The sequence below is a fragment of the Jaculus jaculus genome, chromosome 18 (assembly GCF_020740685.1).
Source record: "Jaculus jaculus isolate mJacJac1 chromosome 18, mJacJac1.mat.Y.cur, whole genome shotgun sequence".
NCBI classification, from domain to species: Eukaryota; Metazoa; Chordata; class Mammalia; order Rodentia; family Dipodidae; genus Jaculus; species Jaculus jaculus.
Genome location: NC_059119.1, coordinates 36,517,393 through 36,660,129, shown reverse-complemented (window position 1 = coordinate 36,660,129; position 142,737 = coordinate 36,517,393). Strand labels below are relative to the sequence as shown.

Genomic DNA, 142,737 nt, shown 5'->3' with positions numbered 1-142,737 from the left:
GGGAACTTAGACCTGTCACAGCAGCATTCTGTAGGCTTTCAGACTATTGTATCCCTGGTGAGTACGTGTGTGTGTGTGTGTGTGTGTGTGTGTGTGTGTGTGTAAAATGCAGACTGTGAGGAGCAAGGATTCCTGGTCACAGGGAATGCACTCTGAGCTTTGCTTTGCTCTTCTCTTTATTTTGGAGTTTTAACTGATCCTTACCATTGGTTCTGTAATCTACTTAGTGCTGCAAAGCACTGTGCTAATCAATGGAACCGGGGCTGGAAAAGACCTTTGAATATAGTTGGCTTTGTGAAAGCATTGGGGCCACGTCAATGTCAAGATCACATGTAAATTGGGGCAGGGTGGGATTTTTTCCTTTGAAACAGATCTGGCCATGACTCTGGGTGTCTGGAGGCCTATGGCAAACACCCAACCATCACCAACCCCCTCTTGCTGGTTATCCCTTTGGATATGGTGAGAATTGGTAGAGAGGATGGAGCTGGCTGAGGGCAAAGCCCTTGGCATTATGATCCTTATACCTTGCCATCTGAGCATCTGTGTGGTTAGAGGTGGGCAAGGAGCCATGTCCTCATCCATGGAACATGGCACACAATTGGTCAGAACAGGCCCAATGTACAAAGCTAACTGCTTAACCACCATGGCTTAGCCATGAGCCAGGCCTGAATGACAGGAGGGTCCTAAAAGAGTGTTACCGCATGACCAGATGGACTTGGGTTCCAGCCTTGGCTCTACTAAGTAGCTATGTGATCTTGCGGAAGCCATTTAGCTTCTCTGAGACCTGTTCTTCTCATAGGTAAGATGGGATAACGGCATCTCTTACCAGCGGTTAGAATTAATAGCCCCGAGTTCTCTTATAACTCCTTCACTTGGTGAATTTTAAGTGTACCTATACTTAAAAATTTTAAATTTTTCCTACAATATAATTTACCTGCAGGATAATTCATACATTTTGCTGTGCAGTTCTGTGAATTTTGACAGCAGTTTACAGTCACGTAACCACGAACCACTCTCAAGGTGTGGAACAATTAGTTCTTTCTCTCTTCATATATCAGACCCTACCCAGTCCTTTACAGTCAGTCCCCTCATCTCTGCCCTGGACACTTCTGATCCGATTTCTATCTCAGAACAGTAGCTTTACCTGCTGTAGGATGTAATCCAAGTTCAGTCATACATCTGTGCTTCTCTCTGTCTGTTTCAGAAAAGCCCAATCCTGCAGAGTAAAAAACTGCCCACTGACAGCAGAAGGTGTCTAGAGACCAAAGGAGCAGGCAGGCAGACACGGGATTGCCAAAAGCACCGTTTACTGGGGTCTTGGAAGGGAAGTATGTCTTGGGCAGCAGTCAGATAGGTGGATGTGCACACCCCAAAGCAGAAGAAAGGAGTTCATACACTGAGCTGCCCAGAAGTGGGCCATGGCCAACAGGAAGTGGCCTGGCTTTCTCAAAATTATTGACATGCCCAACATCAGTTAAGAAAGTTGCTGGCAACTTGCACTTAGCTGATGATCTGAACAACTTTATTTGGCATATAGGTTTGAGATAAATGCCACCTGGAGGGCAAAATGGCAGTTACATTCAAGATGGCTATGCTCACGTCAGGTAGGTACTCTACATGCTGATGATTTTCACACCACATTGTACATGTTCCTATAGTTTGTCTCCTTGGGTTGGAGCACAGTGCCCTATTTATGAATCTACCAGAACAAATTCACCTGTCTGTAGTTTATGCACAGTTCAGTTTCTTCCATTTGAGAGGTGTTACAAATGCACCAGCAGTGAACATGAATTTGCAGGTCTTTTTATGGACAGATGCTTTTGCTTCTCTTGAGTAAACAGAAGTACAGTAGCTGGGTGTGATGACAATGTGTTTAGGGGCTGGATGAATGGCTTAGTGGTCAAGATGTTTGCCTGCAAAGCCAAAGTACCCAGGTTCAATTCCCCAGGACCCACATTAGCCAGATGCACAAGGGGGCTCACATCTCTGGAGTTCGTTTGCAGTGGCTGGAGGACCTGGCACGCCCATTCTCTCTCTCTCTCCCTCTTTCTCTGGCAAATAAATAAATAAAAATAAATGTGTTTAGCTTTTGCAGAAATTGCCTGTCTGTTTTTCAAAGTGGTTGTACAACTTTAACTGCTAATTAAGAGTTGTTGAGAGCTCTGGTTGTCCTGCAAGTTGGTCAACATTTAGTATGGTCAGGCATTTTGAATTTCATTCACTTCAGTGTGAAATGGAATGTCATTGCAGCTCTAATTTGAATTCCTCTAATGGCTAATGAAATTGGGCACTTACTTACATACTGGCCATTTGGATAATCTATTTTGTAAAGAGCCACTTGTATGGCTGCAGTTTTTAGTAGCAGGTTTATTTCTTCTGCTCAATCCTTGCTTAATGACTTTGAACAATGGCTTCCTTGCTATCTCTGCTCAGATGTCTCCAAGGGATCATATCTGAGTACGAAGGTAGACTCACAATCTGCTCACTCCTTGCACTCTTGTAAGAATGTAGCCTGGTGTGCATGCTAGGGGATGACTTCCTTATCCACACAGAACATAAACCAAGCACTCAAGAGTCCATCTGGATTCTTCTCCATTCTTTCCACTTTCCTCCTTAAGTCCACTCACTTTCTCATCACCAAAGCCACCACCAAGTCTCAGCTAGATTCTCACAGGAGCCTCCTTTCTTTTTTTTAATTTTTAGTTTTTTTATTCGCTATGGACATATTCAGTATGTAAACAGCACATGTTGGTACCACCCTTACCCTTATCCCTGCCCCGCCAAAGGGACCCTCCACATTGGGGATGCCAGTCATCCCCATAGGGATTGTGGGTCGTACATTGTGGGGGCAGCCGTCAGTTTGGGGGAGAGGTAATGTATCTGTGCATAATGTCCCAACTTGCGCAAGAGCCTCCTTTCTAAGTAGTCTTCCTCCCCTGAGGCTGTTGTGTACATAACAGTCAGGATCGGTGCCGAGGAAAGCAGACTTGATCACATCATTGTCCTATCTTAGTCCTTAGTTTTACATGGCTTTTAGAAAGAGATCAACTCCTTATGTGAATTACAAGCTTGGGTCACACCCCAGGCTGATGATTTCCTTTCCACTAGAAACCCAGGTCTGCTCTCGTCTCAGTTCCTTCACACATATGTCCCCTCTGGAACATTCTTTCCCTTTTCTTCATCACACTAACCCAGTTTATTCTTCGCATCTCAGTTTAGATTTCGCTTCCTCAGGCATCTTTGTCTTACTACCATGTACCCCTAGAGAACCCTGAAATTTTCTTTCATAATTTTTGTCATATAATATATGCCTGAGATTGTTTAATTTTTTTTTCCACCACAGACAAGAAAGCTCAGTGAGGTAAGGGACTGTTGCGTTTCTCACATGTCTGGAGTGCCGAGTGCCAGGGCTAGATTTCTAAACCATGAGGTACAGTGTAAGGTGAAAATGCAGCCCCTTGTCAAAGAACAGGGGAAATAATCAGTAACAAATCTAGCATGTTCAGCCTTTTGTCTTTTCCCTCTGGAGTTGTGATAGTATTTTTATTTGCTATTGACTTTCATCCTAAATTAAAACAAATTTATTTTCCTGTTCATTGTTTATGGTATCATGCAAGTTGTAAATGTAAGCAAGAGCTAGCCCTTAAGCACATGATCCACATCGATTGCTAGTGCATGCTACACATTGATTTTTTCCAGAATGCTGGAGATGCTGCACAAAGTTGTCCCAACTGTTTTTATCTTGTTCCTGATACTCTCCCATACCTCCATATCTGGGTTCCTGGGGAGGAAGAAGAGCTGGCAGGAAAACAGCTACAGGCTGTGTCTCCCTCACTCTTTCTGCCTGATAATTTAAGCACAGGCTCACCAGGAGACATTGCATGTTCCGGTCCAGACCATTGCAACAAAATGACTCTCATACTAAAGTATACTGCATAAAGGTCTTGGCTTCCTGCCTACTACATATAAAATTTATACGCACACTATCCTGTAGTCTAAGCATGTGTTATCTATAGCTGGATCTGAAATATTTTCCATATGTCAAAGCCTTGGCCGGGCTTCTAGCTTATGGTGGAGGGCGGTGGACCTAATGAGAGGAAGTTAGATCATTGAAGGCATACCCTAAAAAGGAATGTTAGGACACCGCTCCTGACTCCTCTCTCTCTCTCTCTCTCTCTCTCTCTCTCTCTCTCTCTCTCTCTCTCTGCTTTCTGGCTGCCATTAGGTAAGTAGACCTCTTTCAGCACATGTTTCTGTCATAATGTGCTATATCACCACAGGCCCAAAGCAATGAGGTCAAGTGACCATGAACAGAAACCTCAAGCCATGAGTCAAAATAAACATTTCCTCTTTATGAGTTATCTCAGGTATCTTGTAAAGCAACAGATTAACAAAAATAGATCTTTTAATATTTTTATTTTTACTTACTCATTTGAGAGAGGCTCGAGAAAAAGAGGCAGAGAGAGAGAGAATAGGTATACCAGGGCCTCCAGCTGCTGCGAATGAACTCCAGATGTGTGTGCCCCCTTGTGCATCTGGTTGATGTGGGTCATAGGGGATCAAACTTGGGTCCTATGGCTTTGCAGGCAAGCACCTTAACCGGTAAGCGTCTCTCCAGCCAATTATTTTTTTTTAAAAAAAAAAACAACAGTGTATGTGTCTTAATTTGAAAATATTGCTCAAACACTAATGATCATCTGAGCTGTTGGGAAAATGGTGTTCATAAGCTTTTTTAATACCAGGATGCTGAACAGGTATTGTTCACAACACTTGTGAAGCCGGGTATGTTGGCTCACCCATTCCTACACCTTGAGAGGTGGAGACAGGAAGATTGTGAATTTGGACAGTCTAGACCATGTAACAACTTTAAGGTTGCCTAGGTTACATAATGAACTGCAGATTCAACCTGACCTACATAGCAAGATGCCACCTCAAAAGCAACAACCAAAGGGTAAGGAGGCACAATGAAATGTAATGTACCTGTGTGGGTGGTTGGTTGATGCAGGGAGGAAAGGACAATGGCTTAAGTGAAAAGCATGTCCTCCCGTCTTGTGGTTGGTTGGTATAAGAAGTACCTCCAGGGAGCTGGGTATGGTGGCACATGCCTTTAATCCCAGCACTTGGGAGGCAGAGGTAGGAGGACTGCCATGAGTTCAAGGCCACCCTGAGACTCCATAGCTAGAGTGAGACCCTACCTCGAAACACCAAAGAGAGAGAGAGAGAGAGAGGGAGAGAGAAGTACCTCCAGGGAGACAGACCATGTCTCCTCAGGTGCTCCTTTCTGTGTATAAAGCAAGGTTGATTTGAGAGTAATAGGTGGCCTCAATTATCAGAGTGTCTCCTCACTCAGTCATAGACCTAGTGACCTTACTGCAAATTCCCTTCCATAAGTTCCTTCACCCCAGAACTCAGCCCTCATGGACCATCTAAAAGCCAATATATCTGTTGAAAGGAATGACTGGCCTTAAAATCATGGTCCTTCTGCTTTAGCCTCTCAAGTGCCAGGATTATAGATGTGTGCCACCACACCTGGCCAAGCTAACTCAATTTTGATTAAAAACTAGAGACTATCTTCACCACCACCTTAGAGGCCCACATGTATTTCAGAGAGGCACCCTTACTAGGGATTGTCTATCTTGGGAAAAGACACATCCTTGAATATTTCAGAGCAAAATCTGTGAAGAGTTTGATGGACTGGAGAGCCTGATGAGCCGTCCTGTCAATCAATCACCATGCTCTGTACATATAGCACGTAGCTTATACTCAAAACACAGTCGAAGTGTGAATGAAGCTTTGCAGCTTATTGCCTTCACTCACCCCCATCCTGCTCCCAAAGAGCTGCAACTTCGCCTCAGCAGCATAGTACTCCTTCTGGAGGGGATGAGGCAGAGCAGCTCAGCCCGGCTCAGCCCCACAAGCTTCTGGGAGTGGTCAAAGTCCTTGCACCTGGACTTGATCCACAGCTCAGCCCATGTGGAAAGAGCTCCGAGAATAGCGCAGGCCTTGTGAGGAGGCCTTGACTCAAAATGGACTTTGTCATAACCATACCACTGTGTGACCATAGTAAACTGATGTCGGAGCCACATTTGCTGTTCTGTGAAATAAAAATAAATGCAACCAAAAAAAAAAAAAAGCCAAGCCGGGCGTGGTAGCGCACGCCTTTAATCCCAGCATTCAGGACGCAGAGGTAGGAGGATCGCCGTGAGTTCAAGGCCACCTTGAGACTCCATAGTGAATTCCAGGTCAGCCTGGGCTAGAGTGAGACCCTACCTCGAAAAACAAAAAAAAATAAAATAAAATAAAATAAAAAATAAATAAATAAAATAAATGCATTAGATAAGTTGCCTAAGACCAGGTTCCCCAGAACCTCCAATGTCTCAGGAGTTACACTGGTTGAAAAGGGGAGAATCTCCTGAAATTTGGACATCAGTAGTAATCGTTCAATAGCACCAATTTATGTACAGAGCAGTCAGTGTTTCATGTGCTTTGTATACAGGGTCTCATCCGGTAATGCTAATGTTATGCCCATTTGCAGATGGTGAAATGGGTGCTGAATGATTTATTCAGGGTTACACACCTAGTAAATGACAAAGGAGAGATTTGAATCCTTATAGCCTGGCTCTAGAGTATACTTTATGTAACTTGCCCGTTTTATTCACCTACCTACTTACTTATCCATCCATCCACCCATCATCCATCCATCATTCAGCTGAGTTCTGTGTAAACTTATTTGATGAAAACTTTTTAAAATAATAGAAGCTAGGCAGGCATGGTGGCTCATGCCTTTAATCCTAGCACTTGGGAGGCAGAGGTAGGAGGATTGCTGTGAGTTCGAGGCCACCCTGAGACTGCATAGTGAATTCCAGGTTAGTCTGAGCTAGAAGGAAACCCTACCTCAAAAGAAAAAAAAAAGAATTTTGGAAACTATGGAACATTGAAACAGGAGAAGCTCCCTGAGGGTTGTGTGCTAAGCTGCCTCGGCTTCCTGGGTCACCTTTGAAGCAGTTCCCGTGGGTGGCAGTGAGGGAGTGTTGGAGCAATCAGCATAAGAGAATATTTTAAAACAACTTGTCAAATGTGTCAAATGTGTGTCGACAGGTGGGAAGCTTGGCAGCTGAATCTGGCCTTCTTCTCTTTCCTTCTTGTGGCCTCTTTTCTTCTCAGGGAGGCAGAGCTAGAGAAGTTTTAAGGATTGACTTCTGCAGCAAGACTTCCAATGGCTGAATGAGGCCCAATGGGAGACATAAAAGCAAGGCCAGCTCTCCATCTGTCATCCTAGGGTTGGATAATCAGGTGTGAGGTAGGCACCTATTTGTCCCAAGGGGTTTTGGTCAGCAGCTGCTGACCAGGGACATAAAATGGGTGCCTGCATTGGGGAAGAGAGCCCAAGAGAAGGTGACTCCTGCTCCTCTTTTCTTCTCCTGTGATCCCACGATTTCTGCAGACTTTTGTCTGCCTCTGCTAACAGCAATATTCCATAAGCTTTTGGTGAGGCATGAAAGCGTGTGTGTGTCTGGGAAAGCGCTTTGCCTGTGAGACGGCGCGGCCCTGTCAGTAATGAAGCTCGTCTTCACTGGGCACGTGTGGGTTACATATTATCCCAAGTGTTTCACACACGACGTTGCAGATCAAAAAGAGGCATTGCAACCCCTTCCTCCAGGGTTTCTCTCTATGTTAGATTTCCATTGCAATAATAAATGCCTATTATAATGAGATGATGGAGGAGAAAGGTTGATTTATTTATGTGTGTATTTATTTGTTGACAGCATCTTTCTGTGCAGCTCACACTGGTCTCTTTAAGTCATGGCTCTTCTGCTTCAACATCCTAAGTGCAGGGATGAAGATGTGAGTCATGCCCCATATCTACCTCGCCTCACGGGTTCAAAGTTTCCAGCCTGTGGTTGACTGGCTCTCTTAACACAGGACAACATGCTGGACAGAGAGGCAGGACACCGAGACCTACAGAAAGCAGTGCTTACTTGTACATGCTGGTGAGGACCCAGTGGATTCATACCCGTAGGCTGAGCTCTGAGCGCAGTGGGGCATTACCTTTTGTATACTGTAGTCTCTTTGTCTTCCACACAGAGTGAGACTCATATTCTGATTTGCTACTTTGAACTTGTTAAGCTGAGTTTACTTAAAAAAAAAAAAAAAAGAATTTATTACAATTGCTTACAAGGGAAAGGTAAGTGAGGAGACAGGCCCAAAGATATTGAGCCACCTATTGCAGATGGGTTTTTTTGTTTTTCTTTTCTTCAGTTCCTCAGAACCCCCTTCTCATCAGGACCTTCCTCGCCCTGCCACAATACAGCACCATAATATTGTAAGCTATTGGGCTTCAAGGTTGCTTGTGTGTATACAGACCCACAGTTGCTCTTGTTCTGTGACGGTTTTTACCACTTCTTCCCCTTCAGTGCTCAGACCTTCCCTCCTTGAGGTGAAAGAGCATCATCTTGACTTAGGTGCTTACATTCCTATAACATCATTATGTGTGTGGTTCTCTTCCTTTTGACTCCATGAGGCAGCAGCTTGACCTTATAACCGAGGGAACTAGGCAGAGTAAGAACAGGAACGACCCCGGAATAAGCTTAGGGTGTCATGCATCATCTTCCTAACCAGCCATTAAAAAGTATGTCCCTTCCTCTGGGTCTCCCAGTTTTCATACACCTGTGTTCCCAGATGTTTTCCATTGGTAAGAGGGAGCAGGAAGTTGTTCCTGGAGTTGATGCCATGCCATCTTGGAAGAGACCGGATCACTTTCCAAGTCTTGTCAAGGCAGGCAAAGTGACATCTATGCTTTGTGGGCCAGTCCCTAACTAATCATGTACCAGGAAAAAAAAAAAAAAAAACTATCTTTTTTAAAAACCTACATAAATTTTCCCTCTTGAGAGTAAATTCTAACTGCTGTTAGGAAAATAGGGTCATGACCACTCTAACTTCTTCAACCCAAATAGGGCTGGCAAGTATGGCAGTAAGAGCTCCCAGGAGGGAGTTATATAAAGGACCATGATGGAAAGGCTTTTTATTATTATTATGGACATAATTACTATGGATACATCATGTGTTGGTACCATTCTTTCCTTTGCCCCTGCCTCCATTCCACTGGGGGACCCTCCTTGGTGGGGTTGCTGGTATTCCCCATGGGGCTGTGGGTTATGAGCTGTGGGAACAATAGTCAGTTGTTTGCGGGGGGTAGGGGGGGAAGGAATGCCTCTGGGCATGATGTCCCAATCTATGGCTCTTACAATCTTTCTGCCCCCTCTTCCGCAAAATTCTGTGAGATTTGATTTAATCCCTGCCATGTTGGGGTGCTTTATGGAGTCTGATGTGTTCTTAGGCTTTGAACTTTTTTGAGTCTCCTCTAGTTTTGGTTATTGTGATCTGCTCTTGAAGGCTCTTTAGATTGGTTGCTTGACTTTGTGTGTGGAGAAATCCCTGAAGTATTCTCTGTAGGTTTGGCACTGTATTCATATAATCAGGCTGGCTTTTTCATGGAATGATTTTCTTTCACTGTCTAGTATGAGGGATACTTTCACTGGATACAGTAGTTTGTGTTGGAAGCCATAGGTTTTTAGACTTTGAAGGGCTCCCCGCCAGTCCCTGCTGGCTTTCAGGGTTCCCATTGAGAAATCTGAGGCAATTCTGGTAGAATTGCCTTTGTATATGACGTGTTGTTTCTCCCTTGCTGCTTTTAGCACTCTTTGTTTTCATTGTTTAGAGTTTTAATGATGATGTGCCTTGGAGAGTTTCTTCTTTGGTCCAGTCTGTTTAGAGTTTTGTTAGCTTTGCACATCTTTATGAGACTCTCTTTTGAGAGGGGGGGGGAGTTTTCTTCAATAATTTTGTTGAATAAATTCTTCATGACTGAATATCAGAACATTTTAGGGTATCCCACAACTCCCTCGTGTTCTGTTCACAAGATTTTTTGAACTTATTAAAGATCTTAGAGTCCGGAACTGTTTCTTCTGTTTTGTCTTTGAGCTCTGAGATTCTGTCTGCCACATGATTCACTCTGTTTTTCATGGTTTCTAGAAAGGTTTTTATATGTTCTATTTGGTTTGTATTTTCTGTTACTTTTTTCTGCATATTATCCATCCCTTTGTTGAGTTCCAATTTCAGGTCATGTTTTGATTTTCTTAATGTTGGAATTCATTCTCGCAATTACTTATGTCTTCATTAAGCTTAACCAGCTGGTTATTTAGATCTTCTATTTTTTTTTTTTTCTTGGCTCACCTTCAGTTCACTTAACTCTCTTTTGAAGTCTCTCTGGTTTTGTCTATTAGTCCAAGCTTAGTGAAGGCAGCTGTGTGGATTTCACTTATGCAATTGGGTTTTTTTTTGTTTTGTTTTGTTTTGTTTTTTAATTTGCTACCAGTTCTTCCATTTGTTTGGTCAGGGTCACATATCTTGTGTCTTAATTTTGGGGTTCTATTCCTATTGTTGCTTCTATGTTTCACTGGAGACTTACATTGTGGGACTAGGAAACCTTATTGGAATTCCCTGTTTGTTTTGTGTTGTTTCTTTTGCATTGTGGTCTGCCCATCGCAGTGTGGGAAACTTATTTAATTAAGGATGAAGCAAGAGTTTTCCCTTGTAGTATCTTCAGTAAGTGTTCTGTCTTTTGTTTGAATGGAATAGGCTAATGATGGCTTTGTATTTTTGAGTGCACAGGTTATGGAGGGTGTAAGTGCACCAGGTGCTCTGGGCTGGTGCTTCCTACCAAGGTGGGATTGGAGGTCTGGTATCCCTTTGACCTGGTCTCAGCTCTGTCTTATTTGTGGCTCTGTGGCCATCACACGTGCCCTTGCTTTCCTACTGTACCCAGATGGGAAGTTTATGGAGGATTCACTGGTTGCCCCTGGCAGGTGATTCCCTGATTTTCCTGAGTTCCCCTTCTGGTGCTGAGGTGATATCCCAAGTAGTCACTGGGAGTGGGGTGGGTCATTATAGAGATGGTGGGGGTTACTGGGAGAAGGAATTCTACAGCCCAGGCCAGATCAGGGAGTTGGCTGGTGTGGGGGAGATGGGGCACTGGTCAAAGGGCACACGAAAGGGTGCCTATGGGCAGCGCAGGGTGAGGAGGGCCTGAGATCAGGGGGAGCAGAGGCAACCTTCAGGCTGGCCCACCAAGGATGCAAGACAGGGGAGCACACAGGAGATGGGAGCACAGGTGGGCTGAGGGCTCAGTTCCTGGTGCCCACAGAAGTCAGATGTTGGCCAGACCCAGAAGAGGCCTCTGAGAGACCTGGAAGGCACAAGGGATACCAACAGAAAGTGGGTCTGAGTGCTCCCAGAGATACCAGGGCATGTGGGCCACCAACAGACATGGTAGAGGGGGAACCTCCAGGAGACAGGGGGGGCTTGTGGACCACCAACAGACATAGTGGAAGGGGGAACCTCCAGGAGACAGGTGGGGCTTGTGGACCACCAACAGACATAGTGGAAGGGGGCGCCTCCAGGAGACAGGGGGGGCTTGTGGACCACCAACAGACATAGTGGAAGAGGAGCCTCCAGGAGACAGGGGGGGCTTGTGGACCACCAACAGACATAGTGGAAGGGGAACCTCCAGGAGACAGGGGGGCTTGTGGACCACCAACAGACATAGTGGAAGAGGAGCCTCCAGGAGACAGGGGGGCTTGTGGACCACCAACAGACATAGTGGAAGGGGGCGCCTCCAGGAGACAGGGGGGGGCTTGTGGACCACCAACAGACATAGTGGAAGAGGAGCCTCCAGGAGACAGGGGGGCTTGTGGACCACCAACAGACATAGTGGAAGGGGGCGCCTCCAGGAGACAGGGGGGGGCTTGTGGACCACCAACAGACATAGTGGAAGGGGGAACCTCCAGGAGACAGGGGGGCTTGTGGACCACCAACAGACATAGTGGAAGGGGGAGCCTCCAGGAGACAGGGGGGGCTTGTGGACCACCAACAGACATAGTGGAAGAGGAGCCTCCAGGAGACAGGGGGGGCTTGTGGACCACCAACAGACATAGTGGAAGGGGGAGCCTCCAGGAGACAGGGGGGACTTGTGGATCACCAACAGACATAGTGGAAGAGGAGCCTCCAGGAGACAGGGGGGGCTTGTGGACCACCAACAGACATAGTGGAAGGGGGAGCCTCCAGGAGACAGGGGGGACTTGTGGATCACCAACAGACATAGTGGAAGAGGAGCCTCCAGGAGACAGGGGGGACTTGTGGATCACCAACAGACATAGTGGAAGGGGAACCTCCAGGAGACAGGGGGGGCTTGTGGACCACCAATAGACATAGTGGAAGGGGGAGCCTCCAGGAGACAGGGGGGGCTTGTGGACCACCAATAGACAGTGAGGCTGATTCAGTGACAGATGGGGTGGAGGGGAAGAGGCAGTAGAGAACCTGGTCAGAGAGTCAGGGGCACAGTGGCTGGGGCGAGAGGTTGGGGGAAGTGAAGGGTCTAGTGGGCTGCCTGAGAGCCTAGGAATCGACAGATAACCAACTGCATCCCTCTGTGCCTGCCCACTGGAGGTCTGCTAAGACCTACTCAAACTGGAGCCCCACAGATCTTGCCTGATGTTTCCCTGGGAGCTGAAGCATGGTGAGGAGGACGCCATCTTGACCGGAAGTCTCCAAGGATTTCTATTTCTTGTGATGTCTCACCATCATTTGTATGTGGGTTCTTTTTTTTTCATCTCCTCTTGGAACTTGGGGTAACATTTATAAAAGATGAACAATTAGGAACATTATGATCATCACCATGGCAATAAAAGAGGATCTTGTCCTGTTGGAAGAAGGCGTAAGTCAACGTAAGAGCTTAGTATTGTAAGCCTAAAATATATGACCAAGAGAAGTCTATATAGCTTCAAACAAGGCATCCTGAATATTTGTTGACATTGTAATATCCTTTGGTTATACTCTTACTGGGTGTTTACGATCATAAAGATAACCAAAATTTAATTATGTATGCATTTTTGAAGGTCAGTGTGGCTTTGTAGGAGTGGCTCTCAGGGTCCTGGGAGGAGCTCTGCGGCTCTCTCAGCCTTGTGTCATCTGATTGGATGAGTCAGGGTCATGCTGACCCTATAGCTTTCCTTGGAAACTTTGCTCTGTTGTGACTCTCCTCTTGCAGATTGTACACTGATTTGGAATCCAATCTGTGAGTCTCAGTGTTCTCTCTGATCAAGAACACAGGTGGCTTATCAGAGTTGTAGGACGCACCAGGAGTGTCTTGTCATCTCCTGTGGCCTTTATATCCTAGGAGCAGGTACCAAACTATGATTGTCCTTTCAGCTCCAGTGTCTCTAATTGGCCTTGGCTCTACATATGGTTATTAAGCATTTAGAACAGCTACATCAGCATTGAAGAAAATTGTGAATATAAATCACATCTGATCATCTTAGTCTTTAAATATCTAACAACTGTAAGTGCAAGCAAAATATATTAAAAGCCCTGGAAACAGTTTTTGACTAAGAAATCTAAATCAATTGATTTGATAAAGATCAAGAAAACATCTAGGAAATGTCTTTGTAAGGAAAAAAAAAAAAGCAATTAAGGCAGCAGAAAATCTTGGTCTCTGTGTTTGCAAACATACTTTTGGTTAATCTGTGTACTTTTGTAGGTGAGCATTACCCAGGGAAGGCAGGAAGCAAAGACAATTTAATCCTTGAATTTCAGAAGCAGTAGACTCATGATCATTTATGTGAGCAGGAGGCTGTATCCTGGAGCAGGGATGGGATGTGTCTTGAGAGCTAATTTACTTTTAAGCAATGAGCTTGAGAAATCAGAACTGAGATTTAACTAAAATCTTGATTAAAACTATTTGGTTACCCACAGCTTAGTAAGACTAAAGCAGAAAGTAGTCATTGATACTTTGAAAGAGAAAATATACCTAAATAAGTCTTTTTTTTTTTTTTTTGCTTGATCTGGAAACAGAAATATATAGAAATTAATCTGATGTACAATAGGATCACTATCATTTACATAAAGCATTTTGTTTGTTTGTTTTTTCAAGGTAGGGTCTTTCTCTAGCCCAGGCTGACCTGGAATTCACTATGTAGTCTCAAGGTGGCCATCCTCCTACCTCTACCTTCCTAGTGCTAGGACTAAAGGCCTTTCCCACTATGCCTGGCAACATAAAGAAATTTTATTTTACCTATGACTATTAAAATAAATGAAGCTTAGTCAAGATATCTGACAATTTAATGTTTAAATGGTATCAACATTATTCATACATAATAGGTCCTAGTATCATAACTTGGAGTTAACAACTCAGGAATTGAGAATGAAAGGAAGCTTTTAGAATGATTTTAAACATTGAAGTTATCTTAGGACAAGGGAAGTCCCTTTTAGCATTTTTTAGAACAAATGTCACAATAATTGAAACTAAACTCATCTATAAATCTTAAATTATAATAAAAAATTCAGAAACTTTAACCTTAAGGAACTTAATTTATCTAATAGTTAAAAATGTGATAGATAGGGCTGGAGAGATGGCTTCATGATTAAGACTTTGCCTACAAAGCCAAAGGACCATGGTTTGATTCCTCAGGACCCACGTAAGCCAGATGCACAAGAGGGCTCATGCATCTGGAGTTTGCAGTGGCTGGAGGCCCTAGTGTGCCCATTCTCTTTCTCCCTCTCTCTGCCTCTTTCTCCATCTCAAATAAATAAATAAAATAAAATGTAATAGATAGAGGAATATAGCTAACGTGGTTATGCATTTAAAGCCACTTTTTGTGACTATTATGTGAAAATTAACATCAGTGAACTGAAGGGTTTTTTGTTGTTGTTGTTATTGTTTTTGTTTTTTTTGTTTTTCGAGGTAGGGTTTTACTCTAGCCCAGGCTGACCTAGAATTCACCATGGAGTCTCAGGGTGGTCTCGAACTCACGGCGATCCTCCTACCTCTACCTCCCTAGTGGTGGGATTAAAGGCGTGTGCCACCATGCCTGGCTAGTGAACTGAAGTTTTAACCTTGCCATCATGAGGCATGGTGACATAAATTTATCACCTATATGATGTAACATCTTGTAGCAAGATTACCTGTTCTAGTCTGCTAGGCAAGACCCCTAGGCAAGGTTACTGGCTCTCTTTTGTACTTTAAGGAGTTTGTAACTCGATTAAGCACTTTAAGATTCAGTTTACCCATTTTATTTTGAGCCTGGCACCTATGCTGAAGAGAGGTGAGAAGAGGCCTCTCCCTGGATCCCTGCCTTCTAAGTCAGCTGATAAGATCTTAGCAACTATTAGAGACTTGGGGGCACGTAGCCAAGGTTATCTAGGCTTACTGATGCCTTATCACTTCTCCGTCCTATCTTCAGATTGCCTTTGTCTTGATCTTACCCAGGAAATGGGAAAACAGAATAAGAATTATACCCATGCAATACACTAAATTGACAGGGTTTATCTGTGTCTAAGTTGGTTAGATCTCTGCCAAGAGAATGAGAGTTATACCTGTGCATGATCTGCAATTAATTTTTTAATATTTTATTTATTTGAAAGAGAGTGAGAGAAAGAAAGAGGGAGAGAGAGAGAGCGCGTGAGCACACCTGGGCCTCTAGCCACTGCACCTGAACTCCAGATGCATGTGCCACTTTGTGTATCTGGCTGGATGTGCATACAGGGGAATCTAACTCAGGTCCCTAGACTTTGCAGGCAAGTGTCATAACCACTGAACCATCTCTCCATCCTGAAATTATTTTTATTTAGTCCTTCTTGAAAGAAATTGAATTTAGGGCTGGAGAGATGGCTTAGCAGTTTAGCGCTTGCCTGTGAAGCCTAAGGACCCCGGTTCGAGGCTCGGTTCCCCAGGTCCCACGTTAGCCAGATGCACAAGGGGGCGCACGCGTCTGGAGTTCGTTTGCAGAGGCTGGAAGCCCTGGCGCGCCCATTCTCTCTCTCTCCCTCTATCTGCCTTTCTCTCTGTGTCGGTCGCTCTCAAATAAATAAATAAAAAATTAAAAAAAAAAGAAATTGAATTTAGACTGTTTTGGCCTTTACATTTTTGGCTTTTTTAAAGGCTTGTCATTGTTTAAATAATTTACTTATTGTATAACATATCTGTATGTGTAAACCTTCTGTTTAAACTTATTCAAAGTTCTATACATACTTTCACTTTACAATGTATTTAACAACTCTACAAAAGTCTTCCTTTATCAACTATCTCATTTTACATACAACTCAGCAATTAGAATTTAAAATTTATTTTCTAGTTTAACATTTAACCACTTTATGGCAGTATAAATTCACAGAGGACTATCAACAAAAACTTTTTCAGACATCTTTCTTTAGCTTTGTATTAGAACCATTTTAAAAATCATTTTTGTTAAACATCACATTGACTTTTTTTTTGAGGTAGGCTCTCGCTGTAGCCCAGGCTGACCTGGAATTCACTATGTAGTCTCAGCGTGGCCTTGAACTCACGGTGATTCACCTACCTCTGCCTCCCGAGTGCTGGGATTAAAGGCCTGTGCCACCACGCTTGAGTCACGTTGATTCTTTATAGACAACTGGACATATAAAATCTTACAGTCAGCTTAGCATAAGTACTTAAAGGTCTTTCTTTTATTTATATCATTAAGAAGCTCTGTGAAATAAATGTCTATAAAATAGTAGCTCAGGGAAATGAGCAGCCCCATCTGTCCATGCTGAAGTTTGTAGCAACTCAGGACCGGCTCATCAAAGAGCCTTGTGCTTGCAGCCCCCTCAGACCTGGCTCAGGTGCCCTACCCCTACCAACCTCAGCTGGGCAGGTGTCTCGGGTGCACGGCAACCGGGCCACAACTCGTAGTGAGACTTGCGCTGCGTCTCGCTTCCTCCCATGGCCCAGTGTTTTCCTTGGTGCCCGGCCATGGCACAGTGCCCTGAGGTGTAGCAGCTCACCTCAAAGCACTGCCACCTGAGGCAGGCCCCAGGCCAGCAATCGCCAGGTCTCACGCTCGGTGCCCTCAGTGGGGACCCAGAACCTTCCCTCGCCCAAGCAGCAGTGAGTCCTGGGGACACTCAGGCCCAGCCACCCGGCCGGGACACGCCGTGGCCTTGACTCCGCAGCACCCGGACTCCCGGCGCACCTTCGCGCTCCACGTCTCGGCCGCTCATGGATGCCCGCATTCCGGACACAGCCAGCCTCTGTGCGGCTCCGCACCCCAGCTCACTGACCCACTCACAGCCACTTACAGCCTCCAGACCGCCCAGTGCGCCAAGGTAATGCTCCCATCTCTCCCACTGCGAGACTACTCTGGCAACTCGTGGGAAGTGATCGGTTTCCTCTTGTGCCAGGAAGGCAGGTTTCCTAGCATCACCCCGGGTTCTTACCAGTCTAAACAGGTGGCATCCCCCAGCTGGTTCCTGAGTCTCACCAGGTTCCACTGTGCACCTGGGATCTTTGCCTCTGCACAGCAGGAGGGCCAAGCACCTATGGAGCAGTTGGTCCTCAGGTCCCAGAGTCCTGGGGATTTGCAGTCTGGTGACAAGGGAGGCGGGTTGTGGGGGAGGATCACCGCCTCTAAATCCCTGACAGGCCCTCAAGAAATGGTGTAGAGAGGCAGAACTCTGAGCCTTACACCAAGCGGCATGTACTCACACCTGTTAGCATGGACCCAGTTGATGTACACTCAGAGGCTGAGCCCGGAGAGCAGGGGCCATTGCCTCATATATACATTGGTCTCTGTCTCGTATTCTGATGGGCTCCTTTGAACTTGTTAAGCAGTTCACAAAAAAAAAAAAAAAAAAAAAAAAATCACAAATGCTTACAAGGGAGGGGAAGGGAAGGCACGGGGAGAAGTTGCAGATGTTTCTCCTTTCCCTTTGCACCAGTTCCACAGGGCCCCCTTATCATCCGGGCTCTCCCCTTCCCGGCCACAATACAATCCATACTATCCTAAGCCACCGGGCTTCAAAGTTGCTTACATGCACATAGAGACATAGGTGTTCTGAGAGGGCTCTTGCCACACTCTTAGAGCACCTGAGCCTGTGGTGAGGCAGGGCATCATGAGTATTGTAGTATTAAAGAAAGAGGAAGAGGAGCAGGCATGTCCCCAGGGACTACCTTCCTCTGGTCCCCACCTCTCAGAGGTTCTACCATCCCCCAACAGTGCCTTATGCTGGGACAAAGCTTCCAACGTGAAACTGGAATCCGGTCTATATCAGATGTCCTAATGTGTGGTACAGAGCAAGTGACACAGGGTTCCTATTCTCATTCTGCCTTACTGGCTGTTAAGCTTTGAGAAAGCCACTTCTCTAAGCTTCATTTGACATGTCTGAATACCAAAAATGCTGTGGAATAAATAGATGCCTTGAGGATCACAAGGGGATGTAGGATGCCACTTCACACATACTGTTTGTTTTGCCCTTACTTACCTATGATGTGAATTCAAGTTATTATGCCCATTGTACAGTTGAGGAAGCCACTACTCCGAGATGCCTAAACCATGAAATGAACGAGAAATGCTGGTGAGGCAAATGCCCGTGAAAACAGACCCAGAAAGGGTGCCCACTTTATTTTCCCGAGGCGGACAATCTGAATGATTTCAAGTCTTCCAACAGAAATCCACATGTAAGAAGCAGTGTGATCCAGAAGTTCTGGCTGTGTGGTGGTAGTGTGGGGGTCAGCAGCTATCTTCCCTAGAGGCAAGAGGCTGGAGTAAATGACCCCTGACCCCCAGCTGTTGAGCATCCGTTCTGGGCAGGAGCAGATGCTGTCAAGCTCCCTTCCCCAGCAGAAACTTCCCACCTAGATAGCTGTCTGGCCACAGCTAGGTGGGAATTCCTCCACAGACCTCCAGTGCTGAAGCGAATTTCTACCCAGGTGCCCTGTGGGAGGGCTGGGCACACAGGTAAGAAGGGACAGAGGAAAGGGAGCCAGAGCCCCACTGCTCCTCCGTCCAGTCCTCACCAATATCCCTTCAGTGGTATCATATCACTTCAGAATTGTGATTTTAACATGTAGATGCCAGGACTTCATTCTATAATTAACTTTTAAATGCTTTACTGTCAGTTACACATAATATATTTTAAAACACATTATAAAGTATATACCTGCACATATATAATGTATATATGAAATATAATGTGTATAATTTACTCAAGTATCTTACTATTATTTTATTTTGTTACTGTGACGGTTAAGTTTGGGTCAACTTGATCTGTTTAGGAATACAGACATTCCTCATAAGAGGGTCTCTGAGGTTGCTTCCAGGAAGGATTAACTAAAGGAGGACTCCTTCCCCCAAGGTGAGCTCTTCCCCCATAGTGGGCGGCCCCTCTCAGAGGGGAGGCTTTATCTGGGAAGAAAAGTGTCCTCCTCCCCTCCCACCTGGCTGCCAGGGCGGCTTGCTCTTTGCTGTTTTGCTGCATTTCAGTGGGGACCAAAGACCTGCGTGTACTAAAGAGCTGAAGAGCCTACAATGTCAGATTGGGACTGCTGAGGCATCCAGCCTCGTGGACTGAGCAGCTACCGGGTTCCTTGACTCTCAGGCTTGTAATCTGCTGTTGTTGGACTGTCTTAAAGTAATCCAATAAATTCCCTTTGAATACAATTTATTCTATCGGTTCTGCTCCTCCAGAGAACCCTAATACAAATTGTGGTACCAGAAGTGGTTCTAGAAAAACAGAATTGTAAGAATGGATTTCCCTAGTGGGCTTGGTGCTCTCTGAAGTTGGTTCTCCAACTTCGGTGTCACTACAGGCTCTACTGATAATAAGGAGAGTGTTTTTACTGGTAATAAGGAGAACACTTTTACTGGTAATAAGTAGGCCACTAATAATCCATCGTATGAACTATTTAAAGAACTCCATGAGATACATGTATTTGGTGATCCTGAGTCATATCTTATGAAGAACAATGTGGAGGTTTCTGAGACTGCTAAAAATAGATTTACAATATGACCCGGCTATAGTACTCCTAGGCATATATCCTAAGGACTCATATAATTACCTTGGAGATACTTGCACAACCATGTTTATTGCCACTCTATCACAGTAGCTAGGAAATAGAACCAGCCTAGATGTCCCTCAACTGATGAATGGATAATAAAGATGTGACATATTTATATAATGGAGTTCTATTCAATGGTAAAGAAAAATGAAATTATTAAATTTGCAGGGAAATGAATGGATCTGGAAAGGATTGTACTTAGTGAGGTAACTCAGGCCCAGAAAGCCAAATGTTGCATGTTGTCTCTCACATATGGATCCTAGCTACAAATGTTTGGACTTCTATGTGAGCTGGAATAAAAATAGCAGAGGCCAGTAAGCTAGAAAGGGAATAGAAAGGGAGGGAGTAGAGGGGACTTAAGAGGGTGATTGTATATATGTAAGTAGAGAACAGATTACTGGGGGTGGAAAGGCCTAAGTGAGGTCAAGGGTATGATAGAGAGTGGAGTTTCAAAGGGGAAAGTGGGGAGAGGGAGGGAATTACCATGGGTTATTGTTTACAATTATGGAAGGTGTCAATAAAAAAGGAAAGGGGAAAAAAAAAGAATTCCCAGATAGTAAAGACTAGTGAATGCCAGGTGTGATGGGAATCAAATGGAAGAGAAAATGGAAGCAATTCATAGCACAGGAGGCTCCTGTGTAGAACTTTGATCAGACAGGTTTGGACATGCAAGGATTTGGGGTGAGAAAGAGCACTTTAGACAGAGTGAAAAACACCAGAAAGATGGATATGGTTGTACATAGGAAGGAGTAAGTGGTCCAATTTGGTTAGAACCTACTATTTCTAGAAGACAGGCTTGACATCCACAGTGCTGGAAGACAGGCTGGAACTGGGGCAGAGGAAGGCAGGACGTCAGTGACTGGGAAGCCAGCACTCACAAACAGCTCAAGAGAAACAGCCCAAGCGCACTGGAGGCTGCTCCTATAGGACTCCCCACTTCTCACCATGGACATGGGAAGAGTCTGTGCTTTAGGCTCTGAAGTGGTGATATCCAGCTCCAGCGGCCCTGCCTATCAGCTACTTTCCCTGGAAAAGCCCCTTCTTCCTTGGGACTCATTTATGTCCTGGGTAACAGGGTTGTTCAGTGGCGGAGTGCCTGCCTGGCGTGTACAATACCCTGGTTTCCATCCCCAGGATTGCAAAATAAATACGTAAATAAGTAAAATTATAGTGCCCTAAGCAGAGGAGATAATACTCCATCTGCTGCCCTCCTCACAGAGTAGAGGTGAAGCCTAACTGACAATGAGTGTGCAACCCACACAATAGCCAACGTAGGGCACTACTTTCATTTCCCCTATCTTGGGAGTCCTCCACATTTAGAGTATATTAGAATCAGCTGGGAAGTACAATCAATATGTAGGTTTTGGCTTTGGGCCATGATAAATTGTCCAAAAGCCCAAACCTGAGACTGTACTTTCTCTCCTGCTATCAACAAGTAGAGAAATGTTATGTTCCAGTAAGCACATGTTTGAAAATCAGTTTCTGAGTTATCAGTACAGAGCTTTGTATGATCACAGAAAAGGCAGAGAGCTTTGGTGGCCTCCTAATAGCCTCAACTTTCTGCCTGGAGAACCATCATAATCATAGCGGTGGTGGAACAGAGCACGAGGCAGTGCAGGGGCTGGGCTGGGCAGAAAGCCCTTGCGAAGATGGGTACTAGGTAAAGAAGATGTCCTAGACATCTCAGAACTGTCCTTGAGTCTGCGGCCAAACACTGAGCTGCAGAGACACAGGATGGAACTCTACAAGTCTGACCCCTCAGCAGAAGGGATAAACCCATCCTAGAGGAGTCATGAACTCTTCCTACCAAAGCTCAAAACCAAGTAACTAACCTACCTGTGTGAACAAAGTCCAGTACTTTTGAAGGGAATACAAGAGAATTGTACACAACAAAGCCACATTCAAAATGTCTATTATAGAATAAAAAATATGAGTCATATAAAGACAAGAAATGAGATGCCAAAATAGCCAAAATAGGAGAAAATATAAACATAACAAGGAAAGAATTGAAAGAAATTTAAAAATGAAATCTACACAGTGAAACTAAAAGCAGTAATATATAAAATTAAAAAACTGAAAAAATGTACACCAAAACTCAGTGACCTTGGAGAAACATTAACAAATGTAGACAGTTTATGTTTAATTTCATTGCTGTTTAAAACTTCTGCAATATATACTGCTATGGTTCCTATACAGTATAAATTTCATGTTAGAGATTACATTTCTAAAGATGAAAATCTCTTAGAAGTTCCATTTAGTTCCTTTTTTATATTTGCATTTCTTGTCCCTTTGTGTTCACATATTTACTTAAACCCTTAAACAAATTAAGGGCAGCTGTCTTTAAATTGTGTCTGTGAATTCTTTTCTCCTTATTATGTATAAGAATGATCATAGACTCTTGCCAGAAAATGAAAGCCAGAAGACAATGGAACAATATTTTTAAGTGCTGAAAGGAAAAGTCAACCTAGAATTTAAAAGGCAGAAACTCTCCCTGCCTCCCCCCAAAAAATCTTCAGCAAGCAAGAATTCCTACAATGTTGGTGGGAATAATAATAAAACCAATGTAAAAGAAATTGTCAGTGTTTTACTAAATTAAATATTAACTTTCAAACAATCTAGCAATTCCAATTCCAAATTTTCACTCTTGACAAAACATGAAGACATGTGTCCTCACTTTCCCCTCTAATAATCATAGCAGATTTACTCAACAAATCCAGAACCAAACAGCCAAATTGTCCAACAACATGTCAACAGTGAAAGAAATAGTGTATCTATGGCTAATACTACTCAGAAATAAAAAGAAATTAGTGATACTTGTAACAGAATAAATGAGCCTCAAATACACAATAGACACAAAAAGTATGATGTTTTGTAATTGTATTGATATTGTGCTCTATAGAAGGCAAAACTAACACACATTCCCAGACAGAGGAGTGGCTCGCTGGCGCTGAGGACACAGAATGAGAGCAGAAGCATGAGGGTTCCTCCTGCAATGGTAGCAGTCTGGATCACAGTGGTGGTTACATGGGTTGAGTAAATTGGTCAAACTTCACTGAATTGTGGACTCAGAATAAATACATATGAATTATAACTCAACAAAGTTGATTTTAATAACAGAAAAAAAATTCAAAACGAAAACACGTGCGCCCTATTCCTAGTGATGCCAACTTAGCAGGATTGATATCAGGCTCAGATATCTGCATTAAAACATGTCCCATTGACAAATTATGCTACACACTGGTGCACTTTTATAGGAAGTATTGTTCGCTATGAGTAAGTCTTAACAAATGAACTACACAAAGAAAACTCAGAAAGAAAGTGGGGCTTTGTGGAAATGGAATTCTGACCACACCGAGGCACACTCCTGGGTGTTCTGTTCCCCCAACGTCCCCTCAGTAGGAGATAAAGCTTCTTTCCTACCTTCATTCTTTTTAATTCACTCATTTCTTAAAATTTTTATTTATTTATTTATTTGAGAGAGACAGACACAGAGAGAAAGACAGATAGAGGGGGAGAGAATGGGCGCACCTGGGCTTCCAGCCTCTGCAAATGAACTCCAGACACGTGCGCCCCCTTGTGCATCTGGCTAACGTGGGACCTGGGGAACCGAGCCTCGAACCAGGGTCCTTAGGCTTCACAGGCAAGCGCTTAACCGCTAAGCCATCTCTCCAGCCCTAATTCATTCATTTATAAAAGGAAAAGAAAAAGGCAGAGAGAGAGAGAATGAGAATGCACCAGGGCCCCCAGCAACTGCAAACAAACTCTAGACCCACGTGTCACCTTGTGCATCTGGCTTACATGGGTCCTGGGGAATTGGACCTGGGTCCTTAGCCTTTCAGGCAAGCACCTTAACTGCGAAGCCATCTCTCCAGCCCCTTCCTTCATTCTTTATACAACAAAGTTTGCTAAAGAAAAGAAAACCTGGGCTGGAGAGATGGCTTAGCGGTTAAGCGCTTGCCTGTGAAGCCTAAGGACCCCGGTTCGAGGCTCGGTTCCCCAGGTCCCATGTTAGCCAGATGCACCAGGGGGCGCACGCGTCTGAAGTTCGTTTGCAGAGGCTGGAAGCCCTGGCTGGCCCATTCTCTCTCTCTCCCTCTATCTGTCTTTCTCTCTGTGTCTGTTGCTCTCAAATAAATAAATAAATAAATAAAAAATAAAAATAAAAATAAAAAAAAGAAAAGAAAACATAAGAGAATTTTTTTTTCAGAGAACAAAATTTTTTCCAAATGGATACCAGGTAGGCTTGGCTGGCCCAGCTCACTAGATGTGTGACACCCACAAATATGCTTACGCTGGGAGAACAGCAAGCAGAGATAGGGGTCTGTGGTACCACCTGCGAGGAGAACGGAAGAACAGACTTGTGTGAAGCACACCCGCTGTCCTTCCGTCCAGCCCACTTCTGGAAGAGAAGTCATTTCCTTTCCAATTAGATGGACCACCAGGTTTATTTCCATTCTTTAGTATTTTCCTGCTGCCTGACTTACTTTCCTTATTTTGGTTCCCCTGTCCTGCCTATTTATTGAAGTCCTTCCATTCTTCATGGCCCAGCTTGATAAGACTTCCATTAGGCCTTTCGGATTTTTGGAGCCCGAGGTGACTCCTATGCCACCTGTCTTGAAAAGTCCCCATGGAAATGTTGATTTCGACTTACTTATGCATGCCACAGCCACTCTAATGAACTCACATCGACTTGGTACAGAACCTGCAACTTGTGACGTTAAGTGAAGCTCAAGCCCCAGCACACAGTGTCACATCACGTGGTGCTCTGTGTGCCCTGACATTGCAGAAGCTTTTGTTCGTGCCTCCCTCCCTCCCTCCCAGGAAAACCCTTCCTCTCTCCAATGTTACTTTTTTCTGGTTGTTGTTGTTTTGTTTTGTTTTTCCAGGTAGAGTCTCGCCCTAGCCCAGGCTGACCTGGAATTCACTATGTAGTCTCAGGGTGGCCTTGAACTCATGGCGATCCTACGCTCTGCCGCAATGTTACTTCTTACAAGAAACCTTCCCAGGTCCTCGGACAGTTCTTACAGCACTCTGGGCACACCTCTGTCATATCTGTGACCACCACCACCATATGCCAATGTTATTCATTAGCTGTTCTGCCCACTTTTCATAAATTTCAAGCAGCCAAAGGCCCGAGTGAGTGGGCCACCCTTGTCTTACCATCCCCTAATCTCATGCACGTCCTAAATGTCAAACAGAATGATGCCTTCAAAAGGTTCTGGAAACATGAGTCCATAGAAGGTCACATTTATTTTACTTTGTTGCATTATTAAAAGTCTGCTTTATTTTGTTTCTATTCTTATTAGTGTCCCAAGCTGTCCTTGGGTCATATTTTCAGAGAAAGTCCAGCATGGGCAGCCTTGCCACCCTAAATTGCCCCTGGTGACTAAAGCTGTCATGTTTTCTGAGATCCTTTAAGTCCCATAGTCCTTTGTTCCAGGGGATCCCCAGCAAAGCAGACTGCTGAGCACAAGAGAGACAGGTATGGCCCCAGCTCAGACGGCCTTGAACATGGGCCTCAGCCCTTGAGGCATCCAGACGTGGGTAAATGAAGTCCTGACCTCTTAGAGCTCTGTGCCTAATTTCTGTCCCTCCGCTCTCCTCCTAAGCTTGCTTCCTCGGTCTCTCAGCCATTTCCTCCTGTTTTTCCTCTTGGCCCCATCGCAGTTCCCCAGCACCTCTGCTCGGCTCTCGCCAGCCTTTCCAGGGGAACAGTCAGATCTCCTAGCCACGCCGCCTGCTCCTCGGCTGGCGCCCGACAGCCTCCCTCCTCTCTTCTGGGCCTCGCGGGAAGCCGGCCGGGGGAGGGCAGGGGTAACAGGCCCGCGCCCGGCCACCCGCGGAGCGTGCGCAAACGCCCGAGTCCAGACGCGGGAGCGAGCGCGCGGAGCGCCTGCGGGCGGCGGGGAGGGCGGCCGAGGCCGCGGACCCGGAGCCGCTCCCTCCTCCCTCCTTCTCCTCCTCCTCCTCCCTTCCTCCCTTCCTCCCTCCTTCTCCCTCCTCCTCCCCTCCCTCCTCCCCTCCCTCCTCCCCTTCCCTCTTCCTCCTCCCTCTTCCTCCTCCCTCCCTCCCTCCTCCACCCCTTCTCCCTCCCTCCCTCCTCCTCCCCTCTCCTCCTCCTCCGTCCGTCGGTCCCCGCGCGCGCTCGCCTCCCCGCCGCCCGCCCAGGCGCAGGCAGGCCGGCGGGCGCAGGCAGGCGGCGGCGGCGGCGGCGGGCGGCATGGAGAGCCTGCTGGAGAACCCGGTGCGCGCCGTGCTCTACCTCAAGGAGCTCACGGCCATCGTGCAGAACCAGCAGAGCCTCATCCACACCCAGCGGCAGCGCATCGACGAGCTGGAGCGGCGGCTGGACGAGCTGAGCGCCGAGAACCGCAGCCTGTGGGAGCAGCAGCAGCTGCTGCAAGCGCAGCCCCCGCCGGGGCTCGGGCCCCCGCCGCCCGCCCCGCGGCCCGCTCCCGCTCCGGCCGGCGCGGCCCCCGAGCCGCCGCTCCAGGACCTCGGACAGCTCCCGGGCGCGCCCCAGCCGCCGCTCCAGCACCACGGCCAGCTCCCGGCGCCGCCCCCGCCGGGCCCGGGCAGCCGCGCGCAGGCCGCCCCGCCGCCCCAGCCGGCGCCCGACAAGGACAAGGAGCGCGCCCCGGGCTGCTGCGCCGCGGCCGCCGGAGCCCTTCTTCAGCACCCGCCTCCCGCCGCCCTGGGCAAGGGCGTCCTGAGCCGGAGACCCGAGTGAGTGGGCACGAGTAGGTGGGGACCTGGGGCCGGGAGAAGCGGGCCGTGGGGGAAACAGGAAGTCAGCACGCGGGAGAAAGGGACGCGGCCAGGCGGAGGAAAGGGGCGCGAAGACGTCCCCACGTCCCCAGGCAGAAGTGTGTCAGGATCGGGGCAAGGGAGGGAATGGCATCCCTGCCCGGGGTTGAGTGGTTAGTGCCGCAAGAGGCCGTGCCCAGACTATCTTTGGTGCAAACAAGGAAAGAGAGGTGTTTAACGTGATCGGGATATTGGAGACTGCAGCATTTAGAAGGGATTAAAATTGGGAGGAAGCTGGGGTGAGGATTTAAACTGGAGGAAAGAGGACCACTGAAGGGTGTAAACTAGGAAAAATTTGGGAGTTTGCACAGTAAAACTGTTCAAATGGAGAAAGAGACATGTCAGCTTGGCCAAGAGGGTTGTAAGAGCTTTGAAGAGGCTGTGGTCTGTCAGGAGGCAGAGGATAAGGCTGCAGGGCAGGGGTGATGTGAACGGGCACGAGAGTTGGAGACAGCGTAATAGAGGTTGAGACACCAAGGTAAGGATGGAGGACAGTATCTCCGGCTCTTTCTGATGCAGTGGGAATCAAAGCCAGGGGCAGCTCCCTTGAAGAAACCTTACTCACTTCTTACTTGAGTGGACACCTTTCTTTTGAATCCTAGCAGTGTCAAAGGGGTGCATGGAAACAACCCAGTATAACCATAGAGGGTCACAGCTTGAGGGTTCTGTCTCCTTCCTCTGACTTGGAAGCATTCATCCATGTGCAGGGTAGTTTCACAACTGTGGGAAGGGAGTAATGATAAGGAAGACAGCTGGCAACGTAATTCAAATACACTGTCTCTTTAAATCACTAGCATGGCTCGTGATGGCAAGCCTTATTTCACCCCAATTATTTGGTAATAACTGGAGCCTCATATTGGATCCCAGGAGAAATGTTAACCACCTCCCGGGAGAGAGTTTATGAGTCAAGCTTTTTCTTCACTCGTGAGTTCCACGAACACGAGGCTGGAATGTTTCCTCCTATGTGTTTGGGAAGGCTGTGGTGATCCCGTCAGCCTCCCTTCGCGAATCAGACAGGTGAGAGAAGAGCCCTGAGGAAATGGGAACCTGGTCAGCTCCTGCCCTGATGAGGGGATGCTGAGCGCAAAGGGAAAGGGCCAGGAGAGCCATGCACCACATCTCTACTTGGACTCATTCCTGCTTTGTGTCTCAGAGACACTGGTGAAGATTGGCTGCATTCCTTCAAAACTCATGTCTCCGCAAACCCCACTTTCTTCTCCTGGCTGTGTGGAGCTGGAGAAGGTGGGTCAGGGCATGTTCACTCACAGGGACCCCAGGGGTGGAGATCCAGGGTAATCTGGCATAATAGAGGGCAGGCATCAGATTCAAGTCCAGAGAGGATGCTCAGTAGCTCACTTGTCCTCTCTGTTTGATGATTATCTTTCCTCTCTGGAGTATAAAATGAGTCTGTTTCTTTTTCTCAGTGCTTATGGTTCAACAAAAGACAACATTCTTCCAAGGTTCTTCCCAAAACAGGGGAACACAGTCCCATCCAGTTTCCCTGGGGACAGCCACAGCTTCCTGGCAACCGGGGTCTTTGCCTGATTGCTCTCTTCATTCCTCCCTTTCCTCCCACTGCATCACTACCTGCTTTCTATCTCTATAAAGCAGCTGTGTGAGCAAGAAAGCACCCACTCAGGTGTCATCTTTTCCTTGGATACTTTCCTGTGGCCCCACAGAAGCCCAGAGAGCCCATGCCTCTGTCAAAGCGCTCCTGCCCAGAATCCAGGGGTTGAAGAATCACTGGGATTCCTTTCCAGCCTCACATGTCTGTGCCATGTGACACTCTTGCTTTCCTTTGCCCTGCTTTTCTTCTGCCCTAAGAGACAGAACCAAAATAAAAACTAATAACCACAGTGGAGAGGAGTAGAATTTGTTGGAAATGTTTCATTTAGGAACTAAGAGGTTAAAAACACCACTACCTTATTACTTTCTCCAGAATCCCCAGCACGTTCCTCTTCTCCCTGGGCTTTGATACAAAGAGACTTTGAGAGCAAAGACAGGCACGCCTCACTTCCCCGTTGCTCTCTTCCTTTCAATGTAACATCATTTGCACCTTGCTGGTTGGATTCTTGGCCACCCATTTCTTTTCTACTGTTTTGCTTAACTTCAGCCAGTATTTAATCTTATTGCCTAAGGAAGGAGTCACTGCTTCTCACTAGGTGTTGGTCCACCCTGCTTTGTACTTGTGGCCTCCATCATGGATGTTTGTCCTTCCTATATCCCTCTCTCCAGGGAAAGGGGTAGATGGAACCAGCAGGAATAGAGAGAGCTCCCTGGATAGGGGAGAGAGGAGAAGGAGAGCAGAACCAGCAGGTATAGAGAGAGCTCCCTGCATAGGGGAGAGAGGAGAGGGAGAGCAGAACCAGCAAGAATAGAAAGACCTCCCTGCACAGGGGAGAGAGGAGAAGGAGAGCAGAACCAGCAGGTATAGAGAGAGCTCCCTGCACAGGGGAGAGAGGAGAAAGAGAGCAGAACCAGCAGGTATAGAGAGAGCTCCCTCCATAGGGGAGAGAGGAGAAAGAGAGCAGAACTAGCAGGTATAGAGAGAGCTCCCTGAATAGTGGAGAGGAGAGCAGAACCAGCAAGACTAGAAAGACCTCCCTGCACAGAGGAGAGAGGAGAGGGAGAGCAGAACCAGCAGGAATAGAGAGAGCTCCCTGCATAGGGAAGAGAAGAGAAAAAGAACAGAACCAGCAGGTATAAAGAGAGCTCCCTGCATAGGGGAGAGAGGAGAGGGAGAGCAGAACCAGCAGGAATAGAGAGAGCTCCCTGCACAGGGGAGAGAGGAGAAAGAGAGCAGAACCAGCAGGTATAGAGAGAGCTCCCGGCATAGGGGAGAGAGGAGAACGAGAGCAGAGCCAGCAGGTATAGAGAGAGCTCCCTGCATAGGGGAGAGAGGAGAGGGAGAGCAGAGCCAGCAGGTATAGAGAGAGCTCCCTGCATAGGGGAGAGAGGAGAGGGAGAGCAGAACCAGCAGGTATAGAGAGAGCTCCCTGCATAGGGGAGAGAGGAGAACGAGAGCAGAACCAGCAGGAATAGAGAGAGCTCCCTGCATAGAGGAGGGAAGAGAAAGAGACCAGAACTAGCAGGTATAGAGAGAGCTCCCTGCATAGGGGAGAGGAGAGCAGAACCAGCAAGACTAGAAAGACCTCCCTGCACAGGGGAGAGAGGAGAGGGAGAGCAGAACCAGCAGGAATAGAGAGAGCTCCCTGCATAGGGGAGAGAAGAGAAAAAGAACAGAACCAGCAGGTATAAAGAGAGCTCCCTGCATAGGGGAGAGAGGAGAGGGAGAGCAGAACCAGCAGGTATAGAGAGAGCTCCCTGCATAGGGGAGAGAGGAGAGGGAGAGCAGAACCAGCAGGTATAGAGAGAGCTCCCGGCATAGGAGAGAGAAGAGAAAGAGAGCAGAACCAGCAGGTATAGAGAGAGCTCCCTGCATAGAGGAGAGAGGAGAAGGAGAACCAGCAGCCCTCCTCCAGGCCTTGCCTGGGGGAAGCTCTTGCTGAGTCAGTTCTCTCCTGAGCAATCTGGAGGAGGAAGAGATGCGTAGAGGCTTTAGATCACAACTATGCCAGTAAACCTTTCCTCATTCCTCTCTGGCCTTATCTCAGAGTGAGAAGGTGGTCCTGGGTAAGTGAGCATAGAAGGACGAGTGTTTCAGAAGGTCAGGCACTGTGATAGATGCCTTTGTCCCTCATACATTTTGTCTCCTGTCCCCAGAACTCCTCTTCCATCCCAAGGCTGGGAAAGGCAGGGGCCCTGTGACTGAGAAAAGATGGAGCACTTAATTGCCATCTGATAGGCATTGGTGTGTGGGCTGGGCTTTCTCCCTCATTTAGTGAGACGCTCATAAAGTGGGTGGCCTTGGGGGCCAGCCTAAGGAAGCAGTAATGTGGACGGGTGAACACAGCAGTATTACAGAAACCCTCCAGGGGCTAGCCTCTTTCTCTGCATGCTTCCCATGCTTGCTAAGTTCCAGCCCCCACTGCTTATGCAGAATGAAAGCAGCAAACAGCTTCTTCCTCTTTGTTTTCAATCAAGGCTCACAGCAGCTACAGAAGTGATCATTATCCCTTTCCTGACTGGAGGCAGACCTTACCCTGACCCGGCAAAGTCCCTTTGCCACAGAAGCATAAGACCTTATCCAAAGCTGCTGGCTTCACCGTGACCACAGCTTCTCTGATAGAGCCCATTTGCCACCTCCTCAGTCACACGTTTGTTCAGGATCCCAGGGCTTGATCATGTCTCCAGGCCCAGGGGAGGGTGATGACTGGCAGCTAGGTAAGCTTCCGGCATCATGCTTTGAATTCTGCTTCCACTCCCAGCTTCATGTCTTAGTGTGGCCTCAAAGTATCAGAGGATTAATAGCTTCCATCCTCTCCTCTTTCTCTCTCTCTCCTCCTTTGGTTTCCTTTGACTCTCTTCTTCCTTGTTACTTTCCTCCTTCCTTCTATCATTTCCTTCCCCTTCCTTGAGTGCTTCCTGATCCATCTTTATTCCTCCTGTCTCCTGCTTTTTCTGTCTGCACCCAGGACACTGCACCCAGGTCTTTGCACACACTAGGCTTTTGCACTAAGCCACACCCTCAAGGCTGCAGGAAGTAAACCTTGAGTCATCTTTGGAGCTCCTTAGTGTCTTGCTGGCTAATGCCTGGGCACGGCTGGACAATCTGCTTGTACCCTTCAGCCTGAGCTGTCCGGTGCTGATTGGAGCAGGGCTCTGCTGACGTTGCATGAGGGTTGTCCACCAGAAGGCGGCAGCACATGACCGCCTCATTCTGGACACTAGCAGGCATGCTAAGATCTACCAGTAGGTCATCATGTGCAATGAGGGGGCCAGTCCTCTTCAAAGCCCACATCTGTGCTGTGGAAAGGTAGAAGAGTAGCAAGTGGTCCTTGCTCAACATAGTGAGACACATCTACAAACATTCGAACAAGCATGCTGCAGTTGCCTAAAGCCACCATCTTTCAGAATAGCTCAGGATTAGAAGTGGATGGACAAGGGTTTCTTGGCTGGAGGTGAGGGTTTGTGTCAAGGAATAGCAAGAGTCAAGGATAGCCGGAAAGGAAACAAGCCAGCAGATTTGATCCTAGGAGACATCTGTGTTGCATTCCTACCTCTGAGGCGTGTCCCCTTGTGAGCCCTCCAGTGGGAAGGAGAGTCTCACATGCAGGGCCCTCACCTAGCCTGCAAATGCTCAGTTGCTGTGGTGGCATTGTGCCACCCGTGTGCTTATGCATGCCTTCCTCTCCACCACTTCCACCAGGCAGAGGACTCTGGTCATCAAAGTTGTTGGAATGTGGAGCCAGAGGGAAGGGTGGCTACGGAGATGGAATGTGTCTTTTTGTTTATATCTGAAAGCTGGTACAGAATAAAAGCTTGTCAAGGCTTTCTGGACCAACCTGTCCAGGGGCACAGGCTGCTGTTCCTCCTGCCCTTTTCTCCATAAGAAATATGATTTTAGGGACCCAAGCCATTCCTTGACTTCTGGGGAGCCCCTGTGCCTGTCCCCATTCCAGCTTCCTCACTGCCAGCCCTTCCCAGACTGCATGGACCCCCACACAAGCAGCCTGCAACTTTCCCTTCGGCCTCAACCCAAGCTCGAGGCACAGCAGTTAGTGTTTCTGATTGAGAAATCAGCTCCGCAGCCTGAGTTTCAAAGGTCAGTTATGAAAAAAAAAAAAAAAAGAAAAGGCAGATAGGGTCATGGTTGAGCGGGGAGGGAAAGAAAGGGAGTGTAATATAAAAGGGAACATTGAACTACGACCCACAGCTAGGGCCAGGGTCTGAAAAGACATAACTCTTGAATTAAATCCTAAAGACTTTTTATGCCAACTGTCCTTTTGGGGGAACCTCAACATTCTCTTTTCCATTGGGATCTAAACGTACTCTTTGTGGCTCAGGACACAAAGGGACAACAGCTGTATAAGAGGTCCCAGGGACAATCATCGCATTGGCAGGTTCCCAGCCACAAGCACTCTGGTAGGTTCCGAGGCTCAGGACACTGCAGCAACTTTCTGTTTGGCTTGGGCAAAGCACAGCATCAACGCTGCAAAGGGCTTCATGTCTCCGTGCAGGAAGGAGATGGCTGGCTTCATTTCAGACACTGAAGATATTCTCAGAAAGAGAGAAAGAGGACAAAAGTGAAGTGAGGAGAAGCAGGAGTTCACAGCCAAAAGGACTCCAGGAAACCACAGTGTAGCATATTCAAGGCTTGAAGGGTCTAAGCAGGTGAGAACTTTGGACGGCAGTCCTGTCTTGCCACCCACCAGCAGGGGGACCTAACACATGCCGTTTTCTTTCAGGCTGTTTTGCACATAGAAAGGGAGAATTAATATCTATTTTAGTAAAGTTTAAGAATGACATATCACTTATTTAGCACTGCTCCTGGCTCACAGCGAGGGCTCAACACATCACATTATTTCAACATATTAAGAAACCAGGACCCAGAAAAGACCACCTGCTGCCTGACAATTGTGGTAGACTGGAATCCACATTCAGGTGCTTTTCTGTTCTGCCAGGCCACCCTCCAACAAACACGCCTTGTGCCCTTACTCCTCCGCCTGGACTACGCGCACCCAAATTATCCTAGAGTTGTCCCAAGTTGTGACTGTAGACCCAGGAAGCACTTTTCACTTACATGGAAAGCAGGACCAGTAAATTCACTGCTCCAGATTGCTCTTCCTGGGGGTGGACAGTGGGTGTCCTCACTATAACACTCAAAAAGCCGGGGATAAAGCCAGGAGGAACAGCAGAAAGAAGACACACGTATGAGGTGAGGTGACATGAGAAATCAGAGGCCCTACTTTCTTTGGTCAGGTCTAGAGGATAAAAGAGGCTTCTCTTAACTACTTCTTAAATGAGAAAGCTAGGAAAAAGAAAATGATCTCAAATCCTCTCCCAGATAGTTGTGGCTACAAGGCCACCATTGGCAAAGATGTGTGTGTGTGTGTGTGTGTGTGTGTGTGTGTGTGTGTGTGTGTATCATGAGTGTATGCCTGTGTGTGCATGCTAGGGTACTGGATGGGGCAGGGGCATGAGCTGTTTTGATCTCTGGAGGGTTATATAACTGAGATTGGCGATGTGCTGAGTGGTACCTGTTCTCCCCGAGGCGGGCTGCTGTTGACAGGGTGTGCAGGCAGCCTGTCCAGGTCCCCACACAGAGAAGGGCTCTGTGCTGTATGCTGCTGTCAGACCGTTTCCTCTAAGCCAGAGCTGCAGGGCCTGGAAGAGTTTAGGAGGCCCTCGGGGAGCTAAGCAAAGGTTAGTGCTGGAAGGATGTTGCAATGCGCCTGGCCCAGGTTTCTCATTCAGCACGTGACAAAGTGGAAGTCTGAGAGGAAGGAGCTGGTGCTTCCAACTAGTTAGAGGCAAGGCTAGGTTCAGAGCTCAGATTTTCTTGACTCTTCATTCAATCCCCTCGATATTTCATATTAATGGGGCCCATCAGGACTGTCCCATGAATGCACAGGGACCAACCTGTAGCCACTGACTGGAGCTTAGGGGACCCAAGGAGATCCCACACATGCCTTCCAGAATATCTCACTTAAACCAACAATTCCACAGCTGCTTCGTGCACTTCAAGTTTATCTCCTTTGTTAAACTGTAACTTCTAGGACAGGAGAAAAGCCACTGGTAGAGCTTTGCCAGTCTTTCTCACTCCCACATGAAAGTGTATTGTGGGGGCTGGAGAGATGGCTCAGTGGTTATGGTACTTGCCTGCAAAGACTGCTGACCCTGATTCAACTCCCCAGTGCCTATGTGAAGCCAGATGTGCAAAGTGCACATGTGTCTGGAGTTTGTTTGTAGTGGCTGGAAACCCTAATATGCCCATTCTTCCTCCCTCCCTCCCTCCCTCCCTCCCTCCCTCCCTCCCTCTCCCCCCTCTTTCTCCTTGCATATGTGGGCAATTCCTAGTGCTCAATGGAGAGGAAGTTTCATGGCAGCCCGGGTTGGCTTAAAGGCTAGGACAGGAGACTCACAAAGAGAGACTGGCCCAAGAGGGAGGTGGCTAAGAATCTACATGTATCCTTATTTCCATGAGAACTTTTAAAGAGGTGCAGTTATTCCCTTGTTTGACCTTAGTGAGGAAAGTAGAGGACAGGGTTCGGCTACGCCGGCTGGTCTGGAAAAGTCACTGTTGCTGAGGTTGTCACGTGGGCTGCCTCCTCCGTGAGCTCCATGTACACTGTGCCGGCTACCAGGGAGGGACGAAGGAGCGTCAGTTGCGGGGCAGGATAAACTCTTTGCTCTTCTCCTCAGATCTTAAAATTAAGCTCAGGTGACAAAATCCCCATGATTGCGTTGGGCCTTGCTGGGGGGCAGTAAGCGTGGAGTGCAGGCAGGAGCCGTCAGTGTCCTGTGAACCTACAAAAGGTGGGGGATGAGAGCACAGCTGAGCGTGGAGGTATGTCGTGAAAAAATTAAGTCTGTGTCCGCAGGGCCAGAAGGGCTCTTTGATCCTGGTGTGGAGGCAGAGAAGGGGGTGGTGTCAGAGTGGAGGAAAACACCCCCACCCACCCAGGAGTAGGCTGTACAAGAGCCTGCTACCCTGCCGCTGGGCATGTACAGAAATCGGATTTGGAGGGCTTAACTTTTCAGGCTGGTAGGGAAGTCAGAACAGGGTGGACAGAAGGAGCAGGACCTGCCCACCCCAGCTGTGGTGACCCTATCTGTGAGCATGGAGCCCTTCTCTGGGTCTGCACTGAGCCTCTGACCGGAAAGGCACTGAGCCCAAAGCAGAAGGAGCTCCTGAGACCACCCTAGTCACGCCCTTGCCCAAAGATCAAAGCAGTAGCCAACGGGTCTGAGGATGGAAGGGAAGCAGGTCTAAGTTGTGGCTATATTTCTTGAGGAAGAGAGGGGCTGGGGATGTGGCTCATGGCAGAAAACTTGCTCAGCATACAAGTGGCCCTGAGTTTCCCCCCACTCCTACCCACCACCCCATGCCTCCCATCCCCCACTTCCTCCCAGGGGAACATTAGGGACGGGGAGGGGAATGAGGAAGAGGAGAGGGAGAGGGCAAGGACTGCTGGAATCTGGGATTACTATTCTGCCTGGGATTCACAGTGAGAGCCACCATGCAGGTTCCCTGCCCCTAATCCTGCTTCTCAGCCAGGCATTTACTGAAATGACATTTCTGGGGAACGTCAAGATCCTGACGGGGAGTGGCAGACTGGTGCGTGGTGTCGGAGACTTGTGTGTGAGACCGAGTACGTTGCAGACTTGGGCAGGGAGCTGCGTGGCAAGCCACACCACAACCGGCTGTGCAGGCCTTGCAGTGAGAGCACCCAGCTCCTGCTCCGTGCCCAGTGCGGCCTGGTCTGCTCACACTGCCAGGCCTCCAGGTTCTTTTGCCTCTCTTTGCATGACAAGCCTAGACTCTCTGGGCTAACGGTTTTCGTGAAGTCTCCGTGCTGCCTCCCTACCCACCTTGCCGCCTCGCCTACTCTCACTGAAGCGCGCAGGCCACACAGAGGTGAGCCCCTGGGAGAAAGGGTCCCTGGAGAGTGGATGGCAGCCTGCCGGGCAGTGGCCCAGGGTTGTCTGTGGAGGCACAAGGGTTTGGAAACCTGCTCTGGTTTTCTTCGCAGCCCCTTTCTTACCTAGCTGTGACGGAGGGTTTGGGACGTGCCAGGTCAAGCCATCCTTCTGCCTGACTTGGGTCACCAGTGTACTCCCGTTCCTGGCAACCCCACAGTTTCTTCCTTTATGAGTGGTTCCCATCCATCATAGTTTTTACTCAGTGAATCAATTTAACACAATGATTATTTTTAAACAACAGAAACAAAAACTGCCTGTCAGCTGGGAATTGCTTGCTTGGGTCTAGCTTCAAGCTTTGTCATGCAGAACCCGTTCTCCATAAATGGTCATGCCCTGTTGGCTTCCAAAGTGTTCCTCCTTTGACAGCCTTGACGCTCCCCGGGGAGTTCAGAGACAGGTAGAGCGTCCAGCTCTCCGAGACTGGATTCGGGCCCAGAAGCAAAGGCCTATACTGACGCCTGATGCTAGGCCCTCCCTGACAGACCCCAGCGTGTAGCCTTGCGGCCACCTCTTTCCCCTGTCTGAGCCTTGATCTGGTTTCCCTTCCGCTCAATCGGACATTTGGCTTCCGGGCTCTGGGCCCTTACTGGGGCTCTCCAAGCCTGGCACTAGGCAGAGCCCTCCCAGGGCTGTAGCAGCAGGAAGCCAGGTTCAAAACGCCTTCCCACAAGACCCTAGCTCAGGAAAGGGTGACCTAGGGAGACTGCATCCCACCTTCCCAGGCCCTGGGATGGGCTAGGTGGACCCCACCAAGACTTCCAGCTCTGGCCCATACAAGTGCGCGGGGCTCCCCCTGGCAATGCACGCATAAGGCTAGGAAGCGAGCGGCCGGAGGGGTGCGCCCCACGTCCAGCCCGCTGCTTTTCCGCCCCAGCCCCGCCGTCCCCACCGCGGACGCCTGGGGGAAGTCCCTGGGCTCCCGGCTGCGCCCGCCCACGAGCGGTGTGGCGCGGGGGGCCGCTGGCGCTGCGGGATCCCCGCCGCGCGCCCCCGCCCCGCGCGCCCCCGCCCCGCGCGCCCCCGCCCCGCGCGCCCCCGCCCCGCGCGCCCCCGCCCCGCGCGCCCCCGCCCCGCGCGCCCCCGCCCCGCGCGCCCCCGCCGCTCCCCTCCGCCCCCGGAAGAGGAGACCCCGCCTGGCCCCCCTCCCTAGGCCACAGCCCTGGCGGCAGGGCGGGGAGGCCCTTTGGAGAAAGGGGCGTGCAGACACCTGTGGCCTAGATAAGACTCAGCATCCCCTTCTGGTCACCCAAGACACCGATGAAAGAACCCCAGCCCTTCCCTGGTTTCCCCTGATTTTTTACATTTGGTAGGATTCCAACCACTCTCCTGGCCGGACCTCGATGAACTGTGCCAGCTCCCGGCGTGACCCCGAGTTTGAACTTTTGACTGGGCGGTCTGAGAAGAGAAAAGCCATGCGCAGACAGTGGGTGTTCCCAACACAGTACTTACCGTTACTTGGGGACTTGTTCCGTGACACAAATATTTTAAAACAGCAGCTATAGTCCGCCTGTGCCTCTTTGTAGACTCACTTGATTCCTGCACCCCCACACACACACACCCCCGGGGCTTTGAGGTGACTTGCTGCACTGTCTGCTCTTGGATCACGGAGCCAGGAGCAATCCTGCAGCCCAGGTCCCCTGGCCATACCAGCCTGGGCACTGGCAGGACCCTGCTCAGCCACGCAGAGACTGTCTAGCTTGGGTCACTGCCTGCGAGCCCCCAGGCTTCCCCAGCCTCTGGCGACTGCACCTGGGAGTAAAGTAATTAAAGCCCCAGGGCTCTTTCTTTTCAATACCTGCAAGGAATTCCACTGCCTGGCTGTGAATCTAGGTCTGCACGCCTCTTTCCTGCCTGCTGAGAGTGTTGGAAGTCAAACCTGCCTCCTTGTAGTCATTTGGGGTGGGCTTCTCTGGTGGCAAAGGGGTTGAGACCGGGAGCCATTATTGAGGAGCTCCACTGGAAATGCCCCCTGCATGCTGCAGACGTTGGTAAGACCCAGGGAGACTGCTTTTCAGCCCAGAAAGACAACTCTGGCTTAGATCACTTCTGTTCCCTGGAGCTGCCTTTGTTGTCAGCAGTTGCAAAGACTGAGGGAGGAAGCATCAAGGAGTTACAACCTTCCAACCAGACTGGTGGTCACTCCTAAACCCTGCTCACTGTAGGAAGTCCTGAGCTGAGATGAGAAATCCAGTGAAGAATCCCACAAACGGTGGATTCTTTCTCCAGAAAGGCATGTCTTCAGGGCATCTGTGTTCATTCATTCATCCATCATCACTTAACAAATACCTCTCAAGTGTCTACAATGTTTCAGTTGCTAACTTCAGACATTGGAATACAGCGATAAACTAAAAGCTCCTAAATCGTTTCAAAGAATCTTACAGACCCAAGAATAAACAACACAATAAAAATGTGCGATAGGACAATGCTCTGGAGAGAAGGCAAGGAGGGACGAGGGCCTGGGGCTGAAGGGGTGTGTGAAGGCAAAGTAACGCCTGAACAAAGACCTGGGCGGGGGGGGGGGGGACGGGGGGACGACGAGGTGGCTCTGTGCTCAGGGGGAGGCTGGAGCCCAGCCACCTTATTGTTCCAATTAGGCAGGGGTCCTGGGTGCAGGGAGTATAGCCTGCCACAAAATCGGAGTCTGGTGGGGTGTAGGGAAGGCTGAAGGGTACAGCAGATCTAGTAAGAGACTCCTGACTGGAATTCCCAGTCTAGAAGTCAGTGGTAGCGGAGGCTTCCAGGGAGGACGTGGGATAGCCCAGCAGGAGGTAGAGACTTCTCCAGTGCCTCTAGCAACATCCGAGTAGTTGTTACCATGAGAAACAGTTTAAAGAGAGGGGTGGGGAGTGTGACTGCTTCCAGAGAGAAGGGAAAAGAGATCTAAGAGACAAAGAAACAAAATAAAAATGTGGGCCTTGATTAGGTCCCCATTCAAATGTTTTTAAGGTAACTACGGAAATTTGAATGCAGATGTGGTATCTGCTGAGACTAGAGAATTATCATTAATTTAGGTAAGTGTGATAATGATACTGTTATTATATCTATTTTTATTTTTGTAATTTTTCTGAGTAAGAATTGGTGTCCCAAGGCCTCCAGCCACTGCAATCAAACTCCAGATGGGTGCGCACCTGTGCGACCTTGCCCACTTGCATTACCTTGTGCGTCTGGCTTGCGTGGGACCTGGAGAGTTGAACATGGGTCCTTACGCTTTGCAGGCAAGCACCTTAACCACTAAGCCATCTCTTCTTCAGCCCTGTTACATCTTTTACAAGTTCTTACCTGTTAGAGATACATTCTGAGTAAAATATTATCTTTGAGGTCTACTTCAAAACACTCTAGCAAAAATGTGATGAGGTATGTTTGAAGTTTCTCTAGAACAAGTGTAAAAAAAAAAAAGAATTGAGAGGGATGGTATCAAGTGAATTCAAGAAACTGATGAATTTTGCCTCCAAAAGTAATAAAGCACTGGGTGATAGCTCACTATTGTTTTTGTTTTTAAGAGGGAAGAATGTATCTCCCCTTCTTAGTCTGCTGGCTGGCTAACTCCCAGCACTGACCCATCACCTCGGGAGAGGCCCTATCCCGAGCACTGGGGAGCAGTCAACAAAGACTCCCAAAGGCATTAATCGTTTAATGACTGTGGGCGCGTGGGAAACGTGACTGCCCTCATCATGGGCTGGCACTGTGGAACTGCCTGACAGCTCTGCTCTCAATACATCTGAGTCAATCACGATGAGCTACGGCTCCAGCCCACGTCACAAGCCAGATTCAAATCCAGGCTGTGTGACTGGCCTGGTGCACTTTGCCTCTCTTCCTGTTGGATGTGCTTCCAAATTTCCCAGAGAAGGTTTTTCAAAATGTGCGTGTCCCTGGCCTCTGTCCTGGAGACTGTCACTCAGGACAGGTCGGGGAGGCCATCATGGATGCTTCAAGTGAAGCTTTCAGGATTCTGACGCCACGCCCTGCTTACAACAGTACACCAGCCCCAACACACTCACCTAGCAGCATAATCCAGCACTCATGCTGCTGCTGCACAGAAAGAGGTGGGAAATGGAGCCACAGTGGCCTCTGCCCAGCGGGGGGCGGGGGCGGAGGGGGGTAGAGGGGAAGCTGACTGCCAGTGTTATTCAGGGATGGAGAAGGAGTCACTTATCTATCAGTGTACAGAGTATCTGTTGCCAGGCTCTGCCGTTGGCCCTGGGGATTCACCATGACCAAAAATAAAGCCCTGCCATCAGGGAGCTTAAAGCAGGAGAAAAAACATACTGGGCTGGAGGGATTGCTTAGTGGTTAAAGCATTTGCCTGCAAAGCCACGGGACCCTGGTTCAATTCCCCAGGACCCACGTTAGCCAGATGCACAAGGGGTTGCACACAGCTGCAGTGGCTGGAGGCCCTGGTGCACCCGTTCTCTCTCTCTCCCTCTCCCTCCCTCTCCCTCTCTCTCTCTCTCTCTCTCTCCCTCTCCCTCTCCCTCTCCCTCTCCCTCTCCCTCTCCCTCTCCCTCTCCCTCTCTCTCTCTCTCTCTCTCTCTCTCTCTCTCTCTTTCTCTGTCAAATAAATGAATAATTTTTTTTTTTAAATAGCATACTTGACCAGGAAACTTGCACATGTACCATCTAAGCTCATAAGGACTGAAAGAAAAGGGGTGAAAGGAAGGTCATCTGATAGGCCGACTGAGGAGGTGACATTTGAGCAGAGACAATAAATGCCACCAGAAAAGGACAACAGAGTAAGAGCTCTGGCTGCCAGAATTGACCTGCCTGGATGAGCATTCTGTGAGGAAAGCAGTCTGTGCACAGGCCCTGGGGATAGAAGGAAATATATGTTCCAAGAGCATAAGGAGGAAGGAAGGGGTTGCCAGAGGGGAGCAAGATAGGAAGACAGTCAGGGAGAGGCTGGGATGGAAGGGCTCTGAGAGGTTGAAGACCTGCAGACCCTGAGCATGAGAGTGATGTTACTTACTGTGCAGGAAAGTGGAGGGCTCAAAGTCAGAAGAGGGAACGTGGCTCAGCAGTCAACCCTGGAACACAACTCACCCTCTTCCACATTCAAGACAGTTAGTGCTTAATTTCTGCTGTGCGCCTGGCATTTTCATTTATCTCATTTAGCCACACGATCCTGAAAGGACAGTATCAATTTCTCTACTTCTTAAGAATAGGATATGAGGCACATTTCGGCTACAGTGGTCCATCCAAGGCCACATAGCAAACACTGCCATCTTCAGGAACTGCAGGCTGGCTGCGGCCTCTCACACCCTGACGTTGCTGTCCCTGCTCTAGCTGAGTTCCTTTGGTATGGGAAATGATTCCCCCGGATAAAACGTAATCTGGGACACCAACCAATATTCAGGGACAGAAAGGCTTTGTGGCACCATGCCCCTTTGTCACTTGCTCACATTCTTGCAGCTAAGAACTTGGCCCATAGCCCACTCCTCTCTGGCATGCCAGACAGGACTGGGCTGGAGGACCGGAAGAATGTCACTCACATGGAGCCGCTGGATGATGGTTGGCAGGTCACCATGGAACATCAACTCCTTCCGTGGCCCACATGGTGAAGAGGGTTCATGAGGAGACAAAGCATCCTTGGTCTCAGATCAGTGTGTGTGTGTGTGTGTGTGTGTGTGTGTGTGTGTGTGTGTGTGTATGCACATGTTGTATATGAAAACATGTGCATGCTAACTGCACATCCAAGAGTGAGTGTGTGTGGCTGCCCATGTGTCTATAGGCAAGTCTGTGCGTATGTAGGTTTGCCAGAATTTCTACCAAGTGCAAGATGGAAAGTTTAGATCGGACCTCTGCATTTCTATGAGAGCTCTGAATGTGTGTGTGAAGAAAGGGATGCTTCTAAGGAATGCGAACGTGGAAGTGTTGGGTATCAAAGGTGTGTGTGTGTGTTTGTATGTATGAATCTTTGCACATTCAAGGAGGTACACACAGGCAGGTTGAGTGTTAGAGTTTAGCTGACTCATCAGAAGCAAACAGGTCTGTGAGTTGGGTGCCTACCATGGCAGAGCTGGTGTCAGGAGGTCGATTGAAGTTACACAAAGGCTGAAATTCAATGTTTCTGTCTAATTTTAAGGCTCTTGCATTTTCACAGCCCAGAATCTACCTCCCCCTCCCCGCAGATGTCAGGAACAGAGTAGGGGTGATGCCAGAGACCATGCGTAGCAGTACGAGGGGTGCCGGCTCAGTCTGAACTGTGGGCTCTCAGGAGGTCATGAGATCTGACCTCTCTTAGCTCCAGTTTCTCATCACTTAATTGGTATTGATATGTACTAACAGTTTCTAATATATTAATCAGGTTATGTTGTCAGCCACAGAATATGGCTTAGAACATCCTTAGAATATGCACAAGTGTCTGTAAAGCAGAAATTCTGGCCAAACTCAGCTCTCCTTGTTGATAAGATTTACCTTCCTCGTTCCTGAAGAAACTGTGCATGCTCAGGATCCGCAGGGGGTGGGTTCGGGGCACAGAGGGTTAGAGCTGCTGTGGTGCTGCGCAGGAGGACCTGGGAGAGGCAGCCTCTGAGGCTGACATGGGCCCGACGGCTTCCCGCCTGCTCTTGAGCTGTCTTTGCTCAGCGGCCAGGCTTGAGTCTGCCAGATAATAAAGAGGTTTCTTCCGAGAGGAGCCATCAAGATACAGTGAGACCCCGCTCTGTAACTCGTGTCCTGCTGTCAGTCCAGTGCCAAGAGTCTTCCCGGCTCCCTTCAAACTCTCGTGGGCTTTGTATGAAACCAGGTTTGATCTGAACGGATGGCTGGCTGGGTTTGTGGGACATGAAGGGGAGAGCGCTGCGTGAGCTGAAGGGCCTCACGGAGCCCCAACCCTTTGGGACTGGGCTGGAATGTCCACTAGGAGGAGGAGGGAGAGAAGGAGGAAGGACCACTTGGTTATAGTGGGGTCACAGGCCATTTCCTGTTTGAGTCAAGCTCCCCAAGCCTGCTATATGAACACGAATTCTGCGTGATGCACGTGAATCTTAGTATCTTTCAGTGTCTTCTCCTGGAAAGTGAGGGTTACAATGAGGTGACATGGAAAGGGCTTGGGTACCTTGAGCCCATGTGGCAAGGGTGATTACGGGGTACGTCTGTGACATACACTCATACGCTGTGGTGGTTTGATTCAGGTGTCCCACATAAACTTAGGTGTTCTGAATGCTAGGTTCCCAGCTGCTGGAGATTTGGGAGTTAATGCCTCCTGGAGGGAGTGTATTGTGAGGGCCGGGTTTATGGGTGTTATAGCCAGTGTCCTCTTGCTAGTGTTTGGCACACTCTCCTGTTGCTGTTGTCCACTTTATGTTGGCCAGGGGGTGATGTCCACCCTCTACTCATGCCATCATTTTCCCCGGCCATCATGTAGCTTCCCCTCAAGCCTGTAAGCCAAAATAAGCCTCTTTTTTTCCCACAGGCTGCTCCTGATTGGGTGATTTCTACCAGCAATGTGACCCTGTCTGCAACATATGTTCATTTGCACGTATGTGTGTTTTGTGTGTGTGCATGTTTGATTCACCATTGTGCTTCATCCCCTCAAGAATCAGAATCTGTTTATATATTCAGCTGGATGATCTGTCACATGCCAGGCCATGTCCTGCACTGGATAGAGAGATGGATTTGCCACGAGACTGGATCTAGAAAGCTTATTCTAGTGTAGGGAGCTGTGAGACGCATATAAATGCAAGCAATGCAGCAGGAAAAATATAGGCATCCAAGGCTTGTAAGCCAGGATTGCTGCTGAGAGCTCAGAAAAGACACGCCAGCCAGGTGGGCCAGAGGCCAAAGGGTGGCAGTCAGGCACCAGGAGAAACTAGGGGTGACTTTGCAAGAGGAGAGCCTGGCACTGGGCACTGAAGTTACGCTACCCAGCCAGCAGTTTGGAGGTTCCTGGGCTCTCTGGCTAAAGTTTCCATCACTCTCAGTCTGTTTCTTCATTGTGAATTGGGTTTCAGAATCAGAATATTCAGTCCACAGGGCAGGCAAGACTTTGGTGTGATAGCCCAGGGCTATCACAGAAGTGATCCAACCTTTAACAGGGAAAGGCTTGAGAACGCCCCCCCAACACACACACCGTGAGATCCACACCCCCCCCCCCCCCCGTGAATGGGTGTCTCCTCGTAGCTCCATAGAGGGTACTGCTGGGACTAGAGGTGGCCACACTCAACATATAAAGATGCATCTGTTTACTAAGAGGCCTGCAATGTAGACAACACTTGCTGGGACAGTTCCTTTCTGCTCTGCCCAGCCCAGCCCAAGCAAGAGAGACCTGATGGGCCAGAGAACTTATTTTTTTAAGATAGACATCACAAAACTGGCAAGCAGTCGCTGGCTGGGGCTCCTTCCCACGCGGGCCTCTGTGGAGCTGCTAGGGCTTCCTCCCTCTGTGTGCTGGCTGGCTCCCTCTCATACCCACTTCAGTAAAGGAGCAGAAAGCAACACGAACAGACCACTTCTCTGCCAAGGAAGGAAGCCACCAGAGGAAGGTGTTACCAGGAAGCTTGGCCACCGACTTCTGCAGGAAAACTGAGTCACTAGGAACTGGAAGTTCCCTTGGATTTGGTGACCAGATCTTTGGAAACCTTGCTGGGGGAGTGTTGCAGTCAGGTTCGCATTGCTGGTAGAAATCACCCCACCAAGTGCAGCTTCTGGGAAAAAGAGGTTTATGTTGGCTTGCATGCTCAAGAGGAAGCTCCACAATGGCAGGGGAAAATGATGGCATGAGCAGAGGGTGGACATCACCCTCTGGCCCACATAAGGTGGACAATAGCAACAGGAAGTGTTAATTTCCAATTGCCATCAGCTGGGGAACCTAGCATCCAGAACACCTACGTTTATGGGGGACACCTGACTCAAACCACCACAGGAAGTTCTGCTGACACTCTGGGGAAGATCCCAGAGAATAGCCAGTAGGCAGGAGATCAAGGTGGAGGGAAGTTCACATAGCCTTAACTCATCTGAAAGCCTGTTGAGTAAGGAGAAAGTTATAGCCAGGGCAGAAAGATTGTGAAGACATTATAGTTTTAGGACACTGGAGCAAGTTTATGTGTGAAGCACAATAGCCTATGACACTAAGGACATTGAAGGCCAGCAGGAGAGAAGAGAGGATGAAGACAAGTTAGGGTATGTATGGAAAGGACATGAAAACCTTGAGGTCAAAAGGAGAGAGGCCTAAAGCTAAACATTCATAATAGCTGCCATTTATTAAGCTAATGTCTATTTAAGTACTTTATGCATCAACCTCTTTAATGTTCTGTTTGGAGAAGTGGTTTGTCCCTATCAAAATTCATGTTGAAGCTTGGTTTGCTATATATTTCAATATATGGCATTGAAAAGAGGTGCAACCTTAAGAGGTACAGCCTAGTAGGAAGTGGTCGAGTTAGAGGATTAATGTGTGTCTGAGAGGAGTGATTAATTTCTATAAGAGCAGATTAGTCCTGTGAGAGTCGTCTGAGCTTGCGCTCTCTCTCTCTCTCTCTCTCTCTCTCTCTCTCTCTCTCTCTCTCTCTCTCCACACGAACTCTCTGACATGCACTTCTGATATCTGATGCCAGTTGCCATGTTTGCAAAGAACCAGAGCCAGTACCACACTGTATGTAGTTTCTAGCCTACAGAATTCTGAGCCAAATAAACTTCTTTTCTTTAGGCACAAGGCAGCATCAGGAATCTTGCTATAGGAAAACAATATGGACAATGACCTTTATTAACCCCATTCCACCAATGAGCAAGAAGAGGTGAAGTTTATACAGAGGCATTAGGAACAATTGCTCAACAAAGCTCTCTGCAGGCAGTGAAGAAGGGGTTGCTATGAAGGGCCATTGCTGGACGAGTGGTACCAGCGCCTCTCTCAGACAGCAGAGCAGAACGAGCAGGGCTGGGTTTAGCAGTGACAATGAGGGCTTTGCTGGTTTCTCAAGTTTGGGATTTGGGGTGAGCTAGTTTTTTTTTTTTTTGAGGCAGCCCAGGTGAGCCTGGAATTCATCAAACAGTCCCTCACTGTTCATGGCAATCCTTCTGCCTCAGCTTTCCGGGTATTAGGATTATAGGTGTGAGCCATCCACCCAGCCTTCCAGTGCTTTTTGCTTTTTGTTTTGGAAACTTTCTTTTCAAAGTTAAACCCAACAGGCATCTGTAATACATAGAGCAGACCAAGTCATACTTTCACTAATTGAAGTAGAAGGGTCTATGCTCTACCTTCTCCACTTTCCTCTGCGTGCGTGTGTGTGTGTGTGTGTGTGTGTGTGTATGCAGGTGTGTGCATGCCACACTGGATATGTGGAGGTCAGAGGACAGGCTTGGCTGTCTCCTCACCCTCCACCTTGTTTGGGGCAGGGTCTAATATTCACTGCTATGCCCACTAGACAACCTGGCCCACAAGCATCGGAGAACTCTACTGTCTCCACCTACCTTGCAGTAGGTGCTCTGGAGTTGCAGACATTGTTTTGAGGAAAGCCCAACAGGAAGTCCAACAGACTGGCATGTTTTATGAAAGAGAGAGAGAGAGACAAAGAAAGAATGGGTGCTCCAGGGCCTCCAGCCACTGCAGTTGAACTCCAGACGTGTGCGCCCCCTTGTGCACATGTGTGAGCTTGCGTGCTTGCATTACTGTGCATCTGGCTTATGTGGAACCTGGAGAGTCGAACATGAGTCCTTAGGCTTCACAAGCAAGCATCTGAACCACTAAGCTATCTCTCAGCCCAGGGATTGCAGGCATTTTAGAGTATCCAGCTTTACATAGGTTCTGGAGATCTGAACGCAGGTATTCGTTCTCACACAGCAAGCACTTGATCCATTTAGCTATCTCCACAGACCTCCGCTTCCTCTTAACACTCTCTGATGTCCCTGGAGAAGTTTGTGGTGATGCAGAGGGACTTGGACCACAGGAGAAGAACACTGGGTTGCCATGAGACAAACTTGATCTTCACATGGAAACCCTAGAATGGTTTCCAGAAAAGTCTGGCTGGGGAGGAAGGACAGACACTCCTTGCTCAGGTCTGTCACATACTTTTTCACTGGTGGCAGGGGCAGGAAAACCTGCAAAGTTGCCCCAAAGGAAAGTGAGAAAGTTGGTGAGCGAGTGGGAACTGGGTGTGAAGACACGCTCTGGCAGGATCAGGCAGAACCCTGAACCCGGCTGCCTTACTAGCTTGTCATAATGCCATCCAACCAATGTTTTCTGTGCCATGTGCCCAGGCTGCCAGGACAGCTGTCACCACTCACTTTTCCGAGACCTATCCCCAGCCTTTGGCAGGGCTGTGCTGTAGCAGGCTTAACACCCCACAGAGGACATCTAGTGACGTGCACAGCCCCAGGCCCAGAGGAGGGATGGAGCTGGGAAGAAGGAAGGCAGGAGGCTATGCCAGAGGGCTGTGCGGGCGAGCTGTGGTTGCACTGTGGCCGAGTTCCTCAGCAGCTGACTAATTGTGTCAGCCATGGTCATTAAGATTCTGCATCTGTATCCGGCCTGTTGCAGTTCTCCCAAAGTAATTTCCCATCCAGAGTAAAATCAAATCCCCACACCTCAGTCAGCAAGGCAGGGACAGGAGCCTTGCTGGCCACGTCTAGACCATCGTCAGGGCAGGCTGAAGAGTGAGTTCATCTTCAGTTTAATGTTTTAACCACACATCTCGGGGACTCTCAGCCCTTGTTTTCAGGTGTCAAGTTTCTCCTGTGCAGCCATCCACACTCCCAGTTTTCTCATTGTCCCATTCCCAGACCCCTGCATTCTTTCGGCTTAATGATAAACCACCTGGTCCCCGGAAATGCAACCTCGATGTGGAAAACAGGAAATTCGCATCTTTTACTGCAGCTCCGAAGAGGATAGCATGTGCTCCACTGTACAGATACCTACTGTGGCTTCCTCCCAGTGGGCATTTAAGTTGCTGTGGGTTTTCCTACTATGAGCATTTGCTGCTGTGGATAGTTTTGCATTTTACATGTTTCTATCTTGGGTAACTGCCTAGGAACACAATTGCATATGACAAGTGTGTGTTTAACGTCACAGTAAGCGACTTCCAAAGTGTTGTGCCTTTCAGCCTTTCTGACAGAACAGTGTGAAGGTTCCAAAAGCTGTATACCCTTGTCAATAGTGTTGTCAGTCTTAAATTTTAGTTGTTCTAGTGGGCACATAATGATATTTCATTGTGATTTTAATTTGCATTTCCTTAAGAACCATGAATGTCTTCTCATGAGCTTATTTTTCATTGCTTCATTTTCCTTGATGCAGTGTCCAAATGTCTTGTACATTTTCTTTTATTATCATGGTATAAGAAGTCATTATTTTTCTGGAGAATGGAATTTCAAATGGGAAAGTGTGGGGGTGGGGAGGGAGGGAATTACCATGGGATATATTTTATAATCATGGAAAATGTTAATAAAAATTAAAAAAAAAAGAAGAAGTCATTATTTTTCTTATAAGTATCTTTCAAAGAGAAAAGTTGGGGCTGGAGAGATGGCTCACCAGTTTAAGGCAGCTGCTTGCAAAGCCTGCTGGCCTGTGTTTGATTCTCCAGTACCCACAAGGAGCCACATGCACAAAGGGCACAAGAATCCAGTTTGTTTGCAGTGGTGAGAGGCCCTAGTGTACCCATAGTCATTCTTTCTCTCCTTGCAAATTAATAAATAAACCAGAGAAATGTTGGCGTTTAAAATTTTCTGATAAAGTATAATTCTGTCATTTTGAGTGGCTTGTGCTTTTGCGTCCCATCTGGGAAATCATTGCACACCCTGAAGCCACAGACTCTTCTGTTTGGTGTGTATCACATGGATGAAGTCCTTTAGGCCAACCACTAACATCTGTGGGTTTTTTTTTTTTTATTTCCTGGCAGTTTGGGGGATAGAACTCAGAGCCTTGTGCATGCAAAGCACGTGCTATGTCATGAAGCCATACAAACCTCCACTCTGTTGTCATCAAAGCAGCTTTAGTTTAGGCTTTTAAGACACATGCATAATCTACAAGATGCTGTGGTTTTGACACTTCATCCTAGATTCCCTACTGCCCCAAGAAATAGGAGAAAGTAAGGAGGTCTTCTCTTCCTATTTATTATGTTTAGATACAGACAAATTCTAGGAGAAAAGAAAACTCAGAAGAAGGGAAAGGGTAGTCTTTAGGCCTGGCTGGCACTAGTGGAGGTGAGTCAAGGGGAAAGACTAGAAACGAGTCTGTTGTTTGTCCTTTCCCTGGAGCCCAAGGCATCTCAATCAGAGCTTCCCTGGCTGTCTCCTCCCAGCTGGGTGTTAAATTCCTCCAGTCTGGGGGAGAAGAGACTTGTGAGAGGCCCTCCTCCCACTGGGATCTGGGTTTTCCTTTCTTATTCTTCTGCCTCTGTCCCCTTTCTACTCCTTCTGCCTAATTCTTGACAGGACATCCCTGACTCTCAAAATATAGATGTGGGAAGTTACAAGTGCATAGCCTTCTATAACATTTTGCGGTGTGAGAGAGTGAAAGTGTGTGTGTGTGTGTGTGTGTGTGTGTGTGTGTGTGTGTGTGTGTGGTGTGTTCTGAGGCAGGTTCTCACCACATAGTCCAACCTAGTTTAGAACCCCCTAGTCTCCTTCCGCAGCTCCTGAGTGCTGGGATTACATATATGCACCACCACGCCTGCCTCAGTTCTATTGTTCTAATATGCAAGCATTCCTGTGCTATGAAAGTTGAAACTGTATAGAAAAGATATAAGATATATTCAGGAAACTCTCAGAGCCAAAGCAGGTGAGAGCTCCTTGCTCACAGACCTTGATGTCCCCTCCTGCAAGCAACCAGCTATCCACTCCCCATTCGGCCCCTGGCCAAGTTGCTGTCTCAGCTTGCTCATTCTTTCTCCTGAGTCCCTTCTGCTTCTCCGCATAGCGTACTCCTGACTTACTTAGATGCTCTCACTGGCCCAGAAACAGCCTCCTATTCTGCTCCTCTCTCACCCCCTGAGCAGTCTAAGCTCCTGTTTTAGGGCTGGAGCTCCAACGCCATACAAACTGTCACTATGGCTCCAGACTACCTCGCTCTGGGCCTCCAGCCCAGCCACCTACAATCTGGCTCCCCCACTGGTCCCCATCTGTCTGGGAGACAGCATTGCTAATTCCAGAGGTTTAACTGCCTAACCATGGGCTCTGGCCTCACAGTCTAAGGCAGAGGCTCTTGGCCTGAATACCCAGGGATCCCCTCGCTAGGAATTCCAAGACCCAACAACTGAGAATGGACCGTGGTTCTTTTTTCTGGTCCCGTTCAGCTCCGTGACTCCTAGGACCACAGCCAGACTCCTGCTACAGCTATGTTAGGGCTACAGGGCTTCAAGGCTTGGACTACATCCCCGGTGTACTTAGTGTGGGTTCCTGGGGTTCTTTCTCTGGGGCCGGCCACGGTCCCCCAAAGATGTCCAGGCAACTGGGGTGGGTGGATGTACGAAAGTAAAAGACTTTTGGGAGGAGTTTTGGTGAACAGCTTTCACAGTTTATTGTCAGGGAAAATGGGTTTATAAGTATCTGAGGGGGGGGGAGGACCCTAAGGGCATTGGACATACCAAGTTCATTGCTGATGCCTAATTAGCATATGGGGACATTCATTCTAGCACATAGGTAATGGCAGGGGCAGGGAGGGTCAGGTGATCTAGGGTCTCAGGGGGATGGGCTGTGTGAAGGCTGATAAGGAGTTTCCTAGGCAACTGGGCAAAGGTTACAGGGCTATGGGCCGAGCCTAAGTTCAGGTGTGCCGGGCTTGGAGAGAGAGTGGCCTCCTGTAGCCTGGCGGGGGGTGGAGGGGCTCCTTAGCCATGACTGGAAGCTCAGGCTCCTCTCCTGAAGGCTCCAGCCTGTGCCTGGCAGTGCCCGGCATACTTAGGAGGGTTCTTCTATCACTCAAAGTGTGGCGATGGCACTCAGGCCAGTGGGGCCCATTCTCTTTTCTTCTCTTCTCTATGAGCGACAGGAAGCAGTCAAAGCCTGGTCCTTGGCTCTGCTCCACTTGCAGGGACCCTCTTTCTCTGCACTAGGCCTCAGTTTCTACCACGGTGAAGTGGGGATGCTGGGTGGTTGCACAGCATCACCTGCCCTGGTGTAAGGGGAGATAGAACGTGTTCAGGCAACAAGGTCTGGGAACAGCTGATCTTTGCGATGAGGCGGGGGGACATGTCTGCTTTGGAGTAGCCCTGGCTTATTTCAGGGATGTAAGCAGCATCATTGGTGGGCAACAGGATTCTTCCTTTCTCTGTCATTTGAGTTGATGAAAGAACTGGTTGAAACCTATTGAAGAACAGGAACATGGAGGAGGGGTGAGAGGCAAGAAGCAGGAGGGATCACAGCCCCACCGGTGGAGGGGCAGGTGACCTAGGGGTGTGCATAAGCTGCCTGTGCCTCCATTCCACTTCACCAGCCAGCACCTGTGCCCAGGGAAGACATGGAATCCTTGACAAAGCCATCAAGAGTCACAGACAGGGACGCAGCATGTTCCCCAGTCAGGCCCTGGTGTTTCAGGAAGGAAAGTCCACCAAGCCACAGTGACCAGCTGGCACAGGGGACCTAGCAGATGGCTCTCACCTTGCCTCCATTTTCCAAAGGCATACTCCCAGGAACGCAAGCTGCTCCTTGCTCCAGGCATGGACGGCAGGTACTCCAAACCCTAGTCTAGTCTTCTGCTACATTGGCATATGCCATGGGTGACACAGCCTGCATGTCCCTGAACCCTTCTGCCCTCCAGGTGAACCCTCCTCCACTTCCCCTCTTGCTCCTCCATCTACCTCTTGCCCTTGGGCCTCCCAGATGGACCCGGAGCTCCCCTTGAACCCTCCTGACTTTCCCTCAGGGGTTGCATGATCTGCTTAACTGCCCCAATGACCTCCCCTGTCCAAGGTCATTGTCCAAGTCCCCTGGCCTGGGCAGGTCTTAGCTTACATGAGCTGAATGTCACCAACAGCCTTATAGACTTCTTTCCCTGAAAGAGAATCTCAATGGAGGGAGCCAGAGACCTCATTCCCATTCGCAATGAGATCGGAGCTGTGATGAGAAAGGCACTTCCTGAGGGGTGTTCGTCGCCAAAACCCATCGCCCCAGAGTACTTGTGAGAAAGACAGCAGATAATTTAGGTTCTAATTTGGGGATGTTCCACAAAATACTGGACCTGTGTTCCTCAAACTGTAAAAGCATGAAAACCACAAGGAAACAGAAATTGCCACAGCCAGGGACACTGAGGAGGGAGATATGGCAGCTGTCCTGTGGTGCGCTGGGCGTGCGGGGAAAACGAGGGACGTCAGCAGGAGAGCTGAAGAGGTATACATGACGTAAGCAGCTCGGGGCTGGGGCCAGACGGTAGGGCACAAGTGGGTGGGTGGATGTTAGACAAGTGATGATCAAGTGGGAAGGAACATACTGACGACCGCTGCATCTATTCATAGTTTACTATGTGGACGTGTGTTTCTAAGCACCTTCCACATACTATTTTTAATTCTTATAAAACCCTAGCATCCAACAAAACTCCCTCATCATTCTATGGAAGAATAAATGGAGACCCCTTGTGTTTGTGAACCATTATAAATCTCAGGACTTCACATACATTTACCTCCCTCCTCATAGCAACTTTATGGTGTGTGTTATCGGCCACCCCCCTTTTTTCTTACAAACAAGAAATCAGGACTCAGTGGGAGTGAGGGACTTGCCAAAGGTCACTGTTAACAGTGTGAAACACAGGCCTATCTGTTTGAACACTAGCTAGAGATGCTGGTTTGGGAGTTTGTGGACTAATTTTGAAACGTGGGGTCCAACTAGTGGAAAGAGATTTCTTGGGGTGGGCCTGTGAAGATTCAGGTTCTGGCCAGAGCTCTCTCAGAGCTTCCTGGTCTGGTGACTGCCTGAGCAAGTCTACCACACACTCCTGATTGAGCTTCTCCTACCCCTGTGCCTTCCCCACCATGACAGACTGAAACAATGGATCCAGAAAACCCCTTTCTGTCTTAAGTAGTATCCATTGGTGTTTAGTCAGAGGGATAAGAAAAATAACTAGTACAACCACACAACTAGTTATTAGTTGAGCTAAATCCCAGGCAGGCTGGGGTCAAGGATCATGCCCAGGTCTCTTTTCAAAAGGATTTTTGGCAAGTGAGCATTCGTGGGTCCGCTTGTGAAGCCTGATCTGAGAGTGCCAAATGTCCACCCAGCTCAATCCTGGTGCTCTGTTGGTGGTCAGTGCATGGACAAAGGCTGAAGTTCCTGTGTGACTGAAGTAGGAAAAGGAGCCATTATAAGAATGCAGACAGGGCTGGAGAGATGGCTTAGCGGTTAAGCGCTTGCCTGTGAAGCCTAAGGACCCCGGTTCGAGGCTCGATTCCCCAGGACCCACGTTAGCCAGATGCACAAGGGGGCGCACGCGTCTGGAGTTCGTTTGCAGAGGCTGGAAGCCCTGGCGCGCCCATTCTCTCTCTCCCTCCCTCTCTCTCCCTTCCTTCCTCCCTCCCTCCTCTGTCTGTCTGTAGCTCTCAAATAAATAAATAAAAATTAAAAAAAAAAAAGAATGCAGACAGAACTTGCCTCAACTGTGCCCTGAAGCCTTGTGCCTGACTCTGTAGCCTCCAGGACATGGCTCTCCTCTCTCTATCTCCCTCTCTTTCTACCCTCTCTGAGAGCTTTCATCATCCAGAAAGATAGTGGACACCAGAGGAGCCCGAAGGACAGAAGGGAGAGGATGGGGTCTAGGAGGGTGGAGGCTCTTGCCAGGACAGACCATCGTTGCCTGTCCATGTACAAGGCCAGGAGCTCTGAGCATAGCTCATCTGGGCACAGATCAAGCCTCCCTCCCCTCAGGAGAGACACCCTAAGGTCTTGTCATCACCTGGCCAAAGACAGGCTTGTGGGGGGCTACCATGTACTGTAGATTCCTACAAATAGATCCTAATACCTACATGTTTATTTTAGTCCTTTACCTTTTGAAGGCCTCAGTGTTCTCACCAGTCACACCAGGATAAAAGCACCTGTGCCTTCCAGGGTCTTCAGGGGAGTAAGTCCAAGAGTAGACATACAGGCCTGCCCTGAAGGTGAACCTTGTACGCCTCCACATGTGTGTGGAGGTGTGGCCACACGGCCTTGTGGCTCCAGATAATTCTGTGGTTTCTGGTTTGTGTCATGAACACAAGGCTGGGAAAAGAGAGAGGGTGCTGGAAGACTCAGCACTTCCCTACGGTACTCCGGGTCTCAGTTCCTCTGTCACATGGGGTCAAAGTCATTGTTTTCTTTACTTTGTGGCCGCACTAGACATTGAACCATGTCCTAGTGTGTTCTAGGCTCTCACTGCACCACAGCGCTCCACCTCTGCCTATGCCTTGGCCTCTGTAAAATGCTAGATTACATGCATTAACTATTTACCTATAATCATAGACTACATCTAATCTATAATCAATCATCTATTAAGCTAACAGAGCTATGGTAAAAATTACACACAATCCCTGAAATGACATCAATTATTGTGTTAGATTGTTGACACTCAATTCCTTGCCCAGGTACAGTTTCAATTTGAACATATCTATAGTGGTATCATAAATAATATAAATTTTTGGTTAACATTACACCAAACTCTTTTTTTTACTTTCTTGTAAGAATGTAAGAAAGGTTTTTACCCATTCTCATTCTGCTACAGTAGCTAAGGCTAACAGATTGGTTTGCACTTACAAAACTGTATACATATGGAATTTGCATTTGGAGAAGGAGGTCATTGTATGTTTTAGCAAATTAGGACTGTGCTATATTTGTTTCTCTGCATACCACTGTTCTCATTCAGCCATATGTTGTGGACTTGCATCTAGGCCAAGAGATAGAGCATTGATTCTTTTGGATAAGTGTGTAATTCCAAGGTATGGATGAAAATATCATTAGTTCATCAACCATTCCCTAATGGATGGGGACTCATTTGATTTCTTATTGCTCCCTCACACAGTGCTGCCCTAAACATTCAGAATCAATGACTCTTTGAGGAGGTACTTGCATTTCTGCAAACATAAAATCCCAGAGATGGGATTCCTGGACTGCCAACCATGTGCTTCCTAAGGCCCCGAACGGCTGTAAAATTTCACACAGTCAGAGGTGCTTAAGAGCCCTGTCTCCCACACCCATGCGGCCCTCACAGTGTTTACCAACCTGACAGATGGACTAACGCACCTCAGTCACACCTTCATTTGCATCTTCCCAGCTCCGATCAATGTGACACATCTTTCCATGTGTCTTTGGCACCGTGGATTTCCTTTTCTGCCAATGGCTATTTGAGTATTTTTTCCTGGGCTGGTCTGTGCATCCTGAGTGTGTTTTATTACTTGTTGGATAACTTTTCTTGTCATCACAACAAAATTCCTGACATAATCAACTGAAGGGAGGAGTGGCTTGCTTTGGCTCAGAGTTGTAAAGGGCACAGACACCATGCGAAGGAAGACACAGTGGCCAGAACAGCTTGGACCATGGTGGCGGGAGCAATTGGTCAGTGGCAGCAGAAACTTGCAGCTTGACTTATCCGCACGTGGCCAGATCAGGTAGCAGCAGGAAAGCCCCCCCCCCCCCCCGTGACCCTCCTCTGTGAGCCATGCCTCTCAGCCCACTCCCCAAGCAGCGCTGTCCAAGTGTTTAAACACGTGCGCCTAGGGGGACCCAATCCGTAACACTTGCCTACTGTCACACATGATCTACATATATCTCCCTGCCTATGGCCTTGGGACTTAGGATACTAGTGCTTTCTCTTTCTAAAACAAAGCACCAGCTGGCTTTGAACTCACTATGCAGCCCAGACTGCCTTCAAAGTCATGATCCTTCTGCCTCAGCCTCCCAAGTGCTGGGATTAGAGAAGAATACCACAATGCCAGGCATATATTTTTCTTGATGGCTTTTCAGTTTCCTATCTTATCTTCTTTTTTATTTTTTTGTTTATTTTTATTTATTTATTTGAGAGTGACAGAGAGAGAAAGAGGCATATAGAGAGAGAGAATGGGCATGCTAGGGCCTCCAGCCACTGTAAAACAAACTCCAGATGCGTGCACCTCCTTGTGCATCTGGCTAACGTGGGTCCTGGGGAATCGAGCCTTGAACGGGAGTCCTTAGGCTTCACAGGCAAGCGCTTAACCGCTAAGCCAACTCTCCAGCCCCCTATTTTATCTTCAGAAACAATAGCCCTAGCTCATAAGCTACATTCCCAAGTTTCCCTCTGAATTTGTTTTTCTTATTTGAATATGCACTCTCTCCAGAATTTTTTTTTTTTTTTTCAGGGTAGGGTTTCACTCTAACTCAGGCTGATCTGGAATTCACTATGTAGTCTCAGGATGGCCTCGAACTCATGGTGATCCTCTTACCTCTGCCTCCCGAGTACTGGGATTAAAGGAATGCACCACCACTCCTGGATTTCTGTAATTTATTTTTATCAAATTAAGGTTGGTCCCAATGCTACTTTCTTTCATGAGAATAGCCATACTTGGTGTTTCTCATCTCTGATCTCAGAGCCTAAGGGATCTCAAGAGGTGCTGGGGAGGTAGCTACCAAAACTAAGACTGAGATGTTGAAGAAGTGGTATAGATTCCCCACTCCCTAGCCACAGAGCTATTCTCCATTTGTTGCTTTACAAAATGGGCTTCAAGTAAAGCTTTGGTTCAGACAAGGTGCTCGGGGTCTAAAGAAAGTCTGAAGTCCCTGTTTCCGATGGTTCCTGAGCCCTTCCGTCCTCTAACTCCACAATGCCTAAGTTTGCAACAAGTGAGGAAAAGCAAGACAGCAACAGGGTGGATGACTTCCTCCAACAATGACTGCAGTATTAACCACAAGTGGGCTCAGACGAGGTGTCAGCATCACAGTGTTTTAGAGCAGAAGGAAAACCTTGGCAATTCTGTACTGCCTCTCCATTGTGGTGGCCTGTAGAGTCACCTGGAAGTTTAGAAAAAAGTCCTGGTACCCTATACCCCTGCCAGACCGTGTGACTCAGAGTCGCCGAGGGGCAGTGCCCAAGCACTGTTATATTTAGAAATCTGATGATTCTAATGTGAAGCTAGTGTTGAGAACCACCTCTCCACTTCATCCCTCTTATGCTGATTATCAGAGAAGGTGACCCATGCATGCATCTGGCAAGCCATAGAGTTGGACTTGAACTGTTTCCACTGTTTGGTTGGCTTTTCCATCTTTATCAACCAGCCTTCATTGAGCAGCACACCTCGTGCCTGTAGGAGGCAACTCTAGGGGTGCTTCCCGGATGGTTTGGAGCTTTGCCTATGGAGTGCTTCAAAGATGTTTCCTGCCTTTAAGTCTGTGCATCACAGGTGGATAGACCAGGTTCATAAGGAATGAACTAGCACCAAAGATGCAGAAGTTCAGCAGTGAGAACACAGACGGGAGGCAGTGGGCAGGTGGAGTGTGAATTGGTCCACAGGGACCTCAAAGGTTTCAGTGGGCAACATCTGTCCTGCACAGTTAGCTGGGGCACTGTTTAACTCCCTCGGTGTTAAGGTGGGGTACCCAAGCAGGAAAGGGTCAGCCAGGTGTGGGGCCAACACCTGAGCTGCCGAGGAGCTGCGCTCAGCCCTCCTCAAGTCTGACCTTCTCCCTCTGCTCTGCCTGCAGGAATGAGAACGTTCTGCACCAGTTCTGCTGCCCCGCTGCCGACGCCGCCGAGCAGAAGCCTGCCTGCGCGGACCTGGCCTCCCACAGGTGCGACCTGGCCCCTCTCCCGCCCCACTTCCACTGTCTCTGTGTGCTCCGCTGTTCTCTCCTTCCTCATCCTCCCGTTCCTCTTTCCTTCGTCTGGTCCTAGAGGATCTATGATCACTTCTCAAGGTCATTACACCCTGTTGATCAAGCCTCCAGCCATGACTCTCCCTTCTGAACAGCCCGTGTAAAGATAAACCTGGCATACACCCAAGGAGAGCAACTTGCCTTTGCATAGTGCGCGCTTCGCACGGCAGGTGGCAAGGACTCAGAGGGTGCTCTGCCCGGGTACCATGCCTGGCCTTCCTCACAGCGCGGTTAGTTTTCCTTCCAATCTTTCTCCTTTCATAAAGGAGCAAAGAGAGCAATTTTTAAGTTCAAGGGTTTCTCAGCCCTCACTGAGCTGGCTGACCACTTGGATGAGAACAGCGGGAGGGACACACTAGAACTTGGTGCCGCTTTTCCGAGCCGCCCTCCTTCTCCTCCCCTTGCCCTGTGCCACCCCCTGTGGCCCTCCTACCTTGTTCTCACCACACTCCTCTGCCTCTGATCTCCTCCTCCTCACCCATGCCACTGTCTCTCCCTCTCTCCTTGCTCTGTTTGATGTTTCTGTTGCTATCCTCTCTTTTCGCATTTCTCTTTCCTTTGCTTCACTTGGATCTGGGTCCATCTTTAGTATCGTGGCATAGGAATGAATTTGGCCCAGTTATTTATCACCCTGTGGAGCTCAGTTTTCTTGTCTGTATAGTACGGGGTTGGTCTACCTAGAAAGTAGCATTTATATGTAATGTCACTGACCTCTCAGTGAGGTCACAGCAGGTAGGTGATCCTCCCTCCTGTGTATCCGAGGAGGGGGTGATCAAGAGACACAGGGACTACTGCATAGTCACCCAGTAAATGTCAATGCCTGGGCTTTACTTGAGGCCTTGGACAGCTAATACTCAGCACTGGAACATTTGAGATTCACTGCCTGCAATTATTTTCCCCTAATTCCTTGGACTTAGTGAGCGGTTATAAGAACTGGTGGCCATTAACCTCAGGTACAAAAAAGCACCTCCTGAAACGCATTTGCTACCTTTGAGGAGAGATCATTGGGGGTCAGAGGAAAGGGGGGACTCTGAGGAAAGGGCTAGAGGAGGGAGGTGCACCCACCACTGATGTCCTTAAATCCATGGCTCAGGAAGGATGGCAGCTGACTAAGGCCAACTGGGAGGAGGATGGGAGGTAAAAGGGAAAGACCGTGTGCTGGACCCCTGTTTGTGTGGTCTCTGTGCTAAGTTTGGGGCACACACAACCTGCAACTCGTTAAAAATGTCCTTTCTTGGCAGAGGCGGAGCAGGGGTCTTCCCACTCCATTCGTCTCTGTCTATTTAACTCAAGGAGTGTTTTGCTTATGCTACCTAAGCTCAGGGCTTCTTTGCTTCCTTGTGAGGTGGAGAACTCCCCTGCGAAGCTCAGGCTTGGGCTGCATTTCCACTGCTTCCCCCCCCACCCTTCACATTCCTCCCTGTGCAGACTCTCCCCTGGGATGACAAGCCTGGGTCTGAGTGGGAAGGCTGCTGAGGAGCCGATCCGCCCAGCAACAGCAGGAAGGTAGCCACATGCCCCTAACGGAGCGAAGGCTACAAAGATGAAGGGCTGTGCTAGGGTGTAGTGGACACTGGGAAATGTCCCTTCTCCTCAGAGGTGCAGGTCCTGGGCTTGGATGGAGGCTAGAGGTGCTGGGGGAGGGACAGGAAGGAGGAGACTCTTGGGAATTCAAGGAGCGGAACATAGGCCCTGCCCACTGCAACATTCTCTTCCAGAGTGCCCACTGCCCAGTTATTCCAAGTTGTCCTGTCTGTCTGTCTGTCTGGTCTGTAGTTTTCTAGATCCTGTTTCTGTCTGTCTTTCCATCTATCTGATGTCACTTTGTTGGCTCCTCTGGGAAAATAGCCCTGTATATTTCCTGGACTCCTAACAGTGCATGTGCCATCCAGTTTGTCTGTTCTTAGTTTCCACACAGGAGTGCCAACCTAAGACAAGTTTTCTCCCTCAAACTCGCAACGTCATCTGGGCTCCTGGCCCTATAAGTGACCCCTACATAGCCCCTTATCCATTCCCCTGGACCAGGCATCTCACCTCCATGGGGAGTAGTGCCAAACCTACTCTGGAGCTCAGAGACTGCGTCAAGTTCAGAGACCAACCTGAGGGTCTAGCACAGAGTGGTCCCCAGAACTCTCCAGAACATCCCCCAGGCCCTCCCTACAGTCAGCCAGTTCCCCACCAAGCTCTGCCAATGTGCAGCACCATCATAGCCTCCCATGAGGATGCTGGAGATAAGCCATCTGGTCTCTATGGGAGACTGAGTGACAAGGTCTCCCCAGCTGGTTGGAAAGATCTCAGGCACTCAGTCCCCAGGCCTTGTCCCTCTTTTCCTGTTCTTCCGTGGAGGGCAAGGTTAGCACAAGTTTGTATGGTTACCCCATACTGCAAAGCTGAACCAATGTGTTACAGTTTCATACTGTTGAATTATTTGTTTCACAACCATGAAAAATTAGGCACACGGACAAGGGGTGGGTAAGGCAAAGGAGAGTTAATGAAAAAATAAAGGTGAAAAAGTCCCATGGCATCAGGACAAACATGCTTAAGATTTTGGCCAGTATCCAAAAATAAAAGAAAGGGAAGTTAGAATTCAGAGAAGAAGGTAGGCTTTTAGAGGGTCTCTAAACAACTGTAATGAGGGAGGGCAGAGTAGATTATTTCCTTAGTGGGATAAATATTCCTCCCACCTTGTTAGTATGTCTGTAAGTAAGGAGTGGTCTCTTGATCAAGGTAGTTATTGACAAGCTCCACCCAGGACTACAGGACTTTGTTCCTCTGCTCAGGAGGAAGAGGCTCTTCCCTGTGGATGGGTGAGTGAGAGCTTCCCTTTCTGATGTCACTAGGGACATCCCTCAGTGATCCTCAAGCCCAATGTCTGCCTAGTCACAATGTAGGGACCCGTGTCTTGACCCCTGGTCTCATCTCCTACAGGATGTGGGAGCAGCTTATCTATCTGCTCAGAGGCCACCCCTGTGTCCAGAAGAAACTGCTATCTGTCAAAGAGACAGGAGCCTGGAGGGGTTTTCACTGGCTCCCAAAGAAGCAAGGAAGCCTCTCTATAAGAAGGGAGGACAGCCTCCCTAAGTTCCAAGAAGAGTAGCTGGGGTCCATGTCAGGAGCAACTCTCTCTAGGCCTGGAGCCTGCCAGAGAGTGGTGTTTGCTGGAGTAGAAAGACCTGGAAGTGAGCGCACAGGACTGGAGTGGAGAGATGGCTCAGAGGTTAAGGTTCTTGCCTGAAAGTGAGCAAGTGTGGAAGCTTGGGTGTCTGCAAAGGGGACATTAAGAGTGGGCGTCAGGCAGCTGGGTGCCACGGAGCAGCTGTGGGCTGGTGGATGGCTCTCATGATAGATAACCAGGTAGGGTTACATGAGCTGCTCTGAGCCTGGCTCCCACCAAGGCAGCTACGGGCGGTTCCTTCACCAAATGTGGCTTGCCAAAGGGCAGCAGCTGCCGGCTGCCTCCCTTGCAAGGCTGGGGACCTGGTAGTTCCACCTCTCTACCTCCTCTTCACTGCCACAGTGACAGGACTGCGTTCTTGGAACTGAATAGGCTTGTAATTGCAGCTATGGGCCCAGTGGCATTTGGAACAATGGGTGACCAGGGAACTGGCCAACCACCTCCCAGCAGCTCCCAGAATTGCTGCCCACTGCTCTCTGTGGGTGGTGACGGGCTGAGATGAGGAAGACGGGCTCCCATCACAGTAATGGGAGGTGGGTGGCAGGAGGGGAGGGTGGCAGAGGAAACCCAGCAGGGACACAAACAGGGCCTGCTGCAGGGCTCCCTGAGCCCCAGAAGCCTGATAGACACCTTCCTTCTGGTACCCCTCCTTCTCCTTCCATGCCACGGGGCAGGGGAGACACTGTTTGTGTTGAACAGGCTCAGTGGGGCACCGCTGAGCCCCTGCACACTTAGTCACACTCATCCTATGAGACAGACATGCTACTTGCCTAAGTGCAGACAAGGGTCTTGGAAGTCGAGGCAGCAGGACTGTAGCTGCTGAGATCCGGACTGGAAGCTGAGCCAGGTCTAACTCAAAACCCTTCTACACCCCACCTCTGCTGCCACTGGGGTCTTATTTCCACAGCTCAAGGAAAATCTTTCCAGCCATTTCATTCTATCTCAAATAACATATAATTTATCAGTTATAAACAGGATTTTTTGAAAATGTGGTGGACACAAAAATAGAAAGTGGAAAATAGGGCTGGAGAGATGGTTTAGTGGTTAAGCGCTTGCCTGTGAAGCCTGAGGACCCCAGTTTGAGGCTCGATTCCCCAGGACCCATGTAAGCCAGATGCACAAGATGGTGCATGCATCTGGAGTTCGTTTGCAGTGGCTAGAGGGCCTGGTATGCCCATTCTCTCTCTCTCTCTCTCTGCCTCTCTCTCTTTCTCTGTCTATCGCTTTCAAATAAATAAAAATAACAAACATGTTTTTAAATAAAAAATAGCTGGGCATTATGGTGCACACCTTTAATCCAAGCACTTGGCAGGCAGAGGTAGGACAGAGTTCAAGGTCACCCTGAGACTATATAGTGAATTCCAGGTCAGCCTGGGCTAGAGTGAGACCCTACCTAAAAGTTCACACACAAAGGTGAAAAATAAAAGTTGAATGCAATCATCCAGAACTCACTAATATATGATTCTGCAGCCTTCCACTGGTTTATTTTTCTGTGCCTTGGGTTTTACATCTTCCCATAATTACACAAAATGATTTTGTGGGCCTGGAAAAGATAGCTTAGCAGTTAAGGTGCTAACTTGTCTGTGAAGCCTAAGGACCCAGGTTTGATTCCCCAGAACCCATGTAAGCCAGATGCACATGGTGGCGCATGCATCTGGGGTCTGTTTGCAGTGGCTGGAGGCCCTGGTGTGCCCATTCTTCCTACTTCCTTTCCTCCCTCCCTCTCTCATAAATAAATTAAACATAAAATATTTTTAAAGCTTTGGTAACATGCATGTCTCCCTGGTATGCTTGGTCGGTTCCAGAGTTTCCAGCCCTGATCAGGCCCAAATGTCCACACACCTTCCCTGGGGTACAGTGGCTCACATCCTTCACCAGGGGGCCAGGAAGGCCTGCCCCAGGCTCAGCTGGAGATGGCATCAGCTTGTTCCTTTCAAGGCAGGGACATCCTTCAGGAAAGGATGTCAGGGGTGCTCTGTTTCCTATGGGAAAGTTCCCACCCCCTCTCCCTCCTCCAGCTGGCTCGGATGGAGTGACTAGTATTTGATCAGCAGTTACAGCTTAGTCATGTGCCTGCTCCGTTAGTCACTCTGAGGCTAAAGGTGCAAAGGAAACCTATTCCTCACTACAACATAAATCAGCCAAGAGAGTGGCCCTGCCCTCTAGTACCCCCTTGAAGGCACCATGGAGCCTACCTGGGTCCTGGCTTATGTGTCCTCACGTCAGGAAGGAAGTGGGTGGCAGGGGAAGCCAGGGAAAGTTCTTGTTAGCTAGAAAAGGTTTTTGAGAACGCTGGGGGTTGTAAAAATCCCCCGGTCCCCTGGCTTGGCAGGAGGCAGATGGCCCACTGGCCAGGCCTCAGATGACACTCTAGGGACTGAAGCTTCCAGTGTGGGTGGTGTGGGATGGGTCAGCACCTGCTGCACAGGACAGTCCATGCAGGAAGGGCAAAGGGCAGACCCCAGAGACAGCTCATCCAGGTGGGCTGAGGGACCATACGAAGATAACAGAAGTGCTGCGTCTTGGAGCTGAAGAACTCTGTCCTCCTAAGAACTGTGCACCTGTCTCTTCCTTCTCTGTGCCTTTGGCCCCAACTGAGACTCGTTTGTGTATTTCCCCAACACAGCAAAAATGCCCTAAGAGTACCCCACTTTCCCATGGCAGTCACTAATGCTATTTGCCTAGTTTCCTGAGAAAACAATGCATGTTTTATTTCCTAAAAGCTATCTGTGTGACACTCTGGGTTATTCTTTTCTGGTTTCTGGAAATAGTATCCTTTCTTTTCAGGCCCAGGAATTTTCTTGTAACTCAAAATTTACATTTGTTTCGTTTTATTTTGTCTTCTGAAAGGATCTCTTATGTTCAGTTACCATTTAACCTGCCCATGAAAATAATACATTCCATAAATGCATCTAATGTCAGACAAAATTTTTAAATTAAAACTTTGTAAATTAAAATATTTAAAATTGTCAGGCATGGTAGTGCATGCTTTTAATCCCAACATTCAGGAGGCAAGGTAGGAGGATTGCCATGAGTTCAAGGCCAACCTGAGACTACATAGTGGATTCCAGGACAGCTTGGGCTAGAGCAAAATGCTACCTTGAACCCCCCCCCCCAATTTTTTTAAGTTATCAAGCCAAGGGGGGAGAAATGAAAATAAAAAAGAACTAATCTATATCAAGTGATTTAACCCAGAGCTGGGGAAATAGCTCAGTTGGTAAAGTGCTTGCTTTCAAGCATGAGGTCCTGAGTTCGATCCCCCGAACTCACATAAAGGGATATGATGACTCACAATTGTGACCTCAGCACTGAGGAGGTGGAGACAGGTGGACCCCTGGGGCTCTCTGGCCAGCCAGTCAAGTCTAACTGATGAAAGCAGGCCACTGAGAGACTCCCGTCTCACAGAAAGTGGGTGGCACCTCCCAGGGCTCACACCCAAGGCCTCCACGCGCACATGTACACACATACATGTATTCACAAACATAGGTGCACATGTACACATATGAATATACATATGTGTACAGCTTAAGATAGTAGGATTCTAGCAATTTCCTTTGTGATGGGTTAAAAAGACCAACAGCCAGGTATGGTGGTGTCTCTTTGGAAGCAAAGGAGTCTCAGCTCAGCTCTCAGGTAGGCTTAACATAGGAACCAGGGCTGCCAGGCTCTCAGCAGTCACCAGAGCTCCAATGGTTTTGAAGTCTTCATCTAGTGGAGGCTGAAGAATGAATCTTACGGACAAGAAAGATACGTTTTAAAGGAGGAACTTCCGTACAGACAGAAAGCAACCTAAGAGAACAAATGCTCATTGCAACAAGGGAGCACATGTCATTGTACAGGTTGGGGGGCCTGAACAGGTGGCCACCATATGACTGTTATCTATTATAAGGCTTCCTGGCTGGGGAAATAAGCTGATATTTAAAATGACTAGACTGAGATATGGAGAATTGTAATTCTAGTCCAATCACCATCCCTACAAGGTGTCCACGTTCCACATGTCTCCTTTCCAAATCAGGAAGCGGGTTACATTTGGGTGACAGAGGGGTGTTTCAGTATATACCTGCAAGCTTTGCAAGAGGGGCAGAACAGAGTCAGAAAACAAAGTGTCTTTCAAGGGGCTCCATGGGAGCCAGCTGGAGTCTGCGAAAGCAGATCAGCTTTCTTGTCTTTCCCAGAACCCTGTCCTTCCTCTCACCGGCCTCCTCTGGTCAGTCTGGCAATATCACACCCAGTGGCAAACCTTCTAATTTTTAAGCTCCAGTGTTCTTGACTTCACAGTTTGAACCCTAATATCCACTAGCTTTTACATTCCCAAGACAAGGCCAAAAGGCAAAACAGCTCCAAGAAGTTGTGAATTGCAGCCAAGGGCTCAGAGCCAAACCGCTGACTCTCAGGGGCCTCCCTAACTCCCTAGCTCATTCCCTTCTCCTGCTTTCTATCAGCGGCACACCCTTTGCAAGTCCAGCACTTGGGAGGCTCAGCAAGGAGAATCAAGAGTTCCAGGTCAGCTGGGGGTACACTGCAAGAGCTAATCCAAAACGGAAAGGACAACTGTCAGAGGGGGTGAAGGAGGACCCGGCTGCGCTGCTGTCTCCAGCAGGGAGTCAGGAGGACACATCAGAGCCGGGCGTGGTGGCGCACGCCTTTAATCCCAGCACTCGGGGGGCAGAGGTAGGAGATGGCTGTGAGTTCAAGGCAACCCTGAGACTACAGAGTTAATTCCAGGTCAGCCTGGGTTAGAGCGAGACCCTACCTCGGAAATCGAAGGGAGAGAAATGAAGAAGCACAGAACGGAGAGGAGCCAAGGGACGCCTAGAAGCGCCTTGTCTTCAGTTTCCAAGTTGGAGAAGTATCGACCAAGGTAGAACTGGGGTCCTCGGAAACCCAGAACTTTTCATTAGCACACTAAGGCAGGGCACACCCCCTCTGCAGGCCTGTTTCTCCAACATGACGCAAAGGATGAACTGCCTCACCGCAGCCTTTGTCCTGGACTGAGACACACTTTCTTTCACTCTGATTCCAAAGGCCAGCCCAATGGGCAGGAGGGTGAAGAGACCAAGCCTCCGCCCGTACCCTCACATCTCCGGCTCCACATTTCCTCCATCCTCTCACTTGTTGGAATGACACCCCAAAGATTCTCATCTCTGACTTTGGGAAAGAATTCAGTGCCCCTCAGAGGAGATGGGAAACCTTTTCAAGGTCCCAAGGGTAGACACTGACAGAGGTGAAGGCCAAAGGCCAGACAAAGCGGGTAGCGGCTGAGTGGTGCCTCTACACTCGGCTTCGTCCTGTTTGAACGTGTACCTCAGTCACACAACAGGTGCCTGTATCCACACAGACTACTAGTTGTCTGTGTGACCATCATGCTTTACGTCTATGCCAAACCTTGAAGTGTTTAGAGAGTCAATTAGGCAACCCTGGACTCCTCAGATTTCAGGGATACTGTCTCCTCAGAAACAAGTTCATGAGACTGATGTGTCCTATGAATTGAGTAATTTATAGTGAAAATTCATCCCAGAGAACAAGCTCATCCTGCGCATGGGTCACTAAAAACATGCATGCCCTTTCCCCTCCAGAGGCCGAGATGGGCCGCAGAGGAAAAAAGAGGCAGGGAGATGGTGGAAGAGTGTCCGAGATTGCAAGAGTCATTCAGAAGGACTTCAAGAACACCGTCATGGGGGACAGGCAAGAGTGCACACTAGTGTCATTCAAATTCAAGTTCAAGTCTAGACCTTGCCCATACAAACTCTGTACCCTTGGCCAAGTGACTTAAATTTTCTCCCTCTAACCTGTGAGGTAGGGCTAGCCACAGCTCTCACCCGCAGCATGGTCAAGAGGATCAGTCACGCTGACATGTAGAAAGATGTCTGGCATATCTTAAGGGCCTTTCCAGGAGTAGCTTGATGGTACAGCACTCACTTGCTTAGCATGTACAAGACCCTGGTTCCCATCCTAGCACTGCCAAAAAAAAAAAAAAAAAAAAAAAGGAAAAGACAGCTAGATCTTCAAGATGATTGGAAAGTATTTAGGGAAAATGGGCCAGCTCCAGCAGAGAACGGCCGCACGGGCGCAGTGGCCTGTGGCAGGGAACTCATGACCCGGAGCCTTGTCCACGCTCACTGTGTTAGAAAACCAACCCCAAAGGAGGGAAGGTTTACTTTGGCTCATGGCTTCAGAGCTTGGGTCCATGGTCGCTCCGCTCGATCACTCTGGGCCCGCAGAAGCACAGCACTGCCTGGCCTGAGCTCAGAAGGAAGGAAGATGTCATTTCATGGCAGTTCATAAGGATGGGGGGCTGGTGCCCCACTATCTCCCTTCAAGAGCACATTCCAATCAGCCTAACTTCCTCTCACTAGGCTCTACCTCAGGAAGGTTTCGTCACTTCCCAGCAGTACCACAGGTTGGACATGAGCCTTCAACACATGGCCATTGGGGGGGCAGTTCAGATCCAAGCCCAGATGAATACCAATGGATTTGAGCAACAGGCTTTTCTTAGGTATGATGTGGGACAGGGTAGGAATTAGCCCAGGAACATGTTGGCACAGAGCAGGCAGGATGAGATGGAGCGGTGGGCATCTTATCAGGCGTCTTCTTGCTTGCTGGTTTGCTTCTCTGAGAGAAGAGAGCAGTTTAATGCCAGGGGAGTCCAAAGGCCATCTCCTGTGATGGCCCACGTTGATGCTGGCCTGTCAACAGCTCTCCTTCACTGGCACTAGCTCAGGCCAGAGAAGTAGAGGTGAGATGGGCAGGCGGATCAGGAGAGGAGGAGGGCAGAATGAAGGGCCTCTACAGCTGAGAGGGCCCAAAGCAATGCCTGCCCCTCCCTGCCTGCCCCTCCTCGCTGATGGCCGCTGTGCTCAGAGGTTGCATGCTGTGTCAGGTCCTGGGAGGGGCCACAGCAAGGCTCAGCCTTCCCAAGCTAAGGTTATCGAAGGTGCCCTTTGTTGGGCTACAGTCTGTTTTTTTTTTTTTTTTCATTTCTTTTTTTTTTAATTTTTTAAAATTTTTACTAGCATTTTCCATGATTATAAAAAAATATTCCATGGTAATTCCCTCCCTCCCCCCCCCACTTTCCCCTTTGAAATTCCATTCTCCATCATATTACCTCCCCGTCTCAATCATTGTACTTACATATATACAATATCAACCTATTAAGTACCCTCCTCCCTTCCTTTCTCTTCCCTTTCTGTCTGCTTGGCTTTCTGGGCCTGGGTTACCTCACTTAGTATAATCCTTTCCAGGTCCACCCATTTTTCTGCAAATTTCATAGCTTCATTTTTCTTTACCGCTGAGTAGAACTCCATTGTATAAATGTGCCACATCTTCATTATCCACTCATCTGTTGAGGGACATCTAGGCTGGTTCCATTTCCCAGCTATTATAAATTGAGCATGGGCTACAATCTTCAATGCTCCCTGAGCCACTGGTGGGGTTATTTTAGGCTGTGTTCAGGGTGGAGGTTCTGGAACCTTGAGGTAAGGCTAGGACAGATGAAAACCTTAGGAAATGGGAGGTGCCTCCTGCTAAAGGTCAGTCGGCAGGACAGGTGAGAGGACACAAGGGGTGTGCCATGCGTCCCCAGCTGTCTTCCAGACCCCGCAAAACACGCATGTGTGAGACCGTGCTGTGTGGTATGAAGCGGAGAGGGGCTTCCAGGAGCTGAACTTTGCTGACACGTCCATGCCATGATGCCTGTGGGCTCCAGTGGCAACTAGCAAGTGTGAAGCAGCGTGGGCCAACTCGAGCACTTGAGAGGAAGAAACTGTCCCAAGGAGGCGTTGAGATACTTGCCCTGGAGCATTGTTGCGGCCTGGTAGCAAGCTGGTTGCTTGCCCCCTAGGCTGGCTAGCTTTGGACACCTTGATGATTCACAGGAGCATGACTGGCTTGTGGGGAAGGGAAGGGCTGTAGTCCACACGGGCAGCTGTGATCACTTTGATCAGAAGCTCTGGAGAGCAAAAGCAGACTGCCAAGCCTTCTCATGGCTGAGCTGTGAGGTCAACCCAGAGCTTCCAGGGGGCCAACAGGGAGAGAAGATGACTCACCTCCTCTAGGCCTTGGAGGTGATTGCAGGAGAAAAGCCGTCACAGCTCGTGCCCGGAAGAGTGGGAGCCCACTCAGGGCTTCAACCTGGCGTAGATGACGGTGGCAAGAGAGCCTCGAGCCAGGGGTGGCTTGAATTAAATGCCCTAAGGAATACTTGGGTGGCACCTGCTGGGTCTCTAATTCATAGAGGCAGGGAGCTGGGGCCTCCAGCGGTCTGGGAGCCCGAGAGCAGAGATGGAACACAGACCCTGGCTGTGCACAGGTCCCCACTGCTAGACGAGGCCAGTCCATCCTTCCTCCCAGATAGCGAGGCATCTTGTCCAAACTGGAGGCAGGGTCTGCCACCACGGACCTCACCCGGTTGCTTCTAGGGAATGCAGCTGCAGAGGGCACTCCCATCTTGCCTGTTCCTCGGCTTAGAGGGGGGTGAGCTTAGTTCTGTGTGTCCCTAACACGGGTCCTCTCTTTACCACGGCCCTTCCCCCTGCCATCTGAGACCCAGGAAGACCCTTGGCTTCTCATACTCCTTCATCTGGCCATTTAAAAGAGCTTTATTGATTCAGAGGATGGAAGAAGAGATGTACTTCAGCAAAAGGGTAGAAAATGTTGAGGAGATGTAAGGTCCTTCGTTACTTCATCTGGAAAACACTTTGATTCTTGGTCTCAGAAGAGATCTGAGAATGAGTGCCAAAGTCGGGAGTAATCAGGTGCTAGCAGCCAGACCCTTTGGGCCTCAGTCGTAGGAGTCCCTCAGCCTTCAGACCCCTCACAGGAAGACTCCAGTAATCACCCTCCTTCCCACTGCAATGGTAAGGGGACAACATTCACTTGGCCCTCCTTGGGGTGGCTTTGTGCTGCCACCACAGCAAATGATCCTCCAGGCACAGCCTCAGCCTCGCCCCCTTCTCCCAGCACAGTGTGGAGAGCCACCAGGTGGTCCAACCAGCCTGCGGCAGGGCAGGGGAGAGGCGGCCCTCCTCCCCAGGAAGAGTGCTCACACACACTTCACTGTGCTTCAGGGTTCCTGTCCCTCCCCTTCCAAGCCCCTGACACCTGAAAGTGTGCCTGCCAGGGACCCACAGGGGACTCTTCCTCCCTGAGCCAGCTCCCTGGCAAGGGCTGCGTGGCCCTAGACACTCAAGGACACCTCTGGGTGCCCTCTCTTCTTGCCTGCTCCTCCACAGAAGGGTTATCTCTGAAGTCACTCCGGCTTTGACTCTTCTAGAAAGGAAGTATTTGCAGACCCATTGTGCACACGAGAAAACAGGTGCAAAAACACTAGGTATCTGGCTATTAAGTTGCAGATGCAGGGGCCTCACTCCTCTCAGGGGCTCTTGCCTTGAAAAAGCATTCCATCCATGCTAAAGACAACGACAATAGCCTGTGCAAAGCTTTGCGTGACCAGAGCATCTGCAGCTCTCAGCATAGGCAGGTTTTTGGGATCACTGATCCACAGCAGGGAACTCATCGGTCTGTGGGACCTAGTGTGAGGGTAAGACCTAACAGGTGTGAAGGAGAGAGCCCAGAGCTTTTAGCAAAGGCATCTGGAACCATGAAAGACCTATAGTTCTGGGAGCAAGAGACCAAGCTCATCCCAGCTGTTGAGTAAAAGGAAGAAGCAAATAGGCGTGGTTCTCCTGGAAGCAGACTCTGATGTCAGTGACTTTTTTACTTGGGATGAATTTAGGTGAACTCCATGGAAAGGAGAGGGAAAGCGCAGCCAAGGTGAAGGCCAAGTGCAAAAGTTCAACAACAGCTTTGGCCAGTCCTACTGCAAGCACTGGGGAAGAATGATCCTACCCAAATCTGCCCATTTGGGGTCGTGAGGAGCCTTGATAGCCTAGCTGTAACTGATCATTGGAGGTGGACAACCCTGGGGAGGGTGACTGGGGCCAGGTATCTCTCTGCCCCTGAGATAATGCCTGGTTGATCAGGTGGGACTGATGGCTGCAGACAGTGTCACAGTACTCTCAGCAGCTGGGCAAGAGTCCTTCTCTGAGGGACAATGGAGTAGCACATTTCCTAGCCAACCCTAGTGCCTTTGCCCTGGGAAAACTAGTAGAGATTAAGTGATCCTATCTGCCCACCTACCCTCCACTGATATTTACCATACAGATCTTATAAGCCAGCCCATTGTAATAAGCACTGGCAACAAAAAGAAAATGGTACACATGCGAATCTGGTGGAAAAAAAAAAAAAAGAGACACACTATGAATGAAGAAGGTCATTGCTGAAAGAGAAGCAAGCACCAAGAATTCCTAGAGCACATAGGAGTGAGGACCATGGTTGGCAGGAGCAGGAAATGAGTCTCGAAAGAGTTGACGAGGCAGACAAAGGCATGGGTGGGAAGGCCGGGGCGCAGACTGGAGAAGCACTGTGGGCAGAAAGCATTCCCTGAGAGGCATGGTGGCCTGCGAAGTCTCAGCAGATTTGGGAACCATGTGGGGCTGAAGCTGGAAGGCGAAAGTGGGAGAGAGCAAGAGGACTTGATCTGACAGTCCTGGAATCCTGTGTACTTCTGAGCAGAGGGTTGGCAGCAAAGTGCCTGCATTTCAGAAAGTTGGCTCCCATGGCAGAGAGGATGGACCGATCACAGGAGCTAGCTCCAGGGGAGTCTTACATTTGCCGGGGTCAGGCATACATAGCAGGTGCTTAGTGACATTCCAAGCACAGGCTGGCTTCTCCCTGGGGGGCCCCTCTTCAGATGTGATGTTCAAGCCCAGCACCTGCTCTTGGGCACATGTGATCTCCTTAGCAATGATTACCCAGCTTCTCAAAAGCTTTTGCTTCCTGTCAATATGTAAATCCCATATGCAAATCCTGTGTTGTTGGGCATGGATTGTTCTCCATTGGTGGAACTCTGGGCCCTTTATAGTTGTCAGCCTAGTGTTGCACGGATACAATGAAACTTTCCTGAGAGCACCCCCCTGTTTTGAGGTAGGGGCTCACTCTAGCTCAGGCTGACCTGGAATTCACTATGTAGCCTCAGGGTGGCCTGGAACTCACGGTGATCCTCCTACCTCTGCCTCCCGAGTGCTGGGATTAAAGGCGTGTGCCACCACGCCTGGCTTGAGCCCTTCCTTTTGAAGCTACCTGCATTCTACTTTCTGCTTTTCCAAATGGGTGCCCAGGGAACAAGCTGGTGAACTCGCAAGCCGGCAGTGACCCTGCTCCTCCGGACAAGGGTGTCGCTGCTCAGCCCGAAGGAGCTAAAATGCCCTTCATCAACTTAAGGGAGGGACTTCAAGGAGGTTTTCCTGGTCATGGACAGCAGGAGTGACTTCCACCCAGTGCCCCACTGCCAGGCTGCCTGGAACCTGACCCACTGGGGTGCCAGCAGCTTGTCTTCAGGGAGCTGTGTAGACTCAGCCTGTGTTGTGGAAAGTGTGGTGCTCTGGGAGCAAGTACTATGGGCTGGGCACTGAAAACGACAGCTTTTAGGTTGAAGTCAGGGGTCCTCCCACGTGCCCTAGCCTAGCATGAAGAGCCCAGCCTTTCGTTGGACGTCTGCCTGCACAGGGGGCCCAGAGGATAAGAGATGCGCACATTGCGTTGATAACCTCCAGAGAGGCTCTGGGCCCTCCGGCCTCCCAAGCCCCTGACAAAGTGCCACAAGCCCAGATCCACAAAACCGACTCTGGGCAGTGCCCACCTAGGGAAGGACATATTGTAATGGGTCCTGTGTGCAGGAAGAGAGAACACCAAGGCCAGATGGCCAGAGCCAAGACAAGGCCTCTCTCACCATGTGTGGGATGGTGGAGAGAAACGTCAAGGTAGCCAGTCCATCTATAAAGGCCATGAATGAAGGAAAATAGCTTTATGGCTCAGTTTAGTGAAGGCCAACAGAGGCCAAATGGGGAGAACCCCTTCTAGTTCAGAATTCTCCACTCTGTGGGGCAGAAACTGTAGGAAATCCACGCCCTCCACTCCCGCTATCTCTTAAGGACCCGCTGAGGGCCGGGTGCTGACCGAGGGGCTCGGCATGCCTTATCCTTTCTTCACGGTAACCTTACAAGGTGCCCTTAAAACACACACTCTGCAGACAAGCCGAAAGGCACGAAGAGAGTGGGAAGCTGGCCTGAGGTCAGGCATTAAAGAGCAGAGCAGGCTGCTAACACAGGCTTCCTGACGCCAAAACCACGCTCACCACTGCGCTCGTTACCTTTCTCATGACCGTGACCAAACATCTGACAAAAAGCAGCCTGAGACAGGGCGGGTTTACTTGGATCAGAGTTCAGGGGGCACATCGCTTGAGGAAGGCATGGCATCAGGACTAGGGGCACTGGCTACTTTGTAAGCACAGTCAGGAAGCAGAGGGATAAGAGGAAGTGGAACCGGGCTATAAAACCACAGGCTGCCCCCCCAGCGCCCTAATCCCCCCATCAAGGCACTATCTCCAAAAGGCTCCTCAGCTTTCCCAAACACCACCGTGAGCAGGGAGTAAGTATTCAGACACGTGACCCTATGAGGAACATTTCACACTCGGATCTCAACAGTTGCCCTCCATCATGTAGTCCTGACCGAGTTGGTGAAAGCAGGGATCTCCTGGCCACTTCCTGTCACTGCATGTAGGAGAGTTCAGGTAAAGAAGGCCAAGAACAAGGTCCCTTCCCAGCTCTCCCACCATCTGCCTGGAGGGTCTCTTGGGGCCTGTCACTAGATGGGCAAAGAGTGAATGGATTCCACCAGCTAGAGAGCCAGGACCGTAGCACTGGGCCCTTGGTGTCCGGACCTCTCTGCTGGAATGCGAGCTCTTAGATGGCCAAACTAAAAAGTTCCTCAGAGATGAGCAAGCGCCCTACTGAGAGGACTCAGGTTTTCTGGAGCCACTAAGCCAGGCAGAAGCATGGCACATGAGTGTGTGTGTATGTGTCACTACTTTAAGCAAAAGTCTTGAAACATTGTGGTAAAGTAGCCCTGGATGTTAGGGCCAAGGCTGGGGAGGAGAAGGAGAGAGATCCTAGCTGCCAGGTGCGCTCACAATGAGAAAGGGCCATTTCCACGCACTCTGGGCCAAGAACGGATGCATGCTAAAGCAAGAGGCGTCATAGTCAGATCTGAAAGAGAACTCTGTTGATGCTAATGAGAAGACAGGCCAAACACTTTTGGTACTGCAACCAACCACACAACGTATCTGGTGCCACACAGGAAGGGGCGGAGCAAAGACCAGGGCAGCAGAATGAGGCTCCCTGAGGTTGAGATGGGCCCATGCACTCTCCTTCCTCTGTGAGGTACAGAGAGAGCTGGAGGACAGGTGGAGATGGGGCCAAGCTTCGCCCACCTTCAGAACACCTCTGCATCCAAGGTCTGGTAGAGCAAGAGGCATGGTTTGGAATACCTTCAGGTTACCCAGCTCTGTCTCCTTCCCTATAAAAGAAGAGATTACGGGCTAGAGAGATGGTTTAGCAGTTAAGACATTTGCCTGTTAAGCCCAAGCACCCAGGTTTGATTCCCCAGGACCCAGGTAAAGCCAGATGCACAAAGTGGCGCATACATCTGCAGAAGTGGCTGGAGGCCCTGGCGCACCCATTCTTTCTCTCTATCTGCCTCTCAAAAATATACATACATTAGAAAAAAGAAGAGGTTAGAAGGCTGCACTGGACAACTGTAAGTGCCCTTCCAGCCCTGGCCTTCTGTCCATGTCCACTACAGAGGCCACCCCAGGCTCTTGGTTCTCTCCATGTCACTCATCAGTGTTGGTTGGTAGAGTGCTCATACTCTGCCCAGACCTCAGTGAGTAAACGAGAACCAAACAGAATCCAGGCTCTAGGCCTTAGGAATGGACAGCATGGGGAAGATGAGCTTATTTATTCCACACTGAACACGTTATACCCACAGACTCCTGTGTTCCTCACGATAGCCCCGTAAAGTTAGAACAAACACTCCTGCTTTGAGGACATGGAGGCCAAGAGGCAAAGCAGTATAGTCAGTGCTACACACAGAGGTGGTGCGTGAGCAGAACCCGGATGCCACTGCTGTGTGCTGTGCAGTGGACAGTGACTCCAGGAAGACAGCACCTGGTGTTCCTGTGCATGGAGCAGCGAAATCTGCAGTCTCCGTGCCACGTGTCCCCCCGTCCCCTTAGCGTCTGAGAAGCTTCCTGAAAGCAGGGCTTGGCCCTGGGCGCTGGGGCAGGCAGCTTAGAGGCCAGCAAGAGGAAAGCGGCCCGAGTCACTGACTCCTGTGCTCTTAGGAGAGCAGCAAGGGGTAGCCATGGCTCAGCCTGCTGGGAGACAAGAGAGAGGCCAGTGTAAAACAGAGCCCTCCCCCCCCCAAAGCTAGAACGGCAAGCTCTCTCCACCTCACAGGCCCAGCTCCCCAAATGAAGGATGGGAGGGGTTGATGACGGCTAAGCCTGCAAGCCCCTCATGCAGACTCATTTGGGTTACTTGAAGATGGCCCCGTGTGAGTCAACTTCCTCCCTTATTTCTAAGACAATCGCCGTGGAGCAGATCACTGATCATTTATGTAGTGGCCATGAGCCGGTCAGTTTTAAGATCTGCAACGAAGCCTTTCCAGCAGCCCTTTGAGACCAGCACTGGTAGCCTGCCCATCTCTAGATGGAGAACAGGGACCAAGAAGTAACCCGATAAGGTGGCCCAGCTGCTAAGAGGCAGATCCCAGATGTGAGTCCAGTCATGGCCACCACTCCATGCTGACCATGATCCCAAGCCCAGGATCACCCCTGCAAGACATTCTTTCTGGCCAGCAGAACCCTCCCTAACGCGGACTGCAGGAGACACACTGCCAGCCCCCTCACTGGAAGGTCTGTCACCAGACAGGTCAGGCTGCTCACAGTGTCCCCCTTTCCCACAACCGAGCACCGAGCACCGTTGCCTTCTGTTCACAGTGATGGCTCCTGCGCCCAGGCTGGTGGGGGCATGGAGGACTCCGTGGTGGCAGCGGTAGCGGCCGGCAGACCCAGTGCCCATGCCCTGAAGGCTCAAGCCCAGGAGCTGCAGCAGGAGGAGGAGCGGCCAGGGGCGGGGGGCTCCCCGCAGGCTGGCCCCCTCCACACAGCCTCCCCCAGCCAGCAGCAGCCTGCCCTGGCGACGGCGCTCTGCTCCCACACCCCTGCCGCCTCTGAATACGAACTCTCCCTTGACCTAAAGAATAAACAGGTACCCAGGGCCTCCCGGGGGGGCGGGGAGGGTGGTGAGGGCCCCTGCCTTTTGGGGGCTGTCCAGGGTGCCAGGGTTCCCAGCACTTGCCCCACCGGCAGGTGCACCTCTCTTGCCATGGTTCTCCCCAACTGAGCTATACGAATGTCCTTTCCTAGAGCTCAAGAAAGGAGCCACAAGCCACACTGCAGCCCCAGCGAGGTCCTTTACTTGGCAGGGCCCATGCCCTCTCTTGTAAGGACCATAGACAGTGTGCTCAGGGCCTCTACCCCAACACAAGGTGCAGGAAGCCTAAACTATCCCGTGGGTCCCTAGGCAAGTAGCTATCATTCTTTGTAAGAGTCTCCACCTCCACTTTCTGTAGATTAGAGAGCCCCACTTCTGTGCCCATCCAAGAGTAAGCCCAAATGCATTCAAGGAACATAGACGGGAAATGAGGGCAAAGACAGCAGCTGTTTACACATAGCCTAAGGAGTTCTTTCTTCCTTTCTTTTCTCTTCTTTTCTTCTCTTCTCTTCTCTTCTCTTCTCTTCTCTTCTCTTCTCTTCTCTTCTCTTCTCTTCTCTTCTCTTCTCTTCTCTTCTCTTCCCTTCCCTTCCCTTCCCTTCCCTTCCCTTCCCTTCCCTTCCCTTCCCTTCCCTTCCCTTCCCTTCCCTTCCCCTTCCCCTTCCTTCCTTCCTTCCTTCCTTCCTTCCTTCCTTCCTTCCTTCCTTCCTTCCTTCTTTCTTTCTTTTTTCAAGGCAGAGTCTCACTCTAGCCCAGGCTGACCTGGAATTCACTATATAGTTTCAGGGTGGCCTTGAACTCATGGCGATCCTCCTACCTCTGCCTCCCAAGTGCTGGTATTAAAGGCGTGCGCCACCATGCCTAGCGTAGGCTGAGGATTTCTAACACTGAGGGTGTCTAGAGCCCATTGGTGAACAAACACGTGTTTAGAGCAAGGTGTAACTATGTGATACTATTAAGGAACACCTTTGATAGCGGAAACATAGGCATGGGCTCTAATCCTCATTCCTGCTCTGACCCGTGACTTCAGCAGTGCCTGTGAAGCATGCTGGGCGCTGATTTCCTATCAGCATATCTGGGAATTTGGCCTTCGATCTCTGTTAGGCTCTATGACGTGTAGGCTCTACAAAATAATTCTTTAGCCTGGTGGAAAAGGTGAATCTCAGGAAGCCAGTAGGACTGAGTAAAGCCAAGCTAACTTTATTGCTATTTTGGGCAGGGGTACCAAGCCATCATTTTGATCAGGGGCCAGTAATGGGCAGTGCCCCTGTCTTTCAGCAAAATATATTGACCAAATCTGCCTTACCTAGATGACAAGACAGGACCCTGTGGATTAGATCAGATTAGATTAGATGGAAACATGTGCATTAGATGACAATATAGTCAGGGGACGGTTTTCAAGCAGAATTTGCAAAACAAAAACAAGATCAAAATACATAGATCATTCTGTCTAGTCCAACTCCAGGGGACTTTAGTGGGGTGCTGTCTTTGGGTTCTGTCCAGTTCACCTTTGTGATAAGGGACTAAATAAAAATACCAGTTACATGTTCCAAACTTTCTTTTTTTAAAAAAAAAATTTATTTATTTATAAGAAAAAGAGAGAGAATAGGCATGCCAGGGCGTCTTGACACTGCAGACAAATTCCAGATACATGTGCCACTTTGTGCAGCTGGTTTTACGTAGGTACTGGGGAATCAAGCCCTGACTGTCAGGCTTTGCAAGCAAGGACCTTTAGCCACTGAGCCATCTCTCTACACATAAAGCCAAAGGAGCTAGTATTGGAGGGGGCAGGGAGTGTTTAAAAAGTATATTTCTAGTTCAATCCACAGACTTAACTGTGATCTCTCAGTTGACTTCTTTTCAGCACATGGTCTATGGGCCTCAGGGGAATTTTACCACTCCATTCCAAAAATGTCTGCTCCTTTCATCAGGATGCACAAAGTTAAAATTGCCAACATAACCCTCAAAATCCAAGCTTATTGAATAAAGCTGAGAAGAGCAATAAACAGACGAAAGTGCATCCACCTAAATAAAAAATGTATACATTTACAAAGTTTGGTAGCTGTTAAATTTTCACACGCCGAGGTTATGCACAGTAAAATGTCGGTAGTAGCTTTTAGTTGCCTTTTATAAAATGCTGAGAGCAATACAAAGACACAAACCCATGAAGCTGCAGCTCAGTCGGCCACCTATGCAGTCCTCACTTAATCACACATTCTAGTTCTAATCCCTCCTTCTAGGCACAAGCAAGTGGCCATGTTCTTTGTAACGGTTCACAGTGACCATTAGTGATATCAAGCTACAATAGCCAGTTTAAATGTCCCTTCACTTACAAAACCATCCAACCCATCTGGGAAGTACTCAACATGCCTCAAAGAATAAGAATAGAATTTTAAAAGCCCAGATCCTGCTCATTAAAAATGTGAATGCAAGTAGTGTCTGGGCAACACAGTGCAGTATTTATACAGAAGGCTTTTAAGGCTGTGGCATTCTATCTATAAATTAAAATGGATGTTCATTAAAAGAACTTACTGCCGGGCATGGTGGCACACACCTTTAATCCCAGCACTCGGGAGGCAGAGGTAGGAGAATCTCCGTGAGTTTGAGGCCAGCCTGAGACTCCATAGTGAATTCCAGGTCAGCCTGGGTTAGAGTAAGACCCTACCTTGAAAAACCAAAAAAAAAATTTAAAAAGAGCTTACTGTTGCACTCTGAGTACTCAGACCCTCCGAAAATGCATCATCTACATAAGAAACAGTCACTCTGTGTCACCACAGAGGTTGTTCCACCACAGCGTGACATGAGTAACAGCTTGTAAAAGAACCAGCATTAACATGTCCCTTCGTGGATATGAAGATCACAGACAGCACTCAAAATTTGGGGGGTAGTAATGCCATCAGCACAGAAAGATGCTGCAAATAGCAATGTCAGAAGAAAGAAAAGGTTCTCTCCTGCTCCCGACCTTGAGAAGCCCAGGGCTGCACACCGCCCTCCCGGCGCGGCGCTCTCGGCACTCAGCGGCCCTCGGAGCAGAGAGAGCGAAGCCCGAGGGCCAGTGGGCAGCCAGCCGAAGCCTGGCTGTGGCACTTCCCGGGCATTTTTGCTATCACTGAGTAGGAAACCTGAGAGTCCCAAGGTCCTGAAGCATGGGAGTCACATGGAAGAACGGAGGACTGGAACACATGTGAAGTACAGAGGTGCTGCCAAGTGGAAAGCAATGCATTTTCTACCATGCCACGCAAAGACAGTGGAATGTGAACATAGACAGATGGTCGTGGACATTGCAGGAGGGGAAGGTTTCAGCGTAACCGCTAACGCTGCTGGAAGTCCGGCAGGCCCTGGCTGGGAACTGTATGATTCCTCAGCAGCACATCAGTGTGACCTGGGGGCCTCACAAGCCCATCTGGTCCTCTGGGATGGGGACCCTCCTGTGCTCAACCTGCACCCTTCTCATAGCACCCAGCAGAGCACCTCAGCTGCAGCAAGAGTTCACTGGGTGGCTCTTGTTTTTAATAATTATGATAGTTGAAACAAACAGAGAAGAGGAATGCCTCCTCTTGGTGGCTTAGTCATCATATCTCCTGGATCCAGTACAAGGTTTGGCATAGAAGATGTTCAGTGGCACAGGACTTGCTTAGCATGTGTGAGCGCTGGTTTTGATCCCTAACAGTGCAAAAAAAAAAAAAAATAGTGAAAAATGAAAGAAACATTGAAATACAAGGAGGGATTCCTTAGAATCAATAAAATCCTGCTTACTGAAAAAGAGAAAGAAGAATGAAAATGCTATAACAAAACCTATCACTTTGTATGCTAACTTAAAAAATTGATTTATAGCCAGGCATGGAGATGCACGCCTTTAATCCCAGCACTCGAGAGGGAGAGGTAGGAGGATCGCCGTGAGTTCAAGGCCACCCTGAGACTACGTGGTGAATTCCAAGCCAGCCTGGGCTACAGCAAGGCTCTACCTCAAAAAGAATTGACTTACATATGAAAATATCAAAGAATAGAATTTTTTTAATTAGGAAAGAAAATGAAGAGAGCAAAATGAGGCAAGAAGGACTTGTGACATCAGGGAGGGAGAGAAGGATTTGGTGTGAAGCCTGGACCAGGTCTTGATCATTTGTAAGGCTCTTTGAAATAGGGGAGTTAGTATTCTGGCCCTGTGATACCAATAGTCATTTAGAATCTGGTAGTCTTTGGGCTTGAAAGGGTCTCTAGCAACCAGGATTCTCCCTCCCCTGGAGTTTTCCCCTCCTGGGTCTCACTTCTGAGCCAGTTTCCTTGCTTCTCGCTGTCACCACATCTATTCCCTCCTCAGCCTCCACATAGGCTACCTCTCTACTTTTTTGCAAATCCCACCGTCTCTTGCCTCCCTGATCACCCCACCCGAGGCCAGGCCCCACCTTTGCCTGCACCCCTGCGGTCACCTCCGCAGATTCTGCCTCTCAGCTGGGCCTCTCCAGCCTCTCCCGTTTCCACACTGCAGCTGAGTCATCTCGGCAAAGTGCACTTCTGATCCACGTGGATGCTCCGGGGGTGAAACCTTTGATGGCTCCCTTTGTGTGCTATACAAAGGCTTCGCCCAACTCCCCTGGCACAGACCTCAGCCCACATCAGTGCCTCTCTGCTCTTCTTCATAGTTCTTGAGTTCCCTAGCCAGCCTTGCCTGTGGGCCTCTAAGCATGTTGTTTCCTCTGCTGGACACCTAACTCATCTCGGCTTCTCCTCTCAGTGTTCTAAGGAAACTCCAGGCTAGAAAGTGCCATGGCTTACACCATGTTATCCGGTCCCTGTCCCACTCATAATTGCAAGGACCATGTTGTTTCTGGGCGGTGGCAGAGCTGAGCAGATTGTGCCTGGAACATTCCCACATGAAGAGCAGCCAGTGACCCCCAGAGTGGTGAGCTGGCCGCCGCCCTGATGATGTTGCACATCGTTGTCCTCCTGCGCCCAGCACCATCCCTGCAGTCCAGGAACGCTTGCCGGGAGAAAAGGCAGATGAACAAGGGAATGAGAACTGCCCTGGTTCCCAGCTCCCCGCAGAGCCCTACTCACCGAGAGCTTCTCACACAGCCCCTCGCCCTTTGTTCCCTCTGCGCTGGGCTCACTCACATCTTTTTGCAGTAATCCTTAGGGCTATGGTCTAGGAGACAGGGTGGCAGTGCACAGGTTCATTTGGGAAACTCTTTAGAAAGTGGCTATGGCACGAATATAAAGGGCCCAGTGTGCTTTTCTAATCTATTCCAGCTCTCCAGGGAGTTTGTAGCCTGCACTCTACCACAGCTGCTAAGTGGCTGTCCTGGCTGTCCATTCAAATTGCAGAGTCCTCTGAGCTGGCCAGTCCACAGAGTCATGGAGCTGCTATCAAGCCAAGGTCCCTGACAGAAATGTCCCCCTGCCCAGCACATCGCCCAGACTCCAAGCCTCAGAGTCCAGTCTCACCCTGGGTGAGGCATCTTGCCAAGGAGAAGTACTTGGATATATTTCCAAGTAATTTTTCTCTGTTCTAGCCTGAGTTTCCTCATTCATGAACTAGAGAGCTGTACTTGTGGTTTCTCTTTCCCACTCCAAAGGGGAGATTCCTAACAGGGATGAGCAAGCCACTAAGGGATTAGGCTGTAGAAGACAGGCTGACCGCAGGACACAGCACAGGTGGCCTCTACTCCACCACCTGCGGTCAGAGCAGCGTCACAGTCCTGCTCTCGGCCACCAGTCCCAGGGATGCCACAGCACAAACAAAGCACACAGTTCTGGTCCCCATGGAGCCCACCTACCAAGGTGGGCAAAGCCCTGTCAGAGGCCTCTGCTAATGCTAAGTGAGCACCAGCTACATGTCCGATGCATTGCAAAGCATGCACTGCCTCCGCTAAGGTCCTCATACTGGGGAAGGGAAGAACAAGACCCACCCCAGGAAGGAACTCACTCCAGGAGTTTCATCTGGCTCCTCCTACATCTGCCCATCACGTGGAAGTATGCCATAGGCACCGCTCTACATGCACAGTCAAAGCAAGTTAGGGAGCAGTTCTGCCTAAGGGGGTTCTCTTAGCCATATAGTGTGCCTCCCAGCTGTGGTCAGCAAAGGCCATCAAGGGCAGCCTCCAATGCCTCCACATGCCCCGTACGCTAGGAGGTGGGCACACAGAGGAAACCCAAGCCCCCAGCCCTCAGAGAGGTCCCAGTCCTGCTCAGTTTGGGCCCCCCTCTCCTATGAGCCTCCTTGAAACTCCCCCCCCCCACAAACACACTTCCCATTGCCACCGCCTTCCCCAGACTCTGCTCTTCAACCCGCTGGGCCTTGCTCATAACATGACTGGCTTAAATCTCTCCGCTGAGAAACCTTGGGTCACAAGCGAGAGCTGCTCACATTGGAAGCCCCTCCACTCACCCAGATTCCTCAGCACTGTGCCCCCCCGCCCACCTGAGCCTGCCACCAGCCATCTCTGGGCACCCTCCTTTGGCCCAGCTGTGAAAGAGGGGGTGTGTTCCGTTCTGAAAAACAGAGCTGCTCACTGCGGCTCCTGGCAGAGCTGAAAAATCACACCCTTGGGAGCAGACAGGGTCACAATCACCCATGATTCATGCAGCTTAGAAAGAAGTGTGAAGAGCTGCTCTTTGGCCAGAGGCCCCTGCCTTCTTGGGCTGTCTGGGCCCCGCATCACCTTTCAGCTCGTGAATGACCCTGTTTGGCTGGAAGGGCCTGGTTTGGGCGCTGCCCTGGGCCACTGCTGAGCCTGGGGAGGGGGGCCATGGCTGCAAAGGATGGCTTCAACCAGTGGGGAACAGCCATGTGAAATAATTGGAGTGCAGAGTGACGAATTAGCAACTGAATTCTGGGGCTGGGGAGATGGTTGAGTGGATAACATGCTCGCTGTGCAAACCTGAGTTCCTGAGTCCCCATCCCCCACAACCCACAAAATAAAAAGCAAACGCTGGACAATGGCAGGCACATGCAATCATGATGAAAGGGAAGCCGGAATGGAAACTCACATGCGCCAGCTAGCCTAGCCAAGGCAACAGGACACTGTAGAGACCCTAAGTGCAAGGCAAGGGCCAACACTGGAGTCATCCTCAGACCTCCACGCCCTCGCTGCGGCATGCACGCACCCACACTGACACGCATGAACGTGTCTACACACACCATCATACAGCCACATCCACCAAAAATAGCAACAGTGACTGAATTTCCGTGAGCAGAGAACTGCTCTGTGCCAGGCTGTGCGCTCAGCGCTGCATGGGGACCCAGGATGAGTGAGGCACGCTGGGTGCCTGGACCGTGGATCTGGGGGAGGGGAAGTGTAGATGAGAAGGGGTGGGAAGGAAACCCTGAAGATCCATGAAAAAAAACAAAACCCTGAGTGTCAAGGAGGAGTTTAAGTTTATTTATTTGCAAGCAGAGAGAGGGGATGGGGAGGGTGCACCAGGGCCTCCGGCCTCTGCAAATGGACTCCAGACGCATGGGCCACTTTGTGCACCTGGCTGTATGTGGGTACTAGGGAATGGAACTCGGGTCTTTAGGCTCTACAGGCAAGCACCTTAACCACTGAGCCACCTGTTCAGCCTAAAGAGAAGTTTAAACAACATTCCCTGCTAGGGCCAAGACTAGAAGACCCTCTGGCTGGGTGGTTGGTGTGGCTCATTGAAGCGGTGAAGCAGGTCTTGGGGACAAGGGAATCTACGGATGTGTGAGAGGAGGGTGAGGGCAGAGATGGAGCAGTGGCCCAGTGAAAGTCTAGCGCGTGGGCACAGCTCGCTGTCAGGTGGGCTGCCACCGAGATGGCGCAGAGGGGACAGGAGATAGCCTGGCCAAATCTTTGTGGCTGGAAAGCCAGGAAGGAGTATTTCTACTCATTGTGAGCATTGTTTCTAAAGCCAAGGAAGGCCTGCTTTTCTAGGTTCCTATTTTGTCAGCTGGGCAGAGCAAGGGACAGAAGCAAGAGGGTCTGCTAGAGCGTTCTAGCAAAAGGAGTGATGACATTATGACCACCTTGTGGTGACATTCTGCTAGGAAGGTCAGAGATACCCACTGAAGGTCCTAGCCCTGGAGTGAGGGTGACAAGCTGACCATGCAGAGGACAGAACACCCATGGACTGGATGGTATTCCTAAGGCAAATAAGGAATGGAGAGCTGGTTTGGGCAAGGTGAGGCTTTTCTCGAGCAAGGAAAGACATCCAAATAGCTATTGGAAATGTTGATCAATGAACATGGGTGTGGCTGGAGAGTTGCAAGTCCTGCTCATGACCATCATTGTCATCCTCAGACACCACTCACTAAGGGCATTGGGTGCTCAAGACATCCAACTAGCTATTGGAAATGTTGATCAAGGAACACAGGTGTGGCTGGAGTTGAGAGTCACGCGCATGAACATCACTGTCATCCTCAGACACCACTTACTAAGGGCACTGGGTGCTCATCTAAGCCTCACACACCTCAGAGTCAGCAGCATCAGCCTCATTTAACAAGGGAGAAAGCTGAAAGCTAGAGATGTTAAGAAACTTGTCCGTGCATGAAAGGTGTCAGTCTGAGGGGAGAGTTCCCTCTGTAAAGGTTCTCTGAGGGGTATGAAGCTATTCACAGAGTCCTCGCAAAGGCTCGGCCTGAAAATTTTCCACTCTTAATTAGTTGTTCATTATCAGCTATCATGGGCTGCTCTAATATTAGACTTTCAACATGACAATCATGTTAGATGCCCACATGTGGAAAAAGTGGAAATGTATGTGGAGAATGGAAGACAGCGTCCATATGACTTATACCAGGCATGCAAAGGGATTTTGTGATCAGTGTAGGATTGATATGCAGGCCAGGGACAAATGGACTGAGCAATGGGTTTGGAGGAGTTTCATAGGCAAAACATCCCAAGCTGCAGGAAGGAAGGGTTGGGTGAGGGTGGGCCATGGATTTAGTACTGAGGAGCCCGTATGGCTGGTTTTTCTGAGGAGCTTTTGGGAGGATCTATGGGGGTAGGAACCAGAGTACAAGGAGGCAGTGGGGTGGGGTAGGATCAAGAGTTTGGGAAGAAGAGCGAAGGTCCACTATTCTTCCCATAGGCTCAATAGAAACAAAAGAGAATGGGCTCATGTCCAATGGGAAGGGGAGTCAGAGCTGCTATCCAAGGAGCAGAGAATCAGGAGATGGTCTGAAGGTAGGAGGCTAGCAATGGACAGAAAAATGGAGGTTGGAAATGCATGTAAGAAAACAGAGGATGAAGGGAATGTCCAAATGAGGCAATGCTGTCAGATCATTTTCTTTAGGACAGAAAAGCAAGGTTTTTAAGTCAAAAGATAGCTTTAGAATTAACTCTTGAATTTACTCAATGTGGCTGGCTGGGTGTGGTAGAACACGCCTTTAATCCCAGCATTCTGGAGGCAGAGGTAGAAGAATCACTGTGAGTTCAAGGCCACGCTGAGACTATATAGTGAATTCCAGGTCAGCCAAGGCTACAGTGAGAGCTTACTTCAAAAGGCCAAAAAAAAAAAAAAAAAAAAAAAAATACTGAATATGTGTTCATGGAATCCCTAATGTGTGTCGAACATTATCCAAGAACTGGGGTCAATGATGGACATGGCCAGCAAGCCCTTTGACCTCAGGGGGCTTGATTATTTTTGTTTCCAGTGACCACAGGTATGATATTAACTGCTGAGGGGAGGATTATTTTTAAAATTCAGATTTCAGTGGGTTTAATTTTATAATGGCAGGAAAATCAGGGTATAAAAGCTCAGTGTTTAGAAGTGGGGCATGTAATGGATGCTATTCACATTACTACAAACAAGAAAGACTGAGAGAGGAATCAAAGGCTGGGTTTAACCTTAAGAGGTCCTTGCATAACTGGGCGTGGTGGCACGCACCTTTAATCCCAGCACTCGGGAGACAGAGGTAAGAGGATCACCGTGAGTTCAAGGCTACCCTGAGACAACATAGTGAATTCCAGGTCAGCCTGGGCGAGAGCAAGACCCTGCCTGGAAAAACAAAAATAAAAAATATAAAAGGTCCATGCATAGTGGTCAAGTGAAATCAAGGACTAAAGGAAGGAGGTGAGAGGGAAGGTCGGGGGAGTATGGGCCTAGAGGAAGGAGTTGAGCTGTAATTACATGCATGTGGTCAAACAAAGAAGTCATCTTTACAAACTTAACACTATAATTATAGGCCAAAATTTAAAGCTAGAAAATAAACCAAACGTTTAGTGTCCACTGTGACTCAAGACATCTATCTCTCTCTTTTTTTTTAATTTTCATTGTATCTGTGAGAGAGAAAGAGAGAGGGAAGGAGGTAGGCAGAGACAGAGAGAATGTGCACACCAGGGCCTTCAGCCACTGGAAACTGACTCCAGATGCATGGACCACATTGTGCATCTGGCTTATGTGGGTCCTGGGGAGTTGAACCTGGGTCCTCTGGCTTCGTAGGCAAGCACCTTAACCACTAAGTCATCTCTCCAGCCCATCAAGGTATCTCTTAAATGTAAGTCTCTGTAAAATAAAATTATATTTTATATTTCTGACAGGTGTATAATGGCATGAGCCTTCCATTGTATTGTCATACAGAGTAGGTTTACAGCCCTAAAAATGACTCTGCTCTACCAAAAATAAAGAAAAAAAGATGAAATTTATATCTATTTTACAATGGCACAGAGTAAACATTCCCATTTGAGAAAATGATGAACTGGCTGTAGAAGGGAGATTCAGAACTGAAGCAAGTCTGAAACCCCGCTGTCGGTGAGCGTGAGCTTCTCTAGCTCTGTGCTTCACATTGGGGAACAGCGCGGACAGCAGCGTAGCTCCGCCAGCCTTGAGAAGCCCTGCCGAGCTCCTTTCGCTCACAGCCCTCCTGCCCCGTCCCTTCTGCTGGACCCACTCAGTGAGAGCCACTTTTCTTCACAGAGGGCCCATGTTCTTGGGCATCGCCAGTACCTTGGCTTTTCCCTTAAAGTTTCATGCATCTCCCTGTCAGGGGCTTCCTTCAGGGGGTATGACCCTGCTGCACATTGACATTTCAGACTTTCCTTATAAAAAGGAATCTAGGGCTGGAGAGATGGCTCAGCAGTCAAAACACTTGCCTGCAAAGCCTAAGGACCCAGGTTTGATTCCTCAGGATCCACGTAAGCCAGATGCACAAGGTGGCACATGTGTCTGAAGTTCATTTGTGATGATTAGAGGTCCTGGTGTGCACATTCTCTCTGAGACCTGTCTCTGTCTCTCTCAAATAAATAGATGAAAAAAAATTTTTTTAAAGAGTCTAGGGCTTGGGTGATGCTTCAGTGGGTAAAGTGTTTGCCATGTTAGCATTAGAACCTGAGTTCAGAAACCCAGCACCCACATAAAATTCCGGGGGTGGTGGCATTCATCTGTAATCCCAGCTCTGGAGAAGTAGAGGCAGAAGGATCCCTAGGGCTTGTTTGCTAGCTTTTCTAGCCCAATCCATGAGCTCTGGTCTCAGTAAGAAACACTGTCAAAAAGCAAAGTGTAGAGCAATCAAGTAAGACATATGATGTTGTCGTCTGGCCTCCACACAGGTGCACACACATGCACACACACACATGAACATGCCTACATACTCATGTAGTACATACATACATACATACATACACATAAAAATATCTGAGTCCAAGCCTCCATGACCCTGTAGCTATTCCATCCTGAATGCAGACATAACTAGCATCATCCAGATGACGGTGAAGTCCACTGCCGGCTTGAGCACAGCAAGACCCCTTTAGTTGAGTGCCTGAGTGGCTGAACCTGGGAAAACACTTCCCTAAGCAGCACTCTGCAAGCAGAGCACCCCATGGCACTCTGCTCAAGGAAAGATTTTCAAATGGGCTTGCAGTTTTACATTCTGGAGCCTTCAGTGAGTGCAGTTTTATCAGTTCCCAAAAATGCCCTCCAGGGATCCTTCCATATCTCCACTGCAAACTGTTTGGCATCTCCTTAATGGCATGTTTCTACCATCTTTCTGCACTGCTTTTTGCTCCAAATTCTAGCTGCAAATCCAGCTAAAGGCAATAACCACACTACAGCCTGAACATTATGCTTTCTTGAAACTTCCTTTATTGAATTACTTTTGGATTCAGCCTCACTTAAAATTTCAAAACATAGGCAGAATGCAGACCAAACTCTTTGCTACACCAAATACCCTAAAGTCCAATTCCCAGCAGTCTTTGTTCCCACCTGAATCTTCGTGAGCACAGCCTCTACTGTGCACGTTTCTACTGGCGTTCTGGCCTTTCAAACTCCACAATCACCAACTAATCTCATGCAGGGACATTTTAAACCCACATCTCCAACTCTGCTAAATTCATCCTGCAAACTCGTTTCAAAGGTCTCAGATCCACATGATCAGATTTCATCATTAAAAATATCACTTCTCTGATACTGACTATCTGTATTTTCTGTGTCACTGTTACTATAATACCTGATAGAAAAGAATTAAGGAAAGAAAAATTTATTCTGGCTCGCAGCTTACAGCTCAGTTCATGATGGCAGAAGCATGTGGTGGAGGGTGTTCACAAGACAGCACAGACAGCATGGCAGGAGCCAGGGGCTGGGTATAAGCTGCCGTTGGTGACCTACTGTGCCAGGTTAGCCCACCTCCTAAAAGATTCCACAGCCTCCTCAAGTAGTGCCACCATCTTAGGAACAAGTCACTGTTCAAAGCATGAGCCGCTGAAGGACATTTCAGATTCAAACCGTTACAGGCTTAACGTGTAGGAAGGACTTGAAGGAACAGATACAAGAATTTAAATCTTGGCTTTTTCAAGCAGAAGGATCCTCATAGGGTTATCTTGGGCAGTCTCTGCCTCTGAGTGGGATGATACCATGCCAAGTGGATGGACCCCTTACTATGTTGGAAATACCTCAGACAGTAGTTTTCAAATCTTCTCTCAGTTGCTTATAGCATCTTATCACCTGGTAAAATGTTACTAGGTCTAGGTTTCCCAGGAAATAGAAATAGGCCACTGGGAATGAGACATGAAGTCTAAGTTTTCCATGGTACTTGAGATAGGGTGAAAACCAAAAAAGCTGAGAGGGAAGAAGTTCAGATCTGAGTTTCCCTGACTGACTCTCTGCACTTTCGCTCTTCTTTCTGGGTCTCAGCCAGACTGCAGCGGGTTCTGACCTGTACTTTCTTCTACCATGATGTCTGAAAGAGCAAGAATAGACTGCTCCCAGAGACCCAAGTTTCTTACAGGTGCATGAAGAGCTACTTAGACCAAGTAGGCAATTTTCTAGCTGGTACAGTAGGCAAAACTCCAAGATGGCCCAGCGAGCTCTCACTCTTTCAATTTGCGTGGGAATAATGATGTCTAGTAACCCCATGATTACATGATACAGTATGTCCAATATAAGTTTCTAGCAACGACATTTCAAACCAACTAACTCTCAACCAAAAGGGAGATCTTTCTGGTGGGGCTGACATAATTGAGCGAATGCTTTAGAATAAAGTGAAGCCACAACTGGATACTGTCCTGTGGGTCTCAAAAACCATGTTGTGGAGAGGGTTATGTGGCAGGGAGCAAATAGCAGGGAGCCTTTGGAGGGCCTCAGTCAATCCTACGATGGCAAGGCACTGGATTCTGCCAGTGACTGAGCTTGAAAGAAGTCCTGAGCCACAAGTGAGATTATGGCCCTAGCTGACACCATTGCTTCTGACTGGTACAGACAGCCAGCATGCCTGGGGGCACTTCTTTTGTTTGTTTGTTTTTGTTTTGCAAGGCAAGGTCTCACTCTAGCCCAAGCTGACCTGGAATTTGCTATGTAGTCTCAGGGTGGCCTTGAACTCACAGTGATCCTCCTATCTCTGCCTCCCGAGTGCTGGGATTAAAGGCGTGCACCACCACGCCCAGCTTTTTTTTTTTTTTTTTTTTTTTTTGGTGGTGCTAGGCATAGAACCCATGGCTTAGCATAAACTAAGCAAGGGCTCTGCCTTTGGGCTACAGTCCTCCGGCCCATCCAGGGATGACTTTTAACACTACATTGAAGATCCCTCTACAATACTAGGATCAGGACAGCACCACGGAGTTTCCGTCTGCCACCTACTGCTGTGTCCGTCATCCCCACCCCGGCCTCAGTGGGTCAGGTGGAGCGGGAAGGAGTAGCAGTGCTGTGTGGAGGGATGGACTTGGGCTTTCCGTGCCCCTCCCCGCCCGGAGCCCTAGGGAGATGGCAGTGCTGTCCTTGCTGTGGTGGCTCTCGGGCCACTGCCCCTCGCGTCCCCCACAGACACCTGATTCTTGGTTGAGGATAGACACGATGAGTAAATAAAGGAAAATGTTGTGAGGAAGACATAATTCAGGATACAGGAACATTTTCTCCCTTCCTAAATGTTTCCAGGGCCCCATCAGAGTCTACAATGCCAAGTAAATTATCTTCTTATTAGCCTGGGCCCTTTGTAGATGCAAAACCTCCCAGGTTCATGGTTAAATAGTATTGGTCAGTCACACTTCAGGAAGAATGTCTTCCCAGTCTTTCCTGAGAGGAAAGAAAGAATAAAGCAGACCAAACAGAGAAAAGACCACAGACAGGCTGGAGCTGGGAGGAGCTGAGCAAGGACCCAGCACACAGAGGTTAAGACATCAGAGGCTTTTCTGGAGTCAGATGCGAGTTGGCTGCCCAGCTCCCACCATGGCACACCCAGGTGGGCAGGAGGGAGCAACTCTTGGGCCACTGTCCATCTTACTGAGAACCTCCCATGTGCTAGAACCTGAGCTGAGGACTGGGAATGCAGAGATGATAAAGGTCAGATGGCAACCCACTGCTGCTCCTGAGAAAGAGAAGCGTCTGAATGCAAGGAAGAGGGTGCTGAGAGCAGGCAGGCATGTGATTTTCACATCATTGTTTAATTTTCACTGTTCATTATTTTAAGCGTGCATCAAGACAGAAACGATGCAGAAATTGTAGTAGACAGCTTCAGGTGGCTGAGATGAACTTCCAAACCAGGCACAGTTATGGAGGAGAGGATATTTATTGAAGCTTACTGATTCAGGGAAAGTCCCATAATGGCAGAAGAAGTTGGCCCCCTCTCTTAAAGGACCAAGCCAAAGAACTCAAAAGCCACACCTCTTCAGGAACTCCAGGAGGAATTCAGACACTTAGCATATCTTTAGACTGGAATTTCAAATGCCCCCACCACACTTTAGGGCTGAGCCCCAGGATCCACCCAGAGACATCTCCTCCAGCCAGGTAGCTGGAAATCTAAGAAGCTTTAAGGAACTCCTGAATCTATGGGGGCATCTATTGAATTCCACATATGTAATCAATTCCCTTATGGCCATCACCGAGCTCCAACCATCTTTATTAAGACTTTTATTAACAACATCCCACAGCATTTCAATGCAAACTCAAGATAGGCATTTTGCCCATACATACACATATACCTCTGCATGTGTCTCTGGCGTGAGCATTATTTATTAACCAGGAGATCAGCTATATTTGACTTCCGCTCGGAACACCTCTCACCACTGCCCCTTGGGACATGACCAAATCGCACAGTGGAATTCTCCATCCTGCCCCTGGGAGTCTTGTTAAAGGTCTAGCATCTCAGGCATGACAGGCTGCTGGTGGTGGTGGGGTCTTTGACAGAGGGTCCCCAGGAGAGGCATCGTGCGCGTTGCGGAGGCCCGCCCAGTTCCAGTGCCCCCACCACCACCCGGACGTCCATCGGCTCCTTTAGCCCCCTTTTCTCTCTGTCCTTGCTGCAGATTGAAATGCTAGAACACAAATACGGGGGCCACCTGGTGTCCCGGCGCGCCGCGTGCACCATCCAAACTGCCTTCCGCCAGTACCAGCTCAGCAAGAACTTTGAGAAAATCCGCAACTCGCTCCTGGAGAGCCGCCTGCCCCGGCGCATCTCCTTGCGCAAGGTGCGGGCGCCCGCGGCCGAGAGCCTGGTGGCCGAGAAGGCGCTGCTGGAGGGCTGCGGGCTGCTGGGGCTGCCGCTGGGCCGCTCGCCCTCCCTGCCGCCCACCTTGGCCGGCTCTCTCACCGAGCTGGAGGACTCCTTCACCGAGCAGGTGCAGTCCCTGGCCAAGTCCATCGACGACGCCCTCAGCACCTGGAGCCTCAAGACCATGTGCTCGCTGCAGGAGAGCGGCGCCTACCAGCTCCACCGCGCGCTGCACCCGGGCGCCGCGCCGCCGGGCCTGGAGGCCGAGGGCCCGGAGCCCGAGAGCGGCGCGGCGCCCGGCGACGAGGCCGGAGGCCTGAGCCCCGGCCACGGCGGCACGCTCATGATGGCCTTCCGGGACGTCACGGTGCAGATCGCCAGCCAAAACATCTCGGTCTCTTCCTCCACCGCGCTGTCCGTGTCCAACTGCCTGGGCGCGCAGACGGCCGCCGCGGAGCCCGCAGCGGGCCGAGCCCAGCCCGGGGAGGCCGCCCGAGCCCCAGCCGCGGGGCCCGGGGACGGGGACGGCGGCGCCGAGGCCGCGGAGCGCCGGGCGCTCGAGGAAGCGGCGGTGGAGGAGGCGGTGGCCGCTGGAGTGCAGGAGGAGGAGGACGAGGAGGAGGAAGAGGCCGGGCCGGGCGCCGAGGCCGAGGGCGCCGACGCCGACGCCGCCGAGCAGCTGAGCAGCAGCAGCGCGTCCACCAAGTCGGCCAAGTCCGGTTCCGAGGCGTCGGCCTCGGCCTCCAAAGAGGCCCTGCAGGCGGTGATCCTGAGCCTGCCGCGCTACCACTGCGAGAACCCCGCCAGCTGCAGGTCGCCCACGCTCTCCACCGACACCCTGCGCAAGCGGCTCTACCGCATCGGCCTCAACCTCTTCAACATGTAAGTGCGCCAGGCCGGCGAGCCCAGGGAAGGGGCGGGGGGGGGGAGGGGAGGAAAGGGGCTTGCACCTCCCTGCAACTTCCTCTCCCGCAGGGGGTGGGGAGTGCCTGGACACCCTATGGACAGCATCATCCGGTGGTCCTGCCAGCGTGCCTGGGGCCTCATCCCAGAGAACGTTTCGGGAGTGCACATTTTCCCCTTATGAATGACACGTGGAGCACAAGTTTTCACAACTGTTACTTTTCTAAGATGAAGTGACAGTTTGAGAAGGGAGAGAACTTAAATGGAGATACAGTGTCGAGCATGGGCAATGTAAAGACTTAACAGGAATCTTTCAGGAGGAATATGCACAGGGAAGCCCGTGTTATTTCATGAGGGTGGCAAAATGAGGGACTGGAGAGACAGTGTAAAAAGTGAGGCAGGGAGCAGGGGCTAGGAAAAGAAGAGGGGCAGGAAGAGAGTGCGCAGCGGGCCCTGTAGAATGCAGAAGGAATAGGGTAACAGAGAGATCAGTGGTTGCCACACCTAGATAGAGACCCCAACCAGAACGCAGCCAGCTGGGGCCATGCAGAGGAAGCGCGTATGCCCCTGCCTTGGAGATGTGAAATTCACCAGACACTCACCACCTTCCGTTCACCCTTTCTTCCTAGCCCAGCCCGAGAGCATGGAGTCTTTTCCTGCCCTCTGGTGCGCTCAGTTATGTATACAGCTGTTATGTATTGCACCACAAAGATGAGACAGCCCTTGGCCTCAAGATGCACGTTACTGCCTGTAGTTCACCTGATATAACGCACTTAGAATCCCCCTCCCCCCAGAAATACCTGAGACAGGTGGTGCTCTCCAGTTTTACAACACAGCCAGCGTGTCCATAGGAACTAGGTAAGTTGTACACCTTCTAGCACCACCGTCCTGTGTGAGGTCCAGGCGAGATGTGCTCCCTCCGAAATAGGGTACCACAGAAGGAAGGAATTCTGACCGTCCCTGAGCAATTTCCAAAGCATTTTTATGCGTTTTATGGTCTGGGAGTCAGGAAGGGCAGTAGTCTCAGAAGGCCTTGCCTCCCTCTCTTTCTACCTTTCCCCATCGCAACCCCTCCACAGAAACCCAGACAAGGGCATCCAGTTCCTGATCTCCCGCGGCTTCATCCCAGACACTCCCATCGGCGTGGCCCACTTCCTCCTGCAGCGGAAAGGCCTCAGCCGCCAGATGATAGGAGAGTTCCTGGGCAACAGCAAGAAGCAGTTCAACCGCGATGTGCTAGAGTGAGTGACCGCCCTGGGTCCCCTGCTCGCTCCTCTCCCTCCCTTCCTGCCCTGGCTCTGAGGTTTTGGTAGGAAATCCTGCTCGGGTTTCCAGATGGGTTAAGGGCAGAGTCACACCGTTTCGAGCCAATCACCTCCCTGGTACTTCCTGCGCCTTTTGTTGGCAGTTATTCAGTGGGCAGCCATTGGAGACACCAAGGATTATTTATCTCAAAGGAGACAGAATCTTCCCTCCCAGCCACCCTCCAAGGCAAGAGGAAGAGCCAAAAGAAAAAAAAAGAAAGAAAGAAAAGAAAGAGTTTTGTTTCATTGCTCAGGCCTGTCTCTGTAGAGGGCCAGCTTTCTCAGCCCACACTTCCCCTGACACCTCCCTAGCACCCCCACACGCACCAACATCCCCATTCTCAAATCAATAGGCACCAGATAAAGAAAAAAAGAAGGAGCTAGACGATGTTTTTGGCTCCCTAAAGATCAATTAACCAATAAAACCACAGCAACCAAAGAAGCATGCCTTAAACTCGGGGCGTGCCTTTGCTGTAGGACACTTTCTGTGCCCGCCGTTGCATCCCCAGCGTGGCAGAGCCAGGGTGGCACCTCTCTGGCTGAGGAGCAGGTCTTGGAGCCCACTCTCCCCTGAGAAAGGCTGAAGACCCTTGCCACTCTCCCAAGGTCTGAACCCGAGTGCCTAGGAGAGGAGCAAGAACGGATAAAAGTCTTTCCTTCCTTCCTTCCTTCCTTCCTTCCTTCTCCTCCCCTCCCTGCTCCTTTCCCTGTGCTGCTGCCCCTATGGAGTGTCTGCATGGGAAAATGATTCAGCAATCCAGAACAGGTCTCAGGATACAGGAAAAGAAACATGGTACTTCCCACTTTTCCCTCGTGCCCCCTACATGTCCTGTCTCTAGCCTTTTATGCTTTGTCCTTTCCACTTACTCTCCTGTGTCCAGCTGGCCTAGGTGACTCCCAGGTGACCCCGCTGCATCTCTCTGCTCCTAGGGGTAAAAGTGACCCTGTTCCCTTCACAGACTTTCCCTCCTGCTGAACCCAGTCCCTATGTGGTGGAGCCCTGTATTCTAGTGTGCCAGACCTGCCCTGATCTAAAGTTTGGGAAGCAGAGTTTTTCTGCTGAACAGCACAGTGAGAACTAATTGTCACCCTTCTCTGGAGAAGGCATGGTGGAGACAGGGTATGTAATCTGGCAGCTACCCAGCAGCAGACTCGGGCCAGGAGCCTCGGCCTGTGCTGAAGAGGGCCGGGCTGGGCATGGTACGGAGGTGCTCAGGCTTGGCTGGGGAGGGCTAGTCTCTGTGAGCTTCCCAGTGAAAGGAGGCTGATGGGCAGGCTGGAAGATGGCTGACTTTCCGTTGGGTGACGGGTAGCCTCAGCATGTCACTGCTGGTTACAGTTTTCTCCTCCATAAAATAAGAAGGTCTGGTAGTGTGATCTCAAAGGTCCCTCTCAGTCCACGAATCTGTCGTCTTTCCTATCCCTTAGTGCATTTGTCACTCACTAGTTGGCAGCTACTCAGGGTAGAGCATCATCTGCCCTGAAGGTGGGGCCACACTTTGTCATCCCGTCAGAGCGTCCCAGGAGAGCCCTCAGCCTCCAGAGGAGAGCCCGAGGTTTGTGGGGGAATGAGATGACCATTCATTATTGACTCAACAAACATTGAATACCTGCTGGATATTGAGAGTGGATCTGGACCATGGCTCCCTGGTTTGTGTCCAGGGTGGATGGGGGCCTCCTCCAGCAAATGTTAAAAAAAAAAAAAAAATGTATGGAGAAGCAAGAAGAGGCAGGTGCCGGCAGGGGAGCCAGAACACAGGGCGCTTTGGCCCTTTATGACGTGCCACCTCCCTGCCTGGGCCCACTGCAGACTGCGGCCTCCACCCCCACCGATAAGCCGAGGCCCTAAGAGATCCCTGCTGCTGCTCTGCCGGGCCCAAAGGCTTTGCTGGGATTCCGTACAGTGCTCCTGGCCCCACCTGATGACATTCAGGAAGTCATATCCCTTCCGTACAAAGCTGCTTGCTTAATCAAAGGACATAATTCACCCATCCGCCTGGAGACCGAAACAACCAAGCTACAAACTTTCCAAGAAGTAGCAGGAGGAGGGCTGGGGTTAAAGGGAGAACAGCTCTCAGAGGGCGAGTATTATCTCAGGGAGACAACATTTAGGCCTGTGGGGGAAAGAAGAAAAAGAAGACATAGGAGCCAAAGCAAATCTGCCTCAAAGGCTCGCCCAAGTCTGAGTGTCACGGGTGCTGCGATCATAGCGTCCAGAGTAGAGCCTGTACTTGGACCTCATTTCCACAGAATATGCCTTTCAAGAAGGACATGATTATGGTTTGAATGTGAACTGTCCCTCACAAGCTCATCGGCTTGAACACTTGGTCCCCACTTGGTGGTACTGATGTGGGAGGTCATGGAACATTTTGGACCTAGGGCCTAGCTGACAAGATAGAAGGCCATAGGGACAGGACTAGAGGCTTAAAGTGTGGGCCTGTTTCCAGCTCAGGCTCTCTGCTTCCTCATCCATTGTCATGTGAGTAAGTCACCTGGCACTCACACTGCCACTGAGCCGCCAGATACCAAGCCTTTCCCACCACGACAGGTTGTATCCCCGCAAAGCATGAGCCAGAAAAAAAAAAATATTATTCCTCCGTTAAGTTGCTTCTTGTCAAGTATTTGATCACAGCAATGAAAAGTAGCTAATACAGAGAACTGATTCTGGCGAGTGGGGTCATTTCTGTGATAAGCTTGAGCAGGTAGCTATTAGGCTCTGGGACTGGCTTGAGAAGGGAGTACGAAGCCTTAGGGTGCTGTGTGTGGACATTAACAAGTCGTCCTTCTGGAAGACCATCATGAGGACAGAAGACAACAGAGGCCAGTTTGTGACGTTCTAGACGGGAACACAGACTTTATCGGTGATTGGACTAGAGACCTTTCGTGTTACATTCTGTCAAAAGATCGGGCTGTGTCATCCCTATGTAAAAATTTGAGTGAGGCTGAATTCCAAAGGGTTTTGTGAGGGGAAATTTCAAGACAGCATAACATTCAGGCTTTGACATACTTATTGCTTGCTGCTCTTATCCAGATGTATTCCAGAGATAGAGAGAGCAGAAGTGGAATAGAAAGATGAAAGATGCGCAATTTGGCAAGTAAAGGAGTGTGAATCCTGTTAAAGTTGTAGATAGGTTAGGTGTGGAAAAAGCAGCAGCTCTCATTGTTGAAGAGATTCTTATTTTGAAAGAGAGGCTGAGCACTGCACTGAACAGTAGGAAAGGGGCCTTGAGGGCAAAACCCACCCATCTCAAGCTCCAAAGTATAAAACTGAAAAGTCATTTGAAAATGCAAATTCATTTGAAGGAGAGTGTCTGCAAAGAAAGTACCCAAGAAGACGGAGAATCCAGCGCACACTACTCCAACCTGGAAAATGTTCTCCCCACTTCAGCCAGAGAAGACACTCAGAGGTCACTGCAGTCAAGGTCCAGTTGGAGCAAGGATATACTTGAGCTGGCAGCAGACCCTGACATCATCCACATGGTGCTGGTTTTGCAGGCATGCAGAATGTAATAGTTTCAGGGTTATAGAGGCTTTTAGTCAAGGTTCCAAAGAGCCACTGTGTGTAGTCAAATCAGACCTCCTGCACAGAGCACCTGAGTGGTTTGAAGCCTAAGTTGCAGTGGAGAGCCCAGGATGCTTGATATGCCAGGAATGTGGGATGTTAGCCAAAGAAAGCTATAGGCACTGAGGGGTGCAGGCCCAGGAGATAGGCTATATATGTGCTTCAGGGAGCAGAGCTGGAGAAGCTGGAGAAGCAGGCTACCCAAGGCCATTGGAGCCCAGATGATTGTCACCATGAGCCACCATGCTAGATGCGGAGGCTCAAAGTCTGATATTTTCCCGTAAGTTTCAGTCTTGCTTTGATCTGATCATTCCTTGTTATCCTCCTGTTTTCCCCTTTTTAATTAGGCAAGTTTACTCTGTGCCATTTTATATTGGAAATATAGAACTTGTTTATTGATTATGTGGATGTATGGTTGTGAATATGTGACTAGTGTATGCATGTGTGTGTGCAAATGCATGCACCCCATGTGCACACGTTGGGTGTCTCCTCTGTTGCTTTTCTGCCTATTTCCTTGAGGTGGAGTCTGAAACTGGAGCTGCTGTTTGTTAGTCTGACCACCAGTTTCCTGTCTCTGCCACTGTAAGGATTGGGGTCATAGGTGTGCATGGACATGCCTGGCTTTTTATGCGGGTGCTAGGGATTGAATTCAGGTCCCCATGCTTATATGGCAAGTTTTTCTGCCTATGGAGCCATCTCTTCATCCCCATGGTTTGGTTTTTTAGGGGTTTGGGGTCTTTTGTTTGTTTGGTTTTGGTTTTTCAGAGGGATAACAGTTAAGTACAAGATTGCCTTGAGTTTCAGAAGAGACTTTGGACCTTTTTTTCATATTTCATTTTTATTTATTTGACAGAGAAAGAGGATAGAGAGAGAGAGAGAGAGAGAGAGAGAGAGAGATTGCAAATGAACCTCAGATGCATGTGCCCCCTTGTGCATCTGGCTAATGTGGGTCCTGGGGAATCGAGCCTAGAACCAGGGTCCTTAGGCTTCACAGGCAAGCACTTAACCACTAAGCCATCTCTCCAGCCCTGGACATTTTTTTTTAACAGTGTTGTAATGATAAACTAATGAGGACTTTTGAACTTAAAACAGAATGCATTTTGCATTGTGAGACAGCTATGAGCCTACTGGGGAAAAGGCAGCATCTTATGGCTTTCATATGAACTGCCCCCCAACAGGCTCATGTATTTGAACACTTGATCTCCAGAGGCGGTACTATCTGGGACGATCATGGAACCTTTTGGATGTTGGGCTTAGCTAGCAGAAGACATAGGGCTATATGGGTTGGGGCTAGAGGGTCATAGCCTGGTCCTATTGCTATCTCAAGGTCTCTACTTCACAATCCACCAAGATGTGATTAAGCTGCCTGATGCTCCCAGTGTCTCTGAGCCACCCAGCATGCTGGACTTCCTTGAGGGACTGGGTTTCCTCAAACTGCAAGCCAACATAACTCCTTCCTTCCTTAAGTTGTCTCTTGTCATGTATTTGGTCACAGTGCAAGAAAAGTAACCAGTAGAGAATGCATCCCATAAGCCTTCATTAGAGACTAGAAAGCATCCTGGGTGGACACCGAGGGTCATGCCCATTCCAGAGTATAGTGGTGAAGTTGGCTATTTGTTTGTAAAGGAGAAATCAGCCTTAATGTCCATGTTGGCAAACAGTACCTGCTTCTTATGAATTACATGCTTGAAGTGCCTGTGACATGTGACTGCATGAGACTTGGGGCTGGGGTGCTCTGTAAACGTAAGCTGCTTCTGTTTGCATCTTTCTCACTTCGGGAGAAGCATTAGAACCTTCCTGCCCTCCCTTCAACACAGGCAAGCCTTGGCTGCCCCTGTTTTGGTATGAAAACAAGTCTACTCATCAGACAAGAACTTGCTGGGATTTTCTGGTAGGAAGAGCATGGGATGCAGGGGGGATAGCCCATCCTGGGGCCCACCTAGCACTGTGAGCATATCTTTTCTGGATAGTAAGAGGGGACGCCCTGCAAACCCTGCTATTGTTTCCAGACAGCAGACAGGGTTGGAGTCCTGTAGAGCTGGAAGCTTCACTCACCCGTAGTTTTCACATGGCTGGGAAATTTGGCTCTGCTCTATTTCCTTTTTGAAATGTTCGCTTCAGCAGGTTTGAAGGCCAGTAGGTGGAAGAACGTTCCATGCCAGCTGTGAGCAGTCTCTTTCCTGTCCTGAGTTATTCTTTCTGATGTGCAACACAGGCACGTGGAAGTCATATCTGCCATTTCCATGACAATGCTTGAAGGGCAACTTTGGGCTTGAGTGCCAGCAAGAAGATTCTGGCATGGTTCTTCCTTCTACATGTCTTCTACATCCTTTGCAAAGTTCTAAGATATACTATCATTTGACATTTGAGTCCAATTTTATTATTTCATCTTCCTCAAAATGTGTTGGTCAGAGTGAAACAGACTTGTTCTTCTCATGATGCTTTGAAATGAAGACAGATTGTATCAAATTCAATAGCCTGGAATCTCTGTCCTTTCATACCAACCAAGAGACCATGTGAGGACATACTGCTCATTGCGCTGTACGTAATCTCAGAATGCACTTTATTCCCAAGTAATTACCATGATGAGGGAGAGAGCAGGCTGGGGCCTAGGTAGAGCTTTACAAGGCCCAGAAGAAGGGAGAGAGACCTGAGGGAGGCTGGAAGATGTGGGGTTGTTTTCACTGCTTTGAAAACTTTGCTGCCACCTAGAAGCGAGGAGGGAGATTGTCTCCTTTAAAAGTGGTATCTTGAGGAATGTTAAAATTTAGTGGTAAGAAACTTGCTGGATGCTTGCAAGGCCCTGGGTTCAAAACAACAACAAAAATAAAACAATGGTGACTTTCAGGTTTTTTATTTGTGTTGTTTATTTGTTTGCAAGCACAGAGAGAGAGACAGGAGAGAGAGTGGGGAGAGGGGGGAGAGAGGGAGAAAATGGGTATGCCAGGGCCTCTAGCTGCTGCAAATGAACTCCAAATGCATGCACCACTTTGTACATCTGGCTTTACGTGGGTACAGGGGAATTGAATCCCAGTCTTTGGGCTTTGCAGACAATTCCCTTAACATCTGAGCAATCTCTCCAGCTCTGTTTTTTGTTTTTTTTTTTTTTTTTTGGCTTATATCTTTGACCTTTTACTTTTCCGGGACCCCACCCACATCCTTCCCCTGACACAGGCAAGGACTCTCCTGAACAGTAAATACTCATGAAAACTGAGGACTTCCTAACTTCCAAATGTGGAGATCTTGGGGACCCCAAGTGTGAAGGGAACACATCCAGATGGCTTATAAATAAGGCTTTTACGTAGACATTTCTACCATCCAATACTTTCCTGGTTGCTCAGGCCCCAGCTCTGTGGGGATCTTCCTCAATCCCTGTGTGACATTAGATTGAGGCTCCAGCTGGCCACTCTATGCTGTTGTATCATGTGTTGATGGGGAGCCTGCAGGCATGGCTCCAGGGAACTACCACACGAAGCCTTCTTCATCCCTGTGTGAGTGCAGCTGATTTTAGTACCACGTGAGCTGAAGAACAGAAAGGGCAGAGAGCTTGTCCGCAGCCGGCGAGCTCATCTGTGGCGAGGCACGCTAGGATGACTGAGTCCTTACCCAGTGCCAGTGCTTGCCCCAAGAGAAGTGTGGTCTGCAGCATGCAGGGTCCTTCTCAGTCTCTGCTTGTGAGCCACAGCCCTGGAAGACTGTGGGTGTTCAGGTAGCTCAGTCACCTCATCTTGCCTTAGGTGGAACCAAGATCCAGAGAAAAGAGGTGACTTTTGCCCTGGTGTCAGGGAAGCTGAGCGGAAGTGGAAGCGGGTGCTACCCCACCCCCATCCCGCCACCCCACTTCATTTGCAGTGCTCTGATCTTCACAACCGGCAAAAAGCGGAGCAGAGCACGTGATTCCTAAGTCTCAACAGGTCTGCATTAGATCCAGTTTCCTGGGTCCCATGTGCATGTTTAAGGGACAGAAGATGGATGGCTGAAGATGCCTATTCAGGCAGTTAACTGGTGGTGAAGGAAGAGGAATTCTTAATGCCTAAACTAGAGGGACTTTGGATCCACTCTCTTAACTGCCATGCCAGTCAGCCTTGGTCTCTAGGTGCAAACAACAGCCCTCACTCAGTTAATTCTGTTGCATGCCAGGACCATCACACACATTATCTTCTTAAACTTGTCCCGCCCAGATGTGGCAGGTGTTAGCTCCACTCTATAGGTGAAAAAAACTGAAAGATGCAGAGGCTGAACAGCTAGATGTCAGAAACAAGTCTTGAGCTCAAGGTGTCTTTCCCAAAGGCCTGGCCTTTTACAGTGCTACCCACGGCTACGGCATCCAGTGTTCTTCCCAGAGCGGCCCCTGGACCAGCAACGCGGGCAGCAACTGGAAATTTATTGGTGATACAAATTCCGTCTTTGCTCTTGGCTCACTGAACGAGAAACTCTGGTGACAGGGTCCATTCGTTTGGGATAAGCCCACCAGAGGATCCAGATGCATGTTTGAACTTGACAACCACTGGCCACTAGGCACGCTGCAGGTCCAGCGAGAGGAAAATCCAGTCTGGCATCCACAGTGACTTCTACCTTGTGTAGTCGAAGAGGAGACCTGACTCCCGAGGCCTCAGGGCGTGTCTGGCAGCAGCCCTCTGGAGGCTCTAGAGGACCTTGTTTGCCCCAGCGTCATCACAGGAACCCAGCGGGGCCCTCTGAGTCACCTTCCTCTCTATTTTCTTGGACCCATTACACTCTTCCCATAGAGATCTGAGCCTTTATGGAGCATGTTATGTGTTCTGACTAGCAAAAATAACCCTTCAGGGAATGGTGATATTTTTAATTAAATTGAGTAAACCCAGGACTGCAGAAGAAAATAAGAGGAGCTGGCATCTTGAGCTCTTTCCCCTGAAGCACAGCTACACACTTCCTGCCAGGCCTCAGCTGGGTCTCGCCTTCTACATCTTTGCCATCTCTTCTGGCCAATTAAAGAAATCCCTGCTTCTGATGTTACCTATTTTCAGCTCCCAACCAAATCCTTTGTCTGCCAGACACTGTCTTGCTCTGATAAAAAAAAAAAAAAAATGAGATGACGCAATTCATTTTGATCACAGTTGTGCAGGACGCTTCATTTCCCGCAACACAAACTGATTGTGCACACAGAGATCAGTGTTAAGCAATTTGACACATGAGTGTGCCTGTTCATACAACCGCAGGAGCAGCTGGGCCTCTGCTTCCCAGCCTTGGTGAGGCATTTGCTAGAGCCTCTGCAGAACCCTGCAAGAACGAGGACGGCTGGAGCAGGTCTACTCCCTTCTGGACTCACTCGCGGATCCATCCAAGCATCCTGAGACAGTTCCGGGCAGGCTTGCTTGGAAGGAGCTGATCAGAGCCAGTCCATCCCGTTCTCCGTAGCTGAAGGAGAGAAGCACGAGTGGCCCACACCGCATCACTGCCCACCACCTACAGTCCTCAGAGCCATGGCCCTAGCAGCTGTGCCCAGATCTGGAGGTAACTCCAGGTGGTCTTGGCAAAGCAGGCCAAGTGGCCCTAAGCTCCTCGGTGGGCTGACCATGAGCTCAAGGTCCTGTTTCACTTGGCTGATCTCTCGCTTACTCATCCATCCTACATGACAGTTTCTGAGCTTATGTGTGTGTACTCAGGGATGAGAAAAGCTGAGCTACCCTGAAGTAGCTCTGAGCCTAATGGAAACACTAGGGATGACATGTTTGAACCACACAGAGAAATTCAATAGGCAGAAGGAAGACCCAGGAAGCAACAGAGGTAGAGAAATATCCAATAAAAAAATCCTTCAAGGTCAGGGGTAGGTGGCATGAAGAAAGACCAGTATTACAGTATGTCAGCATAAAGACCAGACTTCAGGAGGAAACCAAGGGGAAGGGGCAAAAGAGAAGCCAGGCTGCTGACACTCTGATGGCCTTCCCGGGGAACTTGGCTTTTGTGCCAGGGCTGCAAAAGGCCCTGGAGAACAGCAAGCAGAGGAGCCAACGAAGACCACGCAAACGTCCGAGAAGGCCAGTTCCGGAGGGTGGTTTGGAAGCAGTAACAGTCATGGTGAGAAAGGGGAAGACAGTGAGCCACATCCCTAGCTGCCAGGGGGGAGAAATAGGAAGAGCTCAGAGCCTGGGACAGGTATGGGAGGAGAGCAGAGAGCCATACCTCAGTGATCAGCTGCCAGTGCGCATCCAACAGGTTCATCACATTGGTTCGGACTTTCCAAATATAAGTACATATAGTTACAGCTTAAGAGGCAAGGCTGTGCTGGGCTTGAGGAAACTGTGTGCACAGAATTTATCTAACTAGACATCGTCAAATATTTACTCAAGCAACTTAAACTGTTCAATATCAGGTAAAGCAAAAGGTATACCATTTGGCTTGCTATGAGGAAAAAGCACTTTCTACGTTCTTGTGACTGTCACCCATGATGACACACAGGCCTCAGATGACTCAACTAGACAGAAGAGTGCCAGCATGGGGAAAGCAGGAGGAGGAGGAGCTCTGTGAGTCCAAGGCCAGCCTGGGACCACAGGGTGAGTCCTAGGTCAGCCAGAACTACAGCGAGACCCTACCTTGTAAACCAACGGCAACAACAAAAGAGAGAGAGTTATAGAACTAGAATGTACTCAGTGGTAAAACACCCACTTAGCACATGTAAGGCTCTATCCCTAGCATTGCAAAAAAAAAAAAAAATACAAAGGAACAAGTTGGGCTGGAGAGATGGCTTAGTAGTTAAAGCATTTTCCTGTGAAGCCAAAGGACCCAGGTTCAATTCCCTAGGACCCACATAAACCAGATGCAGAAGGTGGCGCATGCATCTGGAGTTTATTTACAGCTGCTGAAGGCCCTGGCTTGCCCACTTCCTCTCTATATATCGGCCTCTTTCTCCCTCTGAAATAACAAGTTAATAAAAAGAAATAAATAGAAACTGTAAAACAACCACCCAAATCCAAATCTGGAGTCTCAATTCCTCCTTCTGTTCACCATAATGATGGTACCTGTAGGCCATGCTCAAGCTGAGCTGTGGGACTTCCACACACCCATATTCTCTTGGTTCCTCCAATCCTGAGAGCTTATCTCTGAATAGGCCCTGCAGTTCACTCTGCTTATACCTTGGCCAAGCCCCATCCCCTCTAGCTTGGATCTCTGCAATATCATCTTGACTAGGTCTCCTGTCCCCTCTTGGGCACTGTTCCATCTGTTCCATTTCCCCCCAGCAGACAGAGAAATCTTCTTCAAGCAAACTGGATCATATCACTCCTCTGCTCATACCTTGCCATTGCTAACTGCTATATTCAAGATAAACTCTAGAATCATCATGACTCAAAAGCTCTATCAGATCAAGGCCCTGCCTGCCCCTGTTAAACATGGGTAGTCACTTTAAGAGCACTCCCGCTTCCTAAGCAGAGACAACCTTGAGTTATAACATACTTGTCTTTCTGCTTGCCACCCCCAATGCAGCAGGATGCCCTCTGTAACCAAGGATATGCTGGTCTACTTGGGTTAGGACCTTAGGTCCATTCCCATGCTTCTGTGGTTCCTAAAATGGAGGCTATTTGGGGAGTAAAACTTCCTCTGTTAAAAGTTATAAAAGGAAGAAGTTTCCTTTGTCCTCTGGAAGCTGAATTCCATCTGTGCCTTCTGTACCCATTCCCGTGCTCTCTCGAGGACCACTAACACTCCTCCAAGGATCCTTCATTCCACCCCACTATGCCCTCTCATGGAGTACTAACCCTCCTCTAATGATCCTTCAGTCATAACCCCACCATGCTCTCTCATGGAGCACTAACCCTCCTCTAATGATCCTTCAGTCATAACCCCACCATGCTCTCTCATGGAGCACTAACCCTCCTCTAATGATCCTTCAGTCATAACCCCACCATGCTCTCTCATGGAGCACTGACCCGCCTCTAATGATCCTTCAGTCATAACCCCACCATGCTCTCTCATGGAGCACTAACCCTCCTCTAATGATCCTTCAGTCATAACCCCACCATGCTCTCTCATGGAGCACTAACCCTCCTCTAATGATCCTTCAGTCATAACCCCACCATGCTCTCTCATGGAGCACTGACCCTCCTCTAATGATCCTTCAGTCATAACCCCACCATGCTCTCTCATGGAGCACTGACCCTCCTCTAATGATCCTTCAGTCATAACCCCACCATGCTCTCTCATGGAGCACTAACCCTCCTCTAATGACCCTTCAGTCATAACCCCACCATGCTCTCTCATGGAGCACTGACCCTCCTCTAATGATCCTTCAGTCATAACCCCACCATGCTCTCTCATGGAGCACTAACCCTCCTCTAATGACCCTTCAGTCATAACCCCACCATGCTCTCTCATGGAGCACTAACCCTCCTCTAATGATCCTTCAGTCATAACCCCACCATGCTCTCTCATGGAGCACTAACCCGCCTCTAATGACCCTTCAGTCATAACCCCACCATGCTCTCTCATGGAGCACTGACCCTCCTCTAATGATCCTTCAGTCATAACCCCTCCATGCTCTCTCATGGAGCACTGACCCACCTCTAATGACCCTTCAGTCATAACCCCACCATGCTCTCTCATGGAGCACTGACCCGCCTCTAATGACCCTTCAGTCATAACCCCACCATGCTCTCTCATGGAGCACTGACCCTCCTCTAATGACCCTTCAGTCATAACCCCACCATGCTCTCTCATGGAGCACTGACCCGCCTCTAATGATCCTTCAGTCATAACCCCACCATGCTCTCTCATGGAGCACTGACCCTCCTCTAATGATCCTTCAGTCATAACCCCACCATGCTCTCTCACGGAACACTAACCCTCCTCTAATGATCCTTCAGACATAACCCCACCATGCTCTCTCACGGAGCACTAACCCTCCTCTAATGATCCTTCAGTCATAACCCCACCATGCTCTCTCACGGAGTACTAACCCTCCTCTAAGGATCCTTCAGTCATAACCCCACCATGCCCTCTCATGGAGTACTAACCCTCCTCTAATGATCCTTCAGTCATAACCCCACCATGCTCTCTCATGGAGCACTAACCCTCCTCTAATGATCCTTCAGTCATAACCCCACCATGCTCTCTCATGGAGCACTGACCCGCCTCTAATGATCCTTCAGTCATAACCCCACCATGCTCTCTCATGGAGCACTAACCCTCCTCTAATGATCCTTCAGTCATAACCCCACCATGCTCTCTCATGGAGCACTAACCCTCCTCTAATGATCCTTCAGTCATAACCCCACCATGCTCTCTCATGGAGCACTAACCCTCCTCTAATGATCCTTCAGTCATAACCCCACCATGCTCTCTCATGGAGCACTAACCCTCCTCTAATGACCCTTCAGTCATAACCCCACCATGCTCTCTCATGGAGCACTAACCCGCCTCTAATGACCCTTCAGTCATAACCCCACCATGCTCTCTCATGGAGCACTGACCCTCCTCTAATGATCCTTCAGTCATAACCCCTCCATGCTCTCTCATGGAGCACTGACCCACCTCTAATGACCCTTCAGTCATAACCCCACCATGCTCTCTCATGGAGCACTGACCCGCCTCTAATGACCCTTCAGTCATAACCCCACCATGCTCTCTCATGGAGCACTGACCCTCCTCTAATGATCCTTCAGTCATAACCCCACCATGCTCTCTCATGGAGCACTGACCCTCCTCTAATGACCCTTCAGTCATAACCCCACCATGCTCTCTCATGGAGCACTGACCCTCCTCTAATGATCCTTCAGTCATAACCCCACCATGCTCTCTCACGGAACACTAACCCTCCTCTAATGATCCTTCAGACATAACCCCACCATGCTCTCTCACGGAGCACTAACCCTCCTCTAATGATCCTTCAGTCATAACCCCACCATGCTCTCTCATGGAGCACTAACCCTCCTCTAATGATCCTTCAGTCATAACCCCACCATGCTCTCTCATGGAGCACTGACCCTCCTCTAATGATCCTTCAGTCATAACCCCACCATGCTCTCTCACGGAGCACTGACCCTCCTCTAATGATCCTTCAGTCATAACCCCACCATGCTCTCTCATGGAGCACTGACCCTCCTCTAATGACCCTTCAGTCATAACCCCACCATGCTCTCTCATGGAGCACTAACCCTCCTCTAATGATCCTTCAGTCATAACCCCACCATGCTCTCTCATGGAGCACTGACCCTCCTCTAATGACCCTTCAGTCATAACCTCACCATGCTCTCTCATGGAGCACTGACCCTCCTCTAATGACCCTTCAGTCATAACCCCACCATGCTCTCTCATGGTCACTAACCCGCCTCTAATGATCCTTCAGTCATAACCCCACCATGCTCTCTCATGGAGCACTGACCCTCCTCTAATGATCCTTCAGTCATAACCCCACCATGCTCTCTCATGGAGTACTAACCCTCCTCTAATGATCCTTCAGTCATAACCCCACCATGCTCTCTCATGGAGCACTGACCCGCCTCTAATGACCCTTCAGTCATAACCTCACCATGCTCTCTCATGGAGCACTGACCCTCCTCTAATGACCCTTCAGTCATAACCCCACCATGCTCTCTCATGGAGCACTGACCCTCCTCTAATGACCCTTCAGTCATAACCTCACCATGCTCTCTCATGGAGCACTGACCCGCCTCTAATGATCCTTCAGTCATAACCCCACCATGCTCTCTCATGGAGCACTAACCCTCCTCTAATGATCCTTCAGTCATAACCCCACCATGCTCTCTCATGGAGCACTGACCCGCCTCTAATGACCCTTCAGTCTTAACCCCACCATGCTCTCTCATGGAGCACTAACCCTCCTCTAATGATCCTTCAGTCATAACCCCACCATGCTCTCTCATGGAGCACTGACCCGCCTCTAATGACCCTTCAGTCATAACCCCACCATGCTCTCTCATGGAGCACTGACCCTCCTCTAATGATCCTTCAGTCATAACCCCACCATGCTCTCTCATGGAGCACTAACCCTCCTCTAATGATCCTTCAGTCATAACCCCACCATGCTCTCTCATGGAGCACTGACCCTCCTCTAATGATCCTTCAGTCATAACCCCACCATGCTCTCTCATGGAGCACTGACCCGCCTCTAATGATCCTTCAGTCATAACCCCACCATGCTCTCTCATGGAGCACTAACCCGCCTCTAATGACCCTTCAGTCATAACCCCACCATGCTCTCTCATGGAGCACTGACCCGCCTCTAATGATCCTTCAGTCATAACCGCACCATGCTCTCTCATGGAGCACTATCCCTCCTCTAATGATCCTTCAGTCATAACCCCACCATGCTCTCTCATGGAGCACTGACCCTCCTCTAAAGATCCTTCAGTCATAACCCCACCATGCTCTCTCATGGAGCACTGACCCTCCTCTAATGATCCTTCAGTCATAACCCCACCATGCTCTCTCATGGAGCACTGACCCTCCTCTAATGATCCTTCAGTCATAACCCCACCATGCTCTCTCACGGAGCACTGACCCTCCTCTAATGATCCTTCAGTCATAACCCCACCATGCTCTCTCATGGAGGACTAACCCTCCTCTAATGACCCTTCAGTCATAACCCCACCATGCTCTCTCATGGAGCACTGACCCTCCTCTAATGATCCTTCAGTCATAACCCCACCATGCTCTCTCATGGAGCACTATCCCTCCTCTAATGATCCTTCAGTCATAACCCCACCATGCTCTCTCATGGAGCACTGACCCTCCTCTAATGATCCTTCAGTCATAACCCCACCATGCTCTCTCATGGAGCACTAACCCTCCTCTAATGATCCTTCAGTCATAACCCCACCATGCTCTCTCATGGAGCACTGACCCTCCTCTAATGATCCTTCAGTCATAACCCCACCATGCTCTCTCATGGAGCACTAACCCTCCTCTAATGACCCTTCAGTCATAACCCCACCATGCTCTCTCATGGAGCACTGACCCTCCTCTAATGACCCTTCAGTCATAACCCCACCATGCTCTCTCATGGAGCACTGACCCTCCTCTAATGACCCTTCAGTCATAACCCCACCATGCTCTCTCATGGGTCACTAACCCTCCTCTAATGATCCTTCAGTCATAACCCCACCATGCTCTCTCATGGAGCACTGACCGGCCTCTAATGACCCTTCAGTCATAACCCCACCATGCTCTCTCATGGATCACTAACCCTCCTCTAATGACCCTTCAGTCATAACCCCACCATGCTCTCTCATGGAGCACTGACCCGCCTCTAATGATCCTTCAGTCATAACCCCACCATGCTCTCTCATGGAGCACTGACCCGCCTCTAATGATCCTTCAGTCATAACCCCACCATGCTCTCTCATGGATCACTAACCCGCCTCTAATGATCCTTCAGTCATAACCCCACCATGCTCTCTCATGGAGCACGAACCCTCCTCTAATGATCCTTCAGTCATAACCCCACCATGCTCTCTCATGGAGCACTGACCTTCCTCTAATGATCCTTCAGTCATAACCCCACCATGCTCTCTCATGGATCACTAACCCTCCTCTAATGATCCTTCAGTCATAACCCCACCATGCTCTCTCATGGATCACTAACCCCCTCTAATGATCCTTCAGTCATAACCCCACCATGCTCTCTCACGGAACACTAACCCTCCTCTAATGACCCTTCAGTCATAACCTCACCATGCTCTCTCATGGAGCACTGACCGTCCTCTAATGATCCTTCAGTCATAACCCCACCATGCTCTCTCATGGATCACTAACCCGCCTCTAATGATCCTTCAGTCATAACCTCACCATGCTCTCTCATGCAGCACTAACCCTCCTCTAATGACCCTTCAGTCATAACCCCACCATGCTCTCTCATGGATCACTAACCCGCCTCTAATGATCCTTCAGTCATAACCTCACCATGCTCTCTCATGGAGCACTAACCCTCCTCTAATGACCCTTCAGTCATAACCCCACCATGCTCTCTCATGGAGCACTAACCCTCCTCTAATGATCCTTCAGTCATAACCCCACCATGCTCTCTCATGGAACACTATCCCTCCTCTAAGGATCCTTCAGTCATAACCCCACCATGCTCTCTCATGGAGCACTGACCCTCCTCTAATGACCCTTCAGTCATAACCCCACCATGCTCTCTCATGGAGCCTGACCCTCCTCTAATGACCCTTCAGTCATAACCCCACCATGCTCTCTCATGGAGCACTAACCCTCCTCTAATGATCCTTCAGTCATAACCCCACCATGCTCTCTCATGGAGCACTGACCCTCCTCTAATGACCCTTCAGTCATAACCCCACCATGCTCTCTCATGGAGCACTGACCCTCCTCTAATGACCCTTCAGTCATAACCCCACCATGCTCTCTCATGGAGCCTGACCCTCCTCTAATGATCCTTCAGTCATAACCCCACCATGCTCTCTCATGGAGCACTGACCCGCCTCTAATGATCCTTCAGTCATAACCCCACCATGCTCTCTCACGGAGCACTGACCCTCCTCTAATGACCCTTCAGTCATAACCCTACCATGCTCTCTCATGGAGCACTAACCCTCCTCTAATGATCCTTCAGTCATAACCCCACCATGCTCTCTCATGGAGCACTGACCCTCCTCTAATGATCCTTCAGTCATAACCCCACCATGCTCTCTCATGGAGCACTGACCCTCCTCTAATGACCCTTCAGTCATAACCCCACCATGCTCTCTCATGGAGCACTGACCCTCCTCTAATGATCCTTCAGTCATAACCCCACCATGCTCTCTCATGGAGCACTGACCCTCCTCTAATGACCCTTCAGTCATAACCCCACCATGCTCTCTCATGGAACACTGACCCTCCTCTAATGACCCTTCAGTCATAACCCCACCATGCTCTCTCATGGAACACTAACCCTCCTCTAATGACCCTTCAGTCATAACCCCACCATGCTCTCTCATGGTCACTAACCCTCCTCTAATGATCCTTCAGTCATAACCCCACTATGCTCTCTCATGGTCACTAACCCTCCTCTAATGATCCTTCAGTCATAACCCCACCATGCTCTCTCATGGAGTACTAACCCTCCTCTAATGACCCTTCAGTCATAACCCCACCATGCTCTCTCATGGAGCACTAACCCTCCTCTAATGATCCTTCAGTCATAACCCCACCATGCTCTCTCATGGAGCACTGACCCTCCTCTAATGATCCTTCAGTCATAACCCCACCATGCTCTCTCATGGAGTACTAGCCCTCCTCTAATGATCCTTCATCAGTAACCCCACCATGTTCTTTAATCGAGTACTAACCCTCCTATAATTAGCCTGTTGCCCGAAGGAAGGAAGGAAGGAAAGGAAGAATGAAATACAACTTCACCTCAATGTTTCTCTCTGTGTGCCAGATCTTTGCAATCAGTCTTTATTCTGGTTACCTTTATTCCCCTGATACTCTGTCCTCCATGCTTTTTTTATCTTTCACTCTGGCCTCATCAGCTCCTCCTAGGTCTCTGGATTCTTCCCTACCACAATGTCTTTGCACATGCATACTCTTCCTCAGCCCACCTGCATCCCTCCCACCAACCTGACTCAAAGAAGCCTTTATGGATATAGAATTATACAATGTGTCTCTTTTTTCCTTTCATGGAACTCGTGTGTGTGTGTGTGTGTGTGTGTGTGAGAGAGAGAGAGAGAGAGAGAGAGAGAGAGAGAGAAAGGCTGGCCTTGACCATTGAGCATTCTTGCCTCAGCTTCTTAAGTCTTATGATTACAGGTGTGTGCCACCACACTCAGCCATAGATAATCGATTTTGATTCTGCACTGGGTTCCTCGTTGCCCCCAGGACATAGACTCTTTGTTGCCTGCCACTCCCAGCAAGTCCATGGCCCAGCCTTGCTCTCAGAAGCCATTCAGTGCTTATGTTAAAAACAAGGAACCAGCCAGCCACTCCCAAAGACCAAGGAAAGCGTAGAAAGGGAGAAGTCAGTGATGAGGGATCGAGGTCCTGCTGTGAGATGTGTGCTCTGAACCACTGATGGCAAGTGGATCCTCCCATGCCCATGGTCACCCGTGTATGAATGTGCCCAAATGCCCACTGAGATCCCTCTCCGACCCCTGTTGTGTATCTGAGGAAGATAGGAGTCCCAGAGAGACGCACATTACAATCAACTACCGAGTCACAAAAAGTAATGGGGAGACAGGGAAGGCGGGCCAGCCTAGCCCAAGAGATGCCTCTGAAGTGAGCCAGGGGCAGGTTCCCTGCGGGGCCGAGTCTTCTGTGTGCCTGCACCCTCCTGTGTTGTAGAGATAGTGAGGCACTGGACCGCTTCCTTGTTTCATCACTGCAACAAAATGGCTAACAGAAGCAGCTTACGAGAGAGGTTTATTTCAGCTCATAGTTTCAGGATATGGTGCATCACAGTGGGGAAGCCATGGTGGCTGTGGCCACTCCATCCATAGCAGCACAAGGGTGAGGTGGCAGCTCCTCCCATCTTGGCAGACTAGGAAGCAGAGACTATGCCAGAAGCAGGTCACTGCTGGTAGCCTATGTCCACTAGCTGGACCCCAGTCCCAAAGATTCTATAACCTCCCCAAATAACCCCACTAAGTAGGGCCAAATACTAAAGCAGGTGAGATTCTGGGATACATCTCATATCCAACCTATAACAAGCACCAACAACAAACTTCGGTGAGCAAGAATGCACTGAGAGCCTCCCTCACTGGTGTTGGACCCCTGCTCCCCAAAGCACATGTAGGTAGTCTTGAGGGGAAGACCTACTCTTACTAGCTGTGGGGGCTAAAGGTAAGCCTCTAGGTGGTCTCAGGGCTTCTTACTGTAAAATGAGGAATCAGACAACCCAAAAAGTTCCTAGGGAATGTATGATCTTTTCCCAAGGGGAGGTGATGTTGGCCTCACTGGGTCCTTAATAGCAGGAAAGATTTGGTAAATTGTCACCAGCCTCCTCTAGGCAGGGATTTCAGGTGATGACAAAGGATGGGAATGGGGAATTTTAAGTGCTAATAGATACTACGAAACAAGAGAAGCAGAAGGAAGGAGGAAGTGGAAAGGAGAGGAACAAAAGAGGTTAAAATGGCAGATGAGAAATCCATACCCAAGATGGGTAGGAGCGCCATGCTATCAGCTGACTGGAGACAGCAGTCCACTGCAGCAGGCGGCTGAGAGGCAGCACTGCCCCTCGCCCAGCTGCCTTCAAGGGAGGAAACAGCCAGTCAGGAAAGCAAGTGATGGCTCTATGGGCAGAGGCGGAAGGCTGCTGCCCATCGTGGCAAGATGAGTTTTAAACCAGTTAGAATGCTATGCCCTTCTTGCAGCATCCGAGGTGCCTTTATGAGTGGGCTATGGGCCCTCCCTGCTTCTGGGCCCTCGTCAGGGAACATCAGAGTCAAGGCAGTGGTGGGACTAGCTGAGAGATCCTCTTGGCTGACTCGCAGCGAGATGAGAATAAATGGCTTGGCATCTTGGAGGAATGCAGGTCCTTTCATCCTGTTTCCCAGAACCTCTTCCCTTCTACTTAGGGTTTCACAGCCAGAAAACATTGAGGGTGTCCTATGGGATCTGAGAAGCCCAGATTCACCGGTGCTATCAAACATTGATGGCCTACAGTGCATCACAGGGAGGCATGTGGAGGTTGGTGCATTTGGCTGTACCTCCAGCCATCCATTCCTTACCACCCCCATTCAGACCAGCCCTGATAGCCGGGTGTGGTCACAAGTGCCACTAAAGGCTGTTTCCTGGGGCCTGGTTTCACATTTTATTTTTATTTATTTTTTTCTATGTAGGGTCTTGCTCTAGCCCAGGCTGACCTGGAATTCATTATGTAGTCTCAGGGTGGCCTCAAACTCACGGCAATCCTCCTACCTCTGCCTCCCAAGTGCTGGGATGATTAAAGGCGTGCGCCACCATTCCAATTCACATTTTTAAAGTTCCCAATTGGCTGGGTTTTCTCCTACACTGTGCTGCAGCTCGGGCCCTGGTTTTCACATTTTAAGCATCATCTGGAGAATGGGTAAAGAAATGCCAACCCCCTGGCTGGCCATAAACTATAATTAGTTGGATCTGCGCTGAAGATCTACATGTTAACAGACTTGTGGCCCAAGAGTCGACCTTCAGAGCACAAACTGGAGAATGCTGAGCTAGAGGCCACTCCAGCTCTGCAGCCCAGGGATCCTGTCCTGGGGTCCCTCCTTCCCAAGGCCCAGGGAGGAAGACAGTGTTTCACCTAGATGATTCTTATGATCAACCACTGGTCTCAAGTTCTTAGCTCATTTCTGGAGCTCTTAGACAGAGCTCTGAGCCAGTGAGCCAGCAAGCCAACGAGCTGTATGTCACCTGAGTAGAAGGCTGAAAAGTAGGCCATCGTGCTTGGCTAAGGAGCTCCCACCTGTCCAGCTGCTGCCTCCTTCCCCACCTCCCCACAGAACCCCACATCCAGTACTCACCTCTGTCATCTGGAAGGTGGCCTGGCCCAGGGCTCTAAGGCAGACAGACATGGAGAGAGACTTCCAGAGGGACACCAAGGGAGAAGCAGGTGCAGAGCCTCAGTTCAAGGTCCTGCAGGAGAGGGGAAGAAGGGGAAGGCAGTGGACTGGTGGGCTGGGCCTGGGATGCAGCAAGATGTCAGCCCATCAGGGAAGGTCTAGCCTGGGCTGCAGAGGAGTCAGGACTGCTGTCCTTGCTTGTTCCTGATGAATGACACCAGAGTCAGGATCTCTGGGTCTTCTAGGATCATGGAAGAGGCAGATGCCTCTTAGAGCCCATCCTGCCCTTCCTCCAGTCTCCCTGCAGACATTTACTGAGCCTTTAATGGGTGTTCTGGGCACTGAGCTACATGCTGGACTTACAGCCAGGGTCACCTGGAAAGCAAGATGACTTTTGCCCATGTTATGTTCCCATGCTGTTGTCTGTCAGAGAGGCTCGGTGAACAGCAAGGGTCAGGACTAGAAAGGAGCCAGCCTAGAGGGGCCACTGAAGAGGCAAAGTCCCCAAGCCTCGAGGTGGCATGAGCAGAGACTCTACCTGCCTCCATTTTCAGAATAAACTGAGGCGCCAAAGGTAAGTAATGAGCCAAGGTTACACGAAGCTATGATCAGATCCACCTGTGGGCCGCACTGCCCCCTCCCGCATTAACCCAGATCCATCATTTCCTTTCCAGAGGCCTCTCTACCAAGGCCTCGCCTGACAGCTTAGAAGGGTTGGGGAGGGAGAGAGATCCTCATAGGCCATGTCCTTCCCAGGAAGCCTGAGGGAAAGGGGTACAGGGGAGACCTCAATCACTTGAGCAGAGAAAGGGACTCTCAACGGGTCTTTGAAAGGACATACCACTACACCAGTTTTATTCCTTTGTTTTTCTTCTTCTCTTTTTTGAAGTAGGGGGTCACTATGTTGCCCAGGTAGGCTCTTCAAATTCACTCCTGGACTCAAGCAAATCCCTCTGCCTCAGCCCCTTCAGTAGCTGGGACTACAGGCACCTGACAGCATATGTGATTCATTCCTTTTTCATGTGTTTGACTTTGAGATCCTCTGGGGCTAAGAACAACAACTTGGCTCTGCAGTGGGAAAGTCTGAGCTCATTCCCCTCCCCCACCTGCCACCAACAGTCAGTGGCCTTAGCCCCAGCTCAACACTTAGGGTCTCAGTTTTGAGGTGGTAATAGCGGACAGCTTCCTTGTGGGGCTGATGCATGAGATAAGAAAGAGATAGCAGGAAGAAACTGTCCTGGGAGGGGTATGGAAGTCTGGGAAGCCCTTCTGGGACAGGTCAGGTCCCAGTATCCCTGCAAGGGGCCCTGGCTTCACCTCACTCCCGAGCTCTAGAGGCGTTGGTGGGGGTACAATATCACCTCATGACCCTCCTCCCACCTGTCCTCAGCTGCGTGGTGGACGAGATGGACTTTTCCAACATGGAGCTGGATGAGGCCCTGCGGAAGTTCCAGGCTCACATCCGTGTACAGGGAGAGGCCCAAAAAGTGGAGCGTCTTATAGAAGCTTTCAGGTGAGACGCCCCCCTCCCCAGCTCCACTCTCTAACCCCCCCCCCCAAACACCTCTGGAACCAGAGTGGGTGGGGTGAGGAAGAAGGGCTGCTGTGATTCTCAAACAGAGATGCCGGGCTGGTGTAAGCGGGGGAGGGGGTTTGGGGGTCCTAGAAGGAAGGAGAAGGGGTTCTTGAGTGCTGCAAGCCAAAACTCCACGGGGCCTACAAGCCAAGGCTCTTCACGTACTCTCAGCCAGAGCCTCCTCCTGAGCATGTGTGGGAGGTGAGTGCTGAGGCTGTGGGGATCCCCTGGATTCGAAGCCCCCAGAGAGCTGAGGCCAGTCCCCGGACAGCGTCTCCCTGGAGCGGAAGGAATTCATGGTCTCTTCCCCACCCCCCCCAGCCAGCGCTACTGCATGTGCAACCCCGAGGTGGTGCAGCAGTTCCACAACCCAGACACCATTTTCATCCTGGCCTTCGCCATCATCCTCCTCAACACCGACATGTACAGCCCCAGCATCAAGCCGGACCGGAAGATGATGCTGGAGGACTTCATCCGGAACCTTCGAGGTGAGAAGGCGGGGCCAGGGTGGAAGGGACCGGCCACTGCACAGGACTGCTTCCTGGTCAATCTTTTGGTTTGTTTATTTTGTTTCTCCAAGGTAGGGTCTCACTGTAGCCAAGGATGACCCTAGAACTCACTGTGTAGTTCCGAGCTAGCCCAAACTCACAGCGGTCCTCCGACCTCTGCCTCCCAGGCTGCTGGGATTAAAGGCGTGCGCCACTACGCCAGGCCCTGTTCCATCTTAATTCTGTGCATCTTAGTCCTGACTGCTCGCAGGGCCGGGTCACCCCCAGCAGGCTGGGAAGGTTGCTTGCTCTCCAGGCAGCTGGGATCTGCAGATGCCACAGCTCTAGTCAAAGCAGGAGGCCCCAGGGCGGGGCCTCCTTCCCTTCCTGGGCTGTCCTCCTCTGGGCGACCGCCAGGGCCTGGGTACCACGTGGATAACTTGGATAGAAGATCATCCCTCCTCCCCTACAATGTAGAGAGGGAGAGCCTGGACAGGGCAATCAGGCACTAGATTCCTTGTCATTCAGCCTTGCAGGTCGCCTAATCACATCATGCTAATTAATTCAGTGTACCCCATCAAAGCCAGCTGAGTATGCAGGTGACAGTGATAATTTTGGGCAGTAAAAAAAAGAAAAAATCAGATTGAGCTGGGCATGGTGGTGCATGCCTTTAATCCCAGCTCTTGGGAGGCAGAGGTAGGAGGATCACCGGGAGTTTGAGGCCAGCCTGAGACTACATAGTGGATTCTACGTCAGCCTGGGCTTGCGCGAGACTTTACCCTGAAAAACAAAAACAAACAAACAAAAGTCAGATTTCTAGGCATGGCAGTGCATACCTATAATCTTAGCACTTGGGAGGCTGAGGCAGGAAGATTTCTGGTAATTCAAGGCCCGTCGGACTACAGAGTGAGACTGTCTCCAAAAATCAAAATAAAAAAAATAATCAACAGCATTATGCATACACTTAATCCAACAAAGTCAAAAGAACACATCAAGGTTCACTGCAGAGAAAGCTAGGGCCTGCCCGTGTTCCCACCGCGCCCAGGGCACACGCTCAGCATCCCTCCAGCTGTCTGCCGATTTACTCGTGGACAGCCAGGCTGACGGGTCTCTCAGCCCAGATACCTACCTCACACCCTGCATCCTTCTCTCCAGTCCTCCATTCTCAAGGAACTGTACTGCCTCCAGGTAGAAGCCCTTGGGTGGTCCTGAGGGGTGTGGAGTGACTTCTAGCCTCCCTGCTGGCTGAAGGTTTGGCCTCGCTCCTCCATCTAATTTTTCATCCACCTGCCAAGTCCCGGGGTGCGGTCCCTGGCTTTGTGGATCTGTGCCTTTCAGGAAAACTCTTCAGTGCTATCCCCCAGGAGCAGAAGCTGGTGGCCTGGCATCTTGAGCGAGAGACCTGTGTACTTTCTGCCTTCCTGCTTTTTCTTGCCCACAGCATGGCTTCTTTTGAGCCTCTGGGGAGCTGCTTGCAGAAGGAAAACCTCCTTCGAGGTCATTTCCCCATGCTGTGTTATATTTTCAATGTGTCCCCCTTAACAAAGAATATATCCTCATTAAAGAAATATTTGGAAGGCTGGAGAGATGGCTTAGCAGTTAAGCACTTGCCTGTGAAGCCTAAGGACCCCGGTTCAAGGCTTGATTCCCCAGGACCCACGTTAGCGAGATGCACAAACGGGTGCACACGTCTGGAATTTGTTTGCAGTGGCTGGAAGCCCTGGTGTGCCCATTCTCTCTTTCTCTCTGCCTCTTTCTCTGCCTGTCACTCTAAAATAAATAAATAAAAATAAAAAATCATTTATAAAGAAAGAATTGGAGGGCTGGGGATGTGGCTTAGTGGTCGTGCTCTTGCTTAGCATGCACAATGCTCCAAATTCCATCATCAGCAAAGAGAGAGAAAGAAATAGACCTGGAAAAATAGGAGTGTTTTCGCTGTCTGTGCTCAGGTTGGTGTATCTCCTGCTGGCACTTTTCTGTCACCATGTTGACATCACTAAGGATCAGGGGAGGGTTGCATGGCCTCCGTCACACCAGGACACCCACCTCCTCTTTGCTTTCTGTCCAGCTCCCACCCCGGTGTTCCAGTGAGGGAAGAAGCCTTTCACCCATTTCACAAGCTACTTGGCACCATGGCCCTTACTAGAGGAGAGGAGAGGGCCCAGAAGGGGACAGTAGCAAGACAGAACATGATGCTCATGGTGCAGGGCAGAGTTAAAGTCAAGACAAACCCACTGATGACAGTAGAACTGTGGGTGCAAAGAAAGAAAGAGCAAGAAAGCAGAGGCCACCAGGGAAGAGGCCTGGGAGGTGGGAGCAGAGGTTCTGGCTGAGGGACATCAGCAAACAAGAGTAGAAAAGTGTGCGTGCTCCCTGCAGTGGGGGCGGGGAGCCAGCTGTGAAAGGATTTGCATCAGTGACCAGGCACAGGCGGGGCCGCCCTCCCACGGCTTCACTCTCATCTCTGCAATCGGGGACCCTGATCCCGCTGTGTCTGCTAGGTGTGGACGATGGCGCCGACATCCCCAGAGAGCTGGTGGTAGGCATCTATGAAAGGATCCAGCAGAAGGAGCTCAAGTCCAATGAAGACCACGTCACGTATGTCACCAAAGTGGAGAAGTCCATCGTGGGCATGAAGACGGTAAGTGCAGCACAGAGCAGCGTCTGCCGGGCTCTTCACTCCCTGCCAGACCCTTCTCCCACTCTCCTCCTTACCTGCCACAGACATTTGCCTGCTAGCCACTGACTTGATCATTCCTGAGTACACACTGTGTGCTGGGCAGTGCGTCCCCTCATTTCCTCGTTGCGTCTTGCCACCAGCTGCTGCAGCAGAACAGACGGAAGTGAGATGTGAAAAGGGACTGGCCAGTAATGTCGGGTTGAAGGATGAGAGGTGACCAGATGAGGAAGCTTTGGATCCCTAGATCACAGTGGGTGCCAGGCATGCCCGGATGGTCCTAGTGAGTAGGTAGCAGAAAACTCAAGCAGGCTGCGTGCTGTGGTGTTTCAGAGTGTGGAGGTGCCTCATTTGCAGTGACCGGTATTCCAAGCAACGCGTCCCCAGCATCCACCAAGATTTAAAACCAGAATCCTCTATGTCACTGCACTGCTCTGAAGAGACTTTACTCCATGTGTACACGCAATGGAGACCAGGCTCTTGGCCCCCTGCAGGAGGCACGCTCAGCAAGCCGGATGGAGAGCTGGGCCCCCTCTGCCTCTGGGCTCCGCTCCATTCTCTCCATCCGTGCAAGAAAGGCCTTCACCCGGGCTCTGGAACTGAGGCTCAGGCACCTGTCTGGGTTATAAGCTATCCGGTTCCTTATGCGCTGCAGGGGATTTTCAGTGCAGGTTTTCCTTGCACGCTCCAGTTGGGTAGGCAGTGGACAAGAGCATAGGGACATCACACATTCAGGCTCGGCCATTATGTGGTCAAGGTAAAAGAGGAGGAGCAGTTAACAGTGACTCTGTTTGAACACTCTGAAGGCTCATGTCAAGTTTTTCTCTCCACCCCATACTTTCACTACAAGCCCCTTTCACATCAAGCCCCTTTTCTTCTGACTTGGCTGTCCCAGAAGTGGGAAAAAAGAAACAGAGCCCCAAACAAAAGGGGTTTACAGTCAAGTGCAGGCCTTTCCAAAGTAGAGCCCTTCCTGATTCCTGGAGCTCCGTTTCCTCTTCTGGGGAACCTTGGCTGGTAGGAAGGCCTCGGGGCTGCTGGGTCCTCGCCACAAAGCCTTGTCTGGCCCAGGTGCTGTCCATGCCACACCGCCGCCTGGTCTGCTGCAGCCGGCTCTTCGAGGTGACGGACGTGAACAGACTGCAGAAGCAGGCTGCACATCAGAGGGAAGTGTTCCTCTTCAATGACCTGCTGCTGGTGAGCAGAGCACCTGGAGCCGGGCAGTTCTGAGGCCCACCCCTGGGACTGGGCAGGGTGGACCAATGCTGTGGCAGCTAGAACAGTTACTGGTTTGTGAGTTGTGAAGCTGATGCATAGACAGGTCAAGACAGAAACGGGCTAGACCCTAGCCGACGTGACCTGCTGCTCCATGTGACAGGAAACCTGGGGCAGGGCTCACAACATGGGCATCAGGTCCCTAACCGAAAGGGGCCACAGTGGGCCAGGCAACTGTGTGCCAGGTATTGTGCCAAGCACCAGGAACAGATGTGAACAGGATTGGTCCTCTCCCTCAGGAAGCTGTGTGGAAACCTCAACAGGATACCACAGAGCCCCCTCTCCTTTCCTCCTCCTTTGCACTCGGGTCCGGTGACCATCAGCGGCCTCCTCCAAGCTCCTCTTTCCACAGAACAATGACCCTACCTTTCTAGAGCACCTCCAGGCTGACCCGCTACCTGCTCCCGTAGAATGAGATGAAAGCCTCTCCTGCCCCGAGGACCTTGTCCCTGGACACTCTTGGCTGTTCAAGCACTCTGGTCCCAGGAGCTGCCTGTCATTAGCCAGACCATTGTCCCGGCTGCTCCTTCTCTTGCAAAGATCCTTTGGAGCTAGGCATGGCTTCCTCTTTCCTTTCAAGCAGTTCTGTATTGAAATGTGACTTCCTAGGCTGGCCTTCCTGCCACCAAGTGAGCAGTTCTGCCCAGCCACTTTCTAGTCCTAACCCTATTTCATTTTTTTCAACATGCTACCCAGGCTTCTGAAACTACCTTATATACGCCTGGCTTTGCTTTGATTTTTGTCACATAGGTAGATGCACTTACTGCTTTTCTGTCTTCCTCCAGCGCCATGTAAACCCATTAAGGGCGAGACTCTCTGTTCTATGTGTTCTCCCCCAGCTCACAGGAGGAGCTGAATAAAATATGCTTATGTATTGAACAACTAGTAGATTGACTCCCATTTTAGCAGGAGAAGGCATTAGGAAATAAACAAGAAAAGAAACGAACAAGATAACGGCAGATGAGGGAGGGTGCTATGAGATTACACACAGTGCTAGGACAAGGTGACGGGGTTATGATGGGGATTGGAGGCTTGCTTATGGTTTGTGGATTCAAAATCAAGCTGCCTCTAAGAAGCATGTGCATGGCCTTAAGTAATGAGGGTACTCCAGCCATGCAGAAAGCTTCAGGGAGAGTTGTGGAAAGGAGCAGCTATGGTAGGATGGAGCTGGCCCCTTTAAAGCTCCATAAAGGAGGATAGTATGGTTCCAGCAAGAAGCAAGTGTAAGGAAGGGGCAAAGTCTGGTAGGGCTCAAGCGTCAGGGTGTCTAGTAGCAGAAGCAGTTGTCTAGACAGGATGAGTCCTGGACTATGCGGTTAAGGAAGGTCTTAAGCAGTCTATGTATGCAAGTCCGTACCTACATGTGTGTGAAGGTACATGAAGTATGTAGGCATGTGCATCTTTGTGTACTGACCTGTGTGTCCACACTGCCCTTGGGTGTTGGTGCCTGCTTGAGTACACAATGCATTTGCCATCTCCCATCTCCCTTCTGTCTTTGCCCCTTCCTTGGGCAGATTCTCAAGCTGTGTCCTAAGAAGAAGAGCCCCTTCACATACACCTTCTGCAAGGCAGTCGGCCTGCTGGGCATGCGCTTCCACCTCTTTGAGAATGAGTGTGAGTCCTGGGGGGGTGGCGACTAGCGGGGGCAGGGAACACTCCCTGAAGACCCCATATCCTCCCCATGCCTGGCCCTCTGAACCGCCCTGAGGCTCAGTGCTGGCACCGGCTTGGTTCCAGATTACTCCCATGGAATCACACTGGTGACCCCACTCTCGGGCTCTGAGAAGAACCAGGTGCTGCATTTCTGTGCCCTGGGCTCCGATGAGATGCAGAAGTTTGTGGAGGACCTGAAGGAATCCATCGCTGAGGTGACGGAGCTGGAACAGATCCGGATAGAGTGTAAGGATGGGCTCAACTCCCAAAACAGATGACAGGGGTCATCAAGGGGCAGAGGCAGCCTGCGACCCCACCTGCCCCTGCCCTGCCCTGGGCTGGACCTGTTGTCCTCCCGTGGACCCCCAGCCTTCAGGCAACATATTCCATACTCGTTGTCCCATGTGGGCATTGGTTCGTGATTAAAGCGAGGCTCCTGCAGAGCACACGTGTGTGTGCATACCTGCCAGCCACATGTGATACGTGAGGGGCCCTTGACATTGCCAGTGTTGCCTTGTTGGCCAGGACAGTCTACAGAGCCCACCCCAGCAGGACACAGTCAGGATGCCTGGGGGCTTCTGGCGCCTTCCTGCCCACCAAAGTGCCTTGCGTTTTATAGCCTCCCCCAACTCAGTTCAGGCTCACACAGGGCATCTGGTTAGCTTCATTTCTCCAATCTCTTAAACTAGGATGCCCCCTCCACTTCCCCTTTTCATGACATTTTCCTTTTGAAGAGCTCAGGCTCGCTGTCCTACCACGTTCTTCTGGCATTTTTTTTCTGCTCCTCTGAGGAACACCTACATGCCTGAGCAGTCCAGGCTGTCAGAGCAGGTAGTTCTCAGTCTTAACGGGTTTCTGCATGTGTCCACCTGGTTTGGGGTTGCTCTTTGAGCAGTAACACCCCACACCTATGCCCTGGGTGAACTTTGGCTGGCAAAGCATGGTGGTGGCCTCAGATGGACTTGAAGAGAAAATGAAATAAGGATGGATTCCAGAACCCGAAACAGAAAACAAAAATGGATTTCAGGGCTGAGTACAGAGTCACTTAGTGCCTCTAAATTAAAATAGGTCCACTGGGCAAAGGAAAGGTGACAGGGATCTTGAGCAGGAACATGGTATGAATGGGAAATGATGGACTTTTGTTTTGCTCTGGTTTTTTTTTTTTTTTTTTGAGTTAGGTTCTCACTGTATAACTCAGGTTGATCTAGATCACTTGATATTCCTGCCTCAGCCTCTGAGAGTAGTGGAATTAATCACAGGAATGCACCACCATTTCCAGGAGGGTAGTGCGGTTAACCATCATTTTTGGAGTACCCATTCTGTACTAGGCAGGTCAGCTATGTTCTGCTGGCCCTTGCAAGGCAGCTGTGTTGCCCTTTGACAGAGGAAGCTCTGAGGAGGTAAAAACAATGCTAATATGTAGGTCATACACACTAGAAGTTCAGGAGCTAGTCTGTGCACTTAAGTCTGATACCAAGCTTCATGCTCTGTCCACGTTGAGATTAAGAGTTCTCTCTGTAAGCTCCTAAGAAGATGATCAAAATTGGGGTAAAATCAAACCCACCAGATATCTCAAAAGAAGCTGCCCAGTGAAAGGGCATGTGAGGAACCGTGCCAGCTTTCTGCAGCATTGGCTTGCTTGTGCTCAGGGGCGTCATAGATTCTCTTCATGGGCTGGGCTGGATGCATACAAGGCTACCTTGGCTGTCGTTCTGGTATATTCTCAAGGATATACCTTGAAATGGCTTCCTTTCTTTTCTGGTTCAAATGCCACGAATAGCCCCACACTGTGTGGGAAGCCATGCCCTCCAGCCTCAGCACTGCCAGGGCAGATCCCTGGCTTTACGTCAGCCCTGAGGCCACCCACAGGCCCTTTCTTTCCCAAAGCAACAGAGGAGCCAATAAGCTCAAAATTCATTATGAGAAAGACAAAGGCCCAGCCCATCTTCACATGGAGCAAAAGGAAAGAGACAGAGAGGCGAGAGCTGGCCGTCATGTCGGGCAGGAGAGGAGGTGAGTCAGTGGGAAGGTAAATGAAGCAGGAGAGCTTCCATTCACTGAAGACCTGCTGCGCACCACGCTCGGGATGGATGGCTGAACCTGCTGTTCAGCGAGGCCTGTGGCCTTCCATGTGCACAGATAATTCTTTTCATCTTACACATTAGGAAACTGAGGCTAACAGAGCTTAGAGAACTAGCCTTTCAAGTTTCCACAGTTAGTGGTGAGCATCACACCCACTCTGCATCACACCAGCTCTGTGAACTCATTTGTAATTACTGAGCTAATTCCACTGTGGGGAAAGCCTCCCCCACCCCAGCCTAGGTTCAGTAAACACGTACTAATGATGAGTGGTGTGGTTCAGGTAACAGGGGCAGACTGCTGGCTTCGGGACTTGCAGTTCAGTGTCTGGATTCTGGACAGAACCCAGTTGAGTAGCTTTAAGGAAGGGCTCTTAAGTCATGCTCCCTGGAACTTAGAAGCTGAAGGAGCACTTTAATAACACCCGTCAAATCTGCATGGATGGTGACAGGTGGGTCCCTAGTGCCACTTGGAAAACAAGCTGAGTGGTTTCCAGTGCAGAAAGATGCCTCCCATAGAGGAGCAAAACACATGTTCCAGCCATGAGGGCCTGGCCAGCCCACAGTAGACTCTCCCCGAGGAAGCTCAGCAGCTGGGGTGGGCCCAGACTTGCTAGCAGCATGTGGATGGACTAGACATCATTAACTGCCTGAGAGCTGTGTGCTGCATTTTCTCACGTGGTATCCTAATGCTAACAGGCGTGGAGCATCTGCCCCAGTCAGGCCTCGCTCTGCATGCTTTACTTGTATGTCTTAAGTTAGCCCTTTTAATGGCACTGGGAAGCTCAGTTGTCCCTTCCAGCAGAGAGGTTAGGTCACTTGTCTCAAGCTACCCAGTCAAGAAGTATTAAACTGAAGTTCCAACTCCAGCAGTTTACTGCCTTGCCCTGCACCTGCCTCTCGCAGCCCTTCTAACAGTCAAGCAGGCATTGTCATCTACACACACACACACACACACACACACATGCAGAATTCCAGCTCCCAGAGGGAATTAACTGGCGGCCAGTGCTAATCCTGACCTGAGGTTCCTGCCAGCAGTGGGGAGGAAGTGGCCCCTGACCTCCTCATCCTTCTATCCCTGCTGCTGCATGTCTCCTCCCTTCCCTCTGCTGGAGGATTTCGGGGTTCTCCTCTATTCACCACCTCTCCTTTCCATAGGGGAACTGGAAAAACAGGGAACAAAGACACTGTCCGTCAGGTCCACTGGAGCCCAGGTGGACCCCCAGTCAAAGCAAGGATCACCAACAGGTGAGCCCGGACTCTGCCAGCCAGGGCCATGCAAGTGCCCTGCACCTACTCTGGGAGCTGTAGAGAGGGGTGTGCTCTGTCCGTTCAGACCCCCACAGAGATCCCACTCCTGGCTCTGGGACTGTAGAGAGGGGTGTGCTCTGTCCGTTCAGACCCCCATAGAGATCCCACTCCTGGCTCTGGGACTGTAGAGAGGGGTGTGCTCTGCCCGTTCAGACCCCCACAGAGATCCCACTCCTGGCTCTGGCAGCTTTAGTGCAGGGAGCTGTGCTATTTCTTTTGCCATTTCTTTCTATGGAGGAGCAACAGGCTGGCTATCTTTAACCTCAGAGCATCCGCAATAGAGAAAAGGAAGGTGAAAGTGTCCACTCTGCAAATGACCCCAGAGTTCTGGAGTTTGTGGGAAATATAGCCCTTTGCCTCAGAGGTCAAGAGCCTTGATGTTCTGGCTCTGATCCAGATGAGTGTCAAACCCAGTTTCTCAAGTATTTTGTTCATGTTAACTTGTGCCCTGAGACCAAGCAGTGTCAGTCAGCTTCTGACTTAGTAACCAGCTTGGCCTCCTTTCCCTGCTATCTGCTGCCTCAGTCTTATGCACAGGCAGAGCACTGGAGGCAGGCCACCTCATGTAGCACTACTGGGAATCAGAGGCAGAGAAACACCTGCCACCCAGATGATTCATGCACTAGTTTAGCCACTTGGTCCCACATCCCACAAACAAAGTTTAGCCGGTGAATGATCTGAGCCTCCACAGCCAACATCAACTAGAGCTGGGGAACTCCATCAAATTCACAAGGCCCCAAGTCCTCCGCAGCTGATCCTAAAGCCAGATGGGATAGAATGCAGCCCAAGAACAGTCACACCAGCTATTACACGTCATTCATTCTTCTGACAAGCCCTGGGGCTGTCTAGCCTGTAGGGTGCACCTGTGATGTCATCTGTACAGATGGGCGTGCCCTGACATCACACGACCAGCTGTTACCATCCATGTGACTCAGTCATCCCCTTTATTTGTATAAGATTGTAGGGTGTGAGTCATCGCTTACCTTCACAGCTGCCTAAATTTAAATACCAGTCCTCAGCTGGGATTTCCCCCTCACCTATACCCTGCATCCCCCACCAGCCTCTCTTCAGGGAGCTGCAAGTCCTGATCAGACCTGGATGTGTCCCCATGGATGCTGTGTCCCACAGCAAGGTAGTTTCTTCATTCCCAGACAATGCCACAGTTTCCCCGGTGCTCTGGGAGGCAGAAAGCAGGGTCTGGGGAAAGGGGGAAATCGAGGGGCTTCTGCTGGGGCAGGGGACAAAGCCAGGAAAAGTCATCAGGCTGTTCCTAAGAGGCCATGGTATCCTGCTGCTATACCAGGCAGTGAGAAGCTGAGGTCACAATTACAGGCCATTAGCTGTTCTCACGGGTGCCAGGCCCTGTGGCGGGTATGCTGTGGGCTTTAGATCCTCAAATCGCGACCACTCTACTAAGTCACAGTGACCAGAACAAAGGACAGCTCCTCCTCATGGGACCTGTCACAGAAGGGTGTAGAGTTATTACATGGCTCCCACAAACCAGAGCCCATTTGCATTTTCCCGTGCCAACTTGGCAAGTGTTTAACTTGGAGGTAGGGGAACTAGACTCAACAAAGATAATATCTGAAAGAATGCCAGAAATCTCTTAGTCTGTGGAGGCCCAGAGATGTGCAGCATCTTGCACAAGATCACATAGCAGTGAAGTGGCAGAGCCAGGCTCCTGATGTCCAGTCCGCTACGCCAAGCAGTACCTTGTGGGGGCGGTGCCTGGTGCTGCAGTGCCAGTGAGCTGAGGAGCGGGGCGGAGGGGCTTCTGGGGCAGGACTGGTGGGCGAGTGAGCTCTGTGCTGTTTGCATTCAAAGCCAAGAGGGAAGCAGCGGCCGGCGAGAAGGTGGTGGAGAGCCCCGGTGAGGTAAGTGGAGGCCTGGTGGCATCCAGGTGAGTGATTCTGTCCCATGTCCTTCTTCTCACCGTCTCTGTTGTTTCTCTTCTCAGGTATTAATCAGTGCCTCCCCAGCCCGACTCACCATTTTACCAATTTCAAGAGATACAATTAAAAGTTACTGCTAGCATGGGTACCGCCACTCTTCCAGCACCTAGTTAAACCACAGGCACTGCCAGCCCACCCCCGAGCCTGCCAGCCCGGCCCACTCCCCTCCAGGGCCAAGCCCCCGACATCCCAGGGAGGTGACGCCCTGACACCCTGTGATCCTCAGCCCACGCCCCCACACCCACTCTCTGACACCCCGCTGACTGCCCCACCAACGCTTCCCGTGTCAGAGACCCAATGCTTCCTCTCCAGGTCCTGCCACACCCCTAGAGAGAGCCTGGGCACCCTTCCTAGAGTCACCCTGAAGCCCTTCCTCCATTGTCACCTCTGGGACTTTTGGATTCCTCCTAGGGGAGCTGGCAAAATGAGGTTGGGGGAACAAGGTGGAGTGTCTCCCGAGACAGCTGATTCCTGGGAAGCTGGTTATGGGTGGGGTGAGCGCAGGAAAAAGTGCAGTAGAGAAGGGTGTAGGTGGCCTTAGAGGTTTTTCTGAGGATGAATCCAAAGACCCTCCTTATTGGACGAGAGGGCGCCATCCGCAGGCTGTACAGGGAGGGAAGCTGAGTGAAGCAGCTAGTCTGTACAGCCCTAGGCGTCCCCTAGAGACAGCATGTCCCACACCAGATCCGCTCACTCTTCAGCCAGTCCCTCCTTATCTGTCAGGCCTTGGGGACCACCAGCTGCTCATAGATAGTCCTCTCCCACTCCTCCCCAAGCAGGAAGACCCCCCCCCAACCCTTAGATGTTAGGCAAGAGCCCACCCAGCAGCCTGCCAAGCCCTGGGGAGCCACAGGACGCCAGGGAGTTCAGTTTCCCTCTGTCCCCGCGCCCCGTCCCCCACCTGTGTCTGGAGGAGCTTCCTGCCTGGCAGCTGACCAGCCCCCAGGGTGGGTATTCCATCCCCTGCCCTGCACCCGCATCTTCCTGCAGCTGCCCATCTTTCAGCCTTGCAGATAACTCAAGTCACCAGTTCTCCAGTGCCTTCCTCCTGGCTGCCCAGAGAGAACCAACCATCTTCCCTGCTACCTGATCCAAGGGGCCATGTGGCTATCTGCAAGGCTGCCCCTCCCCAGCTAGCTCCAGGACCCCGCCAGCCTCTGCTCCCGTGTGGAGGGAGGGCAGCCTCACCACCCTGTGGCCTCTCAGCGGCCCGCCTGAGCTCCCTCTCCTCCAGCACTGCCTGGCCTGGCCGAGCCCCTCTGGCAGGCGCTTCTCCATCTCCTCTGAGCTGTTCTGACTGCTACTCATGTTCATCCTCCCTCCTTCTCTCTCTCTCTCTCTCTCTCTCTCTCTCTCTCTCTCTCTCTCTCTCCTTTCTCCCTTGAGGTGAGAAGGAGGAAGAGTAAGAGGACTGGCCACTGTTACATTATGTTTTCCACATGCTGGGTTTTAAAGGACCCAGGTTGGGGTGGGGTTGGGGGAGCAGAGAGTGGGAGATAGATGACCGGCTGAAGGCCAAGGTTGCCAGATACATGGGGGCAACCAAGGAGGGGCAGAAAGGCGTGTTGGGCCTGTAGTCAGCGGAGGGGCGTTGGCTTGCGGGTGCTGTGAGGCAGGGGCAGGGAGGAAGGGAGCACACGCCAGCTCTCGGGGGAAGTTGTTCCGCACGCCAGCAGATGGGAAAGAGTCCATGAGTGGTGACCCGAGCCTTCTGCCAGTGACATCCTCTGGGAGGACAGCGACCCTGGCCATTCCCTCTGCAGGACACCAAGGGGCCTTGGGCACCTTTGTCTAGATCTCAGCGAAGCCCGGGGAATGCTATTAAGCTGGGGAATGACAGTAGAGACCAAAGCCTGTGATAATGTCGAGCCTGGTGCTAGGGCTGGAAAATCTTGAGGGAGAGAGTCGGAGGGAGAAAGCAGCCCGCGAACAGAGACCCTTAGCTGAAAGGTAGGGCCGAGGAAGCTGGTCTAAGCCTCCAGGAGAGCTTGGGACTGGGCTGTCTCGGTCCTTCCTTATAGCCTGGAGAGCGTCTCTGAATTCTGAGCAGCCACCCCGTAGTGGTCCCCCAGGACTAACATGCCCAATAGGAAAAGTCTCAGAGAAAAGGAGTCCAGCTACCTTCACAGGACCCAGCTGTGTGCGGCAGAAGATGGGGCGCCATAGCTACAGGCTGGGGAGCTGGGGAGCTGGTGGGGGGGTGGTGGCAAAGAGGGTTAGGAATTCACTTCCACTCCCTTACATCCTCAGTCTCCCAGCTATCAAGAGGAGGCCAAGGTAGTGAGTTCATACTGACCGCCTGTGTTTGGAAGGGATCACATGTCACCTGGGCCACCTGCTTTGGCCCAGGGGATCCCAAGGGATCAAGATTAGAGACCATACCAGCTTTCCCCCTATGTTGTAGGCGGATTTAACCAAGACTAGCTTGAGTGGGGAGAAAAAAAAAAGGAGCTGACTCTGGCCTGACAGCTCTCAAATGCAGTCATGGCCTGGGGGAGTCTGGGAGGATCAGATGAGTAGGTCCACAGCACCTCTCCAAGGCCTTCTGGGCTCAAGTGCCTTGACAGCTTTAATGACCTGGCTCCTCCCTTGGTGATCAGTGGGTGGAGCCGCTGGAGGAAGGGAGGAGCTCATCCTGCAGAAAGGCCTCGCAGACAGACTAGGGCTGGGAAACCGCGGCTGCACAGCCGTTCTCTGCAGTTTCCCGGGGCTGGGGAGACCAGCAGGGGTCAGAGCATGGCTGGGAGCCCCTGGCGGTGACGGGAACTGGTTGGGAGGGAGGCTCGGGGTGGCCAGCCCCAGCAGCTGGGAATTAGTGGTAACGCTTCACGCTTCTTTGGCTGTTTCTAAACTAGGTGTCAATTCACAACAGGCTCCAAACGTCCCCGCACAGCCCCAGGCTGGGAGCCGAGAGGGGCGCGCCGGGACCCCTGCTGCCAGACCCACGGCCTAGCCCCCCGAGGGAGCAGACCCCACCGCCGCCGCAGCCGCCGCCGCCCACATCCCCAGGCACCCTGGTGCAGTGCCAGCAAATTGTCAAGGTCATTGTCCTGGACAAGCCCTGCTTGGCCCGCATGGAGCCGCTGCTGAGCCAGGCTCTCTCCTGCTACGCCTCATCCTCCTCTGACTCCTGTGGCTCCACACCCCTGGGCGGCCCGGGCTCCCCCGTCAAGGTCATCCACCAGCCGCCACTGCCCCCGCCCCCTCCCCCATACAACCACCCCCACCAGTTCTGCCCACCGGGCTCCCTGCTACTCAGGCGCCGCTACTCCAGCGGCTCGAGGAGCCTGGTGTAGACCCTGCCCAGCATCCTGCGTCCCAACCGGCTGGCCACCAGGGGCCGGGCTGCCCCTCCTTGCTCCTTTCACCCTGGCACAATGCATTCTTTGCCACTGAACACCACTGTTCGGGAAAAGACTCCCCTGCTGCAAAGGTCTGCTGCGCCCCACCATCCTTCACTAACTTGTTTGAGCCCGAGCCTGGAGATAACCTCCTCACTCTCTGGGGGCCCACAAACCCACACAGGCCATGTGCCACTTCTCTGACCACTGGCTCCCCAAATTGCACTGTGGATTGAAGAAAACTAAAGCTGAGGGGCTAACGGGTTTGCAGAGCTGGTCCCATGGTCCAGGTGGGCCCACAGAGCAGCTGGGGGTAAGAGGCTGAGTACCCGAGGACCAAGTATTTATCTGTGGCCAAGCTGAGTGGAGGAGAGCTACCTCCAGTTCTCTGGAGGGTCCTAGGGGTAACGGGTTTGGGAAGGGTAGCTTTCTTTGCTGCCCCTGCCCCCAGGTCTTCGGTTTCAGAAAGTTGATCCTTGTCCCCCAGGAACATTGGCTTTCTTGACCATGAACCCCCCCCCCCCCCACTTACCACCTTCAGGACCTTCTCCAAGCTGCCCGGATCCAGGAGCAGGAAGGAGAGAGTGTACGCGCTTCTCTGTGGGTCAGTTTAATAGGGCCCTAGGACTGCAAGGTTTGGTGTCTGCAAAGTACACTTCTCCAGAGCATTTCCTGGTTGCCCGTCCTAAAATACTCAGCCAGTGCCCAGGGCACACAGGCAGTTATACATCAACGCAGTGAGAGCTAGGTTACTATCTGCCATGTGGAAGTAGAAACAGGGGTGGAGTATTGATCTGCCCAGCAGGAATCTGACTTGGCTGGACCAGGACTCACTGTGAGTCTGGGCGCCCGGAGGGGCTGTGTGCAGCGGAGATAGCCTGCAGAGATGGGACTCTAGAGCCGCCACACTGCCCTGCAGCCCCGGTCTTTAGGTAGCCCCTGTCCTAGAAGGTGCAGACATGCCTCCAGCAGGGATGGCCAAACGTTCTTGGACCCTGAATTTGCAGAGCCAAGCAGAGCTTGTCAACCTCTTAGGGACAAGCAGTCTTGAAAAGCCAACAGAGGTGGCCCCACATAACCCCAGGTAGATGAAAAACAGCCCACCCTCAAAGACCACAGGGATGGTCCAATAGGTAGCCTGTCCCATTCACGGCCCTTTCAGGAATTGTCTATCACAAGCCGGGCCAGCCTCCCCTATCCTGTGCCAACAGCTAACTCTGCCCTTCTTAAGATCCTTTCCCTGTCAGAGCGTGTTTGGACAGCCTCCAGAAAGTGAATGCTGCCCAATTCAGAGTGAATGGGCTTCTCCCAACTCCTACCACATGCCCCAACCTGCAGTGCCCTGGGCCAGCTAGAAGGCACAGATAATCCTCAGTGCTCAGAGGGGCCAGATGACCTCATTCCGTTCTGTGCATGTGTGCGTGTGCGTGCGTTTGTGTGTGTGTTTGTGTGTGTGTTTATCTACATGTCGTTATGATGACACTCAGTGAGTTTCGTTTTGGCCCTGTCTATGACTATCAGCCAATATGTTGTCTCTCTGGTGGCTCCAGATCATCTGCTCCTTCCCATCCTGGCTGCCTTGGCCCCGTCTGGGTCTTTACTGGAACTGGGTGCCCCAGTCAGAACCTGTCCGAGTAGAACAGCTGACGCTGGAGTGCATGACTCCAACACCTCCCCCACCCCAGACCAGGGCAAAGCAGTCAGGGCCTTGGAGGGTATGAAGCTGTGTGATAGGGGCACATGAATCTTGAATGAGGGGAATGAAAATAGAAGATTATGAACAGAAGGCAGAGTATGAGGTATGAAGGAGTATGAGTGGTGAATATAGCCAAATATATTTATGGAGTGGGGGCCGTGGTGCCAAGGGCTGCTGAAAGACATAGTCCTAGATGACCCAGCTCCCACTGTCAGGCCCCTGCTCAATTGGGCTTGGAGCTGATGGGTGGGGTGGTCTTGTTGGCCTTCCCTCCCACCTCATCTGCAGCCACACTGTACAGATGAGCTCCAATAAAAGTCTCAGGGCTGGCCCACCCATGCAGTCCCTAAAGACCTGGACTCTCAGGCACCATGAGTCCCCTCCCCAGGGACAGGCTCCCCAGGGTTCACTACAGTGGCTGACCAAGACCCTACTGAAAGTAGTGAAGTCCTGGACAAAAAGCTGAGCCGCCTGGGGTCAACAGCCCAGAGAAGTCTTGAGCTGGATAGGACTCTGAGCCTCAGTGGCCCAGGGCAGGAAGCAGCTGGCCCTCCTAACTGGTCTGTCACCTCCCTCCCCTGACCAGCCATCAGACTAATGATGGAAATTGTTCTGCAGAGGACTCTTGTCCTTCTCCATGGCAGCGGCCACATCAGGGCCTCTGGTCTTCCCAGAGGTCCAGAGAGAGGCTTTGGCCCTCCCGCTCCCCTAAAGCTAAGAGGGGACCCATCAATTCTCTTGGCTTTACTTTGGGGGCCTGGACCCCTCCCCCAGATTTATCCATTTGGCTCCAACTCCACAATCAAGTGGGAGGTGGAATCTGCTTCCCACCTGCTTTTGGGCAGTCCACCTCCAGTCCTAAAGCAGATCCTGCCTCAGCAGCCTATCCTCAAAGCCAGTCTGTCTGTCAGTCTGCCTGCAGAGATATCTTGCTCCCACATACACTTACCAGCCCTGGGCCTTTGACCCAACCCTCCCCCCTCAACATACACCCGTCAGACCCTGTCGAGATGTCTCTGGTACCCAGTAGGGGTCCCTGATCCCATCTGTCAGTCCCTATGTCAGTTGTCCATCTCCTGCAGGACCCCTTCTCCGTCGCACACCCTTCACCTGTCAGAGAGGCAGCTCTCTGAGAACAGGCCGGGTGGCTGCACTCAGCGACTAATCCAAATGGCAAATATTTTGTAACAAAATAGCCCAGATGTATTTTATTTGTTCAATTCATAGAGTTTTAGAGATTCTATTGAAACGTGTCACTTGAGCAAACTGGCGTCAGCTGTTTCTTTTGTTCGAACCGAGAGTGGACTTGTCTTAAGACGCAGTGTCTCCATTGGTAGGGTCAGGCAAAAGGACATTACTGCGAGTCCAATTGTGAAGTCCCCCAGCTGCTCTCTGGCCACAGCAGTCATTCCTCTCCCCCGGGATATATGATGTCTTAAAATGTGACTCTAGTAGGAAGTCCCAATGTGAGAATTGAAGCCTCTGGTGAGAGGAAGGTGAGGGCCCGGCACCTGAGGGGTGCACACTAAGTGCAGAGCAGCGTGCTTCTATCCCCAGCAACGTGTGTGCGCACGTGCACAGCCACCGCAGAGCAGGGCGTGATGGAGAGCAGAGGCAGCTGTGGAGGAGGAAGGCCCACAACACGCACGTGCACCAGGCAGTGCGGGCTGCGGCCCGTTCCCTGCTGCAGTGGTGAGCAGAGGCCCAGACAGCTGCGCAGGTTGGATCACGCACTCGGGTGATTTTCTATGCCCAAAGTCCACCTCCTAACCCAGGGGCAGGTTTGACCAGACCGGGGCAACGGGCTCAAGTGAAAGAGTCATGGCATGCTGATGGAGAATGTTCTTGGAGCCACTGAGCACAAAAGACATTATTTCCTGAACCCTCCTATGGGACAGGTTGCCCGCTGGGAGTGGACAGGGATACCACGGATCTGGGAAGAGCGAGACGATGGTGTCAGGCGGGTCTGGAGGCAGGCGTAGGAGTATCACTGCTTGGGCTACAGAGTGAGCTTCAGGCCAAGCAGAGCTGCATAGCTAGAACCTGTCTCAGACAAGAAAACAAAGGTGTGTGTGCGAGGCAGGACTGAGTCCTGAGGAGACTCCGGAGCTTGGGTGAGCATTCACAGAGGAATGCAGCGCCCAGCTCGGGCTCTGTGATCAGGGCTGGAGGCAACTGGGCTGCTTTCTTTGGCGTGGCCAGAAGAAGGCTTCCAGCCACACAGAGGACCTCACCGGAGGACAGCCACTGGCACCCACATAAAAAGAGCCCAGCTTCCCTGGTGGGTTACAACTCTGAACACCCAGACAGCTGGTCAGTTTCAGTGCCCTTTAGAGGCCGGTCTCACTGGCCCCTGTCAAAACATTTGGGAATATGAGTTCACACGTTTCCCAGGAAGTGGGAAATTCCAGAAGAAGCAGAGGCCAGCTCAGACCTGTCCCATCCTGGGAACTCCTTGACCCAGGAAGTTGAGGACTAGCCCCTTGAGATCATGCCTGAGAAGACCGAGCTTGGCCCAGGCTTGGGAGAGGGACTAAGGCCAAGAGGACCCCAGGACCACTGGTGTCAGGCTGGCAGGCCTGGTTAGTGGTCCAGGAGGAAGGGCACCCTCCAGAGACAAAGGGTAGGGAAGTCAGCTGGTTCTAATGGAGCCTCTGGCGGTCTGGCTCCTCGGGGTTCACAGTCCCCGTGACGACCCATTGCAGGTGCGGGGCAGGGGGGCACTCATTGCTCTTTGGCGTAGAGTGTTTCTGGTTTCAGGTTTCTGGCTGGAGGCAATGGGCTGGAACAGGATGCAGGTGTCAGAAGTCAGTGAATTCAACAAGGTTGTGCACAGCTGCCAGGTGGCAGGTGAAAGAAATACTTATCACTACAAGCAAAGCTGTCCTCTGGATGTCACATGTGGGGAATCAAAAGGGAAAAACAAATGAACAGCCGTATCCACACAGAGAGTCAGGGCAGGGCAGGGGTGACAAGGGGACCATATTATAGTGAGTACTCAACTGATTGTGCAAGGAAGGTAGTTCAGCCGCCAGATTAAGACCACATCTACAGAATGGGAGGGACGTCTTTTTGAGGGCAAAAACAAGACAATCATCTACCAAGGGACCATTATCTAGATGTGGATTTACTTGCATTGAAAAAAAAATCTCATTCATGTGTAAACATGGATTGAAAAACTACTCCCACTGAGGAAGTCATGAAACTGGCCTTCTAGAAGATCCAGGTCATATAGTCACCAGAATCCCCGGCCAGCGATACAAGGGAAAGAGGGTAGGCAAGCAGGCAGCTCCCGGGAGGGGGTGGCAGCAGATGGGGGCGGCCATCCTGGAGAACCCAGGCTGCCACCGTGGCCTCAGGGAGGCAGACAGCAGCAATGGTTAGAGCTAGCTGCCTTTGCTGGGGCGGCTACAGAGCAGGATGCACTTGTGGTTCCGACGTCCGACGATGGAGGGGTAGCCAGCAGATTGCTCACAAAAACAAAAAAAAAACAGGTCTGCTTGTGTCTCCCCAGTCCTTTGCTCCTTAGATGTCCAGGGTCACTCTCTTTGGGATACCACATGCTCCTGACATCTTATTCATTGAGTCCCTTCACTTTCTCTACTCACCTCCCACCAACTCCCTAGTCTGACCCACAGGGCCAGCCATATAGCCATCACAGTCACAGCTAAGCATCAGCAGAAGGGGGAGGGGACTCCTAGCAATCCATCCCAGGGAAACCATGGCTGCCTTGATCAATGTCTAGGCTACCCTCCAGGCAGACCTTTCAGAGGGCAAGCTGTGCAAAGCGCTCCCTCAAGGAGAAGTGAGGCCCAGCCATAGACCAGGGACCCAGAGCCAGTGCTAAGGACATTTCTGCTTCCCCTGGCCTTCCCAGGAAAGCAGCCTGGCCCAGAGATAGGGCGCAAATCCTAGGTGGAGGCAGGGAGATTAAATGAGGGACCAAGGTTAGAGGAAAGGGGCAAGCCCCCGCAGGCAAACGCCATCCTGTGCCAGGCCAGAGGACGCAGGTGGTGGACAAAGAGAGAAGGGATGGGAACTCTGTCCGCCCTCCTCCCTGCCGTCCTCTGGTAGGTCTGTGTGCTTTGCTCCCTAGGGAACCAGCCAGCTCCTATCAGCTCGGGGCTTCCTGCTCCCACGACCTAAGAACTAAATGACCCCAAGCCCAAGCTGGGCTCTGGGAAAACTGGGAACTGGCTGCAGGCAGAGCAGGAGACCTGACATTTTTTTCCCCATTTTCCCAACCTCTTAGGCAGACCTGCCTCGCCTGCCCTTTTCAAAAGTCCCATTCCCTTTCTCTCTCTGACTTCGAGATGCTTTGCATCCGCCCTTGGGGCACAGAAAACGGGGTGAGGGAGCAGTGTCCTCCTTCACAGGAAGGCACAGGACGCCCCCCCCAAGTAAGCAGATTCATAGGCTACTGACCGCAATTACGGAGTTTAGGTATCATTTTATGGATCAAGGAACTATTTAGCATAAGAACTTACAGGGAAAAAAATCAAATCAGTTCAAAATAAGTAGAAGGCAAGAAATAAGGACAAAAGCAGAAATCATGAAATAGAAAACATATACCCGATAGAAAGATTAACAAAGCTGAGAGCTCCTTCTAAGGGATTATGGGTAACTTCATTAAGCCCCTGATAAGACTGATTGTAAGAGTCGGAGTGAATAGTGACTGAGCAACAAGAAGGAGGCCCAGACCAGGAAGACAACAGAGGCCTCATTTTACATAGAAAACTACAAATACATTGGAAACCTGTGACTCTAAAAAATTATCTTGCCAAAACTTACACAAGAACAAATAGAGCCAGGCATGGAGGGCACATTTTAAGTTTAAGGATAGCTTGGGCTATATAGAGAATCCATTTAAAAAAAAAAAAGGCCAAAGAATTTGAGATATGCGACCATTTTGAATATGTAGCTAAGTCTACAGGCAATCCAAAAAACTTTACACAATACCGGGTCAGGAGATCTAATACATTCTATTGTCCACTCAAGGAATAGATCATTCCAATTCATATTCCCACAGAAAAAGGAAAAAGAAATAACAGTCCAAACCCCCTTTGTCATGACCCTTCTCTCCACAACATGTAAGGACAGTGTGGGAAGGAAGACCCGAAGCCAGTCTTGCTTCATGAGCTCACATTCAGAATGACACACAGGGTAAGGGAAGTGGCTCATCAAGTAAAGCACTTATTTGCAAAGCCTTCAGGCTGGGGTTCGATTCCTCAGCACTCACAGGCAAAGCCAGGCATGGTGGCGCATGCCTTTAATCCCAGCACCTAGGAGGCAGAGGTGGGAGGATCACCGTGAGTTCAAGGCCACCCTGAGACTACATAACGTATTCCAGGTCAGCATGGACTAGAGTGAGACCCTACCTCAAAAAAAAAAAAAAAAAGTATATCATAGACTCCTTGAAGTAGTCCTCTGATTGGTGTACCATGACATGTATGCACACACACACGTAAAACAATTATACACAAAACATGAAGACTGAACTTGGCATTGAATAGTATAAAATGGCATGCCACTACCATGCTGGGTTTGTCTCAGGAGAGAAAAGATGGTTTAATAGTAGAAAAATCTATCCCCATAATTTGATACATGGGCAGATCAAAGATGACACTCAGTTCAGCGGATGCTGAAAACCTAATCAAAATTCAACAACTTATTTCTTTTGTTGTTGTTTTGAAACAGGGTCTCACTGCATAACCTAGGCTGGCCGTTGAACTCACGATCTTCCTCCTGAGTACGGGGATGACAGGCCCTATACCACCTGGCCCAGCTCAACATTTATTCTTGCTTTTAAATACAGCGAATTTGGAACCAAAGAAACTCCATCACTTCCTAAATGCTATCCATCAAACATCTCCACCAATGATCACACTTACTAGTGAAGGTTTAGGATTGTTGTCAAAACTGGGAAGGAGGCGAGGATGCAGGCTGCCGTCACCACGAGTCACCAAGGAAAGACAAGAGGAAGAAAGAAGAAATGGTGGCTGGAGAAACGCAATTGCCACTTTTCCCTGACAGCAGAAATGTCTGTTAAAAAATCCCACGAGAGGGCTGGAGAGATGGCTTAGCGGTTAAGTGCTTGCCTGTGAAGCCTAAGGACCCCGGTTCGAGGCTCGGTTCCCCAGGTCCCACGTCAGCCAGATGCACAAGGGGGCGCACGCGTCTGGAGTTCGTTTGCAGAGGCTGGAAGCCCTGGCTCGCCCATTCTCTCTCTCTCCCTCTATCTGTCTTTCTCTCTGTGTCTGTCGCTCTCAAAAAAAAAAAAAAAAAAAAGGGCTGGAGAGACGGCTTAGTGGTTAAGCGCTTGCCTGTGAAGCCTAAGGACCCCGGTTCAAGGCTCAGTTCCCCAGGTCCCACGTTAGCCAGATGCACAAGGGGGCGCATGCATCTGGAGTTCGTTTGCAGAGGCTGGAAGCCCTGGCGCGCCCATTCTCTCTCTCTTCCTCTATCTGTCTTTGTCTCTGTGTCTGTCGCTCTCAAATAAATAAATAAATAAAATTTTAAAATATTTAAAAAAAAAAATCCCACGAGAATGACCCTGAGGGTGCAGCAAGAGAGGAAGGCGGGCCTCCCGACAGCTGGGCGCCCCAACCTGGTCTCGCACTTCCCGCCCCTGTCGCTGCTCTCCCCCAAGACTCTTCTGCACATCGGGCAAACATTAAAAAATAAGTAAATAAAACACCTGCTCTGACCCAGCTGGGATGGGCCCCCTTCCTTTACTCTCGTGGGTGGGCACCCCTCTGGAAAGTACCCTCCCTGTTAGTAAGAGCGCTGCTGGTGTGGGATGTCGAGTCCAGTCTCAGTGCCAGCCAGCAAGTGCCCACTCTGCTGAGACTGGAGTGGGCAGAGCAAGCCTCGGGATGTAACTGGTAGTCTTGGCAGAATCCCCTCATGGCAGTGGGGTTGGTCCTGACACTGCAGAGGGGCCTGGCCGGACTGAGGCTGGATGGGAGCAAGGTCTCCAGTGTTTGTAGAAACTCTGCACACCTCCCTGACTGTCACATGGGCTCCTCAGAGCAGATGAAAACCCAGTCCCACCAATCCGTTAGCTGAGAGAGCTGGAATCAGGAAGCAGAGCCCGGGCCCCCAGCCCACCGCAACCCCCCGTGCCCCAGCAGGCTGGCCTCCCGCCAGCCCTCTGTCTTCTCCAATATACACCGCCTCCCTGAGCTCTCTTCACGAGTGGTTAACAAGTGGCTCATCCCTGTCAGACCCAATTGGCTCTTGGTACCTTGCTTGGCAGCCGAACCCACACAGGCTCGGTCATCAGGAAGCTGGGCTTATGAAAGCAGAGGGAGGCAGGGTCAAAGACCGCCAGTCCCTGCCTGCCTCAAAGTAAAACGAGGGCAACCGAGAGTCAAGGGAGGCGGGAGAAAGGCCAAGGGCACAGAAAAGATGGCACTGGAACTGACCATTGTTCCAGTTCCCTAGGTCATGCCTGACCCTCCAAGAACTCCAGGTATCTGAAAGCTAAAGGCCAGTGTTGGTTATCTGCTTCTGCATAGCAGATTCCTCTAAAACTTAGGTCTTAACTCACATGGAAGAGGCATTCAGAGCCCATGAGTGGGTGGAGGGTATCTCTGTCATGAAGCTGGAGGTTTTATCAGCCTGGGATGATCCCCTAGAGGCATGTGTGGGGCTGCAGGATCCTCTCACACAGTGGACTCACAGCCTCTGCAGGAAGGCTGTGGTTCCTCCGCATAGGCTCCGTTGGGCTTCAAATCTAGCAGCGACACTGAGGGATCACCACCCTTCTCTGGGAAAAGGGCTAAAGAACGTGTGGAGGTGGGGGTCTACTCACAGTGGGAGGTTCGTGCACGAGCAAGACCAGCAAGGCCCACCGCCCCCAAGACCTTAAGGCTCGGAGACCACGGCCTCCCGCTCTACCCAGGACCCCAGCCCCTCCCTACCCCAAGTTACGAATCCAGATTGGCTTCAAACACAAATATGAAAGTTTGGGTATGATAATCAGGAATGGTGTGCCCTGCAGCCAACTAAGTATGCCTAGAGGCATGAACTTAATGCACTGTGGCCAAAGTGCCAGAGAAGGCCTCAGGCCACAACCTGAAACCCCGAGATGGACAGACCTCAGCCCACAGCTGTTCTACACACACACACACACACACACACACACACACACACACATATTTGTGCTGCAGGCACTCTAAACAAGTAAAATTTTTATGTTCCTTACCCCTTTCATGAGCCAGTTGGGAGTTGGGCCACATGAACTGTGAGCTATGAGCTGGTCCAAAGTCTCCTTGCCTAACCTTCAAACCCACTCCTGTTAACTGGGAGTAAAGGAGTCAAGGCAGATGACACCTGCCTCCTATAGCACCCTAGGCTGAAGCAGAGACCTGCAGGTAGCTGTGGTTAAAATCTGGAATCAGCTGGGTGTGGTGGCGCATGCCTTTAATCCCAGCACTTGGGAGGCAGAGGTAGAAGGATCACTGTGAATTTGAGGCCACCTTGAGAATACATAGTGAATTCCAGGTCAACCTGGACTAGAGTGAGACCCTACCTCAAAAAGCAAAAACGGGGGGAGGGGTTGCTCTGGAGAGATGGCTTAGCAGTTAAGGCACTTGCCTGTGAAGCCTAAGGACCCAGGTTCAATTCTCCAGGTCCCATGTAAGCCAGATGCACTTGGTGGCACATGCATTTGGAGTTCATGTGCACACCCATTCATTCATTATTCCCCCCCCACCTCAAATAAATAAAAATCTTAAATTTAAAAACAAAAACAAGCCGGGTGTGGTGGCGCACGCCTTTAATCCCAGCACTCAGGAGGCACAGGTAGGAGGATCACCATGGGTTCCAGGCCACCCTGAGACTACACAGTGAATTCCAGGTCAGCCTGAGCTACAGTGAAACCCTACCTTGGAAGACAAAAACAAAACCAAAAAAGTCTGGAATCAGGGGAGCTCCACTATGGCGAATTTTGGTGTCACAAAGGAAGGCCAGCGTTAGTGGCGTCTGCAGACAGAGACAGGGGAAGGACACAGCCCGTGCAGCAGCTCAGGCAGAACTGCCTAGCCAGCATGCCCCAGAAGATGCTGTGCTCAAGGGCCAAGGCTTGTGAAGCTTGCAGACGGGCTGGGAAAAGCAGTAGGCATCCAGCCCATCCTTAAAGACTGAGGGATGCCCTCGGTCTCTGGGTCTCTGGAGCCCACCACTATCGCTTCCCATCAGGGCACGAGGGAAATCTTTGATTCTAGAGCACAAGAGCTCCCACAG

General features: G+C 50.2%; 1 protein-coding gene across 4 annotated transcripts; it reads left to right on the top strand.

Annotated features, from left to right (window-relative positions):
* The first annotated feature begins 26,096 nt into the window (after window positions 1-26,096).
* Iqsec3 (IQ motif and Sec7 domain ArfGEF 3) lies at window positions 26,097-134,749 on the top strand. 4 transcript variants are annotated; one of them, XM_012951361.2, is made up of 14 exons: window positions 26,097-26,635; window positions 57,815-57,901; window positions 76,057-76,327; window positions 92,020-93,086; window positions 94,187-94,348; window positions 116,832-116,954; window positions 117,339-117,505; window positions 120,007-120,146; window positions 121,254-121,379; window positions 122,972-123,071; window positions 123,195-123,356; window positions 126,347-126,436; window positions 128,324-128,373; window positions 131,307-134,749. In XM_012951361.2, exons 1-14 carry the CDS (start codon window positions 26,130-26,132, stop codon window positions 131,745-131,747), a joined length of 3,492 nt encoding a protein of 1,163 aa, XP_012806815.2. In that variant the 5' UTR covers window positions 26,097-26,129; the 3' UTR covers window positions 131,748-134,749. The 4 variants fall into 4 exon arrangements, 2 of the variants coding, with proteins under 2 accessions (XP_012806815.2, XP_044993276.1); XR_006634131.1 differs by lacking the exon at window positions 26,097-26,635 and adding an exon at window positions 128,457-129,398 and having other exon boundaries at window positions 57,825-57,901; window positions 131,324-131,425; XR_006634130.1 differs by lacking the exon at window positions 26,097-26,635 and adding an exon at window positions 128,457-129,398 and having other exon boundaries at window positions 57,825-57,901; window positions 131,307-131,362.
* The last annotated feature ends 7,988 nt before the right edge of the window (window positions 134,750-142,737 follow it).

Bases quoted from the DNA above. Each gene is read 5' to 3' on its own strand.
- Iqsec3 (XM_012951361.2), top strand. From the start codon at position 26,130: ATGGAGAGCCTGCTGGAGAACCCGGTGCGCGCCGTGCTCTACCTCAAG. The intron at 26,636-57,814 runs GTGAGTGGGCAC...CTCTGCCTGCAG, and splicing joins GTCCTGAGCCGGAGACCCGA to GAATGAGAACGTTCTGCACC. The intron at 120,147-121,253 runs GTAAGTGCAGCA...TGTCTGGCCCAG, and splicing joins CCATCGTGGGCATGAAGACG to GTGCTGTCCATGCCACACCG.